We start from the raw sequence: 142,769 nt of genomic DNA on the forward strand, positions 1-142,769 counted from the left end.
TGATTTAATTAACATGTGGAAACCGTTATGATATATGGGTGTAAAAAGAGATGTTTCTATGGAAACTAAGTTGAATGCTTTGGAAAGGCTGGTTGAAAGCAAATTGCTAAAAACTTGTTAGATTAGGTATAGATGAAAATTCTGTCCTTGGAAGAGCTACACACATCTAGAAGGACTTTGCGTTCAGATTGCTTCACAAGTGCCGTTTAGTTATTGCTCCACTTTAAAGAAACATTTAAAGAAATTATGGGTGACTTGTGAAAGGCAAGAGCTATCTATCACTCTAAGAAACACTTTCACCAGGGGCCCTGTCGTCACAGAAAAAGCCCGAGGCTATCTCAAAAGATTGATAAAGCAATTTACATTTATTAAGTCTTAAGTTTAAACCAAAAAGAGTGGTTTATAATATGCCAGGAACTTACTTTTCTTAAACAAAACCGTGTGCTGTGTAATGCTTTACCATTCTGCATTTTAATTGATTTTTTTCATGTAACAACTAACCACCAGGCCCAACAGCATCAGATAAAAGGGCTTCGGGTGGGTGTGCAACAAGCTTTTCCTTTACAATATATTGAGACATTTTTCATGTGGTTATATATAAATTTACCTTATCCTTTAGAAAACTCGCCTCATAATATTCCATGGTACTGTCCATACATCCTAATTTACTTACCAAATTCTCTATCCATAACTGTTTCAATGATTTTCTGAAAAAATACTTTGAGCAGGCAATTGAGAGGATAAAAGTGGGTTACCATTGGCAACTTCGTGGATGGAACTGGAGGGTATTATCTGAAGTGAAATTAGTCAGAGAAAGACAAATATCCTTTGACTTCACTCATACGAGGACTTTAAGAGACAAAACAGATGAACATAAGGGAAGGGAAACAAAATATAAAGGGAGGGGGACAAAACAGAAGAGACTCATAAATATGGAGAACAAACTGAGGGTTACTGGAGGGGTTGTAGGAGGGGGGATGGGCTAAATGGGTAAGGGGCACTAAGGACTCTACTCCTGAAATCATTGTTGCACTATATGCTAATTAATTTGGATGTAAATTTAAAAAAATAAAAAACAAAATGAAAAAAATAAAGGAAAGTGGGTTAAAATAATGAATCTGGCAATAGAACATAGACTGGATTAAAGAGGGGGAATGGAAAAGGGAGAAATGGTGAATGAAAGGCTCCTGCAATCATCCAGCTCTGAGATTAAACCAGGAAGTGGCAGTGATTTCCACATCCAACACATGTTCTTCTCAGTCGGGAAGCCCTGCCACTTCTAAAAAAAAACCAAAAACAACCACACCATTCTTTTCCACCTCTATATTTTGGCTCATTTCAGTCCTCCTGCATTTCATCTTTGCCTGTTGAAATCCTGTTTTTCCTTCAAGATCCAGGACGAATACCACACCCTGCCATTATTAACCCTGGCTGGAAATGATCCCTCACCTTCCATTTCTAATAGCCGAATCCCTCCTTCCTTTCTTCCCTCCACAAAGCATTTTTCTCCCAAAGGCAGTACGGTTCGTCAGCTGAGTAACCACTTTGGACCCACCAACTTGCTATCTCGGTGAAGTTCTGCACCTGACCCAAACTCTCAGCGCCTCAGTGTCCAGACCTGTAAAATGGGGAGAAGCGTACACAGCGTTACGAGGATTAAATTTGCTAACAGGGAAAAAGCACACAGAAGAACGTCTGATGTGCAGTAAGCGTTGAATGACCCCGGGCATTCATTTTGATTGATGGTGGCGGGCAGGGGGGAGCGCGCGGTCCGCCCCCGCAGGCGCCGGGTCCAGGCCCCGGGAGCGCGGTCACGTGATTGGGTCAAGATGGCGTCGCCCAGCTGTTTGTGGCTTTTGGCCGTCGCTCTCCTGCCGGGGTCTTGCGCGGCACCTGCACTGGGGCATCTCGACCCGCCGGTGCCGCTGCCGCTGGTCATCTGGCATGGAATGGGTGAGTGAGGGAGAAGAGAAGCAGGAGGGTTTGGCGATTCCTCTTTCCCAACCTGGGTTCGCATCGGCAGAGTGCGAGGTGGAGAGCGAGGACCGTGGTCGCACAGCAGCAGGCTGGCCCGACGTCTTAGGATTTGTGGGGGGGGGGGGGGGGGGGGGGTGTGCTCCTCTGCATTGGAAAGGGAGAGAGGAGAAGGGGCTGTCTTTTGGTGAGCTCTGGCAGAGACCCGTGCGCTGCGTTAGGGTATTTTCGGCGGCTCTTGCTTAATTCTCACGGCGGTGGCGTCAGGGTGCAGCGTCTGGCACTTGAGGCAGTCCTGGCTGTGGCTGCATGACCAGGACATCCATCCTTTTATTCATTCGCACACTGAATAGAGATTTGTTAGGTACCTAAGGTTCATGTTTCCATTTAACACGTAGTTAATAAGCACCTACTAGATACTGAAGATAAGACCGTGAACTGAACAGAACAAAGTCTTTGCCCTTTCTGAACTTATTTTCCAGGGGGAGACACAGACTATAAAGAAATAACTAAAACATGTAATATGTTTTAAATAAAATGGTGGCAAATGCAATGGAGAAGAGTAAAGCCGGGAGCGAGAGAGAAATGGAGATGGGGGCTTGCAATTTTATAAGCAGGGTCAGGAAAGGATTCACCCAGAAAGTGACATCTGTGCAAAGAGCTGAAGTGGATGAGGGAGGATACCCTGTGGATAGCTGGTAGAAGGAACAGCAAATGCAAAGGCCCTGAGGCAGAAGTATGTTTGATATGTTGGAGGAACAACATTCAGGTCAGTGGGGCTGGAACTGAGTGAGCAAGGAGAAGAAAATAGGGCTTTAGGTTGGGGTGGATGGGGATGCTGGGGCCTACAAAGGGAGTTGGCTACAATGAGTTGGAAAGCCCTTGAGGGATTTGAACACATGAGTAACATAATATGACTTACACTTTAAAAAGGACCACTCTAGTTGCTATATTAAGAATAGGTTGTAGAGGGACACAGACATTTGCAGGGAGACAAGTTAGGAAGCAATTGCAACAACTTAAACAAGAGATGGTGGTGGCCTGAAACAATATAGTAATAGGGGAGATATTGAGAAGCGGTCAAAGTTTGTGTATCTTCTGAAGGTGGAACCAATGGGATTTATTAACGGATTAGATTTGGGATGAGCAAGAAAGAAAGGAGTCAAGGATGATTCCATGGTTGGGGGCTGGACAAGTTGAAGGATGAAGTTGTCATTTTACCAAAATGGGGAAGCCTGTACGATGAGCAAATTTAGGGTAGGGAGAAGATCAGTAGTCTGCTTTTGGACTTACTAGATTTGGGATGCTTGTTAGACATCCAGATGTTATAGAGCCATTTGGAGTGTGGAGTCTAGGACAGAAATACAAGTTGGAGATTTATGTTGGGAGCCTTCAGTGTGTGGCTAGCATTTAAAGCCATGAGACTGAGCAGGATCATGGGAGCAAGTGTACACGAGGAGAGAAGAGGTGTAAAGATTGAGGCCTGAGGCGCTGCCAACATTTGGAGGTTGAGAGGAGGAGAAACTAGCTAAGGAGACGGTGGTGGTGGAGGCAAGTCAGAAGAGTGCAATGTCCCGGAAGTCCAATGAAAATGTTTCCAGAGAAAGGGAGTTATCAGCTGTATGGAATTTTATCAACAGGTCAAGTGAGAACTGCTTATTGGATTTAGCAACCTGAAGATCACTAATAACCTTAACAAAAGCAGTTTTGGGGGTGCCTGGCTATCTCAGTTGGTTGAGCATCTGACTTGTGATTTCTGCTCGGGTTACGATCTCACGGTCATGAGATCGAGCCCGGTCTTGGGCTCTGTCTGCGCTGGGCATGGAGCCTGCTTAAGAGTCTCTCTCTTTCCCTCTGCCCCTCTCTCCCACTCACACTCTTTCTTTCTCTCTCTAAAACAAATTAAAAGTAAGTAAATAATAAATGAAATCGTTAAAAAAAGGAAGGAAGAAAGAAAGAAAGAAAGAAAGAAAGAAAGAAAGAAAGAAAGAAAACCCTGAAGAGGAATTACAGTCAGCAAATATAAACAGTTTTCTCAAAGCTCTGTGCTGGGTTCCAGGGCTACTACAGTGGAGTTAAAAGAAGTTATTATGAGACAAATAGAGGATGCTTTAAGCCTCAGCTTTTCCTTCTTTAAAAATGAATTCTTAAGGTTCCTCTTAAGTTAGAAATGGGATGATTAAGCTCAAAATGGAAAATGATCTCAGCCTACTTCTCCAACTGAGCGGCCAGTCACTTTTCTTCCAGTTCTTGGTTTTAGTTCTTTGAAACAGGAAAAGAAACAGGGCTGGGAGTAGGACGAGGCAAGGAGACCCCTACATTGCAAAAGTTAAGAAGGCACTCACTTTCTAGCTCATAGAAGTTCAGGGTCAGCACTTGCACGAGAACCTGCGAGTGAGTACCTCCTGAAATTTTGTGCCCTAGGCGTTTCACTTTTCTTTCCCTAGTCCTAGTCCTTGAGTTTGATTCCTAAGCGCTCTTGACTCTACTAACCCCAAGTGTTCCAAATGATAAGGCAGGGTAATATGCACCTCTGCTTACGTTTCAGTTATGAATTCGGTGTCCCAACTGTATTGTGTGGGCTTTTGAAGTTTGTTATTACTTGAGAAAACACGAGCCACGCAAAAAATGGTCTTTTTTTTTGAGGTGAAATTCATGTAACCTACAATTAACCATATTAAGGTATGCAATTCAGTGGCAATTAGTATATTCATAATATTGTTTTACCAGCGCTCCTCTCTAGTTTCAAGTTTTTTTCATCATCCCAGAAAACACTGTACCCCGTAAGTAACCACTCTGTTCCCCACTCCCAACACTTCCTGTCCAATGTCCAATGTCCAATCTGTTTTCTGTCTTTATGGATTTGCTGGTTCTAGATATATCCTATATAAAGGGAATCAAACATTATGTGACCTTTTGTGTTTAGCTTTTTTCACTTATAATAATGTGAATTTAGTGTGAATTTAATGTGAATTTAGGTTCATCCACATTGTAGCATATGTACATATGTATGTAGCATGTGTATTTCTTTTGTTTTTTACAGCTGAATAATATTCCACTGTATGTGTCTACCACAGTTTGTTTACCCACTCATCCATTGGTGGACATTTGTGTCACTTTACCTTTTAGCTATTATGAATAGTGCTGCTGTAAACATTGAGGTACATGTTTCTGTATGGGCATGTTTTAATTTCTCTTGGGTAGATATCTAGAAGGGAAATTGCTGCATCCTATGGTAATTGTTAGGGTTACCTTTTTGAGGAACCACCAAACTTTTCACGATGGCTGCATCATATTACATTTCCACCAGCAATGTACAAGCGTTCCTATTTCTCCACATCCTTGCTTGCTACTTTCCAGTGTTTTAAATTAAAGCCATCCTAGTGGGTGTGAGGTGGTATCTCATTATAGTTTTGATTTGCATTTCCTTTTTTAAATTAATTATTTATTTTAGTGTTTATTTTTGAGAGTGGGGAGGGGCAGAGAGAGAGGAGGACAGAGGATCAGAAGCCAGCTCAGCGCTGACAGCAGGGAGCCTGATGCGGGGCTCAAAGCTCACCACCGGAGCCAAAGTCGGTCGCTCAACTGACTGAGCCACGGGGTGCCTCGATTTGCAGTTCCTTAATGACCAGTGATGTTGAACGTGTTTTCATATGCTTGTTGGTCATTTGTATATCTCCTTTGGAAACATGTCTGTTCAAGTCCCTTTTCCATTTTTAAATTAGGTTAACTTCTTGTTGAGTTGTAAGAGTTCTTTGTGTATCCTGGGTATTAAACCGTTATCAAATATATGATTTGCAAATATTTTCTCCCTTTTTATTTTTTTCCTTTTGCAAATATTTTCTCCCATTCTGTATGTTTCACTTCAAGAAAAATTTTTGTTTTTAATCTTTATTTATTTTTGAGAGAGAGACAGAGTGTGAGCAGGGGAGGAGCAGAGAGAGAGGGAGACACAGAATCTGAAGCAGGCTCCAGGCCCCGAGCTGTCAGCACAGATCCCAATGCAAGGCTCGAACTCACAAATCGTGAGATCATGACATGAGCTGAAGTAGGACGCTCAACCGACTGAGCCACCCAGACATGTCATGTTTCACATTCTTTATAATGCCCTTTGAAGCTTAAAACTTTTTAAAACCTATGTAACCTAGTTCATGAATATCTGCCATTGTCTTTGTTGTCTAGGAGACAGCTGTTGTAATCCCTTAAGCATGGGTGCTATTAAAAAAATGGTTGAGAAGAAAATACCTGGAATTTATGTCTTATCTTTAGAGATTGGGAAGACCCTGATGGAGGTAAGGCCCTTCACAGCTCTGTTCCTTTGAAGGTTTGCTGACTGATTTCATAGAATGTACTATTAAAATGCTTTGTCTTGCATTTTTAGCAGCAAATCTTGCAATGATACTTTAACTCTTGAGTGGCTTGTGTGCAGATTCCAACGAAACAAATTTGCCTTCTTAGAGAAGACACCAGTGGTGGTTCTCATCCCCATCCTTCCCCTGTGGCTCCTCTTTTAGGATGTGGAGAACAGCTTCTTCTTGAATGTCAATTCCCAAGTAACAACAGTGTGTCAGATTCTGGCTAAGGACCCTAAATTACAGCAAGGCTACAATGCTATGGGATTCTCCCAGGGAGGCCAATTTCTGTAAGTCCTGTTCTATGATGTCATACGACTTACGTGGGATTGAATTTTTTTTTCTTTCATTCAGATCTAGCCACTCCTCTAATTCTTTTGAGCTCTTCATCTGTCTTGGAAGGAACACTATTCTAAGATGTCTCCATGTAAAAAGCTTTATGGAACTTTATTTTCTGTGAGAGAATAAGGATTTGTTTGGCCATCTGGGGGAAATCCTGACACTCCCTGGCTTTGGGGAATCACAGGGAATGAAGTAGCTTCATCTGGGAAGTTGGTGGTTGATGATACATTTCCATCTGATAATCCTTTTCTCCCCCAGGAGGGCAGTGGCTCAGAGATGCCCGTCACCACCCATGATCAATCTGATCTCGGTTGGGGGACAACATCAAGGTAACCTTGGCCTCTTTGCCTCCTTTTTTCTCTGTTCTAATCCACACCACCACTTGATTTCATTTATTTATTTATTTATTTATTTATTTAAAAAAAAAATTTAACGTTTATTTATTTTTGAGACAGAGAGAGAGCATGAACAGGGGAGGGGCAGAGAGAGAGAGACAGACAGAATCTGAAACAGGCTCCAGGCTCTGAGCTGTCAGCACAGAGCCTGACACGGGGCTCAAACTCACAGACCACGAGATCATGACCTGAGCTCAAGTTGGACGCTTAACCGACTGAGCCACGCAGGCACCCCTGTTTATTTATTTTTAAAAGTGTATTTCTTTTGAGAGAGAGCACACACGCACACCCGCGTGTGCATGAGTTGGGGAGGGACAGAGGGAGAGGGTGAGAGAGAATCCCAGGCAGGCTCTGCACTGTCAACACAGAGCCCAGCATGGGGCTTGGTCCCACGAACCGTGAGATCATGACCTGAACCGAAATCGAGAGTCAGATGCTTAACTGACTGAGCCACCCATGCTCCTTGTTTTTAAAAAACACAAGTGTTATTCAAATGCATGCTGGTAAAAACCTTATCATTCATTCAGTCAACAAACATGTATTGAAAATCTGTAAGACAGACAAGGTCCCTGTCTTCAGGAAATTAACATTCTAGTTGGGGGGTAGGGAAGAAATAGACAATGAAGCAAGGAAATAAATAAATACAGAGAGTGAAAACTATGATCAAGAAGAAAAAAATAGGACAGGGGGTCCCTGGGTGGCTCAGTCAGCTAAGCGTCCAACCCTCGGTTTAGGTTCAGGTCATGATCTCACGGTTTGTGGGTTGGAGCCCCATGTCTCTCTCTGCCTCTCTCTGTGCCCCTCCCCCAGTCATGCACATGCCTGCTCTCCCTCTCTCTCAAAATAAATAAACATTAAAAAAAAAATAGGATAATACTTAAGAGACAGGGCAGTGGTTAAACGTGTGTGCTCTAGAGCCAAACTGCCTGTGTTCATATCCTGACTCTTAGCACTTCGTATCTAACCTTGGGCAGAGTATTTCATCTTCCTGTTTAGAAGTTTCTTATCTGTAATATGGTACAAATAATGATTTCCTCTCTTCATGGTCATGAAGATTAAATGAATTATTGCTGACATATGGTTAGAACTATGCCGGGCAACCCTGAAAATGTTATTGATGAGGATGATGAAGGTGGAAGGTATAACTGGGGGAAGGGTGGGAAATGGGGTTAGGCACTACTTGAGTTAGGGGAGTCGGTTGTGACTTCCCGAAGCTCCGACCTGAGAGATGAAATGAGTCCAACCACTGAAGCAGTGAGAGAGGAAATACATCTACCAGGGAACGGCCGGTGCCAAGGTCCTTAGGCAGAAAAGAGTATAGGAGCGTCAGGGGGAAGCTGGTTTTGGTATGCATGCTCTACGTTATCTTCTTTTTTAAGTGTTTATTTATTTTTGAGAGAGAGAGAGAGAGAGAGAAAGCAAGCAGGGGAGGGGCAGAGAGAGAGGGGAACAGAGGATCCAAAGTGAGCTCTGCGCTGACAGCAGAGAGCCTGATGCGGGGCTCGAACCCATGAACCGTGAGACTGTGACCTGAGCCGAAGTCAGACGCTTAACCAGCTGAGCCACCCTGGTGCCCCTCAATACATATTTTCTTGAGGAATAAGTGAACGAGATCAGAGGCTAGTTCAGGTCTGTTTTATTCCTCACAGTGCCTTACACATAGTAGTTACTCAGTACACAATTCTTGAAAGAATGGATATTTGGCTTCTGCTGTTGTAGGTGTTTATGGACTCCCTCGGTGCCCAGGGGAGAGCTCTCACATCTGTGACTTGATCAGAAAAACGCTGAATGTTGGGGCTTACAACAAAGCTGTTCAAGAACGGTATGTATGGTTGGCTAAAAAAAGATACAGAACTGTCATTGCATGAAAATATCATGCTGACTTTCATGGTAGCAGTGATTCCAGGAGTAGGGGCCAGTGATATTCAAATGAGAGGCTTTTTGTAAATATCTCTGTGGTATCGATTCAGTTATATTGTAAACCTAAAACTGCTTTAATACTAATTTTAAAAAGGAAGGGAGGGTATTCTTTTAATATGCATATATATAAAGTTTATTTTATTTATTTTGAGAGAAAGAGGGAGAGAGAGGGAGAGAGAGAATCCCAAGCAGGCTCTGCACCATCAGCGTAGAGCTCAACATGGAGCTTGAAGTCACGAACTGTGAGATCATGACCTGAGCCAAAATCAAGAGTCAGGCGCTTAACCGACTGAGCCACCCAGGGTTTTCTTAGGGTATTTTTTTTTTAATATAGAAAGAATGTAATTAAAAACAAAATAAATTTCCATCTTAAAAAAACTAACAAAAGAGCCTTTAAAAAAATCCCAAGCCCAAGAAATTACCGTATATATTTTGGATGACAGATTCTTTGTGTTGTCAGTAATGAGGGTTTAGCCTCCTATGTCAGTGTTTGCAACTACTCAGATGTGTTTGGATATTTAAAAATGTACAGAATCACTTTTGGAGTGTATTCTTTTCAATTGTTTCCAAACTTAAATTGTACATCAGAACCCCTGGGAAATTCATTAAAATGGATCCTGGGGCTTCATTCCTGGGATCAGAGATTAGATTTGGATTTAGTAGGTGTGGAGTATTCTTTTTTTTTTTTAACGTTTATTTATTTTTGAGACAGAGAGAGACAGAGCATGAACAGGGGAGGGGCAGAGAGAGAGGGAGACATAGAATCTGAAACAGGCTCCAGGCTCTGAGCTGTCAGCACAGAGCCCGACGCGGGGCTCGAACTCACAGACTGTGAGATCATGACCTGAGCTGAAGTCAGATGCTTTACCGACCAAGCCACCCAGGAGTATTCTAAACGATAACAGATTTGGCATTGACTAGTATGGCTCTGGTAGCTACCCTACAGGTTTTCTTTTTTTTTTTCTTAATTTTTTTTTTTAACGTTTATTTATTTTTGAGACAGAGACAGAGCATGAACAGGGGAGGGTCAGAGAGAGGGAGACACAGAATCTGAAACAGGCTCCAGGCTCTGAGCTGTCAGCACAGAGCCCGACGCGAGGCTTGAACTCATGGACCGCGAGATAATGACCTGAGCCAAAGTCGGCCGCTCAACCAACTGAGCCACCCAGGCGCCCCTACCCTACAGGTTTTCAAAGCATATCATTCTTGTCTAATACCAATTCTTCAATACAACACTTCCTTGAAGCCATTTTCCAGGGTTCAGCCTTGCCAGTGACTCACATATGGAAACAACTACGGCTAGCTCTCTCTTCCTTTCCTACCCTTTGGCTACATGCACAGCGACAAAGCTGTGTTGGGTCAGTAGTGCCACCTGGTGGTCAGTGAAAGAAACTAAGATACTTTTTTTTTTTTTTTAAGATTTTATTTTATTTTTCTCAAATCCACCCAATGTGGGGCTCAAACTCATGACCCCGAGATCAAGAGTCACATGCTCCACTGACTGAGCCAGCTAGGCACCCTGAAACTAAGATACTTCTATGTCTCCACCCCCTTTTCCATTAGGCATCTCAAACCTCTGCTAAGCTTTACCCCTAACTCTGTTTTGACTAGTCACAGCTCGGTTGTCTATATTCTACGTGTTCTCTCTGCTCATGGATATGTGTGACTTCTTTAGACATCATTGTTATTTATTCTTTACTCATTATTCTTCTAACTCTTGCCCAGATGCCTCAGAAAAATTCAACGTTTTCTTTCTTTGTGTTTCTTTTGTGAACCAAATACAACCCTTGGCAATCAGAATTATTAGTGACTATAAATGAGCAGTCATGGCGGGGAGCCAGTCACATGTAACTGATTAAAAGTGGTAGATTGATGTGTTTGTCTTCACTTCCTCCTTTTACTGGAATGATAATCAACTAGTAGCAAAAGAATAAAAAGTAATAAACCCACAAGGACAGAGAGAACAGGAGAGAAGAGACAATAAAAGATGTCAACATGTTTTTAAAAGAAAGCAGATGAATGAGTGATAATTGTTTTAGCAGAAAACGTTGCAACCTTGTATGTCTATAGAAGGATGCACTGACAAAAAGGGAACAGATTCACTTTTTATAGCTCCAGAAAGGGTCAGGAATGAGGTGCATAAGATCCTTTGGAAGGTAGAGATAAGTGCCTGGGGCTAAAAACAGGACTTTTTGTTGGGGAAAAATTTTTCTATATAAGGAATGATCAAACCGCCGGTTCCCGTGAGTGCACATCCAAGTGATTGCTCCTCCCCCATTGTGACAAAAAAAGCAAAATTTATTCTCTGGAGCAATTTAACTAGAGAAGTACCAGCCTCTGAGACAACAGGCACAGGCTGGTGGTAAGACACCACATAGAAAACCCACGCCTTCCCCCTTCCCTCCCACTCAGTTCCCAGAATGGTAGCATTGAGGCTTCTTACCTGCTAGGGTGTTGTTCAGCGGCAGTCCCGTCTCTGGAAAACCTGACTGGCCCCAGAGAAAAGATCTACAGGTTGATGTTTTGGAATCCTCCAAGATGATAGGATTCCTCTTGACCCCCCTGAGGTGAAGCCACCAGGAGGTAGGCTCTGTTCTCACATGAGGAGCCTCCAGCCAACTTTTGTGGTGTCTGTATAAACCATGAGCCCGGACCCCCAGTCAGACATCTGAGGAAAGCTTCTAAGGTGAAAGACAGACCAAAACCAACAAAAAGTATAAAAAGCAACTTAGAAAGAAAAGATGGCAGTTCAAGGAACCAAAGAAAACCTTAAAAAAAAAAAAAGCCTATAATTATTATCTTTGGAGATAAAGAATTATAATCCAGGGCACCAGAAAAGAATGTGAATGAAACCACCAGTCAGAGAGTAAAAGAGAGCTCCTGGAAATTAAAAATAAACAACAACAAAAATGTGTGCGCAATATGGGAATATGCACATGAGGAAATCTCCTAGAAATAAGAACAAAAACTCAAAGAGGTTAAAAGGAAAAAAAAAAAGAGAACTGACAAAATGAAAGACATTTAGCAGTTTGGGAAGTCCAGTTTCTGACCCATAGGGGTTCTGAAAGTCATCCAGAGGAAAAGGGTGGATTGGAATTATCAAAGAAGCAATACAAGAAAATTTCTCTGGTCGACAGGACATGAGTTTCCAGACAGAAAAGGCTCGCTAAGTGGTTAGGGCAACAGTGGAAAAAGATTCACGTTGAGGTACGCTCCTGTGAAATTTCAGAGCACCGGGATAAAGAGGAGACCCCAGGGAGGCCGCCCACAGAATCCGTACTACTGACCGCCCCTCCTGCCAGCAGCACTGCTAGCTAGAAGGCAGTGATGCAGTACCTTTGTGTCCTTATTTATGTACGTGTGTATTTATTCATGAGGGGATGGGGAGGAACAGAGAGAGAGGGAGAAAGAATCCCAAGCAGGCTCTAAGCTGTCAGCACAGAGCCCAATGTGGGGCTCAAACTCACAATCCGTGACGTCATGACCTGAGCTGAAGTCGGATGCTTAACCAACTGAGCCACCCAGTACCTTTGTGTTCTTTTTTAATTCTTTAAATGTATTCATTTATTTATTTAGGGAGAGTGAGTGAGCACAAGCAGGGGAGGGGCAGAGAGAGGGAGAGACAGAATCCCAAGCGGGCTCTACGCCATCAGCACAGAGCCTGATGCGGGGCTCGAGCTCACAAACTGTGAAATCATGACCTGAGCTGAGATCAAGAGTCAGATGCTTAACCAACTGCACCACCCAGGTACCCCACCCACGCACCCACAGTGCCATTGTGTTTTAAGGGAGAGTGATTTCCATCCTAGAATTCTATGCCCAACCTTCAAGGAGCAACCAGATGTGAAGGGAAAATAAAGACCTCTTCAGACATGGGAGAAAAAAAAAAGAATGCCCTTCTTTCTAGGGTATGTAAGTGTTGGGAGACACTCAGTTCTATCCCGTCTAGTTACATGGCCTAGTATGTCTTCAAACCTCCTCCTCTTCCCCAGCATGGAGTACGTGGTAATACTTCCCTGCACAGAAATTCAGTGCCGTGCTCAGTTCTTACCAAGTAGGCAGGTTTGGGCTGTTACCACTAGTGGTGTTGTGTTTAAAGTATTTATTCAACTTGAACTTCCTGTTTCTGTTATTTATTAAGTATTGCAGTGGTTTTGTCTTCTTTTAGTTGCAGTTCTAAAGCATTCCATTCATAATTCCATCAGCTGTTGCACTGCAGTTTGCCAGGCCCTGTGGTAGGTCTGGCAGATAAAGGGAGAATGAGACAATGACGGTCCCTGCTGTCATGCAGTAACCTGTCAGTGGGGAAAAGGAGGCTCCAAGTGAACAGAGGCAGGGACCACCCCTAACAGTGCTAAGGCCGTGGTGGAAAGAAACAGGATGCAGTGGCGGAGGGTAGTGGAGGCCGTATCTACTCTGGACAAAATGGTCTTTGGAGAATAGGTATTGAGGCCGGGATCTGAAAGATGAAAGGGAGCACAGGAGGAGCTAAGGAAAGAGCCATCAGGCGGAGGGAACAGTAGGCACAAAGGCCTGATCCTGGGACACCTTGGGCTCGTTCTAGGCCCTGGCAGCAAGTTTAGTGATAGACGGGAGAGTTGGCAGGGGCTACATCGGCAGGGACGTGCGGGTCACGTCGGCAGTTTGGGTTTCCTTCAAAACATCAGGAGAAGCTACTGGCAGGTTTTAAGCAAGGGAGTAACATGGCCCGATACATGTTTTTGGAAGGTCTCCACTGCTTTGTAGAGAGCAGATTGGAAAGTGGGTAGAGGAAAAGCAGGGGCTGTTGCAGCGTCTTGCTAAGAGGTGCTGGTGGTGTGGACGCTCAATGAGATGGAGAGAAGTGGAATGACACGAGATACGTTTCATAATGTAGCTGAACTAGACTGCAAGCCAGGATACATCTCAGCATGTATCACATGGTTTCCCTGGGGAATGGATTCTGAGTTCTCACCAGTTCATTTACAGATTGATACTTCTCTAGTTTTATGGGGTTGCTTTTTCTTTGTAAAGTTTATTTTATATTTCTATGTATATCTCCGGTTAGCAGATGGTCAGTATGAGATTTAAAGAGGCAGGTAGTCCCAGTAGAGAGGCGGGAAGGGGGAGGTGAGGGTGTAAAGGGACAGAAGGAGATTGTGTTCTCCTGGCAGTATGTTCCTAGGCTGCCCTTTGTACCCAGAAGGATTCTCGTTGCAGGCGAATAACCAAATCAAAGTAAATTTTTAAAGTAGTTCATAGTCTGTTGGTACTCAAGGTTTCAGAGGTTCTAGAATCAAGGAATGGGAGTCACAGACAGCCAGGTCCATCTGTCTCCAGCTGGCATTGCTGCTGCCTCTCTCCACGCACACCAGCCTCTCTGGCCACCCACATGGCAAAAGGTGGCCTTGCCCGGCTTCCAAGTTTTTTGTTTTTTTTTAAGTTTATTTATTTTGAGAGAGAGAGAGAGAGAGAGTGATTGAGCAGGGGAGGGGCAGAGAGAGGGAATCCTAAGCAGGCTCTGCGATGTCAGCACAGAACCCGATGCAGGGCTTGAACTCACAAACGCTGAGATCACGACCTGAGCCATGAGATTGGATGCTCGACCAATCAAGCCGAGTTGGATGCTCGACCGACGGAGCCACCCAGGTGCCCCAGCTTCTAAGTTTTTAATCGTCTCTGCTTAGGTTATTATCTCAGGCGAGGCTAGAATCTTCTGTCCCAATCCAGATTCTTGAGGAAGGGACCATGCCCCAGCTCAGGTCAGGTCTCTGTCATCGACTGTGGCCACAGAAGTGGGACCTTACATACCAGTTATACTTGCCCCTGTAAGCAGGAGGGGCAGGGCAGGAAGGATACAGTTCCCAGACAAGGGAGGGTTGATTTTGACTTAGGCAGGGACCCCTCAAGATGTCTTCTGCACTGTTGAGATCATTCAGCCTTAGCAAAGCAAATTTAATGGAGTACTCTGGGAAGCTAGTGAGAGAGGCCTTTTCCCGCACCAGCCCCTGGCCAGGCTCAGTGCGGGCAGCAGTGAGGAATGGTGAGGGTGACCATTCTCTCTCACCTTGTGGATGTGAAGTCTGCCTTCTAGTTCCCCTTTGAGAAGCTGGCAGCCCTTCCTGGATTTCTCCTTCTTCCGGTTTCCACCTTGCTATCCTGTGCCCATCCCTGCCCCAGGGAATACTGCATTGTTGCCCTGGCCTCACCCTTGGCCTCTCCTCTTCCTCTGGGCCAGCTCTGCTCTCCTCAGTGGCCCTCCCCTTGGTCCGCAGCCCTCAGCCCCGCATGCCCAGTGCTTGGCAGGGCCTCTGCCCCCAGCAGCTCTCATAGAGCGCTCATCCACAGGTGTCCCACTGTCCCCATGCCTTCACCCTCAACTTGCCACTCCCTCTTCTGGAAATACTGAGGCAGCCACTGAAGCTCCCTTAGGCACTTTTTAACTGTTCAAAACAGTATAAAGAGTAATGTAATCTGAGACCGAAAAGTAATATTTTGTCATATTTGTCTCAGATATTTTAAGAACTGAAACATTTCAGGTAACACTGAATTCTACATATCTCTGCCAGGTTCCGTTCTCTGTCCTCCTTCTCTGGTGACAACCATTGTCAAGAAATTAGAGTAGTAGAAGGGTGCCCAGGTGTCTCAGTCGGTTAAGTGTCCATCTCTTGGTTTTGGCTCAGGTCATGGTCTCACAGTTTGTGGTTTCGAGTCCCACATCAGGCTCTGTGCTGACAGCTCGGAGCCTGATTGAGATTCTCGGTCTTCCTCTCTCTCTGCCCCTCCCCCGCGCATGCCGTCTCTGTCTCCCTCAACATAAATAAATAAAACTGAAAAAATTCTGTCCATTAAAAATATTTTGTACATTTATATACATATCTATCCTTAATAGTAGTATTTTATATATTTAAAACGTTATGAATATCTTGCGCACTTTATGCTGCAAATGAGGTTTTCACTCAATGTTATGTTTTTGAGATCTAAACATGTGGTTACATATACATCTAGTTCATTTGTCTTTTTTTTTTTTTTTTTTTTTTTTAGTGTTTATTTTTGAGAGAGAGAGCATGAGTAGAGGAGGGAGACACAGAATCTGAAGCAGGTTCCAGGCTCTGAGCTGTCAGCACAGAGCCCGACACAGGGCTGGAACTCATGGACTGAGAGATCATGACTTGAACTGAAGTCAGACACTTAACCGACTGAGCCACCCAGGCACCCTAGTTCATTCGTCTTGACTGCTACGTGGCATTCTGTATTCTGTGACTACCACAGTGTGTTGATTTCCGTATTACAAACATTTTGGCATTTCTAGTTTCTCATTATAACAAACAACTTTGAGGGAACACCCTTGTGTTGAAAAGCCCAGTCTATCTTCCTGCGTGTCTCCTTTACTTTTACACCACTACTCTACTCACACAGGACACTTCACTTCCGGTCACCAAATGTGTGGTGGTTTTCCCACACCGACGAATTCTCTGTGACATCAGCTGGGTGTCCTACAATTTAACTCAATTCTGACACTGTCTACCTGGAGGTAGCGTCAGATCCCGCAGGTGAAGGGCTCCCACAAGCCTACCAACCCCCCGCATGCCCATTGCCAGTAGTAGGTCTGCGGGTTACCCACAACCTCTGTCCGACTTGGCTGCAAAGTGGAGGTTCCCTCTCCTCAGTTTGACTAATTTGCTAGAGCGGCTCACAGAACTCAAGGAGACATGTTTACCAGTTTATTAAAGGGTATGATAAAGGATACAGTTGAACAGCCAGATGAAGAGATACACTGGGTGGGGTCTGGGAGCGCTGGGGTCACCCTTCTGGTGTGGATGTGTTCACCAGCCTGGAAGCTCTCTGAACGCCTACTTCAGAGTTACTAACTCCATTTCCAGCCCCCAGCACCTCTCTGGAGAATGGGGAGAGGGTTGAAAATCCCGAGCTTCAGATGGAGGTTTGGTCTTTCTGGTGACCAGCCCCTTCCAGGAACCACCTAGGAGCCCACCCAGAGCCTCCTGAGTAGGACAAAAGATGCTCCCAGTATTCTTACATAACACTTAGGAAGTTACAAGGTTTTAGGAGCTCTGTGCCAGGAACCGGGGTTGGAGACCAATATATGTATTTTCTGTTACTTAGCTGTCCTCGTACAAGAATTTATCTGCTAGCAGAATTCACATGTAGACTTTTAGTGATTCATTGGGTAATTTGGGGAATGCTCCGTAACGTCTCTGCTTCAGTTTCATCATCTGTAAAACAGAGCAATAAGTATACCTTACGAATTGTAAAGAAGGTTAAATGAGTTAATAGGTGTAGAGTGTTTAACATAGTAACAGTACTTCGAAAACAGTGCACTGAGCTGCTGTTTTGGTGGTTAGCATGTGCATTTTAGGCTTGACTGGGTATTGCCGGGGTGGTTGAACCAATTTCTGTTCCCACCAACAGAGTGTGAGTGTTCCTGTTTTCTCCAGTCTTACTTTTTTTTTTTTTTTTTAGTTTATTTATTTACTGGGGCTCCTGGGTGGCTCAGCTGGTTAAGCATCCAACTTTGGCTCAGGTCATGATCTCACAGTTTGTGAGTTCGAGTCCCATGTTAGGATATGTGCTGACAGCTCAGCTGCAGATTCTGTGTCTCTCTCTCTCTCTTTCTCTCAAAAATAAACATTAAAAAAAAATAAAATTCTTCATAAACATAATTTTTTAAAAAGTTTGTTTAGGGGCGCCTGGGTGGCGCAGTTGGTTAAGCGTCCGACTTCAGCCAGGTCACGATCTCGCGGTCCGTGAGTTCGAGCCCCGCGTCGGGCTCTGGGCTGATGGCTCGGAGCCTGGAGCCTGTTTCCGATTCTGTGTCTCCCTCTCTCTCTGCCGCTCCCCCGTTCATGCTCTGTCTCTCTCTGTCCCAAAAATAAATAAACGTTGAAAATTTAAAAAAAAAAAAAAAGTTTATTTATTTTGGGAGAGAGGGAGAGTGAGTGCAAAAGAGAGAGCACGTGCGCGTGCGAGTAGGGGAGGAGCAGGGAGAGAATCCCCAGCAGGCTCTGTGATGTTAGTGCAGAGCCCAATGTAGGGCTCGATCCCACGAACTGAGAAATCATGACTTGAGCCAAAATCAAGACTTGGATGCTTAACTGACCAAGCCACCCAGGCGCCCCTCGTCTTACTAACTTTTGATCCAATGTCACGTGTCTGTCAGTCAGATGTGTGCAGAATGGTTTCGCATTCCAATCTGTACGTGCTGTTGGACAGCTTGAACATCTGTTCACATTTGTTGTCTGCTCAGGTGTCCCTTTTCTGTGAATTGCCTATTCTAGTTTTTGCCTGTTTTTCAGTTGGATGCTCTTTTTCTTACTGATTTGTAAGTATATACACGCATGTGCACGTGTATGATGAATACTAAGCCTTTCTTTGTTAGGTATGTTACACTTAACTTCTCCCAGCCCGTGGGTCATCTTTTTACTTATGGTGTCTTCGTTTCATGTAACAGGTTTTTTATTTTATTTTTAGTTTTTTTTTTAATTTTTAATTTTTAATTTTTGAGAGGGAGACAGTGCATGGGGGTTAGGGTTACTAGGGGGAGGGGGCAAAGGAAGGGGGAGAGAATCCTAATAAGCAGCCTCCACTCCCACATGGGGCTCTGTCCCATGACCATGAGATCATGACCTGAGCTGAAATCAAGAGTTGGATGCTCACCTAACAGCAGTTTGGTTTTTTAGACGGTTTTATTGAGCTACGATTCACATACCATACAGTTCTCTCATTTAAAGTGTATAATTCATTGGGTTTGGGTGTATTACATTACTTTTTAAAGTTGTGGTAAAACATATATATGTTTATAGATGTTTATATATAATATGTTTATATTATATATAAAACATAAAAATTTGCCATTTGAATCATTTAAAAATTTTGTTAATGTTTTTATTTATTTTTGAAGGAGAGAGACAGAGAGACAGAGAGACAGAGAGATGGAGCATGAGCGGGGGAGGAGCAGAGAGAGAGGGAGACACAGAACTCAAAGCAGGCTCCAGGCTCTGAGCTGTCAGCACAGAGCCGGATGTGGGGCTCGAACTCTTGAACTGTGAGATCATGACCTGAGCTGAAGTCGGATGGTTAACCGACTGAGCCACCCAGGCGCCCCCCCCCCACCCCCCCCCCCCCCCCCCCCCGTTTGAATCATGTTTAAGTGTACAGTTCAGTTCAGGGGCATTAAGTACCTTCACAGTGTTGTACAACCAGCATCTGGGGCAGTGCCTTCTGACTTGGATTCAGGCCACTTTATCAGTCCTTCTGACTGATGCACAAAGCTATTCTCCTACCCCATATTTTCCTCTCATTTTTTTCCAATGTTTTTATTCATTTTTGGGACAGAGAGAGACAGAGCATGAACGGGGGAGGGGCAGAGAGAGAGGGAGACACAGAATCGGAAACAGGCTCCAGGCTCTGAGCCATCAGCCCAGAGCCCGACGCGGGCCTCGAACTCACGGACCGCGAGATCGTGACCTGGCTGAAGTCGGACGCTTAACCGACTGCGCCACCCAGGCGCCCCTCCTCTCATTTTTTTAAAACGTTTTGTTTTTATTCTCATGCTCTTCATCTACCTGGGGTTTTCTATGCTTGAGTCTGTTTCTGGGCTGCGCTTCTGCTCCATTGGCTTATTTGTCTATTTCCACCCAGCGACCATGCTACTTCAGTTACTATAGCAACATTTACCCAGTTCCTCTTCAAGTCTTGGCTGTGCTTGGACTTTTATTGTTTCATCTCGAGTTTATTTATTAAAAAAATTTTTTTAAATGTTTACTTATTTTTCAGAGAGAGAGACAGAAAGACAGAGCTTGGGTGGGGGAGGGGCAGAGAGAGAGGGAGACACAGAATCCAAAGCAGGCTCCAGGCTCCGAGCTGTCAGCACAGAGCCCGACGCGGGGCTCGAACCCACAAACTGTGAGATCACGACCTGAGCTGAAGTCAGACGGTTTCACTGTGCCCTTCATCTGGAGTTTAAATTATTGTCAGATTCTACCAAAACTCATCTCGTGATTTAGATCAGACCTTCTTAGCGTTTGGCCATCCCCTCAGCGCACGCTCTGCTGCATTCCTGTCGCTCCCCTTCAGGCGCGTGTTCCTCTTACTCTAGGACTTGAGCAGCATTTCCCCTTGCGGACTCTGCGGGAGCCTGCTGGTAAGCAGCTGGCTTCAGAGCGTGGGAGAGGAGAGACAGAAGGGGATGGTGACAGGTCTGAGAGCACTACCTTTTGTGGAATTTGTGCCACACGTGGACACACTACCGAGCTTTACGGCTCTTGTTTAATTTTCACAACAACCCTGCAAAGAATCCGGCTCAAGGGGCGCCTGGCTGGCTCAGGCAGAAGAGTCTGCGACTCTTGATCTCGGGGTCGTGAGTTCGAGCCCAGTGTTGGGCATAGAGATTACTTAAAAAATATAATTATAATCCAGCTCAGAGAGGCAAATACCCATGATTCCAACCTGGGTCTGTGCAATACACGGCTGTGGGTGCTGTGTGCACCCCACAGTCTGCAGAGACAGTACGCATGTATCGTGGTTAAGAGCAAGACTTCGGGGGGGGGGGGGGGGCCCAGACTGCCTGCTAGGCTATTCTGGCTTTATTACCTCCCAGCAGGACGACCTCGGGCAAGCTGCTTAATCACTCTGGGTTTGGCTGCCTCATTTGTAAATACGAGGCTAATAATAGCATCTCCCCTATGGAATTCTTGTCAGGATTAAATAGGTTAATGTATGTCAAGTGCTTAGAAGAGGCCCAGTGTATGTAAGTGCTGTACTCATGCTTCTACTATGGTCTCTAAGCCACAGTGGCTATAGCAGGCCTCAGGGATAGAGGCTCCAACTGGGGGTGGTGGGGAGTAGGGGGTGGGGGGGCGGTGCCTGGATGGCTCAGTCAGGTGTCCCGACTTTGGCTCAGGTCACCCATCTCATGGTTTGCGAGTTGGAGCCCCACACTGGGCTCCTGGCTGTCGGCACAGAGCCTGCTTTGGATCTTCTGTCCTCCTCTCTCTCTCTTTAAAATAAATAAACGTTAAAAACAGAAAGATGGAAAAAAAGGCTCCAGCTTCTGGGGCGCTGACAGCCTCGTGAGCGGGCTGCATTGGAAAGAGTGTGGACTCAGACAGATTTAGGCTCCTAGCTTACCTTGTCTGTGACTGTGTAGCGGTTTTGAGAGAGGTGCTTAACCTCCCTGAATTTGGCCCTTCACTGGTGCAAAGGAGATGATAATAGTATGAGCCCATGTTTCTTCTCTGCCTCCTGAAGCACCGTCTGCCTCCCCCCACGTCTCCACCTCCCGCAGCACTTCAGCTTCTGCTCAGCCTCAGGCCCTTCCCCCCACTGCTGCCTGTGCACCCAGCTTCTCGCAAACCAAATGTCCTTCATTTCTTCCTGTTGCCCCTTCTTAGCTCTGTTTCCTTTTCACACAAAAAGGTGACCTAGGACTACCGCCTTTTCAGCCATTGAGCTCCCCACTGTCATTCTGGGTGTCCGGAACCTGGTCTGGCAAGATCCAAAGACATTTGCATTTATTCACTTGACATTTAAAAAAAATTTTTTTTTTTGAAGTTTATTTATTTATTTTGAGAGAGAGAGCACGCACCAGCAGGGAGGGGCAGAGAGAGAGAGAGAGGGAGTGAGAGAATCCCACGCAGGCTCTGCTCTGTCAGCACAGAGCCCGACGTGGGGCTCGAACTCACGAACGGTGAGATCATGACCCGAGCCCAAACTGAGAGCCAGACGCTTCACTGCCTGAGCCACCCAGGTACCCCTCACTTACCGTTTTTTGAAGGAACTCTGGCCGCCTGTGTGGACGTGTGTGTGCTGAGGCTCACCACTTCTGAGCATTTGACACTGTTGAGTGCCCACTCCTGAAGCTTCTTCCCTTGTTCTCCTCACTGTCCTGCCTTCCCTTCTGCTCACATCTCCACATCCTACCCCTCCTTCAGCGCCAGCCGACTTGTTTTGGAGCTTGTCTGGCATCCCTGTCTCAGTCCCTTCCCTTCGGCAGAGCCGTCCTGCTGAGCGCCAGCCAGCATGTCGCTGCTGAGGGAGCTAGTCGTCCTTGGGGGGACAGGGAGCCAGCTCTCACAGGGTGAGCGACCACAGTGTTAGACCAGTGCCGATGTCAGTATTTCATAAATGGTCGGAGTTCATCACATGTTAAAAAATCAGTGAAAACTAAACATTGAGAGCACGAGCAGGGGAGGGGCAGAGAGAGAGGGAGACACAGAATCCAAAGCAGGTTCCAGGCTCTGAGCCGTCAGCACAGAGCTCGACGCGGGGCTCGAACCCACAGACCGTGAGATCATGACCTGAGCCGAAGTCGGACACTTAACTGACTGAGACACCCAGGCGCCCCACTTCCCAAACATTTATAAAGAAATTATAGAACATCCCTCTGACTGCCAACGGGCTGACAGCGCCCCCCTTTGACCTCAGTCGCACCTGCCCTGGGCGTGAGGAGCGCTGACCTCTGCTGCTTCCAAACTGGACTCTCATATCCTCCTGCTCTGCTGAGTGGAACTTTCTGGATCATCACCTCCGAGGCAGCTCTTCCACTCAGGCTGGAGAGCTCGTGGTGTAGAAATGTTTCTTTTTTCCCCTGCCAGCCTGGGCTAGAGAGCCCCACCTGTGTTCTGACTCCTCCTTTGCCCCAGAGGACTTCTCCCTTCAGGTTCATGCTCAGCTCTCGGTGGAAATGCTGCAGCGTGGATCCTGGTGTGGATATGGGAACTGAGTGGAAGTGCCTGCAGGGAGGACTTGGGGAGGGGTCAGCGTGGGTGGGGGAAGGCCCGGAGGGGAGGGGAAGCAGAGAGACTGGAGGGAAAGTAAAAGGACGTGAAAACCTGTCTGAACTGTATAAACAACACCAGATCCCTGCCTTTTGTCTTTTTTTTTTAATTTTTTTTTAACGTTTATTTATTTTTGAGACAGAGAGAGACAGAGCATGAACGGGGGAGGGGCAGAGAGAGAGGGAGACACAGAATCAAAAGCAGGCTCCAGGCTCTGAGCTGTCAGCCCAGAGCCCGACACGGGGCTCGAACTCACGGACCGCGAGATCGTGACCTGAGCCGAAGTCGGAGGCTTAACCGACTGAGCCACCCAGGCGCCGCCCCCCCCGCCTTTTGTCTTTAAAAATCGTGTGACCTATCAGAATCCTGCACACTAGTGTCATCAGTCAACGATAGGAAAAACGCTTTGTGATTGAAAGGTTAGACCTCCCTCCCAGCCTGAGGATGGCAAGGTGGATGAAGAGAGAGTGATGGGATGGTTGGATGCAGAGGAGACAAGAGGTGGTGATGGCTGAGTCTCTCGGGAGGAATGGGAAGCAGAGGAGGGTGAAGGAGGTGGGGTTGTGGGCGGGACAGCCTGTGCCACCCTGACCTGGAGGTATAAGTGTGGTAGGGCTCACGGCCATGGTGAAACCAATATTGATGAGTCCTTTTCCTAACTCTGTGGGACTCTTGTATCGTGCTAAGTAGCACTTCCTTGCCTCCGGTGTCTTGTTCATGGGGCTCTTGAACTGTTTCATCAGTGGAAGGCTTGTCTGCTCTATTTACGGGCCAGGCCTGGGATTTGGTGGCTCCGATCTTTCGTCCTTTTGAAGTCTCTTTGTGCACGGTCCCCTAGGCACAGGGGCATGCACCCAGTGCGCTGACTGACCTGCAGCTCGGTCCCCTTCACTCATTCCTTCTTCTTCCTGCAGCCTGGTGCAAGCAGAATACTGGCACGACCCCATAAAGGAGGACATGTACCGCAACCACAGCATCTTCTTGGCAGATATTAACCAGGAGAGAGTAAGCACCCATCCCAGGCTGCCGTCCGTAGCTGTGCATTCATTTTGCTTCTGGGGCAGTACGAACAGATCAGCTGTGACTGTTTACCCAACGTATCCTGGGCAGAACCTGGGAAGCAGAAGTTCTGTTTTTTGGGAGGCAGTGCTTCTGAACTTTGTTTCCTTTTAGGAAGGCTGAGATTCTTCTGGCTTTCTCCCTGTAGGTCCTTTTCCTTTCCTTGTGTTGAAGAAGCAGGGTAAGCTCAGCAGGTTGCTGGCTGGCTTAAGTGGAACTTCGCAGCTGCTGTCTTACTGAGGGAAGCCTTCCTAGTGGGTCCCTTTGGGGTCAGATTGTCTCGGAAGCAAGATTTACTTAGAAGAGAGACTGCGGAGTGGGTCCCAGGCATGAGCTTGGTTTGAGCGATTCTGGTAAACTACATGGCTCAATTTATAGCGGGCTTATCTCGAAATTTTGGGGTTTTTTAAGTTTTTGTTTTTTTTGTTTTATTTGAGAGAGAGAGAGCGCGCGCATGTGCATGTGAGCAGGGGGACGGGCAGAGGGAGAGATAGAATCTTAAGCAGGCTCTATGCTCAGCACAGAGACTGTGACCTGAACTGAAATCAAGAATCAGATGCTCAACCCACTGAGCCACCCAGGCGCCCATTTTTGTTTTTTAAAAATTTTATTTATTTATCTTTGAGAGAGAGAGAGTGACAGCACAAACAGGGGAGGGGCAGAGAGCGAGGGAAACACAGAATCCGAAGCAGGCTCCAGGCTCTGAGCTGTCAGCTGTCAGAGCCCAACGCGGGGCTCGAACCCACAAACTGTGAGATCATGACCTGAGCCGAGGTCGGATGCTCAATGGACTGAGCCACCCAGGTGCCCCCGATTTTTGTTTTTTAAAAACAAAATTTGAAGGGCAGTAGGGGAGAAACAGAGTAGTATTGCAGAGCCACTCAGAATGTGTAGTTTCTCATTTTGCCTTGGCTTTCTCTGGGTAGTAGCCTTTAACCTGTGTGATGGATGGCTATAGAGTGCAGTGACAGACTCATGGCCGCTGGCGTCTGTGTGCTCTGGTTGTTTGGGGTATTGTCAGATAGGATGGTAAGAAAAGGCTGTACAAGATACATTCTGGGCAGGGAGCTGGAAAAGCAGTCCATACCATGGAGAAGAAATATGGTGGCCCAGTGTCGGGGAGACCAGAGCACTGAAAGGCTTTAACATCCCTGCTGGAACCTGATGATGATGTCCCTGAGATACTGCTGGCCTTTCCTCCAGGGTGTCAATGAGTCCTACAAGAGAAACCTGATGGCCTTGAAGAAGTTTGTGATGGTGAAATTCCTGAATGATTCCGTTGTGGACCCAGTGGATTCTGAGGTGAGACACTGTATGGGCACAGCAAAACATGCCAGGAGACCGAAGGAGTAAATGGTATTAAAAAACAGCTTCCTGCTGGGGGAAAAACCTTCAGTCTCTTTCCGCCACCTCTTGTGTAGCTTAGGGCATCTTCACCTGAGGTCTAGAACTGGGACAGTGGGGGCTGGAACCCCCGCCACCTGAAATTGTTTGCAAAATTATGAAGTTGTGTTCTCTAAAGAAAGGTCTAATGCTTTTACCACATTTTCCAAGAGACCTGTGACCCAAACCACCAGCCCAAAGTCTGTAAATCCCTGAGGTTGGCACGCAAGGTCTGTCTTGACCTGTCCTTTCAACTCAGTCTTCCTTCATTACCCGCTTCATACACTAGGATCAAGCCATCTTGTACTTCTTGAAGTGACCCAGAGTTGGCCTGTGTTTCTTTTACGTGCCTTTGTTCATGCTTTTTAGTCCCTAGAGTTCCCTTCCCTGGGCTTTTCCACCTGATGAGCTCCTATTCATCTATCAAGGCCAAGCTCAAGTGGTCACTTCTTCCATCCAGGATGCCATCCCTATTCCAAGTAGAATTTGCTCTCTCTTTTGCAGAATCATCACATTATGTCAGGCCACCAGGGACTAGCAAACTACAGCCTGCCGGCCAAATCCAGCCTGCCATCTGCTTTCGTATGGCCCATGAACCACTTTTTAATGGTTAGAAAAAAAATCAAAATATCTGATGACATAATTATATGAATTCATATTTCAGGGTCCATAAACAAACCTTTATTGGAATACAACCATATTCAGTTTTAATTTTATTTATTAGTCATATTTCTTTTTAAAATATCGTCAGTGGCTGCTTTTGTTTACAATGGTAGCACTGGGTAGTTGTACCCACGTGGCCCTTAAAGCCTCAAATACTTTGTATCTGGCCTTTACAGAAAAGTTTGCTGGTCCTTGTGCTACACAGTTGCTTCTGTGCCTCCGTAGACTGTTGAAAACTGGGGCCATATATATATATATATATTTTTTTTTTTCGGGTGTGGAATTTAGCACGAGGATTTTCACAGCATAGGTGCTCAGTAATTGTAGGAAACAGGAATTCTGGAGAATTAGAAAGTTCTTGGGAAAGATGAACTCCTCCCTCAGGATCCACCCTGAAAAAGAGATGACTCAGATAGACTCTTTTTATTCTTCGCTACAACTTTGTGATACTGTTGGTTATCTTAACGACCAGCCAGTCTCTAGTGTCAGTCTGACAGTGTGTGGCTGTGTATCTGATCTGACCTTTCTTCCTCGTCTCCTGCAGTGGTTTGGATTTTACCGAAGTGGCCAAGCCAAGGAAACCATTCCCTTGCAGGAGACCACTCTGTACACACAGGTAACTGGGGAGGAGAAGGGTGCTGTTTTTTTCCGCTCCTGGTTCCTGAAGCTGCTAGGTTCTTTGGTGATAGACCCGGTCCCGTACACCTGGGAGCTGTGGGTGCCCGGAAGCGTCTGGCTTTGATACGGGTGAGGCTTGTTAGGGTGCTGATTGTTACACCAGCTTATCAGGCGCCGGTTTACAGAAATGTAGATCCCAAATGAAAGACCTGTACCTCGTGGTTTTCAAGTATGCGCAACGGTCACATCATCTCCAGCTCCTTCCTTCTGATAAAAAGGTTCAGAACTGGCTTCTTTTGCTGCTGTGCAGGGTGCAAATCCAAGAATCCCCCGTGCATCATGAAAACATAGGAGAGGTGTTACTTTAAAACATGAACAGATATGAAGTCTCGTTTTGAAATTTAGGGCGGTGACCGGGGGAGCTCCTGCAAGAGCCCGAAGAAGCGCAGTAGGCCCCCTGCCGTTTCTCAAGCAGAGGTCGCACCATTTCATGACCTCTAGTTCTGGAGCCTTCCATGCTGTTGGGACTCTCCCAAAAGTCACAAGTGCTGTCTGCACCACTTGCCTTCAGAGGCCAGTGGTCTCCTCTCTTAGCTTTTCTCCTGCATCTGGTGATGCAGGAGCTTGGGTGAGATCAAGCTTGGGTGAGATCAGCTTGGGTGAGATCAAAGGAAAGGGAAGCTGGGGTCTGTTGAGCTTTGGAAATTACAACTAAGAACCTCCCTATCGTGAAAGCCAAACCGATGGTAAGCTACAAGCAACACTCCAGCACCGTCGACTGCCCGTCCTCCCGGCCGTACGTGTTCTGTGGCACCGTGGGTAATGCCATCCTCAACTGCAGGATGGGAAAGCGTCTTGAGGTTTGTTATTGAAGGGTTGGCTGTGTTTTAAGTTAATGTTTTCCTGTCTTTGGCTCAGTCTCACTTAACTGACATTTTGAGGCAGTTTTGTCTGTGGCTTGCCCACCCACATAGGTGGTCCTCCAGAAGCTTTAGGAAAGTTTCAGAAAGAATATAGAACTCCAGACAACAGTCTCAATTACACGTGTGTTTCGAACGCTTAGGAGGAAAACTGGAAGGAGGTATCCTTTTTGGCATTTTCGACAGACAGTACAGCTAAATTTTACTACGCAGGGCAGAGACTGCTTTTTGGGCATTTATCGCCAATGAACATTCTTTCTATTTTAACTGCAAAACTTTTCATTAGGCCTCTTGACTAACTATGGCCTTTCTCTCTGCAGGACCGCCTGGGGCTAAAGAAAATGGACGATGCTGGCCAGCTAGTGTTCCTGGCTGTAGAAGGGGACCATCTTCAACTGTCGGAAGCATGGTTTTATGCCCACATCATACCTTTCCTTGAATGAAACCCTTGTAGTTTGCACCAGAGCTCAGGGAGCCCCAAGCACTTCTGAACCAGTAGGAGACAGTTCCCCTCATGCCTCAGCCTGAGCTCACATCCAGCTTGCAACTAATCCTTCCCTCTACTTATCACCTAACATGCCCTGCTCAGAAAGATCTAAGATTCGAACCTTATCCTTTGCCTCATCCTATCAGCATATGGTGTTGAATGCAAGTTTAATTAGTTAATAACCATGCATGGAGATTATTTTACAACCCCTCAATGTGGTCGGGCTGTCTTAGGAAACAGAGTCTGCTGCAGATCAGTGTCAGAACTGTGCCCAGGCCCAGAAGAGGCTGAAACTAAAGCAATTAGAGTCTAAAGGCAGACACTTTGTTCAGGAAAGCCTAGCTGCATTTCAAGCCAAGAGGTAGCCGGGATCCAGGCCCGAGGTGACCATAAATGCTCTCTCAGTTTTGCTGGTGGTGATTCAACCAGCGCTTTTTAAAGTATTGCTTAATGTTTCTGCAGAATTTCTTGAGGCTACTCTCTTTTCTCAGTATATTGTCCTGTGGTAGCATTTGATCTGTTCTGCTAGGCCACCGTCTGGTCTCGGTAGCACTTTTTGTCCCTTCAGGTAGTGATGAATTAGGTGCTCTGTCACAAAAGGAGGGAAGTGGCACCCAACTGGATTACTTAAGGGAGGGGAGGGGGGTGTACATCTTGCTTAACTTAGGGGAGTGAAAAAATTGTACAAGCAGCAATAACACTGTTATGTCAACTATACTTGAATTTAAAAAACAATGTACAAGTAGAAATGAAAAATGACAAGGCAGCTGGTTCTTCCCAGTCCATCCTTGATTAACCTGTCCTTTCTCAGTATGACCAGTGGTCTAGATTCTAGAGGCACTCTGTTGCTGGTGTTAGCAGACAATGGGAGGAAAAATGGGAAGAGATCAGGCTAATTCCCATCTCAAAAAACCGTATTTATCAGTACGCCGTAAACTAGATCTGATGTATTTGATGAAAAAAAAGGATGATTTGCTCAAAAAGTTTGGGGAACATTGTATACACCTTTTCTCCTGTTGGAGAGCAACTCACATTCGAATATTAATGACTCAGAATTCCTATTTTTAAAGAAAACTAACCTTAATCTACTGTTTCCCACACGGAGCATGGACATTTTGGCCGCCCCCTCCCCACCTGGAGAAAACCTATCAGCACTTCCTGGAAGACTGTTCTTCCAGAATGCCAATTTGAGATATGATAGCTATGCAGGAGGGAAACACCTTGTTAGTGCTGCAAACTTCACCCTTTATGACTTTCCCCTCACCTTTCTCAAGCCTTATTTCTCAACTAAAAGATGAGGATTAAGGGTAACAAGTGGGGGAACATGAAAAAAGTTTTATGACATTGTCTAAAATAAAGAATAGTTTCTTATCCTTAGTGTCCTTTTTCTTTCTTTTCAATATTCTTACATATACCTCAGGGCACCTGGTTGGCTCAGTCAGAACATGTGACTCTTGATCTAGGGGTTGTGAGTTTTGATCCCCATGTTGGGGGTGGAGTTTACTTCAAAAAAAGTATTAATCTCTATACAGCAAATACCACCAGTAAATACTAAGCAAGTTTGGTATTAATTTTATTCTATTTTCTGTATAACTTTAAGTACATAAAGGTTTATTTCCACAGGCCTCAGGAAATGGGTAGAAGTCACAGGACAATCTCTCTTCCCACCAAAAAAAGTTGCATATTTTGGTAAGTGTCCTAGAGAGAAAAACTGTAATTTACATTAGCAATGCTGTGCAAGATTCTTACACAAGACCTAAAACCAGGCTGCAGTGGAGATTTTAGTCCTTTGTTCAGGTGCCTGGACAGAAACCAAAAGCAGTTGGGCATGACAGGGCAAAGGAGGCAGTGAAGACGGAGGGCAGGCACCTAGCATGGAAGAAGGAAGGAATTCCAGATTCCTTGGAATGGTGTAGTTTCCTTGTTTGTTTGTTTTGTCTTGTTTTGTTTTTGTTTAAATCGTCTCTGTAGGAGGGTGCTGGGCAGGGATCCCAGTGAAAGAAAGGGTCCAAGACTCCTTTAACTGGCCTGGGCGCAGGGCTCTGCCCAGCAGCCGATACAGGACAACCTACTCTCTCAGGTTCAGGCAGACCCAGGATGGAATGCAGAATAAAAGGAATGCCTACAGGAATCAATTTTGCTCGGAATGCTAGATGGCCAGGCTTCAGCCTTTGGTCCAGTGCGACCCCTGCCTCACCTGTCAACAGTGAAAAGTTAGTTTGGTTAGAAGAACCAGCTAGAATCACACCAGCCTCTGCTACCTTCGTGGGCATTGTTAGAAAAAGATGAACTTCCCTGAACATTCTGATCTGTTACTTCCTGGGGACCGCTTTAGTCTTCCCAAATGACTATTTGTTGGTCAGATAACCCCCAAAGGCTGAAAGCTAAAACACAGCAGTCCTGGTGTGCAGTTCCTTAAGAACGGACTGGTGGTGTGGTTGAGCTGACAGGGAAAAGCCGCACCTTCCTGCAGAAGATCAACTGACCTGCTCTCCCACCCAAATCTCAGCCTGAGGTATATTTCAGTGAAGGCAGGTAGCTGTGCTTCTCAGAGCAGAGAAGCGGTTTAAGAGCAGAAAGGTAGAGGAAATCTAGAAAAGAACCGTCTTGATACAGATTTATCCCACGGTGTGAGGGAGAGGGCAAAGAACCCAGTGGCACTTCGCTTATCCAGCAATTTCTGTCACTGTGGTGACCAACTTCTGCCCGTTCCATAGGGTCTTGAACTGCTCAGGGACTGGGAATTCATTCTGGAAACAAACAAACAAACAAAAACGGGTTGAAATCCCAAGTCCAAGCTCCAAAAGAAGCTGGGGTTAAATCTTACACTTTTCTCTCAATGCTTGCTTCCACTAAACTATTAGAGCAACAAGGTGGTCCTGAGAGTGAAACTGAACCGCCAGTAAACAGCCTTGCTCTGTAACCAGCAGCACCACATCTCCCACTACCTGCCACCCTGCCACCGCCGTCCCGGAGGAGCGGTGTGGGAATGAGAACAAAGGCTCCAAAGCCAGCCAGCCAGAGGTTTAAGTTTATTTCCTACTGTTCCTGAATCAGCAATCTTAGACAGTTACACCTGTGAGGCACGGTGAGCAGGTACAGGACTTCGCGGCGCCAGTCCAACAGGGGGCGATGACTCCGTCCCATTCCTTTTTGCTACCTGAGCATCTGCTCAACCTGGAGCTCTACTTCATGTGACTACCTCATACTTATGGCTGCTCGAGGTGTGTATTGCTAGGTTGGACCCACTCAGTACCGAATGACCATGAACCAGCCTTCTCCAGCGCAAGTGATCTTCAGTCCCCCGTTCTGAGATCATACTACCAAAGAGATCAAGGAACTTACAAAGTCACCGCCTTCTGTAGGAATGAGGACATTCATCTCAGAAGATTTGGCACTGACTATCTCGCAATCCAGGGAATTCTTGCTCAGGTAAACATGGCAGCCATCTGTTTTGTTGATGGAAATGGTTGGCACTTTACCCATTACCTGCAGAGAAAACCCAAAGTGCTGAGTCCCAGTAGCTGTGGAGAACAATAGGAAGTTTCAGGAAGAAGCTTTCACTGTTTCATGTGATTCAGCAACTACATGAAAGGCTCACAAGTGCACAGCAGACACCGGATACTAGAGGTGGGTTGGGATGGGTGCTGGAAAAGGCCTCGCTGTAAAAGCCAACTCCTCTCCTGCCACCAAAGCAGCTCAGCTTACAGACTCAGTAGAATCAGATTCCCACCACAGCAACATCTGTGGGTCAGCCATGTCTTTCAATTAATTCCTCAGGGGCCAAAGCAAGGAGCCAAGATATCAAGTTACCTGAACTTTGACATCTCTACTATTGATTATCTCCACAATGCCCACCACGTCATCGAACACCAGACCGAGTTTCTTACAGTTATCTAGGAGAAGAAAGGGAGCAGGTCAACAGTATAACTTTAAATTTAACAACCTTTAGGAACAGGGTAGATATGGTTCCAGCTCTCTCAGGCTCTAGGACGGAGCCTAGGACTGACAAAAACTCACCTACTGTAATGGAGTTAATTTTGCCCTTGATTTGCAATGTTGTATTGACACACTTGTATATGTAAGCCACCTGTTTCAGCTCTGTGTCATCAATTACCAGGTTGGAAACATTCTCCTGATTTTCCTGTTAAAGAGATACCGCTTTTAGGAATGTCATCACTAATACACACTACCCCCCAAAACAGGCTATCCCAAACTTCTGTTCTTGTAATCTAACCCAAGACCCTGCACTCATCTGCCTGTGCTCCATATACATTTACGTATACGTATGTGTGTGTGTGTGTGTGTGTGTGTGTGTGTATATATATATATATTTTTAACATTTACTTTTGAGAGACAGAGAAAAACAGCAAGGGAGAGACAGAAAAAGAGAGACAAAAAAAGAAAAAAAAAAAAAAACAGGGAAGAGGCGGAGAGAGAAGGAGACACAGAATCTGAAGCAGGATCCAGGTTCTGAGCTGTCAGCACAGAGCCCAACGTGGGGTTCAACTCACAGACTGCGAGATCGTGACCTGAGGCAAAGTCGGACCTTAACAGCAAACCAGTCCTGGTATTTTTAACTCACCACTCTCCACTTCTTGCCCTCCAGTTCAAGTACAGGTGGCTCCTTCTTTGTGGTTGGTTTGGGGGACGGGCTGACTCCTGGTTTAGGTGCAGAGAATGGTTTGGGGCCACTTCGTACTGGACCACTCTGAGCCTTCAGGGCAGGGTTCTTGTGAGTCTTCATGTCATCAGATACGTGTTTCAGGGCTGTAAGAACAACAGCTGCCTTGTGCCCATCCTTCGTACCACGGCTTTGGGCTGAGGCAGTAACCAACTTCTGTGCTCAGAATTAACTGCCTTAACAAACACTTAACAAAAAGTCAAAAGCCAGGGCTCTGAGATGTTCTCTTAAACAAAGGTTTTGGAGGAGCACTTTTAGAATTTCCCTTCTCCCCCAAGGTACGATTGTACAGTGGCATTAAAAAATAAAATAAAATACAGACTACGTGCATATGGGGGGAAAGGATGTATGAATGCACAGAAAAAGATCTAGAAAGACATACACCAAATATATATTCACAAAATATGTACAGTTTTTAGAGCAAAAGAAGAAAAAATATGTGATAGTAAAGCAAATTTGGTAAAAGGAAAGAAACCTCACCCACAGCTAACCTACCGCACCTCCTACTCAGTGTTTGCATTTGAAATCTCCTTCCACCAGTTTTCCTATTGATAAACTATGCACACTGTTAACAAGTTTGGTTTAACGAGTTAACATTTAAAAAAACTTTCTCATGTTAACCTGCAGGTTTTTTTAATGTTTGTTTATGTATTGGGGGGGAGGGGCAGACAGAGAGGGAGAGAGAATCCCAGGCAGGCTCTGCGCTTTCAGCACAGAGCCCACCATGGGACTCAGTCCTAAGAACCATGAGATCACGACCTGAGCCAAAATCAAGAGTTGGACACGTAACCAACTGAGTCACTCAGGCGCCCCTAACCTAGTTTCTTAAAAAAAAAAAAAAAAAAAAAAAAAAAAAATTTTTTTTTTTTTTTAAGGAGCAGATTCCACTATCACCTTCCCACTGTAGGCAGATAAATGTCTTCCTCTTAAATATGGCCCAATTTATTTAACGAATACTGACTGGCCCTTTCAGCTCCACTACTCCCTGTGGCTGTAGTATAAGTACTGGATGTTTTCTTAAACACTGCATGGTTCCCTGTAAAGAAAGGCATTAATTAATGGCTGCTTAGTATTCCATTAAGAGGATATACCACAGTTAACCATTTCTCTTACTGTTGGATATTTAGGTTGTTATACCATTTTTAGCTACTGCAAATAATATACAGTAGTTGGTCTTTATTTTAGATATTTTTACGGGTAGATTCCTAGAAGAGGGCTGTATAATTTAGACTTCCACCTTCTATATATAAGGGTGTCAACTTTCTCTATCCTGACATTGGTAATTATATATATATATTTTTTAATGTTTATTTTTGAGAGAGAGAAAGTGTAAGAGCTGGGGAGGGGCAGAGAGAGAGGGAGACAGAGGATCCGAAGCAGGCTCCGCACTGTCAAACACAGAGCCCAATGCGGGGCTCAAACTCATGAACTGTGATATCATGGCCTGAGTCAAAGCTGGATGCTTAACCAACCGAGCCACCCAGGCACCCCCCAATATTGGTAATTCTTATGCAAATTTCCATGACTAATATATGCCCCCCTCTCCACCCCCAGGATGACTTCCCAAAGAAAGCATGTGGTAACACAGAAAAGGCTCTAGGGTGAACTGCCAGCACCATGCCTTGGCACACTAGGGTACTCTATATATACCACTTAATAAATATTAAGTCATCTGCTTATGGGGCAGAGGGCTTCCCCCAACTATAATCACCAACTTTCAATTTCCATTTAAGCCAGCTTTATGTCCCTTTGGGCAACCTGAAGGACAGTGACACCCAAATGAATTCTCCCATACACAAACCAGGGTTCTGTTTTTACAGACCATCAGGTCTCTAGTTGATCAGATCAGGCCCAAACAACTTACTGTACCAACTCTTCTTGCCAAAATATTCACTTACCATGTGTGATGCTCTCCCCCTGATTAATCTGCGCAAACAGTGCTGAGCGGGAAGCAGACTCATCTGAGCCAGAACTGGTGGGGACTGGTGGGGGAGGTGGGCCTGGTGGGGGAGGAGGAGGACCCGATCCAGCAGAAGGTCCAGATGGCAATCCACTCAGTTCTTTTGCCACAGGCCCCTGGAACAATAAGGGCAGGTAACACAGCCATGATCTCTTCCCTTCTGTACCATTCCCAGTAGGGTCCTACACATGTTCTAGGACACGGGGTACCCACTGTAGCCCTTGACACTAGGATTCATGCTCCCTATCCACACCCAAAAGGGTTTTATTCCCTCTTACCCTTTCCCAAAGATCCAATTCAGTTCCATTTTTCAACTTTCACATCACTCCTTTGGCCTCTACCCGATTCCAGCTCTAACCCACAGTTTTGCAAATCAACTTCGTGTGTCACCAGTACCTCAGCCTCAACAAGTCCAAGGCTGATGTCATCATCTCCTGCCTGCTCCTCTACCTGTACAATCACCCCCTTGTTTCTATTTCAGTAAAAGACATTGCCATCCAAGCTTGACTCTTCAATCTTCTTGAGTCTAACGCCCTCAAGCTCATCAAACCTATTACCTTTTATAGCTTCTGCAAATTCTTCTGTACCAGCTCCTAGCACCATCAGCACCTCCATGGTCTGAGCAGGAGCCCTTACCCATAACCTATATACTGAGACTCTCTCAAGGACAAGTCTGATCGTTATTACTCTCTTGCTCAAAAGTCACAATCAACCTTCCTTTCCAGCCTTTTATCCTAAAAATCTGACTCTCTCCTTCAACTGAAGCCAGAGATGACCAATCTGTACATTTACTCTACATGTACTCTGTTTAAGCTCTGCCGTTTGCCAGTATTCCCATTTCTCCCACTTCTCACTGTTCTCTATTTGCAATGTCCCAGATCAGAGAATACCTGTTGAAAGTACAATCTCTTCCAGTGAGACTCACACTCCCTCTTACTCTGTCGTCTATATCTTTATCACAGTATTTTACTTGTTGACTTGTATTTCGGGGTTTTCTGTCTCTATTTTTAAGCGTCTGGAGGGTTGCGATAATGTAACTCATTCTTCTGGCTCCCCTCCAGCCCAATCACTATCTCTGACCCATGTGTACTGAAACTGAATAGAATTGGATATTCTTCTCTGACCCTTGCTTTCTTCACACTTTTCTTTTTTCTCCCCTTTTCTGTCTACTCTCCACTGTAAAGACTAGCATTCCTTCTTGGACCTTGGTAGCACCAAAGTCTAAGAAACTTGTGGACCCCTGTCCTGGAGGGATAGAGGGAGGGAAGAAAGGCTCACTAACCGTTTTGCTCCAGGCCAGTCCAGTGGTATGGAACTCCTTAATGTAAGCCTGTAGCTCTGTCCATATACTCAAGTAAGCTTTGACCCAGTCCACGTGCTTCTTATCACTAGGAGAATTAAAGAGAAACTCACCACAGACAGTCAGGGCACATTACCATAGTGATTCCAGAACCCCTCCTATCTGTGAGCTCATATCCTCCCACCTGTGGTGTGGTTTTGCTCAATGGCAGCTTTTCTATCACAACTGAGCTTTTCTTTTTTTTTTAACCTATGCTATTACCCTAATTAGACTAAAGTCCATGAGGATAGGGACTCCAGATTATATCTCTTTCTATCTCTTATAGCAGTACTCTTCAAACTTTTTTAAGTATAACAAAACCATATTTTTCAAAGTATACCTTAGGGAGAACCTAATATACAAAACTAATAAAAGCAGGCATTCTGTGCATGAAGCTATATGATAGAAGGTCTCTTGCACATCACTGTGGAACTCTAGGACTTCAAGAAACTCACCTGCCTTATACCACAGTGCCTTATGTCAAAGTATGCCCCTCCCACCAAAAATTTAAAACTTCCCTGGAGGAAATAATCAGCATTAGATTATAGAAAGAGCACTGAATTATGGTTCTTCTTATATATTAGAAGACTTTATGCCTATTTATCATAAGACCTAATTTGCTCAACTGTGAAGTGTGGAGTTTAAAGGCAGGTTAAGTCAAAACACTGCGATGCTTAACTCCAGGTTGCTGGAAGGAGGGATCAAGGAAGTGCCTGGTGTTCTGAGACCTATTTCACACACACGAAGCTATTCCTTCACAGTAGTTACTCAACAAATGTTGGTTGACTGATGACTGACAGAAGAAAGGAAGGGTTCAGGTAATTATGCAGCTGAGTGATAGCTGCCTGCAGTCACTCCAGCTCAAAACCAGCAATGGAGAAGTCAGTTAGGACTGGTGAACATACGTGGTTAGACATACAGAGACTCTCCTCCTCTTACATGATACACGTGCTTCACCAGACAGCTGCCTTCTCACTTTACCTGACTACGTGAATAGTCAGGGTGATTTCCGAGTAAATCTTTCCGAACCTTTTGTCCCTAAGCCAATTAGAAATTCTCAACAAAGGAACAAAATCTACCTTGTCTAAACAGGCAAATTAAAGGGCATTTGTCCATTTTATCTCCAGCAAAACTTCCTAAACCTGGAAGGGTAAGGATGAGAAGACTAAAAGGGGCTCTACAAACCCTTTGGAGAAAAAGCAGAAGTGAAAGGAGAAACACTTCCTGCTTGCAGATGCAGCCTCTATAAGCCAGTATCTATAAAACTTCTGAGAAAGCAGCCCTGGGATGGAGAACCAACACAACAGCCTTAACCCCCAAATGCTACTCCGGCAAGTAATCAGCTGACGTGTCCTGTACCCCTTAAGAAAAGGCTGGACTTACACATCTTTGTATTCCTTGAGGACTCGGTTTGTATAAAACATGGCAGCATCATTCATTTCTTTCACATAGGGACCAGGCTTGGGAGCCTAGAGAAACAGCAGCGGTCAGTGACTCAGAGCCTCTCCAGCCGTGTCCCCTTACCTCTTTCATTCCATCCCTTCCCTCCCAAGGAAGCTGCGCTGCTCACCACAGCCACCCAACCCAGGGCCTGGATACTTTCGCTGACAGCTGACAGGTGGTTGAACAACTTGCTGCCTCGGTTCTTCTCCCGGAAGGTTACCACTTCTTGGATCTGCTCGGAGATGGGTGCCAACAAATCCGAAAGTTTATTCTAGGAAGAGATGCAGGGGAAGATTCGGGTTAGTCTTTCCACAAAAGCTTTATGCGTTTGTCAACTCGGACCTTGCAGGCAAGAATTCATGGGCTGTATAATGAACACCCAAATAAACTTTGTACTCATCCTGCACAGATTCATATGGCTAAAACACTGCTCCTCACCTCACCCTCCTCAGGCTAGATCTGGTGCCTCTTCATGATCAGGACCCTTACTTCATCTATACCACAAAATTCTACCATTTCAGCCACTGGTCTCTTTTCTGCCCCACTAGTAGGAGATACTATCTCATTTCTGAGCCTTTACTCACAATGGTCTCTTCTTTTTCTTTTTATCCAAATATTCCTTATACTTCATGAGGAACAGCCCTTCAACTCCAGCCACACTGGCCTCCTATAGCATTTATTGTCAGCATAACCAATTTTGGCACCTTATCATGCACCAACACAAACTATTAGTGGATCCACGTGAGTATGTTTTTCAAAATTTCTCATTAACTTTTCAAATACCAGGGCTTTGTCTCAGCCTTCTTTTATAACCTTTACAACCCTCACACATTGCTAGCTATATAGCAGCTGCTGAGCACAGATCTGATGAACCAAATGCAAATAGAGGGCTTGGCATTTGAGCTGGCAGCTTAGCAAAATGGATGAATCCTGTGTTTCCATGTTTTACCCTTTCTCCAAAGCTCAGTTTCCTGAACATTGCAATTCTCAGATCACATCATGAAAACAGTCTAACACAGGAGTCCGCAAACTTTCTCTACAGAGCCACACAGTGACTATTTCAGTCTTTGCAGGACATATGGTCTCTGCTACAGTTTCTCAACTCTGCCATTATAGTGCATAAAGCAGCAACAGACAATACTTGAAAGAATGGGCATGGCTGTGTTCCAAAAATCTTTCACTTACAAACTAGATGGCAGGCTAGATTTGGCCTGCAGGCTGTAGTTTATCAATCCCTAGTCTAGAACAAGGGAAATATAATTGTGTCTCAGCTGCCTGATTTGTGGTGGAAAGTGCGGGTTTGGAGAAAAGGTTTCGAAAAAATGCCTTAACCATTCAAGACAGATTAAGAATTAAAGTCTAATATATTTAACATTACCTTAAACTATTTTTATATTATTTAGGCATGCTGAGGGTCCAGGGGTTTTAAACACAAGAGTCGCAGGAAGACCTGCTTCGTTACCTCTCTGCCACGGAAAGCCAAATGCCTAAAGAAGAAATAGGGACACCTGGGTGGCTCGGTCAGTTAAGCATCTGACTCTTGGTTTCGGCTCGGGTCATGATCTCATGGTTCGTGAGACTGAGCCCCATGTCAGGCTCTGCACTGACAGTGTGGGGCCTGCTTGGGATTCTCTCTCTCTCTCTCTCTCTCTCTCTCTCTCTCTCTCTCTCTCTCTGCACCCATGCCCCCTGGAGCGTGTGCACGCTCACTCACTCTGTCTCTTTCTCTCAAAAATAAATAAACACTTAAAAAACAAAGAAATAGAACAAAACTAAAATCTTTGGTTGTGAGAAAAATCTATTTCCTCTAATTGATTCTCACACCTTGGTAGCATAAAATTTTGAGGTAGGAGTACACTTCAAGGGAGATCTCCACCACGGAAAGATGAGGGAAGAAGCAGTACTTTAGGAGTTTTAGGGTCTCCACAGCAGCATTACTAAAGCCCAGTCACAGTGAAGCAAGAGAACTACTCTCTGACCCAAGAGCTTACGGGACAATATGATGAATTTGGCCTCAGCCAAGAGGTTAAAAAAGGCTGTCTATTGAGAGAAGCAGCGAAGTCCAGGAGTAACTACAGTCCCAAGTAAAAAGGATGGGGGAAAAAAACCCAGTAGAGTCCAATAAATACTGAATGGCACCTTCGAATATGGCACTTTAAGTCTGACTACTTCTGGGACTTGGTGTGAACGCACGCGAGGCTGAGGGTCTATTTTAGCATGTCGTCGTACTTGGCAGAAACCTCTCAACCCATCCTGAGCATCAAGCCACAAGGAAACCAAGTAGCAGTGAACTTACGCCTGCTGGCTGCTGACACTGAGAGGCTGTAACCAAGAGAGCTCGCTCCAACTTCAGGCCCGTGTGAACCATCTCCGCCTGCCGGAAAGGAGAAGAATCAGTTATTCTCGCCACATTACAACTGGAGAGGGTCCTGATAAGAAGAACCCGACACCTCCACTTCCATGTAGTCTGGTAGCAAGTCGGGAACTTCCTGTTGCTTTCCTCAGGTACTCCATTTCCAGGGAGTGGCAGAAGGATTACAGGTACCACCGTTCCCGTGGCAACTAATCAGGGATACATATCCGGGAAACGAAGGCAATTAGGGTCAGCTTTAGATGAAATCGAGTTGGCAACTGTACACGCAGTGCGATATGAAGGGCACTGAAAAATCCCTCTTGTCTCACATCACCAAAAAGGCTCTTTTCTCAAAAACTAGAGGTGGAAGTCAAGGCAAAGGCCAAATTGATGCCCGAATTCCCAAGGTATTTACTCCTTTAGGTTATAGCTATTTCTCAAAGGTTGGGTCATGACCCAATCACAGATTTAAAAAAAAAAAAAAAAAAAAGAGTGCCACGCAAGTAGGTAAGACTGCTTTGTGAAGCTTCTGACTCAGTCACAAATACATTTTTTCTTCCTGACCGTCATGGTCAAAGGAGTTTAAGAAACATAAGTCTACAGGCACTATCTAAATAGAAAATTTCAAATAAGGTAACCTGTTTTTTCTAGATTTGCATTTTTAGAATGTGTACGTGATACATGTTTTTAAATCTTTTAAATGTGACAAGCTGCATAAAGTAAAAAATGCAAGCCCCCACTCTTGTATCCAAGTCCCAGTCCCACTCACTAGAGCTAACACCACTGCCAACAGATGGCACAGGAGAGGCTCAAAATAGACCTTCCAAAGATCAAGCAACCAGTCTTGCTGAAGGGTCAGGAAGATCCTAAACATGGTTATTGCTTACAGAGGACCATTCAGGACTAGGAGAAAGATTCTGGGTCCCAAAGAAAGATACAGAATATATATGTGAGTGTGGGGGTGGTGACGATGTAGGTGGCAGCATATGAAGGGAGGTGGGTGGAGAGGCACCTGTCACTGCCTACTTCACATTCCTGCTGTGAGCTAAGTGTGAAAATAACTCACATTAGCATAACTAATAACTATCGAGCATAGTTTTATAAACGCTAAGTCATGACTATGACTCCTTTGCATAAGCCACCCTAGGCTTGGTTATATAACATGTTGGGATCAGAATGGTACAATGTTCTCACTATAGAGATGAACCAAGCCATAGTTTATGCGCCAAGCAAGTTACCTGCATAAAAGAAACCCACACAGTAAATGTGATCAAAGCAGAGGGCCTGGAAAAATCTGAGGAACTGTTCCAGTGCCTGGAGTGAGCTCCTCAGTGAAGGTAAAAGAGAAGGAGCCAAGGGACTCTTAAACCAAGAAGGAGTTGGATTTGAAGACCACCACCAGTCTTTAAAAGAGGGGGAAAAGGGGCAATACATCCTTACATGTTTCTGCACATCTCCCCCAATCTCTTTACTGATCTTCAGGTACTCTGCCACAGGACCGGTAAGCAGTGAGTCAAATGCTTGCACATATGGAGCTGCTCCTGCTAGAGAGAGACACACACCACAAAGGATCAGTCATGCACCAGAAAGATGATTTTTAAAAAGCACTTCCACATGAAAGTGGAGAAGCAAGGTAATACAGTAAACAGAATACTGGCACACGAGTCCGGAAACCTGGGTTCTAGTTCCAGTACCACCACTAACTGCCTGTGTGACCCTAAGTTCCTTTTCCTCCCCGAGCTTGACTTTATCTATAAAATTAAAATGAAAAACAAAAACAAAAACAAAAAAACCCCAATCTCCCTTTTAGCTCTAACATTCTATGATTCATTTGGTGCATATACAAAATGGCTAATTTGCCAATCATTTGGACAGAGTTTTAATATCACTTGTCACTCGACTTACACTAGAGTCATTTTGCTAAAGAAAGAACAGGAAATATCACACAAGCAGGAAGTTCTTATGTTAAAATAACCACAGGCCTCCCTGCACAAGTCACTTCCTCTCTTATCTGTTCACAGGCGATGAACTTAGCAGATTAAGCATTTTGGGAAGTTAGCTCCAAAGGAGAGAATACCCTACGACAGAAAAATTTCAGGCCAAGACAGAGTCTTCATCAAAATATTCTGCTGTGCTGCATATTGCTTACCTTTTGGAGCACTGTCTCCATAGCCACAGTGCATGTCAGAGGCATGGGATACTGCCTCCAGGCGGCCCACTGCCCTCTCCAATCTTTCTACCAGATTTTGCATGTCAGCCATAATGTACGACCTGCTAAAGGAGATCACATGTCACTTGTGTTAATAGTACATAGCACCTAAGGAGAAAAGACAGAATACTCACGGGGTGAAGAAGTTGCCAATTTGGAAGAACAGAATCATTTAATAATAAAACCAGATGAAAAACAGATGAACATATTTGCAAAATCATCAAGACCTCATTAAGCAAGAGAGCTACCCAGGAAAAGGTGTTCACTGAAAGCAAATGTTTCCCCATTCAAATACTTACTGAATATTTACTATGACAACACCAAGTATTTATGCCAGAATTTAGAATTTACACAGTATGGTCAATATATTATCTCAGTTTGTGCCTCCCAACAACTATTCAGGAATGGAAGGTTAATCACCATACTCTTTAGAGATAGGAAACGTAATTACAGTGAAGTTAAATGACTTACCTACTGTCACATAGCTAGTTAATAGGAAAGCCAGCACTTTAGTTCCAGTCATCTGGCTTTAAATTCAGTGTTTTTTTCCTGCAACCTCCTGCTGCCCACATATGGAATGCCGAAAACCAAGATGAATAGGGTATTTATTCTGCCCTCAATAACTTAGTCTGACAGTAGTTATTTGACGTGTACCCTAACAACTACAAATAGAAAAAAATATGTGAAGATAACACAAGAACGTTGCAGAAAATAACAGAATTTTAGGAAGGGGAAGAGCGCATCAGCTGAAAGAATCAAGAGAGGATAGCATGGAGAAGCTGCCACTTGAGCCAAGCTTCACAAAAGAGGATGGGTATGATCCAGATTTGCAGTAGGGAAAAATAGACACATCCAGAAGAGCTTTTTACAGATCTTTCACAAGTACTAATTTATCTGAAATTAGTCTCATTCAACGTCTAAATCCTAAAGAAAGTAAGCTCTACCCCAGAAAGGTACTTCTCCGGCTTGTTGCCTATTATCCTCTACCATCCAGACCACTACCTGGCAGGTAGAAGGTGTTCAATAAATATTTATGAAGTTAATGAACCTGAAATATAGCATCCCCAAACTCCAGAGGGACAAGTATTCTGAAAGTTCATAATCATTAAATGTTTTCAACACACATCCACATGAAATGGTTGACACCGTAAGTGATATAAAAATCAGTCAGTGACATTTCAGACAAAGCCTTGACTTGGAGATTCCACTTCAAAACATTAATTAGTTCAGGTAACTGAAGCTGAATGAACCCAACACCCTTGAAATTGCCTAAAATGACCACAGCAATTACAATTTCCCCAAAGATGTCATGTCAGACTATCTCAATCTAACATACTGCCCTCCCTGTGGACAAGATAAGCAGCTGACAAGACAAAGTAAGGAAGACAACATAATCCCTGTCCATTTTTTCCAGTGTGTTGGCTCTGGTCTCTCTGGGCCCAACCAGAGAATGTTGTTTAAAAAAGAATCAAAGAAAAAAATGTGAAGGTAAACCAAATAAACCTTTTCATTCCCTGGCCTGGAGAAGCAGCAGAAGCCTCCAAGTCTCTGTTCTACTCACAAATGGAGCAGACTAGAAGCAATCATGTTATGCACCGCCACCTGAGTTCTCAAATTACTGACTGTCCAGGGACAGATTCACATATAATCTGCCACCCTCTATAAATGCCAGAGGAAAAGGCAAGGAACGCAATAAACTCCCAAGCTATCTTCCATTAATAGATACCACCCATTCTGGGGGCACCTGGCTGGCTCGGTCAGTGGAGTATGCAACTCTTGATCTCGGGGTCATGAGTTTGAGCCCCATGTTGGGTGTAGAGATTACTTAAAAATAAAATGTTAAAAAAATAGATACAACCACATAACATTGTACACTTATCTCTACTACACATTTGATATACTGGTTATATTCCTTCATATACCATGGATGCTCCAGGTTGAGGCCAGTGTTAACACGGAAAACATAGTACAAGTGTCTCTAATGGCTGCCAGGGTTGGTGAACACCTAACCATCTTAACAGCTTAGTAATACAGCTTCATGAGATTTCAGTTCCTTTTTCCCACATTTCGCTTGTATTTGTAAGCTTTCATTGCTGTCTAACTTAAACAGAATGTAAAAGGATAATACAGCTATCATTTATAGGTAATCTCATTCTACCATTAACCAAACATAGAACAGTACTTAGTTTTTTGTTTTGGGTAGAGGTGGGGTGAAATATGAGATGTTATGGGAAAGAATATCCAGAATTGAAGGGACCAAACGACACACTGCGTCTCATTCTCCACCCCAACACACATACTCGTATTTTTCAGGTGGTCATGTCCACTCCCAAGCCTTCAACTACCATTATCACCGTACCATCCAGCCTCCTTCCAGAGTGGCATGATCACAACCACCTAGAGACTAACAACTCCCAGAGCAGCATATCCAGCTCAAGCCATTCTTCTGGAATTTATAATTTGAAATCCAGCTTCCACCTAGACACCCCTCCTGGCTATTCCGAAGGGATCTCAAACTGAAATGTCTCAAAAACAACTCATGGTCTTCCCACACCTCACCCCCCGCTGTCTCAGCAATCCAGCACTACTACCAATCACCTGATTGACCAAGTTAGTAACCCGGGAACTATTAGGCCGTACCGTATAGTGGTTACAAGCATGGTCTTTTGAGAAGACAGATAATTGAGGGTTTGAATAACACTACTCATTGGCTCTATGACTAATGAGTGTTAGCAAACTTTGAGTCTCAGCTTCCTTATTTATATAATGGAGACAACAGTACAAAATCCAAAGGGCTAAAGTGAGAATAAAGGGGAAATACATTTGACCCTTGAACACAGGTTTGATCTGCGCAGATCCACTTACACAGGAATTTTGTACAATACTGTAAATGTATTTTCTCTTCCTTATGATTTTTTAAAAAAATATTTATTTATTTTTTAGAGAGAGAGAGAGAGAAAGTGTATGCTTGTGGAGTGGAGAGAGAGAATCCCAAGCAGGCTCCTCACTGATGTGGGGCTCAATCCCACAACCATGATATCATGACCTGAGCCGAAATCAAGTTGGACTGACTGAGCCACCCAGGCACCCCTCCTTATGATTTTCTTAGTAACATTTCTTTTCTAGCTTATTGTAAGAAGACAGTATTATGGTATACATAATATACAAAATATGTGTTAATAAACTATTTTATAGTATGGTTTTTGGTCAGTAGTACACTATTAGTGGTTAAATTGGAGGGGGTGGGGATGGGGGGAGGAGTCAAAAGTTATACACAGATATTTGACTGCACTGGTGAAGGTTGGCACCCCTGACCCCTGTGTTGTTCAAGGGTCAACTATACATGTAGCAGTACTGGACCCAGTCCTGAAAAATAGCAAGAATTCCATAAGAGTTAACTAAATTATCTTCTTCCTTTCTCCCCCAAGTCTAGTCAGTTATCAAAATCCACAGGCTCTATCTTGTTTATCTCATGAATAGATGCCCTTGCCTTCATTCTGATTGTCAGAAATCAGGTCGTCTTCATGACTTTTCATAGATTACTGCAATAACCTCCTTGCTAGTATCCCCTAATTACAGAAATACACCCTGTTTATCCATTCTCCACATTACCATCATAATCCTTCCCAAATGCAAATGTAATTAAGATAGCCTTATATTTAATATCATTCAGTACTCCCCAGGACATTCAGAGTAAAGTCCAAATAAGGATTTCCATATCTGGTCCAGCTTTATCTCCCACCACTCTTCTCTAGTTTTATCTCTTACCACACCCTTCTAAACACACTATAGTCACCCAGGACTACTTTCATTTTCCAGAAAGAAGCATGCTTTCTCTCATTTCTGAGGCTTCATGCTATCCACTCTGATTGGTTGCTGTTCCATCTCATAAATCCTACTTGCCTATTAAGATTCAGCTCAAGTGCTACCTTCTCCAGGAAGCCTGTCCAGTTTGGTATGCTTTTCCTTCTTAATCTGCCCCCTCTCTAGAATTCCTACTGCCTTTTAAGACTCAGCTAAGGTACCACCTCTCCAAGAAACATTTCCAATTTGGTCATAACACTGTTCACTTACCTCTACCACACATTTAATATACAGGTTTAAAATCATTTATTTAATAGTTAATAGGCAACCAGCCACCCTAGGGAGGGACCATGTCTTGTGTTTGTAATTCCAGTACTATAAATGTAGTAAGCACGATAAATACAGTAGGTTATTACAGGTTCTTTAACCTTTCTCCCCTCAAAACAAGTCTGGCTATCTCCTCTCTCTCTCTGACAAATCTGGGGAGATTTGTTTTACCTTTCTTTTTTTTCCTCTTCGCCTATCTGCAGGATCTTACAAATACTCCCATCTTTCAAATAAATGCTACCTTCTTAGGCACATACCACACTGATATTGAGATCTTCAAACCAAGTATCATAAGAAAATAACCTTATTAGATTATATAACAGTAATTAAAAATAGTCCCCTATAGTTGTAAGTGCTTTACATCCTCAATCTGATGCTTGTAAGACTTAAAATAATTCTCTAGAGTCTGGTATGAAGATACTGATCCCCATCTTTAGAATGAAGAAACTCAAGTTAAAAAGCTTTCCAGATATGAAACAACCAGTGGGTAGAGGCAGATAACCTAGGCCATGAACACAAATTTTCTGAATCCTAGTCTGAGGCTCTTCCCACCACTCCACATGGCTTTTAAGAAATTAAGTGATTATGCAATTCATCACAGCATCCAGCCCCTACTGCTTGCTGAGCACATTACTGTGGGTTCAAGGGCTCTTCACCGTGTCTTCAGTTAACATTATTAGCAGCTTTTAATTTCTCTGCTTTCAATTTTCTCCGTGGAGACCAATATTTTTTCATAGGCTAGATGACACATATTTGGAAGGCAAATGGTTTTTTTTGTTTTTTTTTTTTTTAATTTTTTTTTTTCAACGTTTATTTATTTTTGGGACAGAGAGAGACAGAGCATGAATGGGGGAGGGGCAGAGAGAGAGGGAGACACAGAATCGGAAACAGGCTCCAGGCTCTGAGCCATCAGCCCAGAGCCTGATGCGGGGCTCAAACTCACGGACCGCGAGATCGTGACCTGGCTGAAGTCGGACGCTCAACCCGACTGCGCCACCCAGGCGCCCCGGAAGGCAAATATTTAAAATAAGGCTTTTCCGTAAGAATTTAGAGTTGCCAAAGTAGAAAACCATAGCCCTGCCTGATCTTGTTCTTTGCCATTTCTTTTTTTTTTTAATTTTTTAATACATTTATTTATTTTTGATAGAAACAGAGCACAAGTAGGGGAGGGGCAGAGAGAGAAGGAGACACAGAATCCAAACAGGCTCCAGACTCCGAGCTGTCAGCACAGAGCCTGATGCGGGGCTCGAACTCACAAACCGGGAGATTGTGACCTGAGCCGAAGTCGGTCGCTTAAGCGACTGAGCCACCCAGGTGTCCCTGTTTGCCACTTCTGATTGACAATAGCCAATAACTAAAAGTAAGCCTCCATAAACGAATGTACAGAATCCCAACTATTTAGGCATTCATCATAAAAGCTTCAGAAAGGGAAACAGTCCTAATTTTAGAAGTCTAAGAAAAAACTAGGATTCAGGAGACCAAGCTTTGAGTCCCAGCTCTGCCATGTATTAACCGTATAACTAAAGGACTGTCGTTTAATGAGTCCTTACCTAGCACACAGAGATGTAAGGATCAAAGGAGAGGAATAGTCACTTTGGGAACCTCAAAATACAGTTTAAATGTAAAATGTTATCACTACATGCGTTGTGCTAGAATTCAGGCTTTAGATGGGAATCTATCCATTCTCCTCCCCCAACCAGCCCCACCAATTCGCAGTACCTACAACAACCGGGCACACAGAAGATGCTTATAAAATGAAAGTGCTTAGTACTGTACTTGGCACTGTACTTAGCAGCTACTGAAGACATAGAAGGCAAATGGCATCTGCCCTCAAGAAGATTTCATTCTTTTTTTTTTAATTAAAAAAAAAAATTTTTTTAACGTTTATTTATTTTTGAGACAGAGAGAGACAGAGCATGAACAGGGGAGGGGCAGAGACAGAGGGAGACACAGAATCTGAAACAGGCTCCAGGCTCTGAGCAGTCAGCACAGAGCCCGACGCGGGGCTCGAACTCATGGACCACGAGATCGTGACCTGAGCCGAAGTCAGACGCTTAACCGACTGAGCCACCCAGGCGCCCCAAGATTTCATTCTTATTGGAAAGGCCAACACAAATGAAAATGCCAATGGGATAAATACTGGTGACACGTTTTTTAAAGTTCTTTTAGAGATTGTCTAACTCCATTTAGATTAGGAAAAGTTCCAGTATCAGCCTATATACTAGAGCTTTTTCTTTGTAAAATGTTGTATGGTTCTGAATGACACTATAAATTACTATACGTTCTGAGAGTTGAGAAGAAATCAGTGAGGACTGGAGATAGTCTGGGGTTTTTTTGTTTGTTTTTACATTTTTATTTAATTTTGAGAGACAGAACACAAGTGGGGGAGGGGCAGAGAGAGAATGAGACACAGAATCCGAAGCAGGCTCCAGGCTCTGAGCTGTCAGCACAGAGCCCGATGTGGGGCTCGAACTCACCAACTGTGAGATCATGACCTGAGCCAAAGTCGGACGCTTAATCAATTGAGCCACCCAGGCGCCTTGAGATAGTCTGGTTTCAGGAGAAAGGGGGGCATCCTGATAGAAAAAGTAAAAGAAAAAAGGGAAGACATTCTAGAGCAATCAGACGCAAAGAGGAGAGAATAAGGGGGCTAGGTACATAAAGTATGTTATGTGGGTTAATCTGCATAGAGCATCAAGCATCATGAAAAATAAGGCTGGATAAGCAAGGCAGGCTAGGTAATGAAGGGCACTGAAAGCCAGGCAGTATTTGAATCTGATGCTGTGATAAGTGTGAAGCCATTTAAGGGTTTTGAGTGAAGGAGTAATATGATGAAAGCAACATTTTTACAAGTACTATTTGATAAACAGAATGCAATTTGGAAAAATGGGACAATATTAAGGTCTAGGTTAGGTTGAACTAGGAAGCTAATAGGGTCTAAGGTTGAAAGCTGCTATTCATCCAGCTGTAAAATGAGAGGGCTGCTGAAAAAAATATTTTTTATATTTCAAAAGAAAAAAATCTATACCATCTACTCTCCAGCCAGATATGGAAATGAAAGGAAAAGAATCAATTAACCCACAAATAATCAGTTTTAGGTAACTACGTAACCAGCACCTGAATTAAGTGGTAAAATAGTTTTCCTGTTCCAAGGGAATCTAATCTAGCAGGAGAAACAAAGCTACCTTCCACTGAATCCTTCACTGCCAGGATTAGGAGGGATTCTAGAAATCATCTTGTAAAAACACCATCTGATGCCAGAACAATCCTTTCAACATTCTCAGCAATTAGCCAGGTAACCTCTGTTCAAGAACCTTCAGTGTGGGGAAACCAAGACTTCTAGAGGCAGCCCATTCCCTTCAGACAGCTCAAAGTACTAAAAGTTCTTCCTTATATGGAGGCAAAATCTGCTTCCCTGCAACTTCCACCCACTGATCTTAGTTCTGCCCTTGGAGGTCATACAAAACAAGTGTGCATTAAACACAGAACAAGTACTAACTGTGTGGTAGTGACTATTGAGTACTGTAGCACTCAGAAAGGAAGCAAAGATGACTCGAATTGCAAATCCAGGGGCCTAAGAGAAGGATGACACTATAGGCAGAAACAGGTTTCTGGCATGTACTATTTGGGGCAAGAAGATGAAGTCAGTTTTGGACAAGCAGAGTCTGAAGAGGAGCTGAAGCTTCTAAGTGGGTATTTAGAAATAAAACTTGGGGAAGGACCAAGGCTGGAGAACAATGTTTGCAAGTTATCCACAAAGAAATATCACAAAGTATGAGAATGGATAGGCTCTTGGAGGGATATCACACACAGCAAAAAGAAACTATGAGGTGGATTCTCCAGCAATTTCTTTTGTGGTCTAAAACCAAGAAAAAAATCAGAATTGGCTAGTGATTCCTGCCAAAGCTGCTTCAGAGTCTCATCATTCGAACAATTCAAACAACCCAATTCCTCCAGCCTATTCAAGGCAGTTGTTCAGAAGTAAATGGAACCAGGCTACTCCTGCAGTTCTTGTCTCATCTCACCAGACAATTAAGCCAGTGGTATGAATGTCTACTTGAGTAGGAAGTTGTCACGTTTAAATGTTTTCTACTTTGTCTGGTAGTCGTTCCTCTAAGTCATACCCTTAAGTAAAACTGAAAAGCAGCTATACAAGTCAGCCTGCATACTATGGCAGCCCGACTGATCTGCTTCAAAATGCTTCTTTTGGCCTTGACTTTGTATTTCTGTCCCTGAGATGTTATCCTAATAAAATAATCCGAATGTGGGGAAAGTGACAGGCAGATATTCACTGCAACGTTAACTTAGACCTCTAATTACAAGGAATGCACCACGGAAAAAGACTTGAATAGAACACAAAATTTACAGTATTTGTCACATTGGAGTGATGGGGTTTTAGACAATTTCCTCATTTTCCAACCTTCTTTAACACAGTTAATTTCTTTATTAAAAAACAAAACAAAACAAAACAAAAACGAGTTCCATTAGGATCTCTCTCCTAAGGTACCACCAAGCTGTAAGACATTAGTTAGTTCTACTCCTAACAATATAGAATTAGAGCCTTGTTCTCATCACTAGGCTCTACCACGTCAAAGTAAAACCTAGACATACTAACAGGAGACACAAGTTGGCTATGTGTTTTTTAATTTTTTTTTTTAATGTTTATTTATTTTTGGGAGAGACAGAGAGTGCGAGCAGGAGAGGGGCAGAGAGAGAGGGAGACACAGAACCTGAAACAGACTCCAGATTCTGAGCTGTCACCACACAGCTCAAACTCATGGACCGTGAGATCTTGACCTGAGCTTTGAAGTTGGATGCTTAACCTACTGAGCCACCCAGGTGCCCCTATGGGTTTTTTTTTTTTTTAATGTTTATTTTTGAGAGACACACACACACACACACACACACACACACACAGAGTGCGAGTGGGGGAGGAGCAGAGAGAAGAGGGAAACACAGAATCCGAAGCAGGCTACAGGCTCAGAGCTGTCAGCACAGAGTCTGACATGGGACTCGAACTCAAGAACCGTGAGATCATGACCTGAGCTGAAGTCAGACGCTTAACCAAATGAGTCACCCAGGCACTGCGCAAGTTGGCTGTTTTAACCAGAAACCAAAGAACAGATACCACTTTGCCCCAGTAAAGATACCATCTAAATCTAACCCAAATCAGGAGCCACTGTTCTTCCTTAAGCATTTGGTTTCAGAGGGAACCAATGACATTTTACTGCCTGAGTCACTGCCATCTGAGGTTTAGATTAAAAGAGAAAGACCTATCTTCTAGGGAGGGAAAGAATCCAATTCAATATCAACACTTGTCTCCTGTGCCCTATCTGAAATTCCAGGAGTGAGTAAAGCTAGTTAGAATGTACAAGCTGAAGTCAGACTTAGAACTAGCTGCTTCAACAGTCAGGGCAATAAACAACTTTGTGTGGCCATGGGTTTCCCCTCTCTCTTATACCCAAGGAATATTACGAAGATCAACTATGTAAGAGCATTCAGCAGGCAACTTTTACATTGTATAAGGAAAAAGCACATTGGCTGATTTCAGCTGGCTAGTTGCATAAAGATAGATCTAAGGATGCCATTTGTCCCTAGCCAGGATTCAGCTACAAATAGAGATATGAAAAGATCTGTGACTGTAAGTCTATAATTAAACTTAAGTATAGGAATTTTAATGACCTCTGCAGAAAAACAAAACAAAACAAAACACAAAAAAAGCAAGCTCACTCCTTCCATGAAACATTTCAACTCTATTTGCTAGTCAAATGGAAAAGTTTAACACATGTCTCATAATACAAGGCAAACGAAGCTTTATTTATAAATAAGGGATATTTTTAGAGCTTTGATTCTTTTTATTAAGTTTACATGATGGTATACCAAAAAGAAACAGTTTCATGGTGAAATGCTATAGTCGCATTAAAGATGATTCAACTATAACAACTTAATCAAAATAAACACTGAGCACCAAGAACATAAACTATAACAATTTAAAATAATGGCAATTTAAAATAAATTTAAAATGGCAATTTAAAATAAACGGTAATCTAGGGGCGCCTGGGTGGCTCATTCGGTTAAGCATCCAACTTCCCCTCATGCCATGATCTCATAGTGAGTTCGAGCCCTGCGTTGGGTTCCGTGCTGATAGCTCCGAGCCTGGAGCTTGCTTGGGATTCTGTGCCTCCCCCTCTCTCTGCTCCTCCCTCACTCACGCTCTACCTCTGTCTCTCAAAAATAAATATACGTTAAATTTTTTTTTAATTAAATACAATAAAAATAAAAAATAAATTAAAAATTAAATTAAATTTTAAAAATAAATAATAATAAACTAAACTAAGCTGTCTAAATGCAGGCAACACTGGGGCACCTAGGTGGTTCAGTCAGTTAAGCATCAGGCTCTTGATTTCGGCTCAGGTCATGATCTCATGGCTTGTGAGTTCCAGCCCCATGTTGGGCTCTGCACTGACAGCATGGAGTCTGCTTGGGGTTCTCTCTCTCTCCCTCTCTCTCTCTCTCTCTCTCTCTCTGCCCCTCCCTTGTGCACACGTGGCATGCTCTCTTTCTCTCTCTCAAAAATAAGTAAAAGAAAAGAAAAGAGAAGAAAAGAAAAGAAGGCAACATGACTAAAACAGGAATGTATATATCCTCAATGTAAGAGATATATAAATCTGCTTACTTGCACTGTCAACTAACCCAAAGCTTCCTTCTGGGTGAGGGCCTAATCAGAGGCATTTCTCTATCAAGATCACACCCTCTGAGGAAAAAAGCAAAAATGAAAGTCCTTCAAAGACCCCAGAAATTCCTTTAAACAAACAATGATTCTTGCTGCCTCAGTGAAAAATGATTCATTCACTACAGGATATCCAGTGCTTATGATGTGTATATACTGTGCTAAGCATGGTCATGAAGCCTGCCCTAGAAAATCTAATTGGAGAGATAACACTGCACAAACATAGTTATGATACTTTCTAATGCAGTGGTTCTCAATCAAGGGCAATTTCATCCTCCGGGAGACACTAGGCAATGTCAGGAGACATCTTTGGTAGGCACAACGGAGCCAAGTGCTACTGGCATCTGATGGGTGGAGGCCAGGGATACTGCTAAAATCCTACAATGTACAGGCAGGCAGGCCAACCCCACAATGAAGAACCATCCAGCCTAAAATGTCAATTGTGCCAATGTTGAGAAACCCTGTTCTAATGTAATAAGGAGCAAAAGGGAAGCACAAGAGGTATAAATAAAACGCCACGGGTTCAGGACTTTCTAAATCAGAATGTCAACCTGTACTATCCAATGAAAGCTAATTAAGGGTCTAATGTGGAGAATTTTGTAAACTGGACAAGGGAATTTAGATTTATTTCTTTGGGAATATGAAGCCAGGGAAGATGAAAATGGTTCTTTTTAAAAGATTAGCCTGGTTGTAGTAGAGAAGGTGAAGTATGAAAGCCACGTTAATAGAAAGTAAAAAAAAAAAGAAAAGAAAATGATGACAATTCAAAGGAATAATCACTAGGAGTGGGCAAGGTGTGGCTTGAGGATCCTCAGATTTCAACTTCAGATTAAATTTCAAACCAGACAGGGGCACCTGGGTGGCTCAGTGGGTTATACGTCCCACTTCAGTTCAGGTTATGATCTCACGGTTTGTGGGTTCGAGCCCCGTGTCAGGCTCTGTGCTGACAGCTCTGAGCCTGGAGCCTGCTTCAGATGCTGCGTCTCCCTCTCTCTCTCCCCCTCTCCCGTTTGCGCTCTCTCTCAAAAATAAATAAACATTAAAAAAAAAAAATTTTAATTTCAAACTAGAGAGTTCAACTTCCAATGACACTTTGTATTTGCTCGTTTAAGTAAAATGCGTCTTTTTAAAAAAAAGTCTATTTTTTTTTTTTTTCAACGTTTATTTATTTTTGGGACAGAGAGAGACAGAGCATGAATGGGGGAGGGGCAGAGAGAGAGGGAGACACAGAATTGGAAACAGGCTCCAGGCTCTGAGCCATCAGCCCAGAGCCCGACGCGGGGCTCGAACTCACAGACTGCGAGATCGTGACCTGGCTGAAGTCGGACGCTTAACCGACTGCGCCACCCAGGCGCCCCAAAAAAAAGTCTATTTTTGAGAGAGAGAGACAGAGAGAGACAGAGAGTGAGTGCGGGAGAGTCAGGGAGGGGCAGAGAGAGAGAGAGAGGCTGACAGAGGGTCTAGGGAGGGCCTTGCGCTGACAACAGCGAGACTGTGATTCGGGGATTCCGGGCTCAAACTCCCAAACTGTGAGATCATGACCTGAGCCAAAGTGAGACGCTCAACCGACTGAGCCACCCAGGCACCTGTAAAATGCACCAAGTGCTTCACAGAAAACCGAAAGGAGGAAGTCACTTTTACAAGGCTTAGTTCCTGGTTACAAAAATAATCGCAGCTAAACCTACGTACGTATAACCAAAAAAAGGGGGTGAGAAAAAAGATCGCCCTCCAGACTGGAAACAAACCATTTTACAAACTAAACAGCTAACCTCCTCAGAGCAAAAATACACGCACTGAAACTTAACATTACCACCAGTCTGGGCTCGCATGACAGGTTGTACCCTGACAAAATGCTTTTCACTGCTACCATTTTATTTAAGCTCCTCTCAGACATAAACTACGTCCACCTGACTGACAAAGGATTTCTAGTGAAGAAAAAGGTAGGCAATTCCTACAGAAAAAAAAATGTCTTCCCTCCTACAGACATTTCTTTATGCTGGACCAGTGCAACTCAAACAATAAGCAAATTGCCAACTGCTGAATGAAACTCAAACGCGTTCAAACGAGGCATCAAAAGCCCTTCACAACTTGGCAGCCATCTATCTACCTTTTTTCCTGGTCTTACTTCCACCACAAACTCCAGGCAAACTCCAATACTCCAGGTGCTTCACTGAATATATGCCTCTGCACCTTTGCTCTTGTTTCCCCTAATTGAGATACCTTATTCCGACATCTGTCTGGATGTGCTGCAAACACCTCCAACTAAATACGTCCAAAATTCATTTTCTTTCCATGCCACCTCCCCAACTTACCCCTCTCCTCTCACATTACCTACCTTGGTGAATGGTACCACCCAGTCCCCTAAGCCAGAAAACCAGGCACTCATCCTAGACGACTTCTATTTCTTCATTTCCTTTTTTAAAAAATGTGTATTTATTTTTGAGAAAGAGAGAGAGAGAGAGAGAGAGAGAGAGAGAGAGAGAGAGAAAGCGTGAGCTGGGGAGGGGCGGAGAGATAGACACACACACACAGAATCCCAAGCAGGCTCCAGGCTCTGAGCTGTCAGCACAGAGAGGAACGAGGGCTTGAACTCACAGACTGAGATCATGACCCGAGCCAAAGTTAGATGCCCCATCGACTGAGCCACCCAGGCACCCCTCTTCATTTCCATAAATAATCAGCCTCCAATTCTACGGTTTCTATCTTTTAAATACTGCTCAAGGGGCACCAGGTGGCTCAGTGGGTTGAGTGTCCCAATTCGGCTCAGTTTGCGATCTCCTGGTTGGCTGGTGAGTTCCAGGCTCACCGCTGTCAGCCTATCAGTGCAGAGTCTGCTTCAGATCCCCTATCCCCCTTCCTCTGCCCCTCCCCCACTTGCACTCTTCCCCCCCCCCCCCCCCCCCGCCATATTAAAAAACAATATATACATACATACTGCTCAAATCCGATCCCTCCTCTCCTTCCCATGGTCACTGTCTCAGTTCAGGCCAAGACGATGGCAACAGCTTCCCAACACTGGTCTACTCTGCCATCATGTCCCTTCTGCCTTGACAAACTAAACTTCCTAAAACATAAATCTGACCACATCATTTTCCTAAGATCCACGTTACGCAGCACAATTTACAAGGTCCTTTATATCTGACCCGCCACTTCCCACTTCCTCCGTTTCTCCAAGCATTACTAGAATTTCAGTCACTGAATTAGCCATGGTCTTTCACATGTCCAGATCTCCATGTCGTTGCACTTGTACTCTTTGCCTGGAAACCCTTTTTCCAGACTGACCACACAGCTAAGTAAGTTTTGCAAGACTCATCCTCCCATTTCCTCCTCAAAGCTCCGAAGTCTGGCTCAGGTATTCCTCTCTCTATTCTCCCATAGCCCTGTACTCACACAGTGCATTATGACAGTGCATATGGCAAGCCATCCCTGATTTACTTGTCTGCCCCCCTACACTCCATGGTAACAGCTGTATTCCTGGCCACCAGGCCAAGTGCCTCATTTAGTATGTACCTCATACATATTAAGGGCTCAATGAATGAGTGGTGAATGATCAATGTGCTGGGCTGTCCTGTTTTTCAGCTGAACAGGGATCCCTACAAAGAGCTTCAACTGACACAGTTCTGATACGAACCTCTGCCTGAAAAGGTGCTCGTCCTCTCACCAAGCTTCATGCTGTTTATCCTTCAAAATTCATCTTAAATTCTGCTCTGCAGAAGGGATCTTCCTAAGCCCTAAGTTATATATTTCCAACACTGTTCTTTCCTAACACTCATCACATTTGTAATTACTTCTTAAACGTCCCGGCAAAGGTCTGGCTTTTTTTTTTTTCTTCCAAAACTGCATTCCCTAGATATGGCAGAGTGCTTGACAGAATAAACACAATTTGTTAGACTGAATTTAACCCTGTGAGATATGCAGAGATCTCTGCTTAAAAGATAAGAAAAATAAGGCTCAAGGAAGTTAATGCATCTACAGCTACAGAAACTTAGCAGAGCGGACAGACCAAACCTGAGCCATCTGATTTCAGGTCCAGAAGTATGCAACACCTTCAATAAAGTTAAACAAGCCTTTCAGAATAGGAGCAACAGACCTGGAGGAAGGAGAGGCTATCTGATTGCAAACACAAAGACTTGCCCCACTCTCTTGTGAAAAACTACCCAGGTATTCCAAACAGGTTGCATTAAAAAAAAAAAAAAAAATTCCACGCAGCGGGCGGTCTTTAACCTGCAGCTGCCCGCCGCGACTCGACACCGACCGGAAGACCACTCAGAGGTAAAGAAAGAGGTTCCTGGGAAACAGTCGTGGGAAGGACCTGGGCTGTTAATCTAAATAACTGAGGTCTTGAGTCCAACTGTTTCCTTCACTCGCTATACGGTCGTAGACCAGCCTCTCCTCCCCGGGGATCAATTTACCCATCTGTGCAATGGGGACGAGATGGGGCATAGAGAAGACTCTAAGGTGTCGTTGGTTCCTTAGGAATGCCTAGGTCTGGGCACCTTAGGAATCAGGCCCCCGCTGAGGCTGACGGCCAGGACTGCAAAATCCAGCGGAGGGGCCTCCCCAGAGGAGCCCGGCTCCGTTGGTCACCCTGGCCCCACCTCAAGAGACCGCGCCCAGGATCCCGGGTCGGCCTGAGGGCCTCCGCTATGGCCCCTTCAGCAACGCTCACTGTACGCGCATAGGTCGGTAAGACCGTTAACAACTCCAGAGACCAGTGGGCCGCGGAGTGGACCCCCGTCCCTACCCGGCCGCGTACCCTCACCTCAGAGTTCCGCCTCACCTCCGGACTGCGATCAGCCGCTCTCCACTTCCGGCAAGAACCGCCCAGCAATCTTCGCGCGACCCACTTCCGGGCCCTTACTGGGCGCGGCACCCCCACCGGAAATGGACGGCTGCTGAAACGCCGAGCTAGTGGAGGGACCCGGGAGGAAGTCTGGCCGCCCCGCTCGTGGCTCCGCCCCCTATTCTCCACGCCCGGAAGGGAGAATCCATGCTAGACCGGAGGGCACGTGGGAGAGGGTCCCGCCCCCAAAGCCGGAGCGGCCCCCGGTGTGTGCTCAGGAGTAGGCCACGCCTCCCTGCCAACTGGCGGGAGCCGAGTCGTCCGGGCCAATGAAGGGCCGAAATTACCAGCTAAGCTCCACCTCCGGAGAAGGAGAACAGGTGAGTGGCTAAATTAGTGCTCCTATCAATGCGGTCTCAATGACAGAGGCCAGTGCCTTAGCCTAGCCGTCGGAAGGGGTCTTGGAGGGACTAGGAGTCAGGATTTTCTGGGAATCCCGGACAATCGTCCACTCTCCGAGGAGATTGAGGCGAAGCTCCGCCTCTTTGGCCGTGCATATCTCAGTGTCGCCGTTTGTGACGTGCGGATGCCTTTGGTCTGAACAGTGTCCTAGGGATACCTCCCGAGGCCGGTGTGGGGAGGTGGTTGGTGAGGGCGCGTGGGTCCAGCCCTGGGTTTCTGGGCATGCCCGCCGTCGCTCGGCTTGCTGGCTGGGAAGGTGGAGGCTCGCCCCACTTCCTGTTTGTTCCGTGTGCTCTGTGACCATAGATGGTCAGGTCTGGGACCGCGCGGAAGCCTCCGCCCCGCGGTTTTGGAGTCCTTCCTCCCCGCGCGCAGGGTGTGGTCCCCGAGAATAAGATGAGCGGAATGAGCGAAGATCATCCTCCGCTCCGCTAAAACCGGTTTGTGAGGCCGCCTCGCCCGGAGCTGGGCGTGCCCTGCCACCTGCCACTCAGTCCCGGGGACATTAGGCTCCGTGGCCGCAGCCCGCGGGGGAGAGAGATTTCGCGTGGTCCTCGGGCCTGGGGATCAGAGCTTTGTTCCCTCAAGGCTCACACTTTCCAACCGGTGATTATCCTCCCACAAAGATTTATTTCCAGAAAAAATTGGCGAGTGCAATTGTTCCCACTCCTTCGGCTGAGCGACGGTGGCAGCTCCAAGCTTCAAGTTGAATGCAGGCGCTATATGCCAAAGTCACTCGATAGATACAGTTCTTATAATAATAGCCACCATTTACTGCGCACTATGTGCCAGGCCTGTGCTGAATGCTTCAAGAACATTTTCATGTAATCCTAATAGGAACTCTCTGTGGTAGATGCTATTATGGCCTCCAGTTTTCAAATGGGGAAGCTAAATTACTTGTCAAAGTCACAAAGTAACTTAGAACTTTGAAGTAAACACATCTATATGATGAAATCCCATGAGTATGCCACAGACCATACTGAAATAACATGTGCCACAGTTTTGAGTTAGTGATGCCTCTGGACGGGGAGACATCCTGGGTTTCCATAATTTCCTGGCTTGGGCACTTTACTAAGGATTAGACTGGCTAGGTTACCTGACTTGGCTGAACCTGGGCCTCTTTTTAATTTTGTGACTTCCAGTATGTTTAAAAGAAAAATCACCACATGACAAAATAGGGTACAAAAATTTATATTTTAAATATTTACATTTGGGGCGCCTGGGTGGCGCAGTCGGTTGAGCGTCCGACTTCAGCCAGGTCACGATCTCGCGGTCCGTGAGTTCGAGCCCCGCGTCGGGCTCTGGGCTGATGGCTCAGAGCCTGGAGCCTGTTTCCGATTCTGTGTCTCCCTCTCTCTCTGCCCCTCCCCCGTTCATGCTCTGTCTCTCTCTGTCCCAAAAATAAATAAACGTTGAAAAAAAAAATTAAAAAAAAAAATAAATATTTACATTTAACAAAAAACACTGTCTTTCTCTTACACACACACACACACATACACATCACACAAATATAACAAATAATTATATTTGAGTGCTTCATGTTTGTGAAACCTAGGGCAAATAGCCTCCCTGACCCTCATTGTAATCAGCTCTCCATTTAAGCCCTCAATCTCTTTCTGAATTTAGAGACAGCAGATACCTAGACATGCATTCCAGATGTAGGGGAGAGAGAGGAGGAAACAGGAAGAAGGATGAAAGGAAGAAAGTTTTCCTATTTACAAAATGGGGATAATAATTTGTGGGGTTGAAATAAGAAACAGAAGCAGTAACCTATATGAAACTACATTGTAAAGTGATTCTTTGTAAGGAGCGCACACATGAGTAAGTCACAACCCCTGCTCCTAAGGAAACTTCTAATCTTTTAAGGAGTCTAACCACATGTACTTGTAACCCCACGGGAGGCAATTTAAGAGCAGTGTCTATCACTTTATTTATTTTGTAACATTTTATTTTTTTTTAAATTTTTTTTAATGTTTATTTATTTTTGAGACAGAGAGAGACAGAGCATGAATGGGGGAGGGTCAGAGAGAGAGGGAGACACAGAATCGGAAGCAGGCTCCAGGCTCTGAGCCGTCAGCACAGAGCCCGACGCGGGGCTCGAACTCACGGACCGTGAGATCATGACCTGAGCCGAGGTCGGACGCTTAACCGACTGAGCCACCCAGGCGCCCCTATTTTGTAACATTTTAAAAGTTCATTTATTTTGAGAGAGAGGCAGGGAGGGGCAGAGAGAGGGAGAGGGCAAATCCCTGCGCTTTTAGCACAGAGCCCAAGGCAGGGCTCTAACCCACGAATCATGAGATCATGACCTGAGCCAAAATCAAGAGTCAGACACTTAACTGACTGGGCCACCCAGGTGCCCCTATTTATTCATTTGTTTATACACTGAAAAAAATGATTGAGTTCATGATTGAGTTCTTCCTCAAGAAGCATCGTAGGCACCTTGCTACTTTGCACTAGACACAATGAGGAGTATGCGAGTGGACAAGTCAGACTCTGTCCCTGCCCTCATGGAGCTTACAATCTATTGTGGAAACAGGTGTTGCCATCTGGGGCAGTCATCAGAAGTACTGACTATTGACTTCCAGCTTTTTCCTCCTCACTGATCTTGCCCAATTTCTCATCCATGGTGGGCTTTCATCAGGCACATGACCAATGAGTGCCTTGAATTTGGAATCGTCATTTCCTGGGCTGAGATGGGTGGGGAGAACATTGAGAGCAGACCTGAGTAAACGGTAGCAGAGATGGAATCTGTGACTGGCTGAGGTGAGAGGTTCCTATAGAAGAATAGGAGTTAAGGCTGAAGAGAAAGAGGTTGAACGTGCTGTGCCAGACAAGAGAGGTAAAACCTTAATGTGAAAGAAAGAAGGAGCTGGTTAGATTACATTTTAGAAATATAACTCTAACTGCAGGATAGAGCATGGGCTTGAGAGGAGGGGGAAGAGGCAGAGGGATCTGTCAGAAAATAGGTACAAAGGTAGCACAGGGTCTGAATCAAGGCTGGGACGTGGGGGTACAATGTAGAGGAGACAATGCAGAAGGGACAGGGCAGAAGATGCCATTGTTATAAAGGGGATGGTGAGGAGGAAGATGACAAGGAGAAAGGCAAATGGAAGGGGGATGATCTGAATATGAACCTTTAGGCCAGACCTAGTTCCCCAGGTATACACTCCCACTAAATACTACTTTTCCTACCTGGCTGGTATCACAGTTCTAATTAAGTAATGATCTGTGCACTTGTCTTTTTCTTTCTTTCTTTCTTTCTTTCTTTCTTTCTTTCTTTCTTTCTTCCTTTCTTTCAGAGAGAGAGCGTGAGAGCTGGGAGGGGCAGAGGGAGAGGGAGAGAGAAAATCTTAAGCAGGCTCCATGCTCAGAACGGAGCCCAATGCGGGGCTTGATCTCACGACCATGAAATCATGACCTGAGCTGAAATCAAGAGTCAGACGCTTAACCGACTGAGCCACGCAGGCGCCCCTGTACACTTGTCTTTTAATGTTTTCTTTCCTTGTAAGTACCTTGAGGTCAGAGTCTTTGCCTCTCTGGCACAAAATTGATCCTCAGTAGATATTTATGGGAAAATGTGGCTAAATGAAAGGGTGAGAGGGGCCAAGATGGTTCTGAGACTTGGAGCATGGGTGAATGGAAGGTGGGAAGAAGTCTGGATTAGGGTTTGGGGGTTTCGAGCCTCAGACTTCAAAATCCAGCCTGAGAAGAGAAAGAAGTACAGTGAATCATTCTGCAAGCACGAATTGCCAACAGAGAGTTGATTGATTCTTACACAATTCCCCTCTTCATGTCTTTTGCCACTTTCGTATTTTGCCTGGATTTCAGCACATTCTAAACCTGCAGAATAGCTTTGTCTCTGAGGGTACCACCCAAGATTCTTCCTTATCTCTCAGAGTTTCAGACACAGAAGTCTGGCAGTTCATCTGGAGCGTTTCCCAGCCTGGCTCAGAAGATCGCCTGTATCTGTGCAGCCTGGCTCAGAGCCTGTCTGCATTTGGGCAGATCCTGTATCCCCCAGCCAGAAGGGACTGATAACAGACAACGATCTCTGTGAGCCCATCTTTCTTCCTCTCCCACAGAGGGCCCCAGGCTCCAGCCTGAGTTAGTTAGGGTCTCAGGTCCAAAAATTACAAATTGGCAAAAGAAATATTGGACATATGATACAGTGGTTAAGATCTGGCTTTGATGTCACTTGGACCTGAACTTGAATCCCAATCTGCCACTTACTGTGTGATCTGAGTCAAGTCAGTTAACCACATAGAAGGATATTAATACCCATCTTGGGGGCGCCTGGGTGGCTCAGCCGGTTGAGCGTCTGACTCTTGGTTTCAGCACAGGTCTTGATCTCACAGTTTGTGAGTTCAAGCCCCACATCGGGCTCTGAGCTAAGAGCACGGAGTCTACTTGGGATTCTGTCTACCTCTCTCTCTCTCTGCCACTCCCCTGCTCTCTGTCTCCCTCTTTTTCTCTCTCTCTCAAGAGCTAAGAGCACGGAGTCTGCTTGGGATTCTGTCTACCTCTCTCTCTCTCTCTCTGCCGCTCCCCTGCTCTCTGTCTCCCTCTTTTTCTCTTTCTCTCAAAAAATAAACTTAAAACAACATACCCATCTCGAATGGTTGATATGAAGACGAGGAGGGAATTTGTAAAATACTTGGTTCCCAGTGAATACTAGTGAGAAGTGACAATTATTATTCAGTACAGAGAGTCTATTATCTGTGTTCGTGGTGAAGGCACCAGAAAGCAAAATAAGGTGTCAAGTGTCAACGTCCTGGATGGTGTCACCATCCACCAGACCACTGCTGCTACTGCCACATCACTGGCAAGTCTCCCCACAGGGTCTGCTTCTTTACATCGCTACCTTTTGATTCAAAGTCTGGGCTTGTACCCTTGGCTGCAAGTAAGATAGATAAATCGGTTAGAAATACGAATGCTTTTGGCTGCAGAACACTTGACTGTGGTGACTTTTTTTTTTTTAAGTATATTTTTCTCAAGAAAAATAGGCATCTTTATTGGTTCAGGAAAATCATCTGATATCTCTGTGATTCAATTAGACTTACCTTTATTTTTTTAAGTGTCTTTATTTATCTTGAAAGAGAGAGCACAAGCGAGGGAGGGGGAGAGAGAGAATCCCAAGCAGACTGTGTGCTGTCAGTGCAGAGCCCAACGCGGGGCTCGAACTCCCTAACCATGAGATCATGACCTGAGCCGAAATGAAGAGTCGGATGCTTAACCAATGAGCCACCCAGGTGCCCCTCAGTTAGAGTTACCTTTGGAGTTGTGAATTGGCTGTTGTAGCCCAAGCCATTATGTCACATTTAAGGAAAGAGGAAACAGGAAGGAGGTACAGCATCTGAAATTGAAAAGCTAGTTTTCCAAGGAGCTCCATGAAGCATACCCTGCTTTCTGTCTCATAGCTAGAACCAACAGTCAACAAATATTTCAGCTTCCTGGTTCCTCAAAGGAATACTTCCAAGGTTGCACATTTCACAGTGTTTCTGAGGGCCCCCAGAAGGATCAAACCCCAGTTGCCTACAGCAGTAACCCACTCATTAATGAACGCTTTACTGGCTTTTCTCCCTACCCCAACGCACTTGTCTCAGGACAAGAGAATGGGATTGGCTGGGTCTGCAACCCTAGCAAAGTGATAGAGAGCATTGTCGGCTTTGATGCTGTAAGGTGCACTCTCTCTGTGTTTGGGGTCTTACCCAGATATATGAAGGGGTTGCAGATGCTGAGTGTCCAATAGGAATGATAGGTGCGCACTATAATAAATTCCCAGAATGGTCCAACATCAACACATACCCTTTTAAACTTCAAAAAATGAAACAAAATGCCTCACTAAAATACCCCCTCCCCACCTTTTATAACCTGAATTGTCATCACTGCACTCTCCCCCCTACCCAGAAAAAGGAACTGACAAAACCCTCATCAGTTACTTCCTCCAGCTCCAGGTCTAGGACCTCCAACTAATGTTGATTTTCTGCCAGTTCCATAATGATGCTTCCTTAATGTTCCTGAGCCTATGGACTGAACTTTATTTATTTATTTTTTTTATTTTAAATTTTTTTTGACGTTTATTTATTTTTGAGACAGAGAGAGACAGAGCATGAATGGGGGAGGGTCACAGAGAGAGGGAGACACAGAATCTGAAACAGGCTCCAGGCTCTGAGCTGTCGGCACAGAGCCCGACGCGGGGCTCGAATCCACGGACCGTGAGATCATGACCTGAGCCAAAGTCGGACGCTTAACCGACCAAGCCACCCAGGCGCCCCTGGACTGAACTTTAAAGTCAACCACCACAACATACCACATCCTATATATGTTGGGGTGGGGTGAGGGGGAGAAGAAAATTAGATACAATATGTAACTATTGAACTGACATGGCAAGAGACCTTTCTATAGCTATCACAAGGTCTTAGTTGATAGTTTTGACTTCATGAGTTCACGTATCTATTACCCATTCCATTGTCTCTGTCTTCAACCAGCACTTAATCAGGGTCACAGTGATGTGAAAAGAAAGGACATGAAGGAAACATGCTGCTATCTTAAAGGACCTGGTCAAGAAGTGGCATGTATTACTTCCACTATACTGCATGACTGGAATTTGGTTACATAGCTTGTAATTGGAGCTGTAGGTGACCCAAACCTAGTTCTTGCCTGTTCTGCCTGTAAAATATTCCCATAATTTTCTGCACTAGACATGGCAAGAGTAGGAGGTCCCCTAAGTATCCTCTGGATTATATTCATAACCCTCCCTTCCTATTGCATAGTGACAGTTCTCCTTTGCCGTGATAATAGGCACGTTCACCCCAGCCAACCATCATAATCCAAGATATGCAGGTAAAGTTTAACCACAGGCTGTCCAGAAGTAAAGGCCCTAATATGTAGCATTTGCCAATTTCGGTGGTGTAAATACTCCCACCATGACTGATTTTGAACAATATGTCAATGAATGTAGAGTTGAGAAAAAGGCACTGTGGTATGTGGAATAATGGCTCTCCAAAGATGACCATATCCTAATCTCTGGAACCTGTTAATATACTATCTTACATGGCGACAGGATGTGATGAATTTAAGGATACTTAATGGGGAGATTATCCAGGTAGGCCCAATACAATTACATGCATCCTTATAAGGAAATGAAAAAGCAGGAAGTCAGCATCAGAAAAAGAGATGAGTTGTGGCCCCTGGGTGGCTCAGTGGATTAAGTGTCCGACTTCAGCTCAGGTCACGATCTCATGGTGGGGTTCCTGAGTTTGGGCTCTCTGTTGTCAGTGCAGAACCTGCTTCATATCCTCTGTCTCCCTCTCTCTACCCCTCTCTGCTCACGCATATGTATGCTCTCTCTCTCTCTCTCAAAAATAAACATTAAAAAAAGAAAGAAAGAAAAAGAGTTGTGATAATGAAAGCAGAAGTCTTAGTGATACGATCAAGGAATATGGGCAGCCTCAAGAAGCTAGAAAAGGTATGTAACCAATTTTTTCTCAGAATCTCGAGAAGGAACACACCTGTACTAACACCTTGATTTTTTTTTTTCTTAGCCCAATAGGACCCATTTCAGATTTCTGATCTTCAGAACTATAATAAATCTGTGCTGTTCCATTTATTTGTGGCCGCTAAATTTGTGGTCATTTGTTACAGCAACAGAAGGAAACTAACATGTGCACTCAGTCAGTTCTTGTAAACCTGTATGAGCGGGCTAGCACACCACTGGATTAACTTTTTTTTTTTTTTTTAATCTGTTACCTAGTGGCAAGAGAAGCCCAGATTGGCAAATGGCAGCCTTAGTTTACAATCCAGTGGAGCTGTTTTCATGTCCTCTGGTGGAAGCATTCCTCCCTTGGGTAATAAAATTTGTGAAGAGCCATGCTCAGAATCACAGAGACATGAAGATCAACATTTAGTAGTCCATTCGATAGAACAGAATTGCCATTCCACATTTACCCTTTCTTCCTGGTTCTAAGTGAAATGCTACTGCAGTTTGCTTTTTGGTTCAGAACTCACCGTGCATCTTACAGGATAGAACTTCAGTCTCGCAAGATGTTGTCTCTTACTTACGGCTGTGTATTGGGCACCTTTGGTGCCTGTTGGTACACCTTTCTACTCCAGCCATTGCTGTGGGTACCATATTCATGCAGGTGTGACCTGACAGTCCAAGGCTTCAACTGCTTTCTTCAATTATCTCGCGTTCTGCCCCAGGGCTTTCATGGAATTCACCTGATGGGATCTGGGGGAACATGCACAGTTATTTTGATACACGTGTCGACCTGAAAGTGACAATTTGAGAATGCAGAGGAGTTAATGAGCAATTGGGAAACCCTTCACCAATAAAGGACAGGAGCTTGTAAATAAATACTCCCTCTTCCTTCCCTAGTTGGACAATTATGAGGCACATTCTGCTTCCGAATGTCTCCAGGGGAATCAAAACCCACACACCCAAAGCAGTGACCTTCTGGATCAATCATCCTTGGATTGGCTTTCCTGGTTTGCCTGTATTTTACTCTTCCTAGTCTCTGACCCCATGTTCCTTGAGATTACTCCTGAAAATAAACTACCTGTTTGTAAGCACTTGTCTCAGACTCTGCTTTTGGGGGAAACTAAGTCTAAAAGATTTGGTAGTAGGAGTGACCCTAGAAAGCAGATTCTCAGTATGGGATTCTGGAACTGGATCAGACCTCAATGAGCACCCCGTTCCCCATGGTATGTGCAGTAGTGATAATCCTTGACAATGCAGTAGCCTCATCATTCCTAAAATTCTTACCAGTGTCATACTATAATAAGGTGTATAAGAAAGGTGAAGCATTGACTTTATTTTTTTTAACGTTGATTTTATTTTTGAGAGAGAGACAGAGAGACAGAGTGCACACTGGGGAGGGGAAGAGAGAGAAGGAAACACAGAATCCGAAGCAGGCTTCAGGCTCTGAGCTGTCAGCACAGAGCCCAACACGGGGCTCAAACTCACGAACCATGAGATCATGACCTGAGCCGAAGTCAGAGCCTTAACCAACTGAGCCAGGTGCTCCAAGCATTGACTTTAGAGGTAGAAGTAACATTTGAATGGCCTCGGGCAATGATATTATAAGGATTATGGTGTCGTCTAGCTTTTGTTAATGGTTTTTGAAGTCTGGGGGAAAAAAGATAACATCAGGTTAGCTGTCAATGTAAATACGTATATTTATTTGAGTTAAATGTATATACTTACATATATGTTTATATCATATATATATCAACCCTGGCTTGAGTGTTACACTGAACTAAACTTAGTCACTTTTTCTCCATCAGTCATTTCTTTCTGTCCCTTTCCCTAACTTCTCTGCTGCATGTGACAGTTCCTTAAAGTTCGGTCTTAGATTCTTTATTCTTTGCTCTTTCCACTGATGAATTAGCCTCATCTCATGTCTTCAGTTATTATCTTCGTTTCAGTGTCTCTCTGGTGTGTCTGCCATCCTTTTATTTAGCTTTAGGTTCTTGAACATCTTGCTTCAAATGTTGCTAAATGACATTGGACGGTGTGTCAATAAACTGCCACAAGATGGCAGCCTTGCTAATTTTGGCTGCGCTGAATACAGTTTATCCAACTCCTTCAAGTTGGAGGGAGTAGGAATGACTTCTAAAGACTTTAATCTTATTTATTTAACTTTTGCCGAAAATCTGCTCAATAGCCGGTCTTTTACTCTATTGTTACTGGGTTTTTAAAAAAATTCTCAAAAGTTAAGTATAATCTGCCGATGAGAAAACGGAGTTGAAAATGGTTACTTGCCCAAAGTCGAGACCTAGATTTGAAACCAGTTTTCTGACTCCACACGTAATTCTTTTTCCATTACGTAAGTGAATCTCAAGCTGCAACAGTATTATTTAAGGCTTTTTGTTTTTGTTTTTAATTACAAGTAACTGAAAACCAACGGGAGCCAGCTTAACAACACAATAAAGCATTTGGGAGTGCCTTGTAGAAGGCGAAAAGGAAATGATGCCCTGGCTTTAAAAGATACAATAGAGCCAGGAATTGGAAAGCCTTCAAGACTTGGAAGGAGAAGGACAGAAAAATGGGGGATGGGAAGAGAAAGGGAAAGCTGGGGTAGCCTAAGAGATTAAGCTCTGCCCCATTACCCATTCAACTAGAATGGTCCCATTTTAATGCATTTTACATATTGGGGCTCCCATGTCAGGTTCTATTTGAAAAATAAGGATTAGATACGTTAGAAAATACTTTTAAATCACTGGTGTAATAATATGAAGCCATTCCTATATTGTTGGACATTTAGGACTGCTGGTTTTTCCTAATTTTTCACTCTAATAGGTAAAGTTGTGATGCCTGTTCTTTCATATTGTACTAGACAGTGCATGAAGTCATCTAGTACTTCATTTCTCCTGGCCCTTACAACTTCCCTTAAGGGAGGAAAGGAGTGACAATGTGGCCTTAGGCAATTCTAGCCTGTGCCCAAAGGCTGGTGCTACTTGGGCCTTCCCTGATTGTCAGCCGGTCCAACAATACTTAGTGTGCATCTAACTACATGTCAGGCACTCCTGGTCACTGTGGACACAATGGTGAATAAAATAGGCACAGTCTGTCTTCATGGAGCTAACAGTCTAGTAGGGAAGAGAGATGAAACAGACAGTCCACAATAATTACAAGAATCAGAAGCAAAGTGCTGCCTAAGGGAAGTTCAGATAGTTAGGGAAATACACAGCACAGTGAGCTGACCTAATCTGGGGTGATTAGGGCAGGCTGTCCTGAGGAAATGTTATTTAATCTGAGACTTGAAGGATGAGTAAGAGTTAGCCAAACAAAGAGAATGGAGAAGACTTGTTTGAGCAGACAGAAAACGTGAAAGGCCAAAGGTAAGAGAAGTCTGGCAGGCTCAAGGGATTAAGAAAAGATCAGTGTGACTGGCTACAGAAAATAAAGGGAAGTGATATGAGATTGAGGTGAAAGAGATAGCAGAGTCCAGATCATGCAAGATCTTATGAGCTATTGTAAGGGTTTCATAATATACTCCCAAGAGCATAGGAGATCATTCAAAGCCTTTAAACTAAGTAAGTGCACGGTCCTATTTGTGTTTGAACAAGAACATGCTAGCCGTAGCATGGAGAGCCAAAGTGGATGCTAGGAGGCTAGTGGGATAGGGGTGGGGGACTGATGCAGAAGTCCTGGCAAGAGGATAATGATGGCTTAGACTATAGTGGCAGCAGTAGATGAAAAGAAATGGACAGATTTGAAAGTAAGTGATCTAAGAGGTGGAAATTACAGAAGCTACTGATTGATTGTCTATGGGAATGTGTGTAAGAGAAAATGAGTAGCCAAGTAGACTATCAGTTTTCTAGCTTGAGCAGTTGAATGGATGGTCTTTCCTACTAGAGACTGGGAACACTAGAGTAACAGTAAATTTGGTGGAGAAAGGTGATGAGTTCTTTTTTGGTTTGCTTAGTTTGAGGTATCTTAGATTTCCTGAATATGCAAGTAGACATACAGAACTAGAGCTTAGAACAAGTCTGGCCAGAAGGTGTGGATTTAGGAGTCCTGAGATCAAAGGACAAGAAAAGGGTTAGCCAGAACTCCTGAAGAGCTACATTAATAGTAAGTTAGAAGAGAAGCCAGAAAAGGAGATTCAAAAGGAGCAACCTTGGGGCACTTGGCTGGCTCAGTTGGAAGAGTGTGAAATTCTTGATCTCAGGGTCATGAGTTCAAGCCCCATGTCGGGTATAGAGATGACTTAATAAATAAACAAAAAAACAAACTTAAAAACAACAACAACAAAAGGAGAAACCAGTGAGGTAGCAAAAAATGAGGAAAACACATGGTTCAAGAAAGCCAAGGTAAGATAATGTTTCAAAAAGGCAATGGATACCTGTACCTGATCAAATAAAAAGAAGATGGAAAAACATCCACTGGATTGAGAAATATGGTGGCCATGAGTGATATTGTCAACAGCGATTTTGTGGAGTGGTAGTAGGCAGAGACTAGACAGGACTAAGATGAGAAGTGGAAGGTTAGAAAATGTAGACAGCAGTGTAGGTCACTCTTGAAAATTCTGCTCTGAAAGGAGACAGACAACAAGAGTTGGAGGGAGACATTCATTCACTTAGTTCTTCCAGCTAAAGATTGTGGAGCATATTCAACTCTTCTTTTTCTCTTATGTCCTACTTCCAAAATATCAACAAAGCCTATTGGCTCTAATTTTAAAATATATTCTGAATCTCACCACTTAGCACTTTCTTCACTGCTACGTATTCCAAACCACCATTAGCTCTTGCCTGAGCTATCTTAAGAGCCTCTTAATTTATCTCCTAATCGGTCTCTCCCTCACATCTCTTCCCTACATGGAAGATCTGGGAACTACAGAGGCAAGTTCTCTTTCCCCTACAAACATCGTAATACAATGGTTAGAAAGGCATAGGATAAACTCTATATTCATTCCCCTTCAAAAAGGGAGAGTGGAAGGTACGCAGCAGGACCACTATGAAATCCAACAAGCATATGTTGATTAGAGCTTAGTCCAATTGCCTGAGACTCATTCTTCACTGTGTTCACTGTGGTTTTTGGCTCCAGTATCTGGGCTCTTGGTTCCACCCTCTGAATCATCCTCCCTTTCTTGCAAGAAAATTGAGCTAGCAACAGCCCTTCCAGCCCTCTGCCATGAGTTCCAAAGCCAATGCCACATATTTTAGGCTTTTGTTATGGCAGCACCCATACCAAACGGTTTCATTATCTGTTGCTACATAGTGAGTCACCCCAAAACTTAGAAGCTATATAAACTTGAGTCCTTTCACAAGCAGATGCTAAGGATGGAGTCAGAAGTTCAAGGGGGCAATGCGTGTGAAAGATAAAGTTGAGAGGGAACAGAAGTAAACAGGGAGAATCTTAAGACCATGATGTGGCACTGACACCTGTAATAGGAAGATTGGGTAGAAAATGCTTCAAGAGTGCAGTGCAGCTCTGAGGAAGCCTTGGCCAGGCTAATTTCCCGTTAGAACCCCACATGAGGGAGAAATAGCCCAGCTCCAGTGTGCCCACTGGGCTTAGTCATCAGCTGAGACTAATCCAGGGAAAGTGTGCCTTGGCATGAATGTTGTGGCAAATTCGAACAGTACAGCTGGAAGATGTCAGCTCCCTACAATCTTAACAGCAGTTTTTTGCTGACGGTAAATCTAAGAGGTCATGCACACAGTCCCCTCCTTGTGTGGGCTGACGTAGTCCAGCCCTTGCACTGCTCAGGATCCGGTCTTCCACACATCCTTGGAAAGCAGCTCCACCTCTATGGTTCTCCCAGGGCTTTCTTATTGAGCGAAAACTTAGAAGAGGGAGGTTAATGAGATGAACTATAGCCCCCATTGCTGCAGATGGTTGTCTTTTTTAAAAATTAGTTTATAGGCTCTTACTGTATATTACAGGTATAATCTCTTTTCAGTTCCACACACTGCAAACATTTTTCCACTTCATCCTTTGCCTTTGCCGTCTTTTCCCTTATTAAAAAGGGGATTTTTGCGAGGTCAAATAAACCTAACTTTTTCTTGATCTTCTGAGCTTTTCTCTTGTTTGCAAGGTCTTTCTAAATCTTCAAATATATATTTAGATGCCAAAAACTATTTTAAAATTTTAATTTTTCTAAGTTTATTTATTTTTGAAGGGGGGGCAGGGAGGGCAGAGAGAGATCCTAAGCAGACTCCATGCCTCCAGCACAGAGCCCCACTTGGACCTGGATCTCAGGAACCATGAGATCATGACCTGAGCCAAAATCAAGAGTTGGACACCTAACCTACTGAGCCACCTAGGGGTCCCTAAGATTAAAAAAAATTTTTTTAACCTTTATACTTAAAAAAAAAAAAAGTTTATTTATTTATTTTGAGAGAGAGAGAGAGAGAGAGAGAGAGCAAGCAGGGGAGGAGCAGAGAGAGAGGGAGAGAGGGAATCCCAAGCAGTCTCCTCCACTGTCAGCACAGAGCCCAAAGCCTGGCTTGAATTCACGAACTGTGAGATCATGACATCATGAGCCAAAATCAAGAGTCACATGCTCAACCGACTGAGCTACCCGAGTGCCCCAACCTTTACATTTTAATGCATCCAGAATGTATTTCTGAATGTAGTGAATTTGGGAGTCCAATCTTATTTTCTTTCTGGTGGATGGCTAATTGTGCCAGGGCCATTTATCAAATAAACCATATCTTCCTCACTGAATTAAAACACAATTTTTGTCCTTCCTAAAATCTTCATGTACCCTGGGATCTATGTCCCAACTCAGTCTATTTTTATGCTAACATTTACTTTTTCATAATCGGTATTTTATTATTTTTTGGATGACCAGACACTGTGAACAATTTGTACATAACTCTAAGTATTGAAAATCTCCAAAACTTACATGGCTGTAATAATTTTCTGAAGAACTTGGCAATGATTTTCTAGCTTAAAAATTTGTAATCAATTTGTTCATATAAAGAGGATATTAAATACCAGTATCTTAAAATACTGATGAACTATTAGGTGTAAAACTCCACAGATTTATAGCTTTATTTTAAGCATACTGCCTACACCATAAAAATTTCAAATACTTCATAGCCTGTTAACAAAGAATTACAAAACCAGACTATGCCAGGCAAAAGATGTCACAGATGGCATGCAGTTATGACAGAGATCCAAGACTAAGCAACTTTTTTATAAAAGGTTTGATTTAATAGATTTTATTTAGAAAACTTTACCCAATATTAGAGAGTATATATGTTCATCAAGCATTTCCATGGAGCTTTTGTAAATATTGTCCATATTCTAGACCAGGCTCTACCTTTGTTGAAACAAGTCTCAAATACCAAAGAATCAGTATCTTACTTACCCCATTGTGTGTCTTCCTCATAATTGGATGACAATAATAGTGACACCTTAAAATAGTCTTATGTTTGGAAATATTAAAACATGCTGCTAAACTGATTAAAGAAGATAGCATATAGAAAATCAGAAAACAGGGTGCCTGGGTGGCTCAGTCAGTTAAGCGTCTGGCTCTTGATTTCAGCTCAGGTCATGATTTCATGGTTCGTGGGACTGAGCCCCACATCCTGCTTTGCACTGACAGCAAGGAGCCTGCTTAGGATTCTTTCCTTTCCTCTCTCTCTGCCCCTTCTCCACTCAACGTGTGCACTCTCTCTCTCAAAATAAAGAAATAAACATTTAAAAAAAATCAGAAAACACTTAGAACTGAATGACTGAAAAAAAATACAATATATTGAAATTTGTGGGATGTGCTTAACGCACAGCCTTGAGTGCTTATATTAGAAGATAAGCCACTACTGGGGTGCCTGAGTGGCTCAGTCAGTTCAGCGTTCGACTTCGGCTCAGGTCATGATCTCATGGTTAGTGAGTTCGAGCCCCACATTGGCTCTGTGCTGATAGCTCAGAGCCTGGAGCCTGCTTCTGTTTCTGTGTCTCCCTCACTCTCTGCCCCTCCCCCGCTCATGCTCTGTCTCTCCCTCTCCCCTTCTCAAAAATGAATGAACATTTTAAAAATTTAAAAAAATAAAATAAAAGAAGAAAGCCAATACTTAAAGAGCTGAGTGATGGGGCACTTGGCTGACAGTCCATATAGCATGTGACTCTTGATCTCAGGGTGATGAGTTCGAGCCCCATGTTGGGTGTAGAGATTGCTTAAAAATCCAATCTTTTAGGGGCACCTTGGTTGAGCATCTCAGCTCAGGTCTTGATCTTAGGGTCATGAGTTCAAGCCCTGTGTTGGGCTCTGTGCTGGGTATGAAGCCTACTTAAAAACATGAATTAAATAAGTAAATAAACTAAATAATTAATATTTTAAAATCTTTTAAAACATTTTTTAAGTAAAACACTAAATGTTAAATTCAAGAAGTTAAATAATAATATAACTGATCCAAACAAATAGAAGTAATGACATATAAAAATAAGAGGAGAAAGTAAATAAGCAGAAAGCAAATACAAGTGAGTAACAAAAGATTGACATAGCCAAAAGTTGATTCTTTGAGAAAAATCATAAAGTAAAACTCTGGTGAAATGATTAAGAAAAGGAACGAAAAAGTTTGAAGTAAAAAAGAAGACACGCTATAGATACAACAGAGACTGATGGTGTAACATATTGAAAGGCAATTGACCACAGCCCACCCTCTAGCCAACATAACTGACATCCACTGAATGTACAAAATACACTCACCCTCCTGCCCGGATGCCCAAGGTCTCATCACATTATGGCGTCAGCTCAAAGCACAGGACCTCATCATCTAAATGAGGTCTAGTTGTAGATGAGACTCTTCAGATGTGGCTACTTGGATGTGGTTCCTCTTGATCTGTGAAATGAAAAATCAAGTTGTCTGCAACACAAACAGCATACATTGGTGTTATGGGGTTAGGATCATTGCAATAAACATTCCCGTTAAGAAGAGGTGGGGGAGGGGGGTGGATAGGAGATACATAACAGTCAGTGTTTTGTAGCAATCCTGAAACCCCAGCCGTGAACATGTTTCTATTTCTTTTATTGTGACCCAGGCCTGCTCCCCGGGAATGATTCTCTGTGGCTGCAAGCTCTGCTTTGTGGGCTCGTGATTCTTCACTTTGAGTCATCCTTCCTTTCGTAGGAAGTGGCTCACATTCCACTGGGTGATGCATGGAATCGTTGAATCATTATATTGTACCCCTGAAATTAATATAACACTATATGTTAACTATACTGGAATTAAAATTTTTTTAAAGGAGGTGGCTCATATTTGCTGCCATGTGGCTTTCATGGCATGATTCTTGCCCGTTGAAAGTTGGGAGTTTCCAAGGCTCTTTTCATTTTGAACTGTCTTTTTTGCTGGAAGCTGGTGGTGCTTCTACAATGCAGTTCTTTTAAATTGTTGTTTTCTGTGAATTTTATTTGGGTTCTCAAAAGCCACACTTAAGGTTTCTTCAAGGGGCACTGGGTGGCTCAGTCAGTTAAGCATCTTTTTTTAATGCTTATTTATTTTTGAGAGAGACAGAGACAGAATGTGAGTGGGTTAGGGGCAGAGAGAGACAGAGGCACAGAATCTGAGGCAGGCTCCAGGCTCTGAGCTGTCAGCACAGAGCCCGACGCGGGGCTTGAACCCAGGAGCTGTGAGATCATGACCTGAGCTGAAGTCGGACGCTCAACCGACTGAGCCACCCAGGCACCCCTCAGTCGGTTAAGCATCTGACTCTTGGTTTTGGCTCAGGTCATGATCTCATGGTTTGTGAGTTCAAGCCCCAGGTCAGGCTCTGTGCTGACAGCATGGAGCCTGCTTGACATTCTCTCTCTCCCTTTCTCTCTGCCCCTCCCCAACTCAACTCTCTCTGTCTCTCTCTCAAAAACAAATAACTTAAAAAAAAAAAAGATTTCTTCAAGAAAGAAAGGCCCCTCTCTGCTTGGTCCGACATTCAGTATACTATAGGAGACACTCTTAAGATTCTTGAAAATTCTCTTGTCTAGGAAAAAAAAAGTAAGAGACATTTTAGCATTCTTAGAAGTCACTTCATTTACTTGAGAGGATCTATGAAACATGCATTTAAAGCTTTCTTGGGGCGCCTGGGTGGCTCAATTGGTTAAGCATAGGACTTCGGCTCAGGTCATGATCTCACTGCTCGTGGGTCCGAGCCCTGCTTCGGGCTCTATGCTGAGAGCTCAGAGCCTGGAGCCTGCTTTGGATTCTGTGTCTCCCTCTCTCTGCCCCTCTCCCACTTGTGTTCTGTCTCTCTCTTTAAAAAAATGAATAAACATTAAAAAAAAAGTATTTTTCCTTTGAGAAACTTTTTTTATTATTATTATTTTTTAATGTTTTAGTTTTGAGAGCACATGAATGGGAGAGGGGCAGAGAGAGAGGGAGACAGAGGATCCTAAGCAGGCTCTGTGCTGACAGCAGAGAGGGCTCGAACTCACCAACCGTGAGGTAATGACCTGAGTTGAAATCAAGAGTCAGATGCTCCGGGTGCCTGGGTGACTCAGGTTGAGTGTCCAGCTTCGCCTCAAGTCATGATCTCGCAGTTCACGAGTTCGAGCCCCACATTGGGCTCTGTGCTAACAGCTCAGAGCCTGGAGCCTGCTTTGGATTCTGTGTTCCCCTCTCTCTGCCCCCTCCCCCAGTTGTGCTCTGTCTCTCTCTCTCTTTCTCAAAAATAAATAAACATTTAAAAAAAAAGAGAGAGAGGGACGCTTAACTGACTGAGTCACCCTGGGGCCCCCCTTTGAGAACTTTTGATGGCTAGAAAGAGTGTCCTGAGCCCTTCATATACCCTCTAAATTCTTCTAAGCTGAACAGTTTCCTTCTTAGCTTATCTCTGTCTTCCTGTACCTTATCATAGACAGCTATAAGGAACCAGTTGGCTCTTTGAACATTCTGCCTAGAGATCTCCTTAGCCAAATTCACCCACTCGTTAAGTATACTTTCCAGTTTGTATTTTACCACAGGTGACATTCTTCTGAATATTTTGCTACTGCATAACAGGAGTTGTCTTTCTCCAGACTCCAGTAACAATTTCCTTTCTTCGGATCTGCACAGTTTCCTTGAGGCCCTTCCAGCTTCCAACCACTACTGGTCCCAAGCCATTGCCATGTGGTTTAGGTTTTTGTCACAGCAGCATAACACTTCTGGTATCAATTTCTGCTTTAGTGATCTATTAATTCATAAACAAAACAAAACACCAAAACTTAGTAAATTAAAAACATTTTTTGGACATTTATTTATTTTTGACAGACAGAGAGACAGAGCATGAGCAGGGGAGGGGCAAGAGAGAGGGAGACACAGACCCCAAAGCAGGTTCCAGGCTCTAAGCTGTCAGCAGAGAGCCCGATGCGGGGCTCGAACCCATGAACCGTGAGATCATGACCTGAGCTGAAGTTGGACGCTCACCGACTGAGCCACCCAGGCGCCCCACTTAGTAAATTTAAAACAGTAATTTGGGGCACCTGGGGGGCTTAGTCGTTAAGCATCCCAACTCTTAATTTCGGCTCAGGTCATGATCTCACAGTTCATGTGCTCGAGCTGACAACACAGATCCTGCTTAGGAGTCTCTCTCTCTCTCTAAGTAAAAATAAATAAACGTAAAAAAACCCGATAATTTATTATCTCTTATGCTTTGGTGGGTTGACCGGGCTCAGTTGGGCAGTCCTCACTTGGGGTGTTTCATATGATTACTATCAGATGGTAGCTGGGACTGGAGCCATTGGAAGGCTTCATTGGGCTGGATATCCAGGCTGACTTATTCACATAGCTGGACGGAGCTTAGTTGGGGATGTCAATCAGAGTACTTATAGGTAGCCTGTATACACAGGGCTTGGGATTCTCACACTATGATGTCTGGGTTCTGAGAGGGAGTATCTTAAGAAAAAACATTCTAATATACCAGATGAAAGGTACAGTGTTTCTTATGATCTAAGGAAGTCCCAGAACAATACTTCCTGGGCATTCTTCTGATTAAGCAAGTCAGCATTCTGTTGATTAAGTGAGTCATTAAATCCAGTCCAGGCTTAAAGGGAGGGATAACATCAGAGAAAGAATTAATCATGTTCATCCCTGGAGACTATCTACAAAATCAACTTAGAGATTGTTTGTGCATTAAAAAAAAAGTTACTAAATTTACAATTAAAATTGTACTAAATGTATTTATTTTGGTAGGTTGGACATTTTAAGTCTTCCCTTCCAAGAATAGGAGATGCTTTTCTATTTGTCTAGATTTTGTTTTATAACTCAGTTATATTTAATTGGTGAGAGGACCGTCCCTTTTGGAATAAGTACTGTGTATAGTTGGAACATTTACTAGAATTCCTATATGAGGCTGTACTGAATGGGTTTATGATTATTAATTATGTCCAAAAATTTTTAGAAATTATAGTATAAACCTATCAGAATCATTGCAAGAACAAATGCTTACATGAATGTAAATTATGGATGATGACTAAAGCAGTGGTTTCACATCAGAAAAATCCAGTAATCACTGAAAATGATTTTCTGGATTTTCACTCATTCATAAGCTGATTGCACAAGGAACAGGCTCTTCTCCCTTACTGGGACTGCCTCCCTTCTTCCAATCCATAAAATTAAACTAAAGGCAGATTATTGATCTTAGGCAGGTACTCTGACAGTCTCTACCATGATCAATATAGCTACTATTTAATGAATACCTACTCTGTGCTAGGTAATGGCTAGGTACTTTGAAGCTATTATCTCATTTAAAATTAAGTTAGATTGGGGCACCTGGGTGGCTCAGTCAGTTAAGCATCCGAATTCAGCTCAGGCCATGACCCGATGACTCATGAGTTCCAGCCCTGCGTCAGGCTCTCTGCTGACAGCTGAGAGCTGGCTTTGGATTCTGTGTCTCCCTCTCTCTCTCTCTCTGCCCCTCTCCCACTCACGCTCTCTCTATGTCTCTCAAAAAATTGAGTAAACGTTAAAAAAATTTTTTTAAAGATTAAGTTAGACCAATAGGCCAATAGAACAAAACAGAGATCTCAGAGATAAACCCATGTGTAAATATGGGAATTTAATATATGATGAAAGTGTGGCACAAATCAGTGAGATGACTCTATCAGGGGCCAGCCAAGAGACAGAAATCACGTAATAATTTGAACAGGAAACGTTTAGTATAAAGAACTATTAACTATAACGGGGTGAAGGTAACGGGAGATTGAATAATAAGAAATAAAGAGAGCTCTAAAGAAGACAACAATGTCAGATGCAAGGAGCAGCTCTTATCTCTAGGGCAAGAGAGAATGCCTAAAGAAGAGTCTTCCTTACCCTCCAGCCTAAGACCCAGACTGGGTTAAGGAGGGAGTGGCCTCTTCACTGGCTGGTGGAGAAGTTGGTAAGGTGCCACACCAGTGAAATTTGCTGCGAATCTACCCAAGAGGTTGCCGGGGGAAGCTGTTAGATGCTAGACCCTGCACACTGTAGGAACCACATCGTGCAAGCCCAGCACCACAGAAACTGCGTACTGCAAACCTCCTGTCAAGAGGATGAACCAGGAAGAGGAAAAACTCCTTGTCCTCCAATGCCCCTCCAGTACCCTCTACTGACAGAGCTTAGCATTATGCCAGATGGCAATAGAGGAATATTTAAAGGCATCATCTTAATTTTAGCTGAGCAGGCAATGGAGGATATGTTTGGGACTGTGAGGCAATACATCAAAACTGGCTCAAAGACTAATTGGATTGTTTAGTAGATAGTGTTTGATAAATTGTCTCCTTATACAGAGAAAGTAATACTATGTCCCTATCTAATACCACATGTAAAGGCGAGCTCCCAATGGGTTAAAGACCTAAACGTAAAAGGTAAAATTATGAATTTAATAGGAGAAAAAGTAGAATGATATTTTTGTAACCGAGGGGCAGGGAGAAAAATTTTTTAACTCCAAAAAATGTAATTTTCATGGATTTGATTATATTAAAACCAAGACCTTTGGTTCAGCGGAGGGCTATGTAGGCAAAGTTAAAAGACACGACAGAATAAGAAAAGATACTTTCAATGTCTAATGCCAATAAGAGATTATTATTTGGAGCAGAGTTTGGCAGAGCCTTTCCATAAACAACGAAACATTGACTATCTTAGGCTGGTTTTGTGATCCAGTTGTTCTCTGACACAACTATTCAACTCTGCTGCTGTCGCTGGAAAGCGGCCACAGGCAGAAAGTGAATGGGTGTGACCATGTTCTAATAAAATTTTATTTACCAAAACTGGAAGTGGGCCACATTGGGTCTGTGAGCCATAGTTTGCTGATCCCTGATCTAGAAAAGACAAGGAACTCCTGCACATCAACAGGAAAAATACAGCAACTCCAATTTTAAAAATAGAAGGGTGGGGGGGGCACCTGGGTGGCTCAGTTGTTTAAGCGTCCGACTTCAGCGGGGTTGATCTTGCGGTTCCTGAGTTTGAGCCCCGCATCGGGCTCTGTACTGACAGCTCAGAGCCTGGAGCCTGTTTCGGATTCTGTGTCTCCCTCTCTCTCTCTCTCTGCCCGCCCCCCCCCCCCGTGTCTTTCTATTTCTCTGAAAAAATAAACATTAAAAATAATTTAAAAATAGAAAGGGGTATGAGTAGGCAATACACAAAAGAGGAAACTGAGAAGGGTAATAAGCATATGAAGAGACATTTCAACTGAATTATAATCAGAGAAATATAAATTAACAATGAGATATTTCTTGGGGCGCGTGGGTGGCTCAGTGGGTTAAGTGTCCGACTCTTGATTTCAGCTCAGATCATGATCTCCAGGTTCGTGAGAATGAGCCCCGAGTCAGGCTCTGTTCTAACAGGGCAGAGCCTGCTTGGGATTCTGTCTCTCACTCTGTCTCTGCCCCTCTTCCATCCACGCTTGCTCTCTCTGTCTCAAAATAAATTAAAAAAAAAAAAAAAACCAAACAAACGATATATTGCTTTAAAGATTTTGAGATAGCAAAAATTAGGGAGATAATGGTGGGCTTTGTTGAGCAATAGGAACTCTTCATGGTAGGAATAAAGACAGGTGCAACGTTTTTAGAGTGTAGTATGGTGACACATAGTTCAATAGTGTATGTGTATACCTAATAACCCAGCAAATCTGCTCCTAAGTCTGTATCTCAGTGAAATTCCCACACAAATCCATAAGGGATCATGAACCACAGTGTTCATTGCAGCATTATTTGTGGTGCAGAGAAGTGGAGACAATCTGAATTTCTGTCATCTGGAGAGTAAATACATAAAATGCAGTGAATGTGCACCAAAAAGTACCATATAGCGGTAGGGAGCAATGGATTAGATAGATGTACAGGGCTGGTTTTAGTAAGTCAGAATAAGTTATAAACACAGACCACTTATGGAAATGTAAAATATACGGGCGGAAAAAAATATCTATTGTGCAAGAACACAAGGATGTGTATTAAATACATTATAGCGGTTGTCTGGAGTAGGAAAGGAAATGGGTTATGGAATGAAAGGGAATATAAATATATATGAGGAACACTGCATGGACCAATGATGATAATGTGCCATAAAATGAGGAAAATGATTAACTGCAGCTGAAGTTAAAATAAAAATAACAGGGGTGCCTGGGTGGCTCTGTCAGTGGAGTGCCTAACTCCTGATTTTGGCTCAGGTCATGATCCCAGGGTTGTGGGAACCAGCCCTAGATTCATTCTCTCTCTCTCTCTCTGTCTGTCTCTCTCCCTTTGCCCCTTCCCTCACTCGCGTGCACTGCCCCTCTCTAAAATAAAATAAAAATAAATTTAAAAGAATGGAAATGTGTTGTAAAAATAAATAAAAATAAAAACAGGTAGGGGCGCCTGGGTGGCGCAGTCGGTTAAGCGTCCGACTTCAGCCAGGTCACGATCTCACGGTCCGTGAGTTCGAGCCCCGCGTTGGGCTCTGGGCTGATGGCTCGGAGCCTGGAGCCTGTTTCTGATTCTGTGTCTCCCTCTCTCTCTGCCCCACCCCCGTTCATGCTCTGTCTCTCTCTGGCCCAAAAATAGATAAATGTTGAAAAAAAAAAAAATAAAAAAAAAAAATAAAAAAATAAAAACAGGTAAAAAGCCAGAGGGTATCAGTTTTTCTTTTGAAGGAGTAAAGGAGGCAACTCCATAGGAGGATGAGCCTCATAAGAGCTGTGAGCTCCACATTCAATTCTTTTTGCTTGGGATTACCCGTCCACACAGACTAGCATGTCAAAGAGTGTTTGGGGCAGCCTCTGAGTCAACAGGAAAAGCATCTGAACAAGAGTGAGCAGTGTCTGCTCGAGATCACCCAGGTTTGAATCTGTGTATTCGAAATTCGGAATGTCTGGATGACAATGAAATAAGTGTAGGTTATATCTGAATCTTGCCTACCCATGCATAGTATCCAATATGCATAGTATAATTCCATTTTCATTAAAAAGTTCCACTATAGGGGTGCCTGGTTGGCTCAGTCAGTAGAGCATGCAACTCCTGATCTCGGGGTCGTAAGGTTTAGCCCCACATTGGGTGTAGAGGTTACTTAAAAAAATAAAATACTTTTAAAAAGTACCATTGGGGTGCCTAGGTGGCTCCATTGGTTAAACGTCCAACTCTTCATTTTGGCTCAGGTCATGATCTCACAGTTAGTGAGTTCGAGCCCCAAGTCAGTATCTGTACTGACAGCACAGAGCCTGCTTGGGATTCTCTCTCTCTCCCTCTCTCTCTCTGCCCCTCCCCGACTCATGCTCATGTGCACATGATGTCTCTCTCTTCTCAAAATAAATAAAAGAACTAAAAAAAAATTTTTTTTAAGTTTTTAATGTTTATTTATATTTGAGAAAGAGAGCCAGAGCGTGAGCAGCGGGGCGGCGGTGGGGGTGCGCAGAGAGAGAGATGGAGACAGAATATGAAGCAGGCTCCAGGCTCTGAGCTGTCAGCACAGAGCCCAATGAGGGGCTTGAACCCACGAGCCGTGAGTTCATGACCTGAGCCGATGTCTGACACTTAACTGACTGAGCCACCCAGGCACCCCCCCAAAAAAAATTTTTAAGTACCATTATATATTAATACATATATGCATACAAAAAAAGTTGGAGTACTTTGCTCTCAGCCATTGACAGAGGTGCCCATGGTGTGGGTGTGTCAGAAATCGGTCAACAATTCAACAAATCTCTTTATTGTTCCTTGTGGGCACTCATTAGCTTACATTCTCAGCCACCCTTGCAGATAGGAATTGCCTTGTGCCTGGGATCTGGCCAATAGAATTGACAATTCTCCATACTCTTTCTCTTTCTGTGGCTGCTTTGGAAGGTCTGTGTTCAATATGGAGACACTAGATGAAAGGAGCCTGGGCACCTGAATCATTGTTTAGAAGAGAACAGTTAAGTGATCAATGATGAGATCCTATTTTGGATTTCAGAAGGAAGAAATAAACTTTTATTTTATTATGCATCCGAGATGTCAGGATTTGTTAAACTGCTAGCATACATTTACTCATACAGTAGGATTTTGGAGACTAACTTTCTACAATATACACTAAGTTATTGTTTGCATTTTGTAGAACTTTCTCTCTTTTTAAAAGTTTTCTTTCTTCTTTTTAGCCAGCAAAAATGGGTTTATTTATTACAAACATTTTCTTTTTTAATGTTTATTTATTTTTGAGAGAGAGAGATAGAGGGGGGTGGGCAGAGAGAGAGGGAGACAGAGGATCCTAAGGGGGCTCTGCCCTGACAGCAGAGAGCCCAATGTGGGACTGGAACTCACAAACCATGAGGTTCATGACCTGAGCCGAAGTCGGATGCTTAACTGACTGAGTCACCCAGGCGCCCCAACAAAAATGGGTTTATTTGGGAATAGCAGAAAATTGCAATCCGGGATAACCAAGCTATGGCAAAAATCATAGGCAATTTCTTTCTTGCATTTGTAATTAGCCTATTCTACAATATAGTTTTTAAAAAATTAAATCATAGGTAACTTCTCATACTGCATTTATAATTAGCCTTCTATGCAATACAGATTTTTAAAATTAATGTTTCATAATTTATAATCAACTTTTTCTCCTTCTTCTCTGAGTAATTCCTTCTTACTTAACGTTTTCGTAGAAAATGCAAAGTTGGATGGTGTTACCAAATGGCTGATTGTCCAAGATGTAGAAGTATAGGAGTCAGCTTGTTATCCTTTTTGGTTTTCTTCATTGAGATGCAATTCACATACTGTAACATTCATCCTTCCAAGCATACAAAATTCAGTAGTTTTTCACATATTTATCAGGCCTTGCAACCATCACCACTAATTCCAGAACATTGCCATCACCTCAAAAGAAGCCTCATACCCTTTAGCAGTCATTCCCTATGTCCTCCACCCAGCATCTGACAACCACTGATGGACTTTTTGTCTCTATGAATTTTCCCATTCTGTGCATTTCATAGAAATGGGATCTACAGTCGGTGGCCTTTTGTGTCTGGCTTCTTTCACTAAGTACAATGTTTTCAAGGTTTACCCATGTTGCACCATATATGACTACTTCATTCATTTTGTGCGTGAACACTATTTCATTTATGGATAGACCACATGTCATTTATCTATGCCTCAGCTGATGGACATTTGAGTAATTTCCACTTTCTGACTATCAGGAATAGTGCTGCTATGAGCATTTGTGTACAAACTATTTTCCATAGTAGCTGTATCATTTTGTATTCCCACCAACAGTGTATCAGGGTTCCTATTTCTCAACATTCTAACCCTTGTTATCGTCTGTCTTTTTGATTATGGCAGTCCTAGTGGGCATGAAGTGGTATTTCATTGGGATTTCAGTCTGCATTTCCTGGCTGATTGATATTATTTCTATTTTAATGTTTGTGTGTGTGTGTTGATGGTGGTGATGTGATAATTACTTTCCTATAGCGATAAGGTATTTATGGGTTACATATTGAAGAAAACATAAAATAAAGAAAGAGTTGGTTTGGTGTGGAAAGAAAAGGAAGGAAGGAAGGAAGGAAGGAAGGAAGGAAAGAAGGAAGGAAGGAAGGAAGGAAGGAAGGAAGGAAGGAGAAAAGAGAGGAAAGAGGAAGCAAGCAAGCAAGCAAGACTTGGTTCTATTCTCTCACATGTTTTTCATTCATCTGTTCTCCCCTACAACAAAAAGACACACAATCAATTCATTTTAACCTTTTCATGTAGCAAGGTTGCTAGGTTGGGCCCAGTTTTTGGCTCAGTGCTTCTCATGTGTGAGATTCATTAATACCCTTCTCTCCACCTCCACGTATCTATTTAAAGCTTAGTCGACTCAGGCTGCCTTAACAAAATACCATAGACTGAGAGGCTTGAAAAGCAGAAATTAATTTTTTCACAGTTATGGAGGCTGAAAAGTCTAAGTTGAAGGTGCCAACTGATTCAGTTTCTGCTGAGATTCTCTTCCTGGCTTGCAGACAGCCACCTTCTTGCTATGTCCTCACATGGCCTTTCCTCAGTGGATGCTCTTGGAGAGAGGAAGAGAGAGACAGAAAGACAATGTAAGTTCTCTGCTATCTCTTCTTATAAGAACACTAATCCTAACATCAGAAAAGCCCATGCTCCTGACCTTATTTAACCTTAATTACTAAAGGCTCTATCTCCAAATACAGCCACATGGAGTGTGTGTGTGTGTGTGGGGGGGGGGGGGGTGTTAGGGCTTCAACATATGAATTTGGGGGGTGGGAGTACACAAACATTCAATGTATCCACTGATTTCTTAGGAACTCCCTGAGAAACAAAGTGTTGATTTCTATCCACTATTTTATTCAGACACATACAAACCCATCTGATGGATTTGCAGACAAGCTCAACTGTGCACTCGAGGAAAAATTCGAGAAGGGGGCTGCATGAGGCTGGCACAAAGAGCCAGTCCAGCAACAGGGACCATGAGAGGGGAGTACCAGGTCACTACACTGTACAACACCAAGGGTACCATTCGTTGGTTTAATCTATGTGAATGGCACTTCGTGGTGTTATTTGGAGTGCAAAACCTATAAGCTGGTTCTGAATACAATGTATTCTAGTAACTAGTAACCAGTAGTACCCTTCCTGACACCATTCCCATCCAGACATTATGGAGGTATCACTGGGGAGAAGATTGCTCTATGCATGTGTTGAAAAAGCTGGATCACTAAATATCATCTCATTTGGGGGTTCTCTTTCCTATCTATGGTACTCTTCTGAGTTTACTGTCCTTTTGCTACAGGCCCCTCCTACTTGAGCTTAATGCTAAGAGATCAACTACTAATTAAAGTCCTTTGTCTACAAGCAACAGAGACCAACTCTGGCTAACTTAAAGGGAAACATAAAGGAATCTATTGAAAGAAAATGTGAAAATTCACAAAATCAAAAGACAATCTGAGCAACCAAGGATCAAAATATTCAGAAATCAGGGCAGTGCTGGATATGTAGGTAATAGAAAGCCTATTCAGGATGCCGCCCCAGAATCAATCAGCTCCAGGAGTTTTCTGTCCTCCTGTCTCCAACTAAAATATTTTTCCAGTGTCCTATTGGGATTTGATGCCATCGTATGACGAGGGAAGGGCAGAGACCCATGACTGACAGCCCACCAAGCCAGTGAGTAGTGGGGGAGGAGACACTCTCCAAAAGAAGGAGCTAGAATGCTGATAGAGAAAAACAACAGATGTCCTTGCATTCCAACCACGGGTTGCCAAGCAACGTCCTCCCACTTTTTTTCATACCATACACAATTTTTTAAATGCCTCTGCCTAACATAACATAATTATCTCACATGCAAGCAAAAAAATACATTCAACTCCTTCCAAAAGGATACAACTCATGTCCAGTTATGGCATCCATTCCTTCCCAGGTTTCATCAAGGTCCCCCTCCATACTTTTGCAACTTGTGGACAAAACGACAAATTTAACCTTTGCCAACCAACACAGTACACAATTCTAGAGGAAGGCAATAGGGAGGAGAAGGATAACTACTTTTAAATATATCTGGCACCTGGGTGGCTCAGTCGGTGAAACATCTGACTTCAGCTCAGGCCGTGATCTCACGGTTCGTGAATTCAGGCCCCACGTCGGGCTCTGGGCTGACAGCTCAGAGCCTGGAGCCTGCTTCGGATTCTGTGTCTCCCTCTCTCTCTGAGCCCTCCTCTGCCCCTCCTCTCCTCGTGCTTTTTGTCTCTCTCTCTCTCTCTTAAAAATGAATAAATATATCTATATCTATCTATCTATCTGACTTTCTGTATGTAAGTCAGAGAAGGAAAACCCAGTCTTCCTCCTGTGTTTCCCCTTTACTCTCGCGTGACTACCGCACTCACAGCGCTTCTGACACCAGATGTGGGGGTTTCTCTGTGACGCTAGCTAAACGTCCTACAATTTAACTCAATTCTGATGCTATCTATCTGGAAATAGTGTCAGATCCCACAAGTTAAGGACCCTGTCCTACAAGACTGCCCCCACCCGTACCTCAGATGCCAACTGCAAACCCAAATTGTTGCCTGCATTTCTGACCAACTGGCTGTAAATCAGAGGTTCCCATGACACCCTCCTCAAGTTCTTAATGCGTTAGAGCAACTCACAGCACTCAAGAAAACCATTTACTTACTGCTTAATAGTTTATTATAAAAGATATGGTAAAGGACACAGATGAACATCCAGATGGAAGAGATATGTGGGACAAGGTGTGTGGGAAGGAGTACAGAGCTTCCATGCCTTCTCTGGGCACACCATTCTCCCTACACCTCTACCTGTTCACCAGCCGGGAAGCTCTCCTAACCTTACACTATTGGGATTTTTGCGGAGGCTTCCTCACATGGGCATGACCAATTACTAACTCCATTCCTAGCCCCTCTCTCCTCTTGGTGAAAATTCCAAGCATCTCACCATCGCTTGGTTTTTCCAATGACCAGCTGCCAACCAGGAGCCCACTAGAGTCACCTCATCAGAACAAAAGCCACTGCTACTGCCCAGGAAATTCCAGGGATTTGGGGACTTTGTGCCAGGGCTTGGGTTAAAGACAAAATACTAGAACAAAAGATGTTCCTAGTGTTCTTATTACTGAAGAAATTAGGAGGGTTTTAGGAGCCTAGTGCTGGGAACCAGGGGTGTGTGTATGTGTGTGTATGTGTATATATATATGTATATATATATATGTGTGTGTATATATATATATATATATGTATACATATATATATATATATACATTTTTAAAAATTATCACACAAAGTTATACCTCAATAAAAGAGAAAAATATACATGACACAGCAAGGAAGGAAATACAAGTAGAGGCAACAGTCCTCACTTATGGAACTGATTATAGTATTTATGGCTCCTCCCCTACCTGTCCACATTCTCTTGTCATTGGCTAGCACCTCAGTTGGTCTAGTGCTTTGCCAAGTGGGTTGTAATAGCCAGCCCTCAAGGTAGCACCCAATAATTCTCAACTCCTGGTGATCATGCCCTTGTGTAGTCCCCTGCCACATTGAATAGATCCTAGAATAGTTTAGATTACTGAGATTAATTCTTCTCCTGGGTAGCTACATCAACCACTCTCATGCTTACTACTCTGGTTTTCATCTCTCTCTCCACTTTGGACCCTGGAGATTTCTCTTTCATCTTACCAATTCAGTTATGCGTTTCTTTTTTTTTTTTTTTAATTAAAAAAAAATTTTTAACGTTTTTATTCATTTTTAAGAGACAGAGAGAGACAGAGCACAAGCATTGGAAGGGCAGAGACAGGGGGAGACACAGAATCCGAAGCAGTCTCTAGGTTCTGAGCCATCAGCACAGAGCCCAACGCGGGACTCAAACCCACAAACCGCGAGATCATGACCTGAACTGAAGTTGAATGCTTAACCGACTGAGCCAGCCAGGCTCCCCAGTTACGTGTTTCTTTAAATGTTAGTCAGCATTTCTAAGTGCTTATTATATGAACGTGTTCAGTTTTTCTAATGTTTCAGATAGCTGAGGTTGGAAGTCCCTGTGTGTTTACTTTTCTATCCCCCACCCCCCCACTGGACTGCAAACTCCATTGGGACGGGGAGGATGTTTTGTTCATAATTACGTTCCCACAATCTAGCACTGTGCCTAGTATATAATAGACATTCATTACATGTTTGTTAAATGAATGAATGCAAGCAGGGAAGGAACAGATGCCACAACTAGACATGGGCTGTCTCCCTTTGGAAGGAGTTGAGTGTGCTTTTTGTTTGCATGTGAGATTATTTAATTAATTAACTAATCAATTAATTACTGAGAAGTCACATAGAAGACTTTCCTCCTTTAACAAGATTCTCTTTCAGAATTGTCTGTTGCTGATAATTAGACCTTGGGACTTGCCTTTCAGATTATCAGTGTTTGGCCTGCAAACACGGTGGTCATTTGAGTTTTACTTCTTATATTTATTTTTTTTTTAAACCTTGAAATTCTCTAGTGAAACTGGAATTTGGTTATGCTGAGCCAGCCATAACACTGACAGACATGAACTTCTCCATGTCAGGGTAAAAGAGACAACATTAATTTACATAAATGCAAATCTTGCATTGGTATTTATAGAGTTGTTCTTTAATGGATGGATATTTCAGGATTGAAAATTTGCATTGTTTAGGGGTGCCTGCATGGCTCAGTCGGTTGAGCGTCCGACTTCGGCTTGGGTCATGATCTCACAGTCTGTGAGTTCAAGCCCCGTGTCAGGCTCTGTGCTGACAGCTCAGTGCCCGGAGCCTGTTTCGGATTCTGTGTCTCCCTCTCTCTCTGACCCTCCCCCGTTCATGCTCTGTCTCTCTCTGTCTCAAAAATAAATAAACGTTAAAAAAAAATTAAAAAAAAAAAAAAGAAAATTTGCATTGTTTAGAATAGGTGCCCCCTAGTCTGTGAAGTTTGACTTGGTCAATTTCATGATCCAAAGAGAATTCTTGATTCTTTTTTTCTAATCCTGCACTTGCCCGCATCTTTCCGTTTTCTGAAGTTTTATCTAGTATTCAGGCCAAAACCTTAAGAAACAACTGTGTATCCTCTTTTTTCTTCCCATACTCCAGGCGTCACCCCACATCCAGTTCATTAGCAGTCTTGTTGACTCTCCTTTCGAAAGATTTTGAGAACCCAACCCTGTCTCTGAAGTCCAACCCACCAAGTCTAAACTGCCATCATCGGTTACCTCGCTTACTGTGACAGTCCCCTAACTCATCTGCCTGCTTTCTCTCTTATCCGCACTATCAGTTCTCAACAGCCACAGGGAACTTTTCCAAAATATAAATCAGATCCCATCAGGTATATAGTCATGGGCCAATGTAAAAGGCACCTGGAAAACTTAGCCTCCTGTGTCATCCCTGGCCACACTGTAGGAAAGCCAGGGCCATTTCATAAAAATGATGTATGTTCCATTCCCAGCAAATTAAAAAAAAAAAAAAAAAAAGAAGAAGAAGAAGGAGGTGTTGCTGCTATGGGAAATTATAAATAGCAGAGTTTGGCCTAATCATCTTGGCTCTTCTCCACACTTCATTGGACAGCCAGTGCAAATAACCTCTGAGCAATCAGCATGAGAATGTTGGAAAAGTAGTCATAATAACCTGATATTTTCCAGATAGGTTTCTCCTATGCTATTTGCTTCTCTCATTACAAAGTTGACCTTTGATGAGCTAGTGAAAGGCTGGTTCATATGATGACCCAGAGTTGCTGCTCTGATGTTATGCCATCACTCAGCAGGAATGAATATGGGGGATTTTCATCCTTTTCCATGATGCCTTCCAGAAGGACCAATGGCCAGAAATCCAATAGGCAGAAAAAGGTTTTCTAAATCTCAGGCAGAGAGACATATTTACCAGGAAGCTAATAAAGCTTAAGATTTAAGACTTCTTCCTTGCATGACACCCTTCTAAGGGCCTAATTTTATATTCATATTTATGTATTCCTTTTCTTAAAAAGAACCCCACCTGTTTGCAATGAAGTTTACAACCCCTCCTCCCAGGTTTTGTGACAACTACCAGAAAAAGGAGATTTAGGGTGTTGATAACATGAGGAGCTGGGGGGGAAAGAGCAGCAGATGCTGTGTCCCTGGGACCCTCTGTTTTGGTGACCCCCTGAGAAACCTTCTGTCCTACCCATTCCAAGTCACTCAACATCTATACCCTTAACTCCGCAATCATTGCTTCTTGCCCTTCCAAAGAATCCTGGCAAATTGCCAGCTGTGTGGACCCCCACAAGATCCCACTTAAAAAGATGATCTTAAATATCTTAGTTATGGAACCATATATCATCTTGATCATCTCTTTTCCACAGAATAGCAAGAGACCAGTTTGTAGTAGGTATTTCCGCTTGGCACATCTGTCTACCATCTAACATAAGAGCTGAGATTCACTGAAGTCCTGTCAGGATGGATTTGAACTTCTTGGAACACAGTAGACTCTCTGGCTTATTAAATAAACTGAACTAAAAATGAGACCCTTTGCTTTGATCTCTGCCCCCAAATCACACTCTAGATTTGCACTGACTTAGGTAGCCCCATTTTTAGGCAAAATTGCACAAAGTAACTGAACAAGTGTTCACCCTTCCCAGGTGTTGCACCCTTCTTCTTCATCATTTCCAAAGTAGGACATTGAAGTCTTACTGAGTTACATCTTTAATACTATTTTGTAGGGGCACCTGGGTGGCTCAGTAGGTTAAGCATCTGCCTTTGGCTCAGGTCATGATCTCACAGTTTAGGAGTTCGACCCCTACGTTGGGCTCTCTGTTGTCAGGGCAGATCCTCTGTCCCCCTCTCTCTCTGCCCGCCCCCCCAATAAATAAATAAATAAATAAATAAATAAATAAAAGCTTTAAATAATAATAATAACATTTTTTAAATGTTTAAGAACCACCATTTAAAAAATACCCCATAAAAGGGGCACCTGGGTGGCTCAATCAGTTGAGCGCCCAACTCTTCATTTTGGTTCAGATCATGATCTCACAGTTCGTGAGATGGAGCTCTGAGTCAGGCTCTGCATTAAGGGCATAGAGCCTGCTTGGGATTCTCTCTCTCCCCCACTCTCCCTGCCCCTGCCCCCCTAGTGCACACACACTCTCTCTCTTTCTCAAAATAAATTAAATAAATAAATAGATAGATAGATAGGTAGGTAGATATTTTAAAAAATAAAATAAAAACACCCTATAAAAACTATATGATTCTCAGACCTCACAAAACCCAGCTAATTGTATCTCTTCCATACTTCAGGGAGTGGCGAATCAAAGATTTCATTACTATTTAAAAATCAAGTTAATTTAAAATCAATGTATTCCTGACTATACTATATATGAGAACATTCCACACTTCCCAGCAATGTGGAAGTCAAGGTAACAACTCAAGTTTTCAGTCTGGCTAAAAAAATCACTTTGCTTCTAACTTTACCTAATATTCTATGCCTCCTATGTATTAAGTATCACATTGTCCAAGAGGTTCACCGGAAAACTACATAGTCAAATAAATCTAACAGTTTTCCCCCCTTAGGTTCTTACAACTGTATCATATGTAATAGTATTATAAGAAAGATGGGGAGGGATCCCTGGCTGGCTCAGTCGGTGGAGCATGAGACTCTTGATCTTGGGGTTGTGAGTTCGAGCCCCATATTGGGTGGAGAAATTACTTAAAAATAAAATCTGTAAAAAAAAAAAAGAAAAAAGAGGGGCACCTGGATGCTTCAGTTGGTTAAGCACCTGACTCTTGATTTTGGCTCAGGGCATGATCTCCGGGTTCGTGGGTTCAAACCCTGTGTCAGGATCTGTGCTGACAGCGTGGAGCCCGCTTGGAATTCTCTCCCTCTCTCTCTGCCCCTCCCTCCTCAAAATAAATAATAAACTTAAAAAAAAAAGAGAGATGAATCCCATTAACTCTAAGACCTCCACTCAGTGGGTTTAAATATCCATGTTACATATTCACAGCCTACTAGTCTACAAGTGAGAACTGGCACTCAGGGCCACTAGGCATAGACTTAGAGATCATTCCGGACATAAAGGGCCCAGCCCACACCCCACTCACCCAACCCTACACACTGGGACAGAGCTGCATCCACTCAGAGAGGGGGTACCCTTTACTAACTTCCTCTAAGGGGCCCTGTGGGACAGAGATGGCCCTACTGCCCGCGCCTGTGTCAAAACAGGAAGGAGAAACCTACCCCTCCCATACCTGTCCTACATAACACTTCCTCACCTACCTTCCCCCCCCAACCCCCGCCCGCCCCCCGGAGGTTTATACACTTCTCCACTCTTGGGTTTCACTAATTGTTCCTGCCTTAGCTACCTCACTCCCTCTGCCCCCATAATTTGCAAAGCTGCCTCTCTCACAATGGAATTAGGACTTCTATTTGCAATGCAGAACAGTTTTGTTTCTCTCTTTGATCCTTGGCCTTCCAAACTATGTTCTCTTAGGCCTGCTGAGAATAATGAGCAGGCCTATTGAAGAGTCAGGTACCCGTTAATAGCTTCTCCCTTTCCTACACAAAAACACAAAGGCCCTGCCAAAGCTTTGAAACTAAACCCTGAGACTCCTCCAGTCTGTGCTCTTGTGTGTTATGAAAAGGAGCCCAGTGAAAGAAATAAAGGGACAAAGAGTGTTCTCTAGTTACAATTTCTCGTCTAGTTCTAGTTCTTTTTCTAGTTACAATTGTTTGCATTTTCTGATTTTTCTGAAATGAATATGCAGAAGCTCAGGGAGGTTATGTAACTTGCCCAAGGTCACACAGCTTAAATGGTAGCCTGAAAGTCAATCCCATCTCAGGACTTCAGATTGCAGGTATGGTTCTTTCCACCATAGCTGAGCTATCCCTGGAACGTTGAGGCTGGCTGCCAGGCCTGGAGTAGAAAGAGGCTTTCCCATAAGGAGAGAGACATATTACTGTCCCTCAGCCATTGAAAAATATGATACAGGATATAAATATCTCTACGGTCAAGAGAGCTGAAGAGAGCTGATCCCTTCACCCCTAAGTGGGCAGCCCTATGTACCAAGTTTGTGCTATGATCACTTCCCGATTCTAGCTGAGCTAATAGGATCTCTCCGTCTCTCAGGGAAATCTGTAATTAGAATCAGGGGTATCTAGTTCAATCTGGGAAGGTCCCTCAAACAGAGAAAAAATATGCTTGAGAGCTGTACTTTGGCCATCTTCTACCTGCTATGGGGAACAAAAAGCTAAGCAATGATGTTGAGAGAGAGGGAGAGTGACATATGTGAGGAAGAAATAGAGATTCCTGATGTTTTTAGTTGCTGGATCCAGTAAATTCCTACTTTGTCTAAGGAGTCCAAAGAACTTAAGACAGAGGGTGCTACATCCCAAGCCAGTCATTTCCAGATTCTAAAAACTACAAATCAATGGCCATTTATCACATATTTCCATGTAACAAGAAGCCAAATGGTTTAGTGACCAAAACCACAACAAGGGCACAGACTTCCTGCATGACTGGGGCAAGTTTCTTAATATCCGTTTCCCCAATTGTGAGATAGAAATAGTACCTTTCTCGTATGATTTTGGTGATGATTAAACGAGTGGTTATTTGGAAAGTCCTCAGAAATAATGACGGGAACATAGAAAATAGTATGTAAATGTTAGATATTATTCAACTTTTTTTCTTCTCCTTTCTCCTATTTTATACATGGGAAAACTAAAACCCAAGAAGGCAAGGGTATTGCCCAAGGCCATGCTGCAATTACACAGTAAGGCTGGGCCCAGAACTAAAGTCTTCTGATACCGAGTTCAAGGTTTGGTCCATCACCCTGGATGTCCCATAACAAACGACCTGTTACAGTGTTTCCTTGGAGAAAATGTTAGAACCCAAGCCCTGAGGGTATTATGAGATCTGATTAGGAAGTAGCCCCCTGCCTCTGCTCCTGGTTCGAGAACAAGGCTACTCCAACTTGGCCTGCCCAGCTGGGCCTCCATACCTGTACAATTGAGGAAGAGGAAGAGCGTTTGTAATGATAATGTAAGTTTTTGAGAAGTATTTTGCAAAGAATCCCGCTGCCAAAAATATGTCTCCTAATATTTAGGAAATCAGGAAGTGCAGAATCACAAGGAACCAACATCAATGATCTCAGCGGCCAGAGACACCAAAATGGGTGATTCATAGGAGGATGCCTAAATATGCACCCCAAACCTCTGTCTGCTGTCTGCCAAAGCCCTAGGCCTGATCACCACTGATAGAATAATAACAGCCTCTCCTTTCCTTCTGGCTTCCAAACTCACACGAGCACCTCTCGTTTTCAGGATACCTAGGACCCTGCTGTTAAGGGAATCTGGGAAATGTAGTTTGAGGCTTCCAGCCCCCCAAATATAGGGGAAATTATGGAAGGAAGTAAGAATGGTGTTCACCCAACAATCTGGTATGGTTTATTTTATCCCTTTGGCTAGTCAGTGACGTTTATATACATTTTTCTATCCATATTTAACTTTCAAACAACATTACTGTTCCCCTTAATATGATGCAAGTATCCCTCATATACATAAAGATGTTGTTATAGGCTAAGTTGTGTTCCCCTCAAATTCATATGTTGAAGCCCAACTCCCAGTAGCTCAGAATTTGACTATATTTGGAAATGGAGCCTTTATAGAGATGTTTAAGTGTGGGCCTTAATTCAGCCTGACTGGTGTCCTTATACAAAGAGGAAATTTGAACACATAGAGACGCTGGATGTCCCAGTTTCTTTACAACCTTGCAGGGTTTTGAGTAGAAGCATGAGCCGATCTCACATTTTTAAAATGATCACACTGGCTGCCATGTCACAGATAGAAAATAGGGAGTAGGGTGGAAGCAGAGAGACCATTTTGGAGGCTGTTGTAGCAGTTTAGAGAGATGATGATGGCTTGGATCAAGGTGGTGTTAATGGTGCTGGTGGAGGTAAAGAGTGATCAGATTGGAATGTGTTTTGAAGATAGAGCCAATTGAATTGACTGATGGCTCAGATGGGGAGCGTGAGAAGAAAAGAAGTGTCAGGGAGATTTCAAATATTTTTGGCCTGAACAATTAGGAGAATTAAATTGCCACTTACACTAAAATCAATCTGGGAGAGGAAGAGGGTCGGGGTACCTGTGTTGGGGAGCAGACTCAAGGTTTTGGTTTTGACACATAGATTTTGAGATGTCAGTTACTGATATAAATAGAGACATCAAATAGAAATGGAATCTACAAGTGTGTATTCAAGAGAAAAAATGAGGCAGAATGAATAGTTTGGAAGATGTCGGGATATTTAAATCCAAAGGACCAGAGAAGATCACCTATGCCAATGATTTTCCACTGGGATGTTCCACCCAGTAGAGAAGCATTTGGAAAATTGCCAGAACATTTTGTGGGGGCGGGGGATGACATGATGATTAGGGTGGGGACCACTACAAGGCTTTGATGTGTGGGACCAGGGCTCCTGGGCTTCCTGTAATGCTCAGGACAATCCTGCACGACAGAAATTGTCCCACATTCCACATAAGTTTCAAATGTCCTATCAGACATTCGTTTGGTGGAAAATATATTGATTGTTTATCTCAGTCTAGAGCCTAAACCTATTCTCCACATAAACACAGAGTATTTTTTCTATGGTTTTAATATGTACTGGATATCTCAGGAACACCACTTCCGTGTGATTACTTGATGGAAGAGGGTGCTTTGTCTTGTTCAGAAAATCAGCCGCACAGCTGCTCTCTGTGTTCGAGATGCCAGTCCAGTTCTCCTGGATCAGTCTGCATGTGCAGCTTTGGCAGGCATAGTGATTCTAGGAATGGCTGCAAGCATCTGATGATTACATTAGGGCTTCTGGTGAAGTTGTGCATAATTTATACATGTTCGAATATGTGACACTTTTCTGTGCTGGTTTCCTCTTCTTTCTCCTTATAATATAGGGAATTAAGTTCATTATTGTGAAATTGTGGATGTAGAATGGTGTGAAGGGTACTCTCCATTTGCCCCTCCAGACCTGATCCACTCTCTGCTCTTGGGTTACTTGCTCTGTGCCCCAGGAGGCAGACTTTAATGAATGGTGTCAATCAGCTCCATTGCCCAGTGGCTTCCTGTTGAGTTCGGCCAAAGGGCAATACTGCTCCCTCATCCTGGCTCTTCAGACCTTGGGATGGCACACAACTCCCTCCAGTGCTTCCTCATTCCTTGTCAGTTCCCTTAACTTTGCCCACATCGTTTTCAATAATCCCTTCATTAAACTGGCTTCAATTGGACTCAGCTTGAGTGTGCCATCTGTTTCCTGCCAGGCCCTAACTAATACACTAGTGACATTATTTCTGAATTTCATTTCAGGACAGCAAAGGGCAAATTACAAAAGATTTGTTATAAAAAGGGAGTAAATCCAGAATGTGGAACATTCTTGAGGACAATTGAGCTGGTTTCTGCAGTAAATCAGTAGAATGAAAAAGAAAGGGAGGGGGAGGATTGCTAGCATTAAAAAAGATTGAAAGGGCACGACAACAAAATGTAATGTGTAGACCTTGTTTGGATCCAAATTTGGACAAACCCCGTGTAATAAGGCATATCTGAGACACGAAGGAAAGTGTAGTTGTGGACTGGTTTTAAGTGATACCAAAGAACATTTTTAAATTTTGTTAGGTTTGGTCAGGGCATCATGGTTGTGCAAGAAAATGGCACATGTCTTTAAGAGATGCATACTGAAGTATGTAGGAGTGAAATGACATGATGTCTGGGATTTGTTTCAAAATACTTCTGCAAGGGGGGGCACCTAGGTGGCTCAGTCAGGTAAGCGTCCAACTTTGGCTCAGGTCATGATCTCATGGTCTGTGAGTTCAAGCCCCGCATGGGGACTCTCTGCTGTCAGTGCAGAGCCTGCTTCAGATCCTCTATCCCCCTCTCTCTTTGCCCCTCCCCTGCTCGTGCGCTCTCTTTCTCTCTCTCTCTCTCAAAAATAAATAAACATTAAAAAAATTTTTTTTAAATACTTCAGCAAAGGGTGCCTGAATGGCTTAGTTGGTTGAGCTTCCAACTCTTGATTTCGGCTCAGGTTGTGATCCCAGGGTCATGGGATCGAGCCCCGCATAAGGCTCTGCACTGGGAGTGGAGCCTGCTTGAGATTCTCTCTCTCTCTCTGCCTCTGCCCCTCTCCCCCACTGGTGCTTGCTCTCTCGCACTCTCTCTCTCCATCTCTCTCTCTCTCTCTCTCAAAAAAAAAAAAAAAAAAAACTTCTGCAAGGAAAAAAGAAAAAAAGAAAGGGATAGACAAAGCACTTGGTGTAAAAGGGTATAGATAAAGCAAATTCACTACTATTAAATGCTAATAATAGATATATGAAGATACATTGTACTGTTCTCTCTACATTTGTTTGTATGTTCGAAATTCTTTATGGTAAAACATTTTGAAACTAAATTAGATTAAATTTAAAAAGGACATTGTGAGGGGCGCCTGGGTGGCGCAGTCGGTTAAGCGTCCAATTTCAGCCAGGTCACGATCTTGCGGTCTGTGAGTTCGAGCCCCGCGTCAGGCTCTGGGCTGATGGCTCGGAGCCTGGAGCCTGTTTCCGATTCTGTGTCTCCCTCTCTCTCTGCCCCTCCCCCGTTCATGCTCTGTCTCTCTCTGTCCCAAAAATAAATAAAAAACGTTGAAAAAAAAATTAAAAAAAAAAAAAGGACATTGTGAGGGGCACCTGGGTGGCTCAGTCGGTTGAGCGTCTGACTTCGGCTCAGGTCATGATCTCACAGTTTGTGAGTTCAAGCCCTATGTCGGGCTCTGTGCTGACAGCTTGGAGCCTGGAGCCTGCTTCACATTCTATGTCTCCCCATCTCTCGGCTCCTCCCCTGCTCATGCTCTGTCTCTCTCTGTCCCAAAAATAAATAAAAAACGTGGAAAAAAAAATTAAAAAAAAAAAAAAGGACATTGTGAGGGGCACCTGGGTGGCTCAGTCGGTTGAGCGTCTGACTTCGGCTCAGGTCATGATCTCACAGTTTGTGAGTTCAAGCCCTATGTCGGGCTCTGTGCTGACAGCTTGGAGCCTGGAGCCTGCTTCACATTCTATGTCTCCCCATCTCTCGGCTCCTCCCCTGCTCATGCTCTGTCTCTCTCTGTCTCTCAATAATAAATAAATGTTAAAAAGAAATTTTTTTTTTTTTTAAATTTTTTTTCAACATTTTTAATTTATTTTTGGGACAGAGAGAGACAGAGCATGAACGGGGGAGGGGCAGAGAGAGAGGGAGACACAGAATCGGAAACAGGCTCCAGGCTCCGAGCCATCAGCCCAGAGCCCGACGCGGGGCTCGAACTCCCGGACCGCAAGATCGTGACCTGGCTGAAGTCGGACGCTTAACCGACTGCGCCACCCAGGCGCCCCAAGAAATTTTTTTTTTAAGGACGTTGTGTCTAATAGGGGCATCAACCAAGGCAGGAAGTGAAGATAAGAGATTTGGGTTGAAACAGGAATGTATCCAGGCAAGATCTATAGAGGGGAAAGGGGGCAAGAGAATATTGATAATAATGAGAACAAGGGCCCTAAGGTAGGTAAATGGGCAAGGTGAAGGGTAACAAAAAGGTGGTAGGGTCAATGGGCTGGATGTCCTGAAGAAGTTGAAAAGTTATTGGATTCAGGATACTGACAAGAGTGAGCCACAAAGACAAGTGGTGATGGTCAAAGAATGATACTTAAAAATAAACAAAATATTAGCTTTAAGATCAACGAAAAAATATATATTTAAATTAAATATGTGGAAGTTTCATAGAATTAGTAAGTGAATCTGATGAAGCTACTAGATACAAGGTGAAGATACAAACAAATGTATTTCTATATACTGGCAAGAAACAACTGGAAAATGAAATTTACAAAGTAATACCATGTATAACTGCATGGAAAATATCAAATTCCTAGGGATAAATCTACTGAAAGATGCATAAGACCTCGACACTGACAATTCCAAAACATTCTTGAGAGAAATTAAAGGCAACCTCAGTAAATAGATATTCCACGCTCATGAATTGGACAACTTAATACTGTTAAGATATCAGTTTTTTCCAAATTGGTCCATAGGTTCAATGCAGTCCCATCAAAATTCCAGCAAGCTGTGTGTGTGTGTGTGTGTGCGTGTGTATCTCTGTGTGTGTAAATTGACAAGCTGATTCCAAGATTTATATGATAATCAAGGACCTAGCATATCAAGAACTCTGTTTTTTTTTTTAGTTTATTTATTTATATTGAGAGAGAGAGAGGCGGGGAGGGGCAGAGAGAGAGAAGGGGAGAGAGAGAATGTCAAGCAGGCTCCACACTTTCAGCACAGAGCCAGATGTGGGGCTTGAACTCATGAACCGTGAGATCATGACCTGAGCCGAAACCAAGAGTCGGACACTTAACCAACTGAGCCACCCAGGTGCCCCTCAAGAGCTCTTGATGACAAAGCTGGAGGACTTACATCATCAGATTTCAAAATTTACAATAATAATACAGAGCACCCTGGGAGGAGCAATAGACAAATAAATCCCTGGAACAGAATAAAGATTCCAGAAACAAACCACACATACTATATATATACTATCTTTTTTAAAAAAAATTTTTTTAATGTTTATTTTTACTTTTGAGAGAAAGAGAGAGACAGAGATGTGAGGTGGGGATGGGCAGAGAGAGGAAGACACAGAATAGGAAGCAGGCTCCAGGCTCTGAGCTGTCAGCACAGAGTCCGATGTGGGGCTCAAACTCACACACCGTGAAATCACGACCTGAGCTGAAGTCCGATGCTTAATTGACCAAACCACCCAGGCGCCCCAATACTATCTTTGATTTACATCAAAAGTGTCACTGTAATTAAGTAGGGGAAGGATATGTTTTTAATTTTCAAAACTTTTTTTAAGTTTATTTATTTTTGAGAGAGAGAGAGAGAGAGAGAGAGGGAGAGAGCTAGTGGGGGAGGGGAAGAGAGAAAGAGACAATTCCAAGCTGATAGCACAGAGCCCGACACTGGGCTCGAACCCATAACTGTGAGATCATGACCTGAGCTGAAATCAAGAGTCTGATACTCAACCGACTGAGGCACCCAGGCGCCCCAAGGATGATCTTTTAATAAACAATGCTGGAACAATTAGATGTTAGCGGATAAAAAGGAACCCTGACCCTTAACTCAAAACTATAACAATAAATTAATTTGAGATGGATCATTGACCAAAACATCAACACTTCAACAAATTTCTAAATAAAACCATAGGCAAAAATGTTTTTAATTGGGGTAGATAAAGATTTCTTAATCAGATCAGAAAACACACTAACCATTAAAAAATTGATAAATTGGACTTCATTAAAATTTAAAAATATGAGGTGCTTGGGTTGGCTCAGTTGGTTAGCGTTGACTCTTGATTTTGGCTCAGATCATGATCTCATGGTGGTGAGATAGAGACCCGAGCCAAGCCTGCAGTTGGGCTCAGTGCTGGGAGTAGTTCCTGCTTAAGATTCTAGCATTCTCTCCTTCTGCCCCTCCCCCACTTGCATGCGCACGCGTGGGCGCGCGCGCTCTCTCACACTCTCTCTCAAAGTAAAATAAAATAAATAAGAATGTTCATAGCAACTTTATTCATAATAGCCAAAAGTGGACAAAATCCAAACATACAACACAAGAATACAACAATTTGGATTTTTAAAAAATTTTTATTTATTCTTGAGAGAGGGAGAAAGAGACAGAGCGTGAGTGGGGGAGGGGAAGAGAGAGAGAGGGAGACACAGAATCTGAAGCAGGCTCCAGGCTCTGAGCTGTCAGGACAGAGCCAGGCTTTGGGCTCCAATCCATGAACCATGAGATCATGCCCTGAGCCGAAGTTGGCTTAACTGACTGAGCCACCCAGGCACCCCTGAGAATATACCAATTTGTGGTATGTTTGTAAAAGGTAATTTTATCAGCAACAAACAAAATGAAAAAAAAATACTAATATACAGAACAACACAGATGAATCTCCAAAACATTGTGCTAAGACAAAGAAATCAGACACCAAAGAATACATGCTATATGATTCCCTTCATAAGAAGTTCAAGAATGGGCAAAACTAATCTATGATGATAGAAATCAGAATAGTGGTTACCTCTGGTGGATTGGGTATTGATTGAATGGGGCACAGGGAACCTTCCTGTGAGATGGAAGTGCCTCTGTATCTTGAACTGAGTGGAGGTTATATGGGTGTGTACATACAGGTAAGTTGAGCAATATAATTAGTATTTGTCCATTTTCCTATCTGAAATACCGTGATACCAAGTTTTAAAATAAGGAGTTTCTTTTTTAGTTATAAAAGCAAAATAAATAGACACTTTTTACAGGAATTAAAACAAATGTAAGTAGAAGGATGAAACCAAGACTTGACTCCATTTCTGAGGACATGGGTCTATCTTCAACTCCCTGCCGGTCTGAGATGGGACAGAGGGAGGGCGTGTTTTCTGCAGATGACAAAGGGCAGATCCAGGATCTGTGGGGGCACGCCACAAGGACATAGTTTCCATTTGAGATGAGGAAGATCGTTTTCACACCTTACTCCAGAAATGAAACAGGCGGACTTGAAACAGTCTGCGGTGGCAGTGTGTGGGAACAGAAGGCTCCCAGCCAGCCACAAGTCAGGGATGTTGTAGAGGGCATCCAGTACCAGATGGGGGGTGGATTAGACCACCCACATCTCTTTCCTTGTGGCCTCTGCCACTGGGTCCCTTTAAGAAATAGTAGTGAGTGGAGGCACCTGGGTGGCTCAGTGGGTTGAGCATCCAACTTTCGCCCAGGTCATGATCTCACCATTGGTGAGTTTGAGCTCTGCGTCGGGCTCTGTGCTGACAGCTCAGAGCCTGGAGCCTGCTTCAGATTCGGTGTCTCCCTCTCTCTCTCTGCCCTTCCCCTGCTCGTGCTCTGTCTCTCTCTCTCACACACACACAAATAAATAAACATCAAAAAAAATTTTAAAAGAAATAGCAGTGAGTGGCACAGCTCCTCTCACACACCAAAATGCCACTCCTATTAACAGAGATGGCCACGCCCATCTGCTGGCATCCATAGACTGCTGGAGAGCTAGCTCTGGAGTCTGGTCTCTGGTAGAAGTGAAAGGGCAGGCAAGGACACAGGACAAGAGTGCTAGTCCTTAAGAAACTGACAATTTGGTGGGAAAGCAAAAATAACCCTGAGCTGGGAGTGAAAGCTAAATCCTGATGGATTTCAGGGCAAGCTTGCTCCAAAATATGCTATTTTGGCATACTGATTATTTTGAATTAAAGTTACTTAGGAAACAGCCAGTGCAAAAAGGACACTCTGACCCTCCTTTGTACCCTTGAAAGCAGGGAATAAATCTCCTATGTGAAAGATTACCAGCAGATAAAGAGACATCCTTACCGCCAGAGATGGGAATTCAGGGCCAAAGCCTATATAAACACACCTTGTTACTTTTACTAATTCACTACCCAGCCCAAATTTTGTTTAGAATTCCTTACTAACTGAAGCCTCCAAACATAAGTTTTCTTTGCCCTGTCAATTCTTCGCAGATTTATGTTTCTTTGCCTATAAGGTATAAAAGTTGCCAACTTTGGTCACTTTCCTGAGATTCATATTTCTATGAGTTCCTGTAAGTATGAATTAAATATTTCTCGTGTTCATCTGTCTCATGTCAATTTAATTCTTAGACCAGCCAGAAGAACCTTGAAGGGTAAAGTAAAATTCTCCCCTCCCCCCACCCAATAATTACATCTTGCTTCTGTTTCTGGAGGGCTGTGTGATGTTGTGCAACTCCTTTGCCATCTCTGAGCCCAGGAGCCAGGCTGGGTGGTTCCCCTGCATTCCCCAGTACAGACATCCTTCCAGGCTGCACAGGGGTCCTAGAGGGGAAGGCACTGGGATGAGTGACCACTATGACCACAGTGGGAAACAGGAGTCAGGGAGATTCCAGGCCTCATTCCCCATCTCTTAAACTACTGTTAAAGTTAACGGTTACAGTTACTGCCCCAATTAACAGCAACTGCCCCAAGAAACTGCCCCCTCCCTGCTTCTCTGGCCCTAGGTCACCGGCAGGACGTCCCAGACTCCCCACAAGCTATCCAGGCCATGTTAGATCACATAGGGGTAGGGATCCAGTACACCCACCCTAGGCCAGTTTCAGTAGGATCTCTTCCAGACAGAAGGCAATTTCCTGGATAATGAGCAATCAGAGCTCACTCTGGGCTTGGCCTCTTTAGGGCTTGGGCCTCACCCCGGAAAGGTCCTTGGGCCATAGCATCAGGGACTTCCTTGATTGCCCTGGAGATATGAGCATTGCCCAGCTCTGCCCAGCTGCCCTGGAAGAAAAGAGGAAGGCCTGGATCTAAGCCAAAACACTCAGACCTAAACCTTCCCTGGCTCTCTACTTTCTCTGTCATTGCTGCTTCTTTCTTCTCCCCTCTATCTCCTGCCTCCCTCCCTGGGGTTACAAATAAATTTTAGCAAGTAGGGAAATTTGCAAATACAGAATCTTCAAATAACGAGAATCAAGTGCATGTTGTCCTAGGGGAGCCTGGAAGAACCTCTGACTGAGCCTGGAAGAGTCAGGGACGACTTGCAAAGAGACGCTACTTTGGCTGTTCCTGTAATACAGAGAGGTCCAGGCAGGGGGCTTGTGACCACAAACTAAGTCATGTGCTTTAACAAAGAACTATTTCTTTCCTATTCATTCCTAGGTATTTCGTTGCTGTCATAAATATGGTCTTCTCTTTCACCATATCTTCTAACTCAGCACTGAACAGAACTTTCTGTAATGATGGATTTGTTCTATAGCTACGTTAATAGAGTAGGCACAAATCACATGTGGCTATTGAGAACTTTAAGTGTGACTAGTATGATTGAGAAACTGAATTTTAAAATATTTTTAAAAATTTTTTGTTTTGTTTGAGAGAGAGAGAGAGAGAGAGGGAGAGTGAACGAGCACGATCAAGTGGGGGAGGAGCAGTGAGAGAGGGAGAGAAAAAAAATCCCAAGACTCAGGGCCTGAACTCACAAACTGTGAAATCATGACCTAAGCCAAAACCAAGAGTAAGTCACTTAACTAACCAAGCCACCCAGCTGCCCCAAGAAACTGAAAATTTTAAGTTTTACTTAACTTTAGCTATTTTTAAATTTTTGTTATTTTTTAAAAGTGTTTTTCTATTTATTTTGAGAGAGAGACAGAAAAAGAGAAGGGCAGAGAGAGAGAGGGAGAGAAAATCCCAAGCAGGCTCCACACTGTCAGTGCAGAGCCTGATGTGGGGCACCAACTCATAAACTGTGAGATCATGACCTGAGCCGAAGTCGAAACGCTTAACCGACTGAGCCACCCAGGTTTCCCTATTTTTATTTTTTTAAGTTTATTTTTTTTAGTAATCTCTACACCCAGTGTGGGGCTTGAACTCATGACCCTGAGATCAAAAGTTGCATGCTCTTCTGACTGAGCCAGCCATTTGCCCCAATTTTAACTATTTTAAATTTAAATTCAAATAGCCTCATGGTTATCATGTTGAAAAATGTAGTTTTAACTGATTTCAGTTTGTATATATAATGTATATATAATAAATAATAATAATAGGTATTAATTTTTGTATGTTAATTTCATACCCCATTTCCTTACAGAATGTTGTTTACAGTAGTTTTTCAGTTGATTGAATTGGGTTCTCTTGGAATACAAACATGTCATTGACAAATAAAGATAATTTTACCTATTCTTTTCTAATTTTTATTGATTTTTCTTGTCTAATTGCATCAGCTAATACCTCCAATTAAAGGTTATATAGAAATATTGGTAATAGTGTGTATTCTTGTTCCTGATTTAATAGAATTTCTAAGTGTGGTTTCTTCTTTTTTATATAAAAATGATACAAACAGGTGACAAATAAATTGTTCTGTCCCCCTAGCTTGCTCCTCTGGTGCTCCCTGAGCTACTGAGTTGAGGTGCCACCGTTTCCCAAGTTAGAAATCTAGGGATAACCTTCATTTCTCTCTCCCTCTCTTCTCCCTTCCCTTTCCCTCCCCTCCTCCCTCCCTCTCTCTATTATCCAGGCCAACCAGCTGCCAAATCTGTCTTGTTCCCGTTTCCACTGCCACCACCCATCTTGTACTTTTCATTGCCTAGAAACATTAGAAGAGCATTTGCTACATTAGTCACCCTGCTTCCACTTCCTTTTTTAAATTTTTATTTTAGTGTTTGTTTATTTTTGATAGAGAGAGAACACACTAGCGGGAGAGGGGCAGAGAGAGAGGGAGAGAGTCCCAAACAGGCTCTCCATTGTCAGCACAGAGCCTCATGTGGGACTCAGTCCCCAGAACTGTGAGATCTTGACCTGAGCCAAAACCAGGAGTTGGGCACTTAACTGACTGAGCCACCCAGGCACCCCACCCTGTTTCCACTTCTTCAATCCTTTCTCCACAAAGCAGATGATATGGTCTTTCTAAACTCTTGGTCTATCTTGTGGTGTCCCTACTTAAAACTTGTCAATGTCTTCTCTCTTCTCTTAGGGTAAAGATCAAAAGGCTTCACATGGCTCACAAAGCCTTGAACCATTTGCTTCTGCCTTAAAATCACTTTTCTGTTTAAATCCCTCCAATAGTTTTTTGGCTAGTCTCAAAATAAAATTTGAACTCCTACTGAGGCCACAAGGCCCTGGATGGTCTAGTTCCTGTAGACCTCTCCAAACTCACCTCATACTACCTGCATTCACTGCACTTTGGCTGCACTGTTTCCTTTGAGTACTTCAAATACACCGAGCTCTTTCCTACCTCAGTCTTTGCACTAGTTGATTCTTCTATCTACAATGCTTTCCCCCAAGCTTTTTGAAGGTCTGCTAATTCTCCTTTGTGATTCAAGTCAAAAGCATTTTCTCAGAACATTCTTTCCTGGGCACTCAATTTAAAATAGTCTCCACACCAGTTCCCTCTATGACATCACCCTACTTCTTTCATGGTGCTTCTTACAATCCAAAATTATTTATATGCCCACTTATTTGTCATTGGTCCCCACTGAGCATGTAAACTCTATTTACCACTCTATCCTCAGAGCCAGTGCATGACACACAGTAGGCCCGATAGAAATATTTGTTCCATAAAATGGATAGCCAAGGTCAGAGTCAATGACAGATCTTGGAATTCCTTCTTTGCAGTGTTGAAAGGTGTAGCTTGCCACTTTCTTCCAGCAGGTGGAGCCAAAGCCACACCTGTTTCTTAGCGAGAGTAGGGGGTGGGATGTATGATTGGCATGGCTGAGGGCAGTAGGGCAGAGTCAAGAGACAGGCAGGGTTTTCTGTAGTAATGCTGGATCCAAGCAGAGAGGAACTCAAGAATGCGCTTCTCAAAGGATGAGTAGATATGAGCTGTCCAGAAGGCACGTGGTGTTGCCAAAGACCCAAGGAGTTTCTGGGATCCCTGGGTTGCTTTCCTACTCACCCCCTCCCCAGCCCCCCATATCATCTTCTAAGAAATAAGCAGGGGGTCTTTGAGGAGAACAGTTTTCTGTGAGCATGAAACTGAAGAGGGGGTTTTCAATTCCCAATCTCCATTGTACAACTGGGGGAAATGGAGGCCAGAGAAAGGCATCATGGTGGGTCAGCGCCAGTTGGGTGTGGCTCACAAAGCCTTCTTGCTGGAGCTTGCGTTTAAAAACTCAGCTGCATAAGCCCCACCCCACCGTGCCCAGCCCTGAGCTCAATATGGGAGACTAAAGTGGAAGGGGTGTGGATTCTCAAGAGCTGCCCCAAGGGACAGAGGTGCAGGAATTGCTTTAGAGAGGTATTCTGGAGCCAAGGTGTATTGGACCAGTGTCTATCAGATGGACCAGGGGCCAGAGTATGTTCCAGGGCTGGGCAGGTGGCCTGGGGGCGCTGGGGAAATCAGCAAAGGTCTCTGACTTCCTCTTGAAAGCAATGGGGACTCACAGAAGGGTTTCTAAATAGGATGGCCACTTTAGTTATCTTGGATAGTTTACAGAAGGAATGTGAGGAGATCAAATCAAAGACAGAGACCAGTGAGGCTGCTGGTATAATCCTCCTGGTGAGAGACCGGATAAGTAATTGTAGGGATGGGAAAGAAGCAAGCTTGAGTGGTTTAGGAAGTTTAAAATAATTTTTATTTTTTTAAAGACAGGATTTGGTGGGTGTTGGGAGTACAGGGAGAGGGGAGGTAGGAGTGGGTTTCTGCAAACATTATCTGAGTCCCTGAGCACTCCAACTACAAAGGCCAACCCAGAGCCCAGGGCCCCTGGCCTGCCCAGGCAGCCTGACCCTGAGATGGCAGCTCTAAAGGCAGCAGGACCTGGCTTGGCGGTGACCAGACTCTTGGTTCACACAATGGCCTAAAGTAGTGGGTGAGAGCACTGGCCTTATAGCCAGACAGAATGGATTCAAACATCATCTCCTCTGTCTGATGACCTCGGACAAGTTACTTTTCTGTGCCTCAGCTTCCTTATCCGTAAACTGGGAATAATAATGGACTCACCTCACAGGGAAATTATGCATCTGGTTGTCCCTGTTAGTAACACTTGATAAATTTATGAAAGTGGCTTGGCAGAACTTCAGAGCAAAAATGGAGCCTCCCCTGCTCCCTCCGAAAATGGAGCCCTAGACCCAAAGTAAAAACCAAGCCTGAATAGTGCACACACTTCTCTTCTCTGGCCTGCATTTATCCATCTATAAAATAGAGAAGCTGGACCGGTACCCCTGATCCTGCCAGCTTGGCCTAAGTGTATGAGACCCAGTGATGTGCTGGGGGGCAAGCTCCTAGAGAGCTGACTGTTAAATTTTTGGGAACTTCTGTTAGTACATCCATTGGTAGGTAACCTGAAATTGGCTACAGCAAGAGCATTTACACCATGGAAACAGACAAGCGCTATAAACCAGGTCTTCCCCAGCAGCCTCCTCCCCACCAGAGGTGGTTTTTCACCAGCACACCTATGGGGAGAACCCTTCCTCAACCGACACACAAACCCAGCCAGGTACAGTCGTCTCACTTTCCAACACCATCATTAACAGCTACGGGGAAAGAATCACAGGTCTCGGGACCCCACACAGCCCCAAGCACATAGAATATGTGCCAGCTCCACATGCTCAGGCAGGCACAGAGCAGAAGGCACAGGGCACAGGCCTGGGCAGAGCAGCCTGTCTGTCTGACAGCCAGCAGGTCGCTCTCAGACACAGGGGAGTGGAGAGTGGTGGTTAAGGTCCCAGAGTCTCACAGACCTGGGATGATATTTCAGTACGGTAACTCTTGGCCATGTGACCTTAGCCACGTCCCTCTCTATACTGGAGCTCAGTTTTCTTCTCTTTAAAGTGGAATAGTCCTGACATAGCAAGACAGCTTCAAGGATTGAGTGTGAACACCAACAAAGTGAAGGTAAAGCCTCCACACTGTGCCTGGTACAGATAGGGGTTTAGTAAATGTTAGCCGATGCTGTTATCACACCTCCAGACACATTCTTCCCCACCGGGGCACCTGCAGCTTAGTGTTCCCTCTCACCATCTGCGTCTTGGCACAGAAGGGGTCAGGGCAAAGTGGCTGAGGGCAAAGACAGAAACAGGAACCTCTGGTTTCCAGCTTTTATCAAAATTAATAACATTAATAGCTCACAGACATATACATACACACACATTGCTATGTACATGGTCATTAAGTTATTAATTAGTCTCTGTATAAAACGATTCCACATTAGTGTTCCGGGCTAGGCCCGATCAGTCCTTGGCATATTCACAGTCGCAGCCCCGGGGCTTGGCCCCATGGGCAGGCAGATGTGAGGCAGGTGGCTGTACGAACAGCCCTCCCCGTGGCAGGCACAGGAGGTATCCTGGACCACTTACTCTTGAGTCTTTGGCTCCCTTCCTGGCACCTGGAGACCAGGTATTCAGCGATCAGGCAAGTAGGTCCTGATTTCTCCTGTGGTCCGGGACCCAGGCACTGTGGATGGTGGCTTCGGGCAACACAGCAGACCCTAGAGGATTCTGGCCAGCTCTGTAGAGTCTGTGTCAGAGCAGCCAGAGCTGCTGGCCTCTTCCCTGCAAGAGCCGAAGGAGACGGGTTGGAGGAAGCATCCTTACCCCTTCCCTGTCCCTAACTGCCTTGTGCCTTGTTCCACATAGGACCTTGGCCCTAGTCTTAGCCAGCTGTCAGGTGTGTTTTTACACACACAGTGCACAACCAGTGCAACTGTACAGGTGAGTCTAAACTATAGGATGTAGACAGTTTGCTCACTCCCTCTCTCAATCCAGAAACTGCCGGTTGGTCTGTCTGCAACTCTCATTGCCCACAGGGTACTACAAGCCCTGGAACTATACTTTGGACTTGGGCTGGCATGATTCACTTGACCCTGCCTTCTGGTCTCCCGAAAGGCAGGCTCAGGCCACACCTGAGACCCTGCACACCAAGAGAGCTGTGAAGAATACAGGCTGTGGAGTGAGAACGTCAGGGTGCAAACCCCAGTTCTACTCCTTATCAGCTGGGCCAATTACTCTTCCTGGCTAAGCCTCTGTTTCTTCATCTACCAAGTGGGAATTGTAGGAATCTCCTGACACCTGGGGTTGTTGAAGAACTGTAGGAGATCATGAATGCCCATTCCCTAAAATGTAAACTCCACGAAGGCAGAGATTCTGTTTGTTTCATTCACTAGAGCAATACCGGTCACGTAGTAGGTTTCCAATAAGTATCTGTTGAATGAATAAATGTAAAACCAGCCAGCACAGTGACCGGCATGCAGCTAAGTATCAGAGAGATGTCAGCTGACATTATTATCAGTCAGCAGTGAGAAGGGGAAATAGAGCAGGAACCATCGAGGGAAGATGGGCAGGAAGTTAAGCCAGGATTTGGCCACAGGAGGCACGAGCTGAGGGGTTAGATTGGATGATGCCCCCTCCTCCACCCCCCTGCTCTCACCTCAGAGCCTGCAAGTCCTTCTTGTTCTGCCGCCGCTTCTCCTCATCAATGGGGTACAGCTTGAAGAGCAGCAGGCCTAGCAGGATGAGGACTATGGGGGCTATGGTCACCAGCATCTTCAGTGTGAACTTGACACGTGCCGGCTGCGAGCAGCCACGGGTCTGGTACCCGGCAAAGCTGTGGGACCCAGTGGTCAGGGGAGTGGTGAGGGCAGGGCACCTGGGGCCCAGCCCTGCCCAGCACTGCTCCAAGACCCCACCCCACTCACTCAAGACTGAGGGTGGAGATGCCCAATGAGACTCCAGAGGCGAACTTGGTGAAGAAGACGTAGAAGGAGAAGAAGATGGGCTCGGTTCCATGAGACTGGGGCTGCTTCAAGTGGAAGTCGTCAATGACATCAGGCAGCATGGACCTGCGGAGTGGTGGCAGCCATGAGGACCCACCCACCCAGCACTCCAGGGCCCCCGCTAGCCCATGTGGCGCCTCTGTGTCAGTAAGAAGAGGTGGCCCTCTGAGACTTTGTAGGCCCAGGGCACACAGCTCCGTGAAGTTCACAACTTCGTGGATGCTGCCCCGGTCTAGGCGTGCAGCTTGGTAAGTAGAGTGCAAACCAGATTTAAGCCCCCCATGTCCCATCCTGATTAGGTGTTTTTGCACAGTTCACAACCAGTGCAACTGTACAGGGAAGACTTGTTCTACCCCCAACCTGGACCCACAGAATGGTCTGCAGGAGAAGTTCCTGCGGAATTGTCCCCAAGGAGTTTCAGAATAGGGGCTAGGGGGCTGGGAAACATAGCCAGGTGGGCCTATATACACTCACCAGGGTAGTAAGAAGGCCGCTGCTACACTGATGCCGGCTGCCACGGCTACCACGTATGTGATAATCAGATTACTCTTCATGAAGGCCACCAAGATGAGAAATGGCACTGCTGACTAGGAGAAGGGGTGAGTATGGGAAGATGGGTCAGCCTGGAGACTCCCACCAGCAATCCCCAACCCAGTCCGGGCCCTACCCCTTCAGCCCCACTCACTGAAATCCCAATGTATACTGCTGTCTTCTTGCCAAATCGGGTTAGGAACCACTGCCAGATGGGAATGGTGAATGTGGCCGAGAGCTGGGGATGCACAGTGGGGGGTGAGGGAAGTGGGTTAGTCATGAACCCCTGTTGCCCTTCCCAGGACCTCAAAGAAACTCCTAGCAGCCAGATGACATCATCTGGGCAGTAAGAAAGCTGACAGGCACCACTGACGGCTCTCCAGGGGAGCCGAGAGCTAGTCCCAATCTTATCTCCTGCCTTCTCTGAGCTCAGCTGAGCATAGCTTCTCAAAGTTCTTGGTTTCTGCTATGTTCTCTACCGGAATATCTTGCCCCACATCTTTCACAGTCCTATCTAAGCAATTGTAGGTCAGATCCAACTGACGATTCTGAGATTCCTCCCTCAGCCCTCCTAACCTTAGTCGGTCCGGGAAATATCCTCTGACTATCCAAAGAACCATCTAGAAGTCCAGGCTGCCTACCCACCCTCGGGGCCCCACACACACCATGATGGCCAGGAGCAGATTCTGGAATTCATTTCGGAAGCCCAAGGTGTAGGTGCAAAACAAGGCGAAGTTCCCCTCCACCAGCTGGGGGATGGGCAGCGTATAGGAAAGGAAATGTACGGAAAGACGTGAGGTCAAGGCCAAGGCTTCCCCATGTTCCAGGGACCTCTGCTCACCCCACCCCCAATCCATCTGTCCCTCAGGCTTCGTCACTGAGTCCTTGTTTTACCCCACCCCTATTGCACTCCCCTCAACCCCCACTCATCCACTCCCCACCACTGCCTGCTCTCAGGCTGAGCATGGCAGGCCCCCACTCACCATGAAAGCCAGGGAGGTGAAGAGGAAGCCAGCAATAAGTTTGACATATGGGCCATGGCTCATGACCAGTCGGAGGCCCCGAAAAAAGGACATCGGCTCAGCCTGCTGAGTCTCATAGGGTTCTGGGGGCCAGAGGGGACAGTGAGGAAGGAGCAGCGACACCTCCCAAAGCCTGAGGCCCAGGCAGAGGGACAAAGCCCTGCAGCGCCGGGGCCTGCACCGCTCCCCAGGGATCCCTCACCTCTCTGCTCCCGCACGCCCAGGGTGAGGATGACAGCACAGATGACATAGATGGAGGCAATAACTCCTGCCGCCAGCAGGTATGCATTTTGCTGCAAAGGGGATAAAGGCAACATAGAGACCATCAGTCTGATCTCATCCCAACTCTCAGCAGCTCCACTCCATGGGCCAGTCCCTTCTCTGGGGCCTGTCTCCACTGGTGAAGTGGGAGAACTATCCTGGGCTGGCTGCTGCTTCCCATGGCTAGGCAAAGTCCAGAGGAACAGAATGTTAAGAAGCCAGGCTATGGAGTGTGAGAGCTCCCCCAGATCTAGTTTCTGTAAATCACTAGTTCTATGACCCTGGCCAAATTATTTAGAATTATCAGAAATTATCAGAAAAGTGGGCATATTAACAGTTTGTAGAGCAAATGCCCAATATTCACTATGCTGAGGATGACTGCAAACCACCCCATTGTGCCTCATCTCCCCAGATCCCTGTGCAGCCAAGGGCCTCACCGTTTCTTTGAGTGAGGTGGCGCTCTGTGTGTGATTGGTACCTTCCGAAGCCAGTGCAGAACCATTGGGGTCCTGGAGGCAAGGCGTATCCGCTTGGCCCACGATTTGCCCCTGGATCGCTGTGCCCAGCACGGTGCCCAGTACCTCCACGGTCATTCCTGAATGGTAAAAGGGTCCTTTGGAGGGGTCTTGTGGCTTGTAGGCCCCCAGGGAAGAAGGTCAGGTGGACAGATGCCCAGTTCTAGCCCCAGGTGATGGTAGCAGCTCCAGGAGGGTAGATACAGGGTGGTGAGGCAGATGACGCCTTGGCCTAACCTTATGGCCTTGCTTTGTATGACCTCTGGCTGGCTAGTCCCTGCACCTCTCTGTTCTCACCAAAGCAATAAAAGGATCAAGTTATTTTTGAGATGGTTTTACACCCACTCCCAGCAAGGGAAGAAATGTGGCGGGAGGGTCAGGAACAATAGACCCACGGTCCCCGGTGGATGGATCAGTGGGCTGGAGAGAGACTTACGATACGCAGTGGCAGAATCCCGCTCACTCTGCTCTGTGCTGATGAACATCGTGAGAGCTGAGTAGGGAACGTGGAAACACTGGCATGGAAGAGAGGCCCTTGACCAGTCAGATGATGGACAGGCAGATGTGGCTTTGGGCACCAACCCTGGAGGCCCCAGGGACTGCCCTCATTCCTCCCCACCAGACACCCAGGGGAGGTGCCCACACTCACCGTGACCAGTGTCTCAAACAGGCAATAGAAAAGCAGGTACCACAGGGCCTGGCCCTGTGGGAAGTCAGGCACGAACCAGATGAGGAAGTAAGCAATGATGGCCAGGGGTGTGGAGAAGATGATCCTGAGGAAGGGGAAGGTCTGAGTAGGGGCTGGATGCCAAAACTCCAGGATCCGGGCCCCAGCCTGGACTGCTCTGTAGTCCCACAGGGTGCCTGCCGGGAAGGAAATTCCTCCCCCTGAATCTACCCACCCCAGGGTCTCTGGGAAGAGGCTAATGGCCAAGCCCGGAAGGGCTGACTTCAACAGTGCGCCTGGACTGAAATCCTGAGCACAGAGCAGGAGGTCAGACCCTGAATCTTGCCTACATCTCCCCAGTGGAGAGGGCTCCCGAGGCAGGGGCTTCCTATGGGCTGGGGGAACTGAGAATGGCAGCTAACCCTCGGGTAGTAGGGTGGCAGGGAGCAACCCCAATACCAGTGTTCTTACGCGCACACACATACAGTCAGCACACATATACACACACACTGTGGGCACACACACAGCGGCAGGGGAGGCTGACTCCAGGCAGAAGGACTGGGCTTAGTGAGATAACTATAACGGGCATAAACGTGTGCCTTCCCACTTGTGCATTCTACACCATCGCAAAAGCGGTCCCTCAGGAGGGACCGACTGCATGTCATTAGTACACACAGGCAGCAAAGAGCAGCGGCTAAAAGAAACCCCTCTGGAACCATACTTCAGGAACCCAATTCTGGCTCTACCAGTGACTATAAATACCTTACAAGTTATTTAACTTCTCTGAGGCTCATTTTCTCATCTGTAAAATGACACTAGTAACAGCACCTACCTTACATTCCACATTTACTCAAAAGATATTCAAGTGCCAGCAACGTGCTAAGCACTATTCTTATTATTTAGGATGTTACCAGTGAACGAAACAGACGATAGCTATGGCCCTGGTGGATCTTACATTCTAGTTGGCAAATGAAGAATAAGTATCATTTAAAAGTTATATATAATATTCAGCCTTAAAAAGAAATGAAAGTCTGACACAGGCTACAACCCAGATGGACCCTGAGGACATTGTGGTAAATGAAATGGGCCAGACACAAAAGGATAAATATTGCATGATCCTGTTCTCAAGACACCTAGAGTAGGTGTTCAGGGACAGGGAGTACAGTGGTGGTTGCCAGGTGCTGTGGGGAAGGAGGTATGGGAATTATTTTTTTCACGGGGACAGAGTTTCAGTTTGGGAAGATGCAAAAGTTCTGGAGATGAATGGTGGTGATGGTTGCACAGCAATGAGAATGTACTTGATGATACTGAAGTGTACATTTAAAAATGGTTACAATGGCGGGGGGGGCGGTGCCTGGGTGGCTCGGTTGGTTGAGCGTCCGACCTCGGCTCAGGTCATGATCTCGCGGTTTGTGAGTTCGAGCCCCGCGTCGGGCTCCGTGCTGACAGCTCAGAGCCTGGAGCCTGCTTCGGATTCTGTGTCTCCCTCTCTCTCTGACCCTCCCCCACTTGTGCTCTGTCTCTCTCTCTATCAAAAATAAATAAAATGCAAAAAAAAAATTTTTTTTAAATGGTTAAAATGGCAAAAGTTTATGTTATGTGTACATTTTACCACAGTTTTCAAAAGGTTATGTATTAGAAGGTGATTAAGTGCCATGGAGAAAAGAAAGCAGTCTAAAGGGGATTAGGAGTATGGGGGTAGAGGTGACAAGAGCAGACAGGGTAGCCCTCACGGAGGTGCTGCTATCTGTGCCAAGACTCGGCTGAGAGGAGGGAGTTGGCCTTGAACAGTTGTCTGAGGCAAATGTGTGTCGGGCAGGACCAGTCAGTGCAGAGGTGCTCAAGCAAGTTTGAGGAGAAGCAAGGAGGCTACTGGGGCTGGAGTGGAGTGAGCACAGGAGGTGGGATTAGGAGATGGGGTTGGAGGACATGGAGTATCAGGTCATGTCCTTACAGGCCACCATAAGGACTTTGGTTCTATCTCACAGAGCTGAAGTAGTTTTGAGACTTTAATAAGTTGATACTAAAACGTAGAACAGTGCTTGGGACATAGTAAGTGCTCGCTGTGACTACCACACCAGAAAGCCCAGCGGGAGAGTACAGGTCCACGGCCAGGGAATCAGACCTCAGGCCCAGCCCTGCTGCATCCCAGCCTGCCCTTGTGACCCTGTGGATACTCTGCCTCTCACCACGTGGCCTTGGGAACTCCAGGGAGAGCGTCTGTCAAAGTCTTCCTGGCCGGAGGGGTGGATGTAAGTGCTGGCTAAGGGCAGGGGCTGCTCTGAGGCCTGAGAAGACAGTGGGCCACAGGGCTGATGAACCCGGAGAGGCGCGGCCTCTACCCGCACCACAAAAAGGGGCTGGGTCCGGGCCTGAGGGACCTAGGTCCTGGCTGTGATATGGACCAGGAGGAGGTCCGGTAGCCTACACAAAAGCCCCTCAGCCCCCCACTGAACCAACGTGCGCTCAGACACAGGGGTGGAGGTACCATTCAAGAAGTATTACCCAGAATTACCACCCGAACAGGTGAGGACATGTACGCAGACACCGTGCTAAGTCAGAAACCTGCCTGAAGGCCCCTCAGCAACTTCTCCAGGCTGGCTGCCACACCTGCCCAGCTCCAGGCCCTCAGATCCTGCTTCCCACAGGGAGGGCCTCCTCTTTTCTCCCTCTATGCCCTCCCCTCTCCTTCCCGAATCCACGTGTCTCCTCGGAGAACAAGGGCTCCTTCCGTCAGCCTTCGTCAAACACTCCTTCCTCTCCTTTCGCTGAGAAGCTGAGAAACCGAATGTGACTGGAAGTAACCCAGCTGCTGCCGCCGGCCACCGCAAGGGGCTGTCCAGGGTAGCTCTCTCCCATTGGCTGTGCCTCATGAGGAGATGTGGCAGCAGAGCCCCACCTCCCACAGGCTGCCAGGGACTCGGGTCTGGGGCCCAGCCTTGTGGGCTGGCTCCTACCTGGGCGGCCTGTCCAGGTGAGGCAGATGGTCCTGCCTTGCAGCCACCCCCATCCCATCGCCATCTCCCTCCCCCTCCCCCTCCCCACAAATCCACCCCCCCCACCCCCCCACCCCCGCAGCCCTGCAGCCTGGATCAAAGGCCCCAATCTGGGCCTTAGCCAGGGGCTGGTGCGATTGTGGCGGGGAGGGGGGCCTCGTGGGAAAGGAAGTTGTGGGGGTGGAGTGGGAGCTGTGGGAAGAGCTTTGAAGGCCGGAGACCAGGTATGGGCACCCCTGGGGCAGGAAGGCGCCCATTTGAGCCTGGATGGGCTGGAGATGAAAGGGGTATGTCCACCCCCCTCCCCCCACCAAGCAGGATGTCCTGGAGAGAACCAGAGCTCCAGACTGTCAGCTGGTCCCGTGTGTCTCCCTTGGCTGTGTGATCTGTGGTACTACCTCCCCCCACTTTGCCCTATAGCCTGAGGCTGAGTAGTGTAGGCTTTGTATCAAGGGAAAAGGTAGTTTACATCATCCAAGGGGCCAGAGGTTATGGTTCTGCAAATCCCATTCTTGGTATTACCCTCCACCCTTGACCACCAGGAACTACTCTGAAGGGGTGCCAAATTATACATTACTTAATATGTGCCAAGCACCGTTCTAAGTACTTTACATATAAAAAAAATTTAATCCTCACCATAAACGCACGAGATAGACATAATTATTATCTCCATTTTGCAGATGAAAAACTTGAGGCTCAGAGATGTTAAGTGATTTGCCCAAGGTTGCATAGCTGTGAGTGGTGAAACACAGGCAGGCTGGCTTCCGAGTATAACCTCTCAACCACTATGCAGCACTATCTCTGCCGCTATAATGACTGAGGGGGAGGAGTTAGAATTCCAGCTTCGCAGGAGGGAATGGACCTTGGGGAGCAATGGGGCCTGGTGTAGGGGAAGCTGCTCAGTCTGGCAATTTAGCCAGCCTGGGAAATGAATTGGCAGAGCATCCATCCCAGTGCCCATGCCTGGGGCAGCTGAGGCCTCAGCTGGGTTTCAACACTCGGTTTTCTGCGTCATTTCTTCTCACCCCCCAGCCTGTGACAAGTCAGATGGAAGGATCAAGAGTTAGTGGGCATGCCTGAAGCCCTGCCTTCTGCCACCGCAGAGGAGCCTCTTTTACTCACCAGGGCATGAGGCGGCCCAGGCGGGTCCAGGAAGATTTGCTAATGCAGAAGCCCACGAGGGGGTCTGTGAAGGCATCCCAAGCTCGGCCCACAAACAGGATGATGGAGGCAGAGAAAGGGTCCACCTGGAATGGGGAACAGGTAAAAGGTAACCCCTTCATCCTTCTACTCATCTCAACCCTCGATGGTAGGCAAAAGCAGGGCCTCCCTCCCCATCTCAGCCAGGCCCTTGGGACTCTGGGCTGCTCTCACTCAGGCCTTCATCATCTTCTCTTGCCTTGTTCATAATGATAACAGCTCCCTGATAGCAGCCAGTGCAGAGTGCCTTAGAAGTTTTCCCAGATCTGCTCCCTTATGTACTCCCTTCCACTGCCCTTGAAAACACTCCCCATCGACTAGAATGAATCCAGAATCACTTCCTTACTTCCCTCTCACAGCCCTGAACGCCAAGCACCAGGTATCAAAATGAGCATTTGCTCATTTGACTACAGTGGGCCTCAACTTCCCCATCTGTATAATGGGAGTTATGATCCCTATCTTATAGGACTGGAGTTAAGATCCCTGTCTTACAGGTCAAGCTCTATCTTGGATGTGGAAAGGAATCTTTAGATGCTTTTAAAAAGTGACCTGCGACTATCCACCGAAGCCATCCCCCTCCCTGCAAACCTTTTAGGCCTAAATAGTTTCTCTGGACTCTTCCTTACATCCATCAAGGCTCTACTATATTCCTTTTGCTCCAGGAAATAGGGAAACTGGTGGCCTCTCTCACACTGTAGTTTCCCCAAACTGACTCTCCCTAACCTCACACTCATGAAGACAATTCTATACTTTGATTGCAGGTTCCTCATATTTGTACCCCACTCAGGACCCAGCCCATGGGAAAACTAGCTGCTTGAAAGAAGTTATTTGTCCTTTCTGGGGCTCAGTGTTCCCCACCTAGAAATGGATACAATGAAGATGCTTTGCCTGCAGTGGCTGTTGAGCCTCCCACTCTCCCATCCAGACAAGGTGAATTCTCAGGATGCCAGGCTGCTGGCCAAAGCTTCTCAGAACAGAGAAGAACCCTGCTTCACCCTAAGTACCTCTCTCAGTCAAAGACCCTGTGCACTGGGCGCCTTAACCTAGCTCAGCACTTGGGGGCCTCTCTGCCCACTGACATGCCTCGGCCTCCCAGGTGAAGGTGGGAAACAGCTTATCTACAATCCTGGCAACATCTACCAGCCCCTGAGCTGGGCCAGCTGACTGTTGTCCAGCTGGGGACATGGTGTGCCAGTCTCTTCTAAGAACAGGGTCACCAGCAGGCTCCATTCTTTCTCACACCACCGTCTGCCCCTCCAGGCTCTGTTGCTCTTGCCAGGCAAGGAGAAGTTGCCTGACCTTGCCAACTAAGACTCCTGGGGCAGATAGACTCCCCTGCTGAATACTTTCCAAAGCAAGCCTTCTTATTTCTTATCTACGGCTGACTCTGAGAGGCAGCAAAGTAGGGATTCCCAGTCCCATTTCACAGATGGGGAAAACTGAACGTATCTACCCTCCCACCTCAGGATGCTGGAGGAGCCCTGGTGGGCTCAGCCCCACTTACCTGAGCCACATCCAACAGGTAGATCTGCAGGAAGAACCCCAGGGCACAGCCCGTCACCTGGTAGGGGGCCCCCCCAACTGCATAGCAAAGCTTGTTGCAAATGGACAACTGTTGTTTCTTCTTTGGTTCCTTCTGGGAAGAAGAGGAAAGGATGAAAAGAGACCCAGGATCCTGGCCTCCATCCTAGAAGGTTCCAGAGGCAGGACCATTCTTCTGATCCACTCTGGCAGGAGGAACAAGTCTACCTTGCCCTGTTCCCACCCAGGGTGATCTCACTTCCTATAAGAAAAGAAAGGTATTCTCTATCTTAGGAAGCTGGAAAAGGGGATTCCACACCAAGGAAGTGGCCCCTAAGCCACCCTACCCCCAGATTCTGAGTTAATTTAGCAGCCCACCGTCCCTAAAAACAAAACAAACAACAACAACAACAACTTCCCGTAGGGTTCCAACCATGCTCTGTTCCAGTTGGAGGGGGAGCATGCTCCAGCAGCAGACCTGTGGACCTGTCCCCACCAGGCACCACCAACCGTCACAACCTGAAAATCCTCCGGCTGCCAAGAGCCGCCTAAGCCCAGCCCCTGCTCCCGCCCTAGTTCAGAGGCCAGGACCCACCTGCCTACTGGGTGAGGGGCCCAGCCCAGCTGGCTGGGGGCACAGCTGTTCCTTCCATCTGTCCCAGAGCGACCCTGGCCCCTGTAGTCAGCCAGAGCTTGAGGCAAACCCGGGAGCTGTCCTACCCTCCCTCTTGCTATTCCCCATCCCCAGTTCCTAGGGAACCTTGGAGAGGGGAGGAAAGGCCTCTAGGTACAGGGCTGGGCCCTATCTGGGTGGGGCACTAGAGAGATTGAGTTTGCCCAGGAAAGTGAAGATTACTCATATTAGAGCATAATTGCTCCCCCCCCCACCCCCACCCCCCACACACACTCCGCTCCTTGCAAGGATCACTTAATAAAACTAAAAGGAAAGGGCAGTCACCTCCCACGCAGGTACCTATTGCCTGGGATCTCCCCCTGGAGTCGCCTGATTCAAATGGGTCCTTCACTAGGTCCAGAGAGCTGGGGATGGGGTCGAAGGTCAGGACACGCAAAGCAAGGCGCGCTCATCAACACCCACACTCACACAAGGGCCACTCTCTCTCTCTCCTTCTCTCTCTCTCTCTCTCTCTCTCTCTCTCTCTCTCTCTCTCTCTCTCGGAAGTGCTGCTCTTTTAAGAGCAGAGAGCCCTTGTTCTTATGAATGAACTTGAGCGGCCCTCACCGCAGAGTTGAGGTGCCAGCGCGGGCATGTGGGGGTGGGGAGTAGGGGCTGAGAGATGGGGAATTAAGGGGAGTTTCCCGGATTTCTGGGGTCTCTGGCTTCCAGGGCGGCAATCCTAAACCGCTCGTCACAGAAGAACGGAAACCGGCTGAACGAACACAGCCAGGCACCACGTGAAGCTGCCGGCGCGGCCGCTCGGCGGAGAGGCGGGGTGGGGATGAGCAAAAGGGGGCGTCTACAAATCCTCTCCATCACCCCCTGTCCCCAAGGCCGGTACCCCCCCGGCCCTCCCCTGCCACTGGGCTAGCCTGTCCCCGGCTAGCCCGAGGCGTCCGGAACCAAACCTCTTCCTCGACGTCCCCATCTCAGCTTGCTCTCACCCCTAGCCCTCCGCCCGGGGTGTGGGGGTGGGCGGTGAGGGGGGGGTCCTCACCTTCACCTGGGCCGGCCGTTCAGCGGCTTGGAGGATGCCGGTGGGCAGCAGCCCCGCCGCGGAGCCGCTCTCGGAGCCCTCTCCCTTGGCCATGACCCGCGGGCCACGCCGCCTGGGACCGGAAAGCCGGGATGCGCCTCTGCTCCGCGGGACTCCGCTCTGCTGGGACTCCCGTCGTGGCCGCCGCCGCCGCCGCCGCCGCCGCCGCCACGGCCGCCTCTCGCTAGTAAACCCGGCGGGCGGGCGAGGCGCACACTCCCCTGCACGCCCCCTCGCGCCTCTTAAAGGCCCGGCCCTGCCCACTCTGATCCAATCGCGGAGCCGGCTGCCCTGCCTGCAGCCAATCTCCTCGCCCGCCTGGCGGCTCTCCCGCCTGCCTAAGCCTCCCAGCCTCTCTGCCACTGAGCCACGTTCTCAAAAGCCGGCATCCGGCTGCGCGTGCTCCTCGCAAACCCCGGAGAAGACCGGGAGACCCACCTGACACGCACGAGGAAACTGAGGCCTAAGGCTGGAAGGGACCTGCCCGAGGTGCCCCAGAGTGAGTTCTCCCTGAGTCGGGCCCACGGCCGGTGACTTCTGACCCCCACGGCTAGGAAAGGTAGGGGCTGGGAAGCCCACTGCCCGCACCCCCCCCCCCCCCAAATCAGGAGTCAGGTCGTGCCTCCCTCTCCTCCAAACCTGGATGGAGGATGTAGCGCTGGCACTTCCAGTATCGATGTCCCTCTTGCATCTCCCAAGACTGACCATTCCCTCTTCCCAACACTGGCTTCTCTGGGGCCCAGGGCAATGGGGGACAACGATGACGTATCGCAGTCACTGCCCCTGCTGGCAGGGAGCTCCCAAGGTGTGCAGAGGAGACAGGACCAGCCCCCCAGTACCCCATGATAGTAACAGTGGCCTTTTATGGAGAGTTTCCTCCGTGCTTAAAATGATGTCATCCAGTCCTCACGGCAACGACATGAGCACGGTATTATCATCCCCATTTTATAGCTGAGGAAATGGAAACTCAGAGAAGTGAAACAGCTGTTATGTGGCAAAGCCAGGCCTGGCAGGTTTGTCCCTTTCCAGAGCCTTCTCTCTTAACGGCCCTGCTCTCTCTCAGCAAAAATTACCAGGATGCTAAATGGGGTATATGTGTTTCTCCAACAAAAAGCCCTAGGAGATGTTACAAAACTGCAGTGGCACTCTGGGTTGAAACAATCAAGGAAGGATTTGAAAAAGAGAGGACTGAGTAATCTGGTCCTTGAAAGAAGATATCTAGAAGGGCATTAGTCTGGAACAGATGCCAAACACAGATCCAGAAAACATGCTTTTTCTACCACCTCTGGGTCATCACCCCCAGGCTTCCCAGACACTCAAGAGGCTGGGGAGGGGGCGTGGGGGTCGGTTGCTCTAATTAGTGAAGGGGATGCTGGGATCTCAAAGGCCACTTTCTCCCGTTCCTGTGATTGCTGAGCTTCCACTCCTGTTTTCTTTCTTAGGCTCTCTGATTGATTGCAGGGAGGAGAGATGAGGTCTGGCTACCCCAGGATGGCCACACCAAGCTTCCTCATATGCCCCAGCAGCTCCCATCTTGGCACACAGCTCTTGGTCACTGCTGAGCAGACAGAGCCAAAGCGAGACAGTTGGATGCTGGGAAAAGGGCACGGGCTGACCTCCCATGGCTCCACCAGGAGCTGTGTGACACTGTTCTTTCTGTCTCTTCCCTTCCCCAGGCTTGAGTTGGCTGTGGTGGATTCTGATCCCTCCCAGCCCTAAAATCTTCACTCCTATAGCATCACGCCATATCACAAGTGATTTAGACCCCCACCCCCAGACCATGAGCTCCAGGAAGACAGGAACCACATCTTTTTCCACTGCTGTGTCCCCACAAACTAGCTGGGATCTGACTCATAGAAGGAAACTAATAAATATGTGTTCAGTGATGCATGCTCAGTCTTCCTCCGGTACAAGCACAGGAAGAGCCCATCTGGGAAAGCCTCAGGCTCCTCCGTTTACTAGCTGCATGGCTGGTCCTGAGCAACTCAGTTACCCTCCCTGTATGTAAAGTGGAGATAGTAATAGTGACTCCCTGGTAGGGTAGCTTTGGGTATGAAACAAGAAAATGCCCAGGAAGTGCTTAGCACAAGTACCTGGGAGCTGAAGCCGGACTGGTCCCCCTCCTGGCCTGATTCCAGCCTGTCAGTGTAGCAGTGCAAGATTCCAGATATGGCCTGACCGTGCCAGCACAATAGACCTATTATTTCCCCCAGTCTGGACGCGACACACTGTTAATGCAGCCTAAGACTGCTGGGCTCCAGAGCCTTTCTCTCCCATGATTAGTTCCCATCAGGTTGTGATCAACTAAATCATTCAGATCCTTTTCAGCAGAGCTGGGGTCAAGTCAGGTCTCTCCCCCACCCTCTGCTTTGTGTGAATGTCTTCGAGCTCACAGAAGGACAATGTCATCTTGCTTATTCCAGCCTGTAGAAATTGTTTTGAATGCCGGTTCTGTTGCCCACTGTTTTCTCTCCCTAAGTTTAGATCCAGGCTGCTCCTTGCAGCTTCACTCCACCCACCATCCGTAGTGTTGCTGAGGACAGAGCCCCCGTAACATACCTCCAGGGACACTCATTGACCAGCAATGGAAACAGAGCACAGCTAATACAGAAGCTCCCAGTTATTGAGCACTCTCTGTATGCCAGGCAAGCACTGTGCTAAGTGCTTTGTGTATATCATCTCATTTACTCCTCACAACACCCCTGGAGAGGGTAGTTTTTATTAATCCATTTAATAGATGATGAACCTGAGGCTAATAGAGGAGAAGCAGGGACTAGTTTTATAAACCCAGAGTCAGGCCCCTTTTTCTGGTGATGGTGTGGTTGTAGACTTGTCACTTAGAGATGCCTTCCAGTCCTGACCACGTGTCTCTGCTGGCCTTCTTGCCAACTGTCCTTCCTACTCCCCCTTTACCCCCACACCACCAGGCCTGGAGTCCAAGGGGCTGTCCTGAGCCTCCAGTCCACAGTAGGCAGAGGGCTCTATTAGCTTCCGGAGCCTGGAGCAGGCCAGAGCCCATTTTTCATAGTAACATTCTTTTCATCTAGGGCAGCAGTGAGGACAAGGGTTTCTCCTTGAAGGGCAGACAGACAGCTCCCCACTCTGTGCTCGGACCACCCTCCTAGCCATCCTTGACCTTTTCTGGGTCTAGCCCGACCTCACGGCCTAGGGCAAATGAGCTTCAGAGCCCTCTCCCTGCCCCCTTGTTGCTCTCCACCTGTCTATGCCCTCATGAAGCACCATGCCTAGCCTGGTGGGCTTCTTCATATGCCCTAGCATAGTCCCCTGAGAGCCCTTGGGGGAGGCTAACAGGTCCCCAGAGCTTCTTGGGAGGCAGAGCAGCAGAGTTAAGTGCAAAGATCTCAGAGACAGGTTACCTGGCTGCATAGCCTATCTCTACCATTACAGTTTACTCTTGGGCAAATTGCCAAATCTCTTTGAGCCTCACTTTCCCCACTTGTCGAATGGGGATAATAATTGTACCTGTCTTTGGGGTTGGCATGAGGATTAAGTGGGGTGCTTAAAACAGTGCTTGGCACAGAGTGAGCACTTTAAAAGGATTATTAGGAGCACCTGGGTGGCTCAGTTGGTTAAGCATCTGACTCTTGATCTCACCGTTCATGAGATCAAGCCCCTTGGTGGGTTCTGCGTTGGCAGCATGGATCTGCTTGGGATTCTCTCTCTCTCTCTCTCTCTCTCTCTCTCTCTCTCTCTCTCTTCTCTCTTTCTCTCTCTCTCTCTCTGTTTCAGTCTCTCCCCATCCCTCCCCTGCTCTCTCAGAATAAACATTAAAAAAAAAGGATTATTATTATTATTATTATCTTTATTAGCACCCTGGGCAAAACCTCTCCAAGTAAGGCCGCTTAAGTCAGAGGGGAGGAAATTTGATGTAAATAGCTAGAGGCTAGATTTATGTCTGGTTCCACAATGTGGTATTTCAAGCACAATTGGATGCTGTTGGGTCGGGGCACGATGATCAGGTGGAGCTGTTGAGGTTTCAGCTAAGTGAAAGAGTTGCCAAGTGTGATAGCTTATAGTTTGTTATCCAGTGGAAGATTTCTTCAGTGCCTAACTGGCAGACTCACCACCCTGACTTCTGAAAAAAAGGAACAAGCCCATTCCTTAAAGTATACTTAGCTCAAGAGTCACTGGTAAGTTTACATTCTGGGTGGTGGTGCTCTGAGGCCAGGGAATGGCCAGAGTTAAGGCCTGGGCAGGCCCCGGAGCAAGGGTTTCCTGGAATGGCTGCTACGATAGGGATGCCCCAGCCTACTCTCCCTGGAGAGCCCCTATTATTTGTCCTGTAGGCAGGAGGCAGGGCAGAAAGTAGGAAGAAGGGACTCTTGAGGGTCCCAAAGAGAGGCTCTTTGGGGAGGAAGTATCTGAGGGCCCTTGAAGTCACCAGGAGGCTGCTAGTTCCTGCCTGTATGTCGGCTGGGCAGTTGTAGGATAGGAGAGTCTCCGAGGCTGATCCATTCGACCACGAGAGGCTATAGACCACTTTGGAGGGAGGCCCCCTATTATGGGCTTCGGGACTAGGCTAGGTGATAGGTCTTGATAGGTCTGACTTCTGAGCCTCAGGTGTCAGGGGACTGAGGGGCATGGAGAGTGCCCAGAGATTCCCTGGGGTACCTGGTGCCTCCCCCAGCCAACCAGCCAGTATCCCTGTATCTTCTCATCCTGGGTTCCCCCAAGTTCAAGTTTCTTCCCAGAAGAGAGAGACATCCCTACCCCCCAGGAAGACTCTGCAGAGGAGTTGTAAGAATGATGGAGTAGAAGAAGCTGAGTAGACCAGCCTTGGCTCAGAGAACCACACCATCTGAGACAGCCCCAGGGATTGGGCTAGGAGCCTGCCAGGTAGCCTATCCTGCCGGGTAGCCTCAGGATCCAGGAGATCAGGTGAGGCGCTTTCTGGGCAGGAGCTTAGAGCCTGGCCTCAGAAGAAGGGGGAGGGGGGCCTGGGTGGCTCAATGGGGCACCTCGGTGGCTCAGTCGGTTAAGCATCTGACTCTTGGTTTCAGCTCAGATCATGATCTCACAGGTTGTGAGTTCCAGCCCCAAATCGGGCTCTCTGCTGATGGTGCAGAGCCTGCTTGGGTTCTCTCTCCCTCTCTCTCTGCCCCTCCTGCATCTCTCTCTCTCTCTCTCTCTCTCTCTCTCTCTCTCAAAATAAATAGTAAACTTTAAAAAAAAGAAGAAGAAGGGGTGGGGTGGAGGCTGAAACCTGAGCAATACTCCTCCCTTCCTGGCCAGCCAGGACTCTGCCCTCGCTTTCCTTATGCTCACACCACGTTCCTGCCTGGAGGCCCTGCCTTGGCTTGCTGGCCTTGACCCTCTCAGAGTAAGATCTTCAGCATAAGTGACTTGCTGAACTAAGGCCAGCGTGGCAGAAGCGGAGCCTGCCTGGGGAAGCCCAAAGTTCCACCCCACTTCTGGGCCTCCTTTTACCCATCTGCTCAGAAAAGCAGGTCGGACAGCCTAGCACCAAGTAACGGCTGCTTCCACTTTCACTACCGCACGCGGAGACCTGGCCTTTGGTGGCCTTCAGACTTGTGGTAACCCTGTGATCTCATGCCGAGAAGGAATAAGAGAACAGCATAGTTGGGGCCCTTAAAGAGTGTGGCCTGGAGTCAATCTTGTCAGGTTTTGAATATAGTTCTGCTTCTAGCTAGGTCTGTGACTTTAGGCAGGTCATTTACTTCTCTGAACTTCATTTATTTGGTCAATAATAACAGCTCATAGTGTTATCCTGAGGATCGGGTGAGACAAAATATATATGTGCAAAACAAAACTTATAGTTGGCTGTTAACATATGTTAATTTATGCCCTTTGTCCATTTCTTCTGACTGGCCGGATGTCTTTGATGAAGAGGCAGTGGGGAGGGGGGGGGCACCTGGGTGGCTCAGTTGGTTAAGGGTCTGACTCTTGATCTGGCTTAGGGCACGATCTCACAGTCAGGCTCTGTGCCAACAGTGTCTAGTCTACCTGGGATTCCCTCTCTCTCAAAATAAGTAAACTTAAAAAAAAAAAAAAAAGGCATTGGAAAAACATTTCTGTTCTGGGTTTAAAAACAAAATAGGAGGTAAAAAAAAATTTTTAGACATTAATTATACTGGAATTAAAAATATTTTATTTAAAATAATTTTTTTATTTTTATTTATTTATTTTTTTTAACATTTATTTATTTTTGAGACAGAGAGAGAGAGAGAGAGAGAGCATGTCCTTGCAGAGAAAGCCCCAGGCCATGTTTTGCCTGATGTCTGAGTCTCCAGTATGGACCCTCCAGACCAGGGCTAGGAGAACCACAGAACACTCCCCTCTCCACCACACAAACACCAGCTCCTTGTCCCCCTCCTGCCAGGAGTAGGGTTGAAATCTGGAATTCCTCCTCCTCATCTTGCAGCCTTGGTCTATCCCTAACTGCTGCTAGGAGGAACATCCGGGGTCTGCTAGGCTGTGGGCTGGGTGTGGAGTTCTATGCACCCCCATAACTATTAGGCTGGACTCTGTCCTGGAACTAAGATGGGTCTGTGTTGTGTTCTAGGCTTTTGAGTAGCTTCTGGGTTGCTTTCGGCTCTGGACTTTGGGCTTAGCTTTAGTCTGAATTCTGGCTCTGAGCTTCTGGCCCTCTGGCTCTGGGTTCTAGGCTGTGAACTGGATTATACACCCAGGACTCAGTTCTAAGTCCTGAGCTCTGGTCTTTGGGTCTGGTGAGGGGGGCAGAGGAAGAGAGAAAGAGAATCCTAAGCAGTCTCCCTGCTCAGCACAGAGCCCGATGCAGAGCTTGATCCCACAACCCTGGGATCATGACCTGAGCCCACATCAAGAGTCAGACATTCAACCAACCGAGCCACCCAGGCACCCCTGGGTTCTGGGCTTTAGTGCTAGCTTCTGAGCTGGACTTTCGACCCGTCTGGGCTTGTTTGGGCTCTGCGTTCCAAGCTTTGGGCTGGACTTTGGGGCTGGGCTGGGCTGGATTCTAAACCTTAGGTGGTAAATTATGATCTCTCCTCTGAACTCCAGGCTCTGGGCTTATGTTGGGTGGGAACAGGAGGCCAAAGAAGGGAAAATAGCAAATTCTTGAGCCTCTCCCCTCACCCCACTTCTTTTTGGAGACTTTTGGCTTTGCTTACTCCTTCTGAGTGACAGGGCCAAAGTGAAGGTAGTAGCAGCCTTCCTTGAGCTGCCCAAAGACTTCCTGGCCATCAGGAAAAAACGAAAGGTGAAGGGTAGGGCCGGTGGGACGTGGAAGTGTCCTCCGGTGGCCACAATCCATTCTGCTTGCTATCAGGACCTTCCCACAGAGCAAAGGGCAGTGAGGACACACAGGCACAGGCCACCGCCTGGCTCCCTGTGGGAAGGCAAGCCACAACCAGGGGCTGGGACTGAGACTGAGGGGTTCCCAGCCCCCCCCTTTCCCACCTCATTCCTGAAACTTCACCCCACCCTCTGTTCCGGCCAGGAGTTGGACTTGAAGCTCTCAGTCCCCAGAAAAGGTAGTTCCCATGGCTCACCCTAAGCTTTACTTGCACCCTTCACCCTTAACCTGACTGCCTTGTCCCTTAAAATGGACTGCTCCGCATTTTATTCCTCTTCAGGTAAGGTTGTCTTCCTCCCATGCCTGCTCAGGAGCCTTGCACCCAGAAGGACTCCTCCCCAGCCCCACTGCTGGATATGCTCACTCCACGAGCTACCACGAAGGCAAGGCCCACATGCCTGTGACAGACTTCACTGAAGGGGCAGGAATTCCTGTAGGGAAATACAACTAGAAGAAATCATTTTAAATTGTGCATGTCATGTGACTGCCCAAGGGAAAAACCTGTTAACAGGATGTCTCCTTGTGAGTACACTCAGTTCCTAACTTTATTCTCCCGTCTCAGATCTTCTTTCCCTTACACCCACTGAAAGAGACCACCTTTTCAGTTCTCCCCTGGGCAAAATCTACATCAGGCTCTGTTCAGGAAGCCTCACCCCCTAAGCCACATGGGATAGGATCAACAGGATAAGAAACACTTAGCAGAACACTTCCCAAAGTCTGAGTTATTCAGTCTAAAAGACTATCCTAGCAGGAGCATGGAGGGGTACAGGCAAATAGCCTTCACCAAACAGCCCAGGATGGGCTTGGAAATTTTGGCTCTCAGTGTCCTGTCTCTTTAAAGTCTTTCCACCAATGAGAAATGACGAGCTATGCCTCCTCCTCATTGTTCAGATTTGGCCTTTTGGGGTGAGTGGGAATGGCAGGAGAGTGGTTAAATGCAGATCAAATACACACACATACACACATGCACACAAAACACAACTGTTTATTCTCAGCAACAATATAGTCTAAATCCATGTTGAGGAGGAGAAACACTTTCCTAAGAGCCCCATAATCTGGTCCTAAGCCCGTAGTGGGGGTAACTCGAATTAAGTTTTAGAGCAATGTCAGATCCTCTGGGTACCTCCTCTTGCTTCAGGCTGTGGCCCAGCGCAACAATTGGCCTGGCAAAGACCTCAATCTATGCTGGTTCCTCTTGGATATACATTGTCCTTGTAAGAGCTTTGAAAAGATGATGTTCTTATTTTTGGACCAAATGAAAGTCAGGGGCGGTGGAAGGCGAGAATTCTTCCCACATCTGAGAAGAACAATCCAGAAGTGTGGGGCATTGGGTTTTCTAGTACATACTCATCTTTACATCTCCGCTCCAATTCCCCGCTCTGACCACCGCATCCTCTCTTAGAGCTCTCTTTGTCCATCGTGGGAACGCCTCTGTCTGAAACACACAGGGCTGTGAACCTCCTGGTCATACTCAGTTCTTGATATGTTTTGTTTGTTCATTCTGTCTCCCCAGCCAGACTGGGAACCCCAGGATGCAGGGATGAGGCTAGGATCCCTTCATTCAGATGAACATTCTCTGAGCCCTGCCTCAGTGTCAGGCAGAGTCCTTAAGGAGTTCAGAGTCTAGAGAGAGAGATCAACAGGTAAATAAATCATTACAGTAAGAGGCTGATAAAAATTACGATAAAGGTAAACAGAGGAGTGATACAGGCAAGATTGCCACGTTGCACAGCCAAAAGGGTCTATATGACTGGTCCCCCACTGGAGTTGTGCAATGAGATGGTCATGGTCATGTGCAAGCCCAGAGGCTTCCAACCTAGCCTAGGAGGTCTCAGCAAGTCCTTAAGGATATGAGCTATTAGCTGAGGCTCAAAGGGCAAGTGTGCCAGGCAGATGAGGAGAGTGAAGGGCACGTCAGGCAGAGCAAACAGCATGTGCAAAGCCAAAGGGGGTGAGGGAGAATGGTAAGTGTTAGGAAATCTCAGGAAATACATTTTGGCTGAAGCACTGGGCACATGTGGAAGAATGCCTAGAGCTTGTTTGTTAAGTGAGTTAATGAATGCAAGAAAGACCATGGTAACAAGAATCATAATGGCCAACATTTGTTAACCACTCACTCTATGCCAAGCACCGTGCTATGTGATTTACGTGAATTCTCTAATTTTAACTTCACAACAACTCCATGAGGTAAGTTCTTTATTATTCTCTCCTCTGCAGATAAAGAGACCGAGGCTGAGTAGTTAACTTGCTCAAGGTCAGAGAGCTAGTGAGTGGCAGAGCCAGGATGGAAACCCAGATGTCCTGGACTCTAGAACCCTGAACCCTTGACCACTGCTTCCCTCAACACTAGTCCCTTAACTTTGGGCAGAGGTGGCCTCAGCACAGACCCAGGAGGGCTTTTCCTCTTCAACCTTAGATGTTAGAGCTCTGAGGACCTCTTCCTTCAACCCTCTTTCCTCTTTACCCCGTCCTCTCCCACCCCATCAGTGACCATATTACACCAATAACTCCCCGAACTACGGCTTCACCCCACCTGGATGCCTGAATGTGTATTTCACACAGTTGTTAATACAACTAACGTTTTTGGGTCTGTTAGGCACCGTGCTTGGTAGATGACACAGACCCCGGCCTTGTGAGATCACAGTCGGATGGACAAATAGAACCAGGCAATTGGAATGGAGCGTGTCGTCAGAGCTGAGGGACAAGAGAAGAGACGGCTGGTACCAGGGAAATGTGTCAGCTAGGCTTGAGTTTGGCTATAGGTGACAAAATTCCCCAATCACAGCCACGTCACGAGCTAGTATGGCGGCTCCATGATCATCACAGCTCAGTGCTTTCTGTTCTATTGCCCCATCATCCTCTGCCATCCTTAACACAATGTTTCTATCTCACTGGCCAGCGTGGCTTCCATGTGAGTTGGAAGGAGGAAGGTGTGAAAAACAGCACACACTCCCTTTAGAAAACAGTTCCTGGGGTGCCTGGGTGGCTCAGTGGGTTAAGCCTCTGACTCTTGATTTCAGCTCAGGTCATGATCTCGTGGTTTGTGAGTTTGAGCCCCGCATCGGGCTCCGCGCTGACGGCCCAGAGCCCGCTTGGGATTCTGTCTCCCGCTCTCTCTGTCCCTCCCCTGTTTGCTCTCTATCTGTCTCAAAAAATAAGTGAAAATAAAACTTTAAAAAAAATTTTTTTTTAAATAAAAAATAAGATAAAAAACAGTTCCTGAAAGTTGCACAGAATAGTCGCGCCCACAAGCTGTTGACCCACATTCAGTCCCAGAATCACACCTAGCTGCAAGGAATTCTAGGAAATAGGGTTTTTACTCCAGGCCAGCCAGGTGCACCGCTAAAAATCAGAGTTTTATGACTAAGGGCAAGCAGAATAATTGGGTATTAGGGGACAGCTAGCAGTTTCAGCCTCAGAAATTTCCCTGAGGACCTGACACTTAGCCTGAATTTTGAGGGATGAATCAGAGTCAGCCAGGCGGAGTAGCCCATTTTAGGCACTCATTCTTGGAAATGCAAGTGGTTCAAGGCGTCTCCAGCATGGAGTGCATCTTAGGGAGCAATGGAAAATACAGACAAGATCACATTATCTGAGGAGTCATTTCGAGAGGGGGAGTCCTAGTGCATTCTGAGGAAAGAGACGCACCAAGGGGTGGGGCAGGGAGGAGCCAACCTGTGTTAAAATTAGGTTTCTCTAGAGATCAACAGCCTAGGTGTGATGCGGCTTTAGAAGTCCCTTAGGGGCGCCTGGGTGGCTCAGTCAGTTAAGCGTTTGACTTCGGCCCAGGTCAGGATCTCACAGTTCGTGAGTTTGAGCCCCACGTCAGGCTCTGTGCTGACATCTCGGAGCCTGGAGCCTGCTTCGGATTCTGTGTCTCCCTCTCTCTCTCTGCCCCTCCCCAGCTCGTGCTCGAACTCTGTCTCTGTCAAAAATAAACAAACTTAAAAAAAAAAAAAAAGTCCCTTAACTTTCCTTCTGGGGCCTGGGGTCCCAAGAGATGCCAATTTGCAATTGCGACACGACCATGCCACAAATACATCCACACCTACGCATTCACTCACCTATGTATCACCCCCAGACCCTCCCATTGATGTTGGTTCCTGTGTTTGGGGGTCAGGGTTCCCCAGTTCTCTTAACCGTAGGAACATGTGCTTTATGAGCTTTGATGAACAGAGATTCAGCAGGAATACTGTGGAAATTCCGGAATGGGGCTGCAGTACTTAGGTAATCATCTAGGAGCAGTTAATGGCAGCAAGGCCATTGGCCTCACAAGCCTTAGCGGCCGGTCAAAGGCAGGGCATTGCCCACATGAGCTACCTGCTGTAGCAGCCTCCCCAAACACATCACCAGGACTTCCAAAGGTTGTGTTTATTTCCCTGGTTTTTTTTTTTTTTTTTTCCCCCCCAGACATCAGGGCAAGATAGTCAGCTGAGTGTGAAGCATCTGGCTCTTTGGAGAATAGACCCAACCCCCTTGAATCTGCCCCTACTGCCCTTCTTTGCTCTTGCAGCAAGTAGACCATGACCTTGGCCGGGCCACCTCAGAGAGTTCAGCAGGGAATCCTAAATACACCAACACTTCCCCACTGCCTAAAAGAACTCTCCAGTTCATGCTCTCCCCCTGATCTAGCTCACACAAGACACACACATCATATACAGACACACCAACGCACATTGCTTAGACCACATACCCAGATCTACATCTGTCGCCCCACGTACAGGTATTCACACGCAAAAGTCACCTACGCACACTACATATGTTCTACATGTAGACATGGCCCTCCAACTACCCACATCACTTCGAGACCCGTGTACATTGCATACAGACATATACGTGTTACACGTGATATTCTAACATGCCTGTATTTACCATACACCATGCACAAATACATCCATACCTCCATATTCACTTACCTATGTACACATCACACCCAGTCCCCCATTGATGTTGGGTCCTGTGTTTAAGGTACAAGTTCCCTTATGCATAGGAACCCTTGCCTTCCGAGCTTTGATGGACAGAACTCAGGAGGTAGTCAGAGGGGAGAAGGAAGCACCCCTACCTCCGCAACCCAAATACATACACTCAGCCCACAGCAAAGAAGGAAGACCAGCCTTTTCCCCAGTACCCTGTGGAGCCATGTTTGCCCCTGATGTCAGGGACATGGAGTTCTAGGCAGGGGCTCCAGTGTGGTGCCTTGGCTCTGACCCCACTGCCCAAGATGCCCTAGGGACAACAGTCCCAGCCAGAAGCCTGGAAGCAAGGCTGTGCCAGGGCCACTAATGTCATAGTGCCAGGACAACCCTTATGCAATGAGCACTGTGGAATGTGCAGGGCACCTACAGGAGCTGACCCAGTGGATCTGGAAAAACAGTGAGGGGGAAAGGCCCTGGCGGTTATTGACATCTACTGTGTGCCAGGCGCCATGTCCAGACCTCCACAGCATTGTCTCCTATCATTCTCATGTCATCTGTTTTCCTGTTTTATAGACAAGAGAATCGGGGCCCAAGGAGGTGCTCAAAGCCTCACAGCCAGTAAGTGGTGGGGTCTTGCTTTGAACCTGGGACTAGTTGTCCCTACAGCACCAGGGCCCTGAGGTTGGGCTGGGATGCTGCATGCAGCAAGGCAGCTCCAGGCCAGGCATAATCCCAGAAGCAGACCGGCCACATGGGGCCCTGTTTTGGTCTTTTCCCAGTCTCTCTCCTTCCTTCTAACTGGAGAGTACAGACACCACATGCTTTTCAAACGTTTGCATGAAACGCCACTTTGCTTTTACAAAAGACCTACATCAGTACCTGGTTTTTTTTTTTTTTACTAACCAAAGAAATTCAAGGGGGATTTTCACTTTTATAAAAGATGAAAAAACAAACAAACAAAAAACCCCCAAAACAAAAAACGGGACACCTGGGTGGCTCAGTCAGTTGAGCCTCTGACTCTTGATATCAGCTCAGGTCACGGGGCCAAAGGTCCTGGGATGGAGCCCCACGCTGGGCTCCATGCTGAGCGTGGAGCCTGCTTGAGATCCTCTCTGTCCCTCTGCCCCTCTCCCCCACTTGCACGCTCTCTCACTCTAAAAGAAAAGAACAAAAACGGTAAATAGCCACAATAGTGCTCAGTGTTTGGCATCAAGCTGTCACAGAAGCAGCGTGAACCCCTGACAGCCAGAGTGGCCCCACCAAGCTCCTTCCCCAGGAAGTACACTCAGCATCTCAGCATCCAGCCACCAGAGATCTGAACTGTGTCTATAAGCATCTATGCTTTAATCTCGGATTTATTTTGCACATACACTAGCAAGATGTGTCCTAAAGTATCAGAAAAGCCTAACAGAAGCTTTTGGGTGTGGGAATGCTGAAGAATTTTTCCATATAAGTTCATGGCCATTGCTTCTTTACGCCATTTTAGCTTACAAAAGGCTTCATAGGAATGCAGGGGAAACGAGGAACTGAGGTGGGAAACTTCAGCCCAGGAAAGTGGAGCTGGGGATTGGGAGGGGGTAGGAAACACAGGGCGCCTGGCTGGCTCGCTCGTTGGAGCATGCAATTCTTGATCTCGAGGTAGCGAGCTTAAGCTTCATGTTGAGAGTAGAGTTTACTTTAAAAAAAAAAAAAAAGAAGAAGAAGCATAAAAATAAAAGGGAGGGTAGGAAACAGATGAATGGGTTGTGAGCTTGGACCCAATGCCATGGACTAAGCCCATATTAGTCCTGGATATTAAGCCAAAGCTGGTGCTAGGCCTGGAGCTGGATCTCTAGCTTGAAGCAGGTCAGAGCTGGAATCAGAGATGGGTCTGAGCCAGGAGCTAGACCTGCAGCTGCTGCTGGCTCTGAAGTGACTCCAGGCCATGCCAGAGCCGGAACAGACGGAAGGGAGATCGAGACTAAGTTGCTCCCATCCCACGTTTTCAGAGCCTCCCCACAATGTCACATAACATGCTGGGCACCAAGGGAGGGATGCACAGGAGCTCACGCCACTCAGTAGGAAAGAGAGACAGGGACACAAGAACTTTAATCCAAGGCACATTAGGCTCCAGCAAAAGGACCCTCTGTGCAGCGAGGCTTTCAAGGGTAGCCAGAACTTCAGTCACCAGAGATGGACAAGGGAGATTACGGTAAGCCAGGTTGGCACTGGGAACAGAGGCCCCGAGGCCAGGAAGCCTAGCCCAGGGTCTGTTCAGTGGAGGGGGAGTTAACATCCCATTTGGCTGGAACAGTCCAGGGATCAGTGAGCACGAGGCTGGCAAGGCTGGTGACCAGAGTCCACAGGGCCTGATGACCCACTTGGGAATTTGGGCTTTATTCAGAGGGCAACAGGACATCATGGACAGGTGTTAAGGACAATGACTGGGTCAGACTTGTGTTTGAGAAGAGCCCTCTGGCTGCTGGTGTGGATGAGGGCCTGGGGGAGGGAAAGGGAGAGCTGGAAGGCAGGGGGACCAAGGAGGAGGCTGATAGCCAGGGCAGGAGATCATGAGGCCCAAGCTGGGGCAGTCACTCTGGGACTGGAGGGAAGGGCACAGATGCAAGGTCTGCAGAGGGGGTATGATTGACAGGATTTGGTGATCACTTTTTGATTATGAGGGAGAAGGTGAGCCTAGGAGGACCCTCAGGGCAGAGCTCAAATGTCGGGGAGGCTGGGAGGGCTATTGCAGAAGTGGGGTCACCCCAGGAGAAACTGCAGGGACAGAGCCCAAGCTCCAGCCTTGTCCTCCCAACTAGGCCTCTCATCAGCTGCATGTCCTTGCATGTTATTTATGCCTTATGAGCCTCAGTTTTTTCTTCTGTAGAACGGGGAAGTTTTTATTTCCTTCGTAAAGTTTTTATAAACATGTATGATGATATTTGGCACATGGTAAGGGCCAATTAATTTTTCAAAGCTCAGCCATGCCCCAGCCCAGATCTCTGGCTCCCGAGAAAGATCACTGGCCTCTATCAGTGACAATCTCAATACTTCCTGGCCATAAGGGGTGACCTAGCCTGACCTGCCAAGTATCCTATCATGTGATAGGTAGCTCCAGGTACCTCCAGCCTTCCAATTTCCCTGCAGCTGAGAAAAATGTCCTGGATGCCCTCTTTGCTTATTCTCCAGCCAGTGGGCCCAGGTGGGCTTCTCCTCTGAACTCCCCTTCCTGGTAGTGTCCCAGAGGCCCACCAAGTGACCCTGGAGGAAGGAAGGAACTTCTGAAGGATGCTTAGATGTCCTGAACCAGCCTGGGGTCTTGTCCCACCTCACCCTTTATCGGGTTACAGCAGACTCCAGTCAGAAACCCTCCTCCCCACCTATCCCTCAGTCTATCTGTGCAGGGAGGTCTTGAGGAGGGGTCCAGTCCTACAGGATGGAGGCAAAGGCCACCTAGGGAGGCACCTGGACCCCGCAGAGCCTGTAGACTCCTCTCCTTCCCCTTGTAATCCCTTAAATGTCCTTAATCCCTTAATGTTAACAGGTCCTCGGGGTCCATCCTGGGCCTCCTGCTCTCCTCCACATGCCCACAGGACTTCCTTGTCACCAACAATACATCCTAAGGCCAGCTCTTTCTCCTGAGCACCAGACCCCCTCTATCCCACTGGTCTCATAACTAGCCCGGACTTTTAGACCCCACGTGGCTAAATGAACTCATTCGCCTCCTCTGGACCCTCCGGTCAGTGAATGGGTCTTCCTCCCACCCATGCTCCCAGGCTTTGTCTCCTCTCTCTCCTCTGCACACCGCACCTTATCAGTTCTGCTTTCTAAATGCCTACAGCCTCTGTCTGTTCCTTATCTCCATCTCTGCTCCACTTTCTGCTAACGTCTCCACATCTTTCACCCTGTCACTTCTGACCTCCAGCCCAGCTGGGAAAGCTCAAAGGCCTGCAGATCCTTTCCTTGATTCGGGGGACTCGAATGGCATAAACTGCCTCATTCTGAAATGTTTGAGACATCTTTTAGAAGAAGAACGTGTTCCAGAAGGCAACATTTTAAAATCTGACAATCAATAATCACAACTTAAATACAGTATCTGCCTTTCAAAATAAACTTGTCTTGCAGACCTTTGCAACAGGGGAGTTGCCTAAGAGGTTTTTGATTTTGGTTTTGGTTTTTTGTTTTTTTCTGGCCCAAAAGTTAACACCACGTTGCAAGAGACATACAAAAATACACTCTGGGGGCGCCTGGGTGGCTCAGTTGGTTAAGCATCCTACTTCAGCTCAGGTCATGATCTCACAGTCTGTGAGTTCCAGCCCCGTGTCAGGCTCAGTGCCGACAGCTCAGAGCCTGGAGCCTGCTTCAGATTCTGTGTCTCCCTCTCTCTCTGCCCCTCCCCCACTCACACTCTGTCTCTCTTAAAAATAAATATTTAAAAACTTTTAAATAAATAAATAAACACTATATGTAAAAAAAAAACTACTTCTAGCAAAATACAATAATACAATAGCAGCTTAGGAAATACAAGCTTCCCAGACCTTTAGCCTTTTTAAAAGAAACCAAAATCTGAGTTTTAGGTAAGATCTCACAATTTTAAATGTTAGCAATTAGTTTTTAAAAATCTTTGAGGGGTACTTGTGTGGCTCAGTCGGTTAAACGCCCGACATCGGCTCAGGTCATGATCTCACAGTTTGTGAGTTCGAGCCCTGCGTGGGGCTCTGTGCTGACAGCTCAGAGCCTGGAGCCTGCTTCAGATTCCATGTCTCCTTTTCTCTCTGCCCCTCCCCCGCTTACGCTCTGTCTCTGTCTCTCAAAAAATGAATAAACGTTAAAAAAAGTTTTTTTTTAATCTTCAAAACCAGTGTTCAGACCCCAGTATGCAACTTTGGGGCCCTCTAAGTGCGCCCTCCATGCTGCTCTCGAAATGGTCTTTTGCAATAATAAAAATTATTAAAAAAAAAAAATCCTACACTTGGGGCATCTGGCTGGCTCAGTCGGAAGAGCGTCGGACTCTTGATTTCCCCGTTATGAGTTCAAGTCCCACGTTGGGTGTGGAGATTACTTAAAAATAAAATCTAAAAAAATAAATAAATAAAATAAATTTTAAAAAATCCTACACTTAATGAATGCTTACCAGTTCCAGACTGGTTCCAAATGCTTCACATGCAATTCATTTAATCCAACACTCCACCTGATGAGGCCCAGAGGGACCAAGTAATTTGCCCAAGTTACACAGCTAGTGAGGGAAAGGAGCAAGGATTCCAACCCAGCCATCTGGCCACAGAGCCACGAAGTGGGAGCGTCCTTGGGTCATGGACTGGTTTTGCGCTCCTACTCCTGCCATAGCTCAAAAATTGATGAATGCACCAATAAACGAATGAAAGTGCAGCTCTAGCCTTCTCTGCCCAGTTATTACTACCTGCCTGACTGCCGCCGTCCTGCCCCAGCAGCGGATGCCAGGAACGCGTCCGGGGGAGTCCCTGGCGGCCCAGCAGGGAGCGGGGCTCGCACAATGCAGGTGCCGGCCGCTCCCTCCCTTCCGCCGCTTTGAGGCTCCAGGACAGGCCTGCCGCCGCTTCCTGCGCCCAGCCCCGGCCCTTGGACGTCCGGCTGCCGGCCCTCCCGCCCCCAAGTCCCAGCCCTGGAGGCGGGGGAGGGGTAAGGGGGTACGGAGGAGGCGCCCTTGCCGGTCGCCCAGTGTTTGGCCGAGTCCTGGCCTGAGGGCCGGTTTCCAGTTCGAGTCCACTTCCTGGCTGTGGGCTTGGGGCAAGAAGGCCGGCGGTACCACCACGGATTTGTTGCCTCCTGGCCCTGCCCCTCCTGCCCTCCCTCCTGAACCACAGAGCGTCAAGGTGGTCCGGCACTCGGAGCCAACTTAAATTCACACCCTCCTCCCCACCCCACACCCTGCCTTTGAGTATGACAATAGCTTCTACATCATGGAACACCTTCTAGGTGACTGAATCACCGGCTGAGAGCTTTGCATGGATAATCGCGTTTAATGGACACCACGGCCATGCAAGGCAAGATGATCATTCTCCTTATTTCACAAGTTAGGAGACCAGAGACCAGACTGGTTAAGTGCCTCTCTCAGGTCACGTGGCAATGGGGTGACCCAGCCCAGATCTGCAGGACTCTGGTGTCTTGCCTGGTGCTGCAGTGTTCTGTGTAGCTGCTCCAACACTTCTGGAGCAGGGATTTGCAGCAGGCCTGGGACCCTGGTGGGAGTTTCCCTGGCCCTCAAGAAACCCCCCTTCTGATGGGGAACACTTTCTAGGGTTGGATGATCTAGAAACTCACTTCGTTGCTATGCAGACAGAAAGGCATGCCTGAACACTTAAGCATAAACAGGTTTCAGGTGGAAGGAAGAGCTTGCACAAAGCCCGAGCCTGGGTGAGGACCCCTGGGCCAACTGCCTGCAACAACACAACAGTGCTCTCCACTGCTGTACCCCTCAGCAGCCTCTGCCTGCTTCAATTGGGTGCTTCCTTCCATGGGGACATCTGAGTGTGTCTGTGTTGGCAAGACCACTGGAAAAGCTCATCTCCTCCCCGCGACACCTGATGTGGGAGAGGCCGAGGCAGTGATGTCCTGGCAAATATTTAACAACTGGCACGGGATTGGGGGGGGTGGGGCCCCAATTTGTAGCATTTGCGGGTTTCCATGGAGCAGATATTCCACCATGGCCACTTGCAAGCTACCACAGTTGAAATTGGACAGAGCACACCATCATACAGTACTGCTGACGTAACAGATTCAATAGAGAGGGAACAGTAAAATAAGTAGGGAATGGTGAGTTTGGGGTCTTGACTACCTTTGTTTTTAACATTTAACTTAAGTGTCAATTCACAGAATTTAATTTTTAATGACCGGGCTTAACAACCAGCTCTCACGATTCCTGGAAATGCAAAACTCGGCGCTCACCCAGCTGACACACGCTAACTCCCGTCAACATTGAGCCAGGGTCACTCGGGTCCCCTGGCTGGCAGCTCCCTCCGTGCCTTCTTCCAGCCTCAGGGCTCCTACACACAGGACTCCCCATCTCTAGCCTGGGATTCCCTCTAGTGGACAGAAGAGTCATTCCAGGTGATTCTCTCGCTCCACCTGTGTCCATGGTTCAACCTAGAGGGCGTGGATGAGGTTGGTCATCCTTCATGAGAAAATGTTCTTAATGAGGGTCCGTATGGTTTCAAAATTGTCCTCAGGCACTTGGCATTCCTTCTCTCTGGAGGGCAGCGCCAGGGGGGCCCTCTGGGCTTCGGCCATTGTCACACTCTCTAGAGCTTCTCAAAAGTCCCATCTCATCCCCCAGGTGGCAGCTCAGGCTGGCTACACCAGCCCTTCATGTTTGGGGAACATCCACGGTCAGGTCTGTCTCTAAGAAGACAAGCTGCTTTCCTGTTTGCCTTAGGGATTAAGCTTTCACACAACTCACAGCCCACTAGGGAAACACTGTTGGAGACCTTTCATATGTGTTGGGCACATTAGAAAATGGAGTCACTTAGATGTAGAGCTGGGGCTCAGGACTCCCTCTCTTGCATTATGCTTGGACTCTCTTCTTCTGGAAGGGATATTTCCAAAGCATAGATATATTTGTCACTCTTCCACTCACAAATCTCCTATAATTCCTCATTGCTTACAGCTTCAGTCCAAGCTCCTTAGATAGGCACTCAAGACCTTGGTTGAGATTCCATCCATACTGTTTACCTTAAATTGCCAAAGAAGGAAACAGAAGAAAACTGACATTTAAAAAATTCTCCTCTGAGGGGCGCCTGGGTGGCTCATTGGGTTAAGCATCCGACTTCAGCTCAGGTCATAATCTCGTGGTTGGTGAGTTCGAGCCCTGCATCAGGCTCTGTGCTGACAGCTCAGAGCCTGGAGCCTGCTTCAGATTCTGTGTCTCCCTCTCTCTCTGCCCCTGCCTCACTCAGGCTCTGTTTCTCTCTGTCTCTCAAAAAGGAATAAACGTTAAGAAAATTAATTAAAAATAAAAAAATTCTCCTCTGGGCCTCACACTCTGCTAAACACTGCAAATACAGGTGTTCCCCTGCCCCCCGCTCCCTGCCATCTGAAAGTAGAGGGTTCCTATGCAATCTTTCATAAGTCCAACTAGGCATTTCATTTTTATGAAAAGACTTAGTAGAGGCGTTTTTTTTTTTTTTGGAAAAAAAAATGAAATCCTCTTCTTATTTCTTTCAGTTAGCAAAAACAGATACTAACGTACTTTCAGAAAGTGAGGGATGCCTTGTATCTTAATTCTCCAATAACGCTGCTAGATAGAACATTTTACAGATGAGAAAACTGAGTCAGCACCAGCTGACTTGGTGTGGCACAACTTGCAAACAGATAAATTTTATATCCAGCATACATCTCTTTGTTCTTGAAAGCTGCTCTTGTCTCTTCAGGCCTGGCACCTTCCCAGGTTAGTTGCAGAGGGAGGTCCAAAATTCCCAGAACCTTTTTCTCACTGCGCTCAAGGCCAGGTCACATTCCTTAGGGTTCTAAGAAAAGGGCTGCTTTTCAGTGAAACTCAAGCAGAGGTAATAGATCTACAGGCAAGGGATAAGACACCAGATTTGTATCTAATTAAATTCTTCTAGTGCTAGCACCAGAGTCCTTCCTCTCCCTTCCTTCCCCTTCCTTCTCCCCAACTTTCCCTTCTCATTCTTTCTCTCCTTTATCTCCTTAACTTCCACTGGAATTGTAGACATCTTTAAGGCTCAGATCAAATTTCCTTTCTCCAGAAAGCCCTCTCAGAGCGCCTGGCCCCGGAATCTGCCTAATGAAAGTGAGAGTTGTCGCACTTTGAAAGGAAGAAGAGATTTCTGGCTAAATGAGGATGGATCACATGTGTTTATCTCTACTTACTCCTGCAACTTCACTAAAATGGCAGTAAGTGGATTGGGGGCGGGGGGAAGGTATAAACTCACAAATGAAAGGAATGAATGACTGTTTAGTGGTCACAGGGTTTCCTTTGGGGATGATGAAAATGTTCTAGCATTAGTAGTGATGGTTGCACATACAAAAAAAAAGAAAGAAAGAAACGGGAGAACCTGGACCCCTGCCTCACACCATATACAAAAATTAACTCATAGGCACCTGGTTGGCTTAGTCAGTAGAACATGTGACTCTTGATCTTAGTCAGGGTTGTGAGTTCAAGCCCCACATTGGGCATGGAGGCAACTTAACAACAACAACAACAACAACAACAAATTAGGGGCACCTGGGTGGCTCAGTCAGTTAAGCAACCAACTTCAGCTCAGGTCATGATCTCTCTGCCCCTCCTCCACTCACTCTCTCTCTTTCAAAATAAGTAAATAAACTTTAAAAATATTTTTTAAACATTAAATGGATCAAAGACCTAAATGTAAGAGCTAAAACTATAAAACTCTTGGAAGAAAGCAAAGGAGTAAATCTGTATGACCTTGGATTTAGCAATGGGTTCTCAGATATGAGACCAAAAAAGCACAGCAACCAAAGAGAAAATAGATTAATTTCATCAAATTAAAAACTTTTATGTATTAAAGGACACTATGAAGAAAGTGAAAAGACAATTCACAGAATGGGAGAAAATATTTGCAAATCATGTGTCTGATAAGGGTCT

General features: G+C 45.6%; 3 protein-coding genes and 2 long non-coding RNA genes across 13 annotated transcripts; 3 read left to right on the forward strand and 2 right to left on the reverse strand.

Moving 5' to 3' along the window:
• The first annotated feature begins 1,820 nt into the window (after positions 1–1,820).
• Positions 1,821–29,259, forward strand: PPT1 (palmitoyl-protein thioesterase 1). Its single transcript, XM_047873016.1, has 9 exons — positions 1,821–1,953; positions 6,157–6,266; positions 6,489–6,616; positions 6,927–6,997; positions 8,783–8,885; positions 23,673–23,763; positions 25,021–25,119; positions 26,408–26,479; positions 27,722–29,259. Exons 1-9 carry the CDS (start codon positions 1,830–1,832, stop codon positions 27,842–27,844), a joined length of 921 nt encoding a protein of 306 aa, XP_047728972.1. The 5' UTR covers positions 1,821–1,829; the 3' UTR covers positions 27,845–29,259.
• A 185-nt stretch (positions 29,260–29,444) lies between these two features.
• On the reverse strand, positions 29,445–57,687 carry CAP1 (cyclase associated actin cytoskeleton regulatory protein 1). 8 transcript variants are annotated; one of them, XM_047873012.1, is made up of 13 exons: positions 57,518–57,687; positions 41,817–41,938; positions 41,108–41,208; positions 39,611–39,688; positions 37,442–37,585; positions 37,255–37,340; positions 35,815–35,920; positions 34,471–34,648; positions 32,474–32,658; positions 31,909–32,032; positions 31,702–31,784; positions 31,234–31,377; positions 29,445–30,638 (listed from the first exon to the last, which is right to left on the reverse strand). In XM_047873012.1, the coding sequence occupies exons 2-13, from the start codon at positions 41,926–41,928 to the stop codon at positions 30,555–30,557; spliced, it is 1,425 nt and encodes a 474-aa protein (XP_047728968.1). In that variant the 5' UTR covers positions 41,929–41,938; positions 57,518–57,687; the 3' UTR covers positions 29,445–30,554. The 8 variants fall into 8 exon arrangements, with proteins under 8 accessions (XP_047728968.1, XP_047728963.1, XP_047728970.1 ...); XM_047873007.1 differs by having other exon boundaries at positions 41,108–41,211; XM_047873014.1 differs by having other exon boundaries at positions 41,817–41,941.
• Positions 57,688–57,770: 83 nt separating this feature from the next.
• On the forward strand, positions 57,771–66,553 carry LOC125173638 (uncharacterized). The gene is made up of 2 exons (XR_007155098.1): positions 57,771–57,900; positions 66,363–66,553. It is a non-coding gene; the product is annotated as an uncharacterized LOC125173638 (long non-coding RNA).
• Positions 66,554–108,840: 42,287 nt separating this feature from the next.
• On the reverse strand, positions 108,841–121,144 carry MFSD2A (MFSD2 lysolipid transporter A, lysophospholipid). 2 transcript variants are annotated; one of them, XM_047873005.1, is made up of 14 exons: positions 120,914–121,144; positions 119,224–119,352; positions 117,642–117,766; positions 113,506–113,629; positions 113,293–113,371; positions 112,779–112,936; positions 112,283–112,373; positions 112,042–112,163; positions 111,724–111,807; positions 111,213–111,296; positions 111,002–111,114; positions 110,450–110,593; positions 110,182–110,358; positions 108,841–109,307 (listed from the first exon to the last, which is right to left on the reverse strand). In XM_047873005.1, exons 1-14 carry the CDS (start codon positions 121,004–121,006, stop codon positions 109,244–109,246), a joined length of 1,587 nt encoding a protein of 528 aa, XP_047728961.1. In that variant the 5' UTR covers positions 121,007–121,144; the 3' UTR covers positions 108,841–109,243. The 2 variants fall into 2 exon arrangements, with proteins under 2 accessions (XP_047728961.1, XP_047728960.1); XM_047873004.1 differs by having other exon boundaries at positions 119,224–119,355.
• Positions 121,145–121,325: 181 nt separating this feature from the next.
• On the forward strand, positions 121,326–122,838 carry LOC125173639 (uncharacterized). The gene is made up of 2 exons (XR_007155099.1): positions 121,326–121,451; positions 122,395–122,838. It is a non-coding gene; the product is annotated as an uncharacterized LOC125173639 (long non-coding RNA).
• Positions 122,839–142,769: the final 19,931 nt, after the last annotated feature.

The sequence above is a fragment of the Prionailurus viverrinus genome, chromosome C1, assembly GCF_022837055.1.
Source record: "Prionailurus viverrinus isolate Anna chromosome C1, UM_Priviv_1.0, whole genome shotgun sequence".
NCBI lineage: Eukaryota > Metazoa > Chordata > Mammalia > Carnivora > Felidae > Prionailurus > Prionailurus viverrinus.

Coding starts and splice junctions, on each gene's coding strand:
- CAP1 (XM_047873007.1), bottom strand. CDS start 41,928: ATGGCTGACATGCAAAATCTGGTAGAAAGATTGGAGAGGGCAGTGGGC. Junction 39,689..41,107: donor GGGGAGATGTGCAGAAACAT/GTAAGGATGTAT, acceptor CCTTTCCGGCAG/GCGGAGATGGTTCACACGGG. Junction 31,785..31,908: donor AATTAACTCCATTACAGTAG/GTGAGTTTTTGT, acceptor TTCTTCTCCTAG/ATAACTGTAAGAAACTCGGT.
- PPT1 (XM_047873016.1), top strand. CDS start 1,830: ATGGCGTCGCCCAGCTGTTTGTGGCTTTTGGCCGTCGCTCTCCTGCCG. Junction 6,617..6,926: donor TCCCAGGGAGGCCAATTTCT/GTAAGTCCTGTT, acceptor TTTCTCCCCCAG/GAGGGCAGTGGCTCAGAGAT. Junction 25,120..26,407: donor TGGACCCAGTGGATTCTGAG/GTGAGACACTGT, acceptor CGTCTCCTGCAG/TGGTTTGGATTTTACCGAAG.
- MFSD2A (XM_047873004.1), bottom strand. CDS start 121,006: ATGGCCAAGGGAGAGGGCTCCGAGAGCGGCTCCGCGGCGGGGCTGCTG. Junction 119,356..120,913: donor AACGGCCGGCCCAGGTGAAG/GTGAGGACCCCC, acceptor TCTTCTTCCCAG/AAGGAACCAAAGAAGAAACA. Junction 111,115..111,212: donor CAGTATACATTGGGATTTCA/GTGAGTGGGGCT, acceptor CCCTTCTCCTAG/TCAGCAGTGCCATTTCTCAT.